Below are 121896 nucleotides of genomic sequence, written 5' to 3' on the forward strand. Positions count from 1 at the left end.
TTTGAATTAGGCAATGGATTTGGATTAGGAAATGACTAAATTAGGCAGTAGAATTAAGGAAGAAAGTAGAAAAATAAACCATCTTGACCTAATTAATATTCATAAAACACTCTAGCAACAACTGCAGAATGCACATGCTACTTAAGTGTAGTTAGAAAGCTCACTAAGGTAAAATATATACTGGGCTTTAAATTCTCAAAAATTTTCAGAAGTTTAAAATCTTACACAATGGAATTAAATTAGAAATTAAATAATATAATTCTACATAATACTGAAGTCAAAAATTCACAAGAAAAATTATAAAATATTTCTGGTATGTGCCCATTAGCACCCCTCTATGGACTTTTCAGGATCAGAGAAAAAATAGAGACAAAGACTAATAAAGATCTACCCTAAAATGAGTCTCTTTCATTCTTTCAACTTTTTATTTTGAAATAATTATAGATTCACACAAAGTACAGAGATGTCTCATATACCCTTCACCTCAGTTTCCCCCAACAGTTATATCTTAGTAACTATAGTGGCTCAAAACCAAGAAATCTCAAAACCAGGATATTGACATTGTCATTTTCTGTCCATTTGGTCACATTGGTACATTCATGGAACCATCACCAAAATTAAGATACAGAACTATCACCGCAAAGATCTCTCTTGTGAAACCCCTTTAGAGTTACACCCTCTCAATCATTCCTAAACTCTGGCAACCACTAATTTGTGTCCATATCTATAATTTTGTCATTTCTGGAATGTTATATAAGTGAAATTACAGTATGTAGCCTTTTAAGATTGATGTTTTTCACTCAGCATAATCCTTTGAAATTCAACCAAATTATTGCATTCATCAATAGTATTGCTGGTAGGGATATGCTAAGCAGTATTCCCTGGTAGGGATATGCCACCATTTCTTAGCTAATCACACTTCAGTTATTTACAGTTTGGAGCTATTATAAATAAAGCTACCATGAACATTCAGGTCAAGAGTTTTTTTTTTGTGACCATAAATTTTCATTTTTCTGAGATAAATGCCAGGAGTCACTCCTAGGTTATATTATACATTAAATACATGCTTAGTTTTGGGCGAGGGGGGTTGAGTTTTTTATTTTATTTTGATTTTGTTTTATTTATTTGCAAGAGAGAGAATTTGCACAAGTGGCGGTGGTGGGGGGCGGGGAGGGGAGAAGCAGATTCCCCTGCTGGGTGGGGAACCTGACAAGGGGCTTAATCCCAGGACCCTGGGATCATGACCTGAGCTGAAGGCAGGTGCTTAACCAACTGAGCCATCCAGGCACCCCAATATATGTTTAGTTTTTTAAGAAACTGCCAAAATATTTTCCAGAGTGGCCATATAATTTTATATGCCCACTCACAATATATGATAGATAAATACTATCCTCACCAGTATTTAGTATTGCTGCTATTTTTTAATTTTAGTTATTATATTGTTATATTATGTTATATATTATTTTACTTATTATATTATGTTAGAAATATCTCATTGGAAAAAAAAAGAAATATCTCATTGTAGTCCTCATTTGCATTTCCTTAATGGCTAGTGATGTTGAACATTTTTTCATGGACTTATTTCCCATCTATAATAACTCTTCAGTGAATGAAAGGGTATCAAGGTGGTAAAAGATCACGTGGGTTGGGAGATATTGTTGCCTCCATTTTTAGAAAATACAATCTGGTACAGGTTAATTTAAAAAGTGGATTTTGAGCTGAACAGAATTTGGACAGGCAAGGAGCAAGGAAAGACACGTTGAGTGTGAAGTGTTATATGTACTCTGTCATTGCAAAATTGGTAATTTCCTGTATCTTTTTAACCTCCCCTTTTTTCCTCTTCTTCTCTGCAGCCCTATACATAAAACTGTCTCCTTTCTCCTTCTTTAAAAAGCAAAGTGTTACTTCCTTAACTTCTCCCAATCTCTTCCCAACATCAGTTCAGAAAAAAATAAAAGGATCCTTTTAATGTGGGGAGGATATAAGTTCCATGTGATATGCATGGTCGTATGAGGGAAAAGGAGCTTTATAAATCAAAAGAGAAAAAAGGGAACCCTAATTTTTCATTGGATTTCAGTATATAGAAATTAATTTCTGTCTCTATGTGCTCAATTAGGTGTACTTAGGAATTACTAACCTAACCTTCACATGATGGCTTTAAAATGCAAAGAAAAGGCAAATTGAAGATAACACTGATAAAGCAAGTGCAACACCAAACATCAAAAAGCTGCCCAATCTCTTCTTCATCAGCCTATCTTCATTTTAAAAAAAGTAACAATCAAATCTGCCAAGAAGCCAGCCAAAATAATTCTAAATTACTTATATTATCTAAAGTAATTGCACAAAGCCTTCTTAATAAAAAATCTTTTTTACTACAGAAAAATTAAGTAATTGCAATTACTTTAACAATGAACTTTAACAATGAACTTTATTATGCACTAATATGCTACTAGGAATAGAGATACCCGTATATAATTTATAAATAAAGACCAACAGTCAGAAAGGTTTGGACACCACTGGGCAAAAGCATTGGTAGCGCTGTTCTTTCCACGTCTCTCACCTTACATAACCCTCAGGTTAGGCTGCTTGTGTAAGGGTCAGGATGCTGATTTGAGCTTCTACTCAAACTTCTTGAATTCCTAGTGTCTCTGTTTCCTTTTCTCCAGGTACAGGTGCCTGGAAGACATCTGGCTCCAGGTACCAACTGAGTGACTTGAGCCTGTTTTTCTTTGCCTCAACTCTCGATAGATTGCATGGGTTTGCTTCTCACATTCTAGTCCTTCCACTTCCAAATCTGGTACTAGAGCCAATCTTCTAGATAGGATATGCTTCATTTTTTTTTCATCTTAATCTCTCCGTGGTACCCAAGAAAAAGCCTGGCAGCCTATGTAACTGGGATAGAATTAAGAACAAGGCAAAGAATGCCAGCATCTACAGTTCTAGTGAGTTGTTTACAATAACTTCCTCTGAGTATAATATTCTTAAAATCCAAAGTTAAGAATAAGTTGTATTTATAGATTATTAAATAATAATAATATAGTGCTTAATGGAAATATCAAGAACCAACTATCATTTACCAAGTGCCTCCTCAACACTTTCTGAGTCCAGTACTCTGTTGGTCTATGAGTTCCTTCAAGACAAGGACCATGCATCAGCATCTTTGTTTCCCCAGGCCTAGCACTGAAAATAATTATCAGTATCATTTTTAATCATTGTTACTACTTTTTTAAACATTTAGTATGTGCCAGCCTCTTGCTAAGCACGTTGCAAATATTATCCCATTTAATCCCTGTAATAATCTTATTATATCTCTCTTTACAGATGAAGAAACTAAGCTCAGAAGCCTAGTAATTTACCCAAGAATTAACAACTAGTATGTGGTTTAAGGGGGTTTTGAGTTCAGCCTTTCTCATTCTGAAACCCAAACTCTTAACAACTATACTATAAAGCCAAGGAGAAAAGAATTGGAGGGATAAGAAGAGAAGCTTGCCACTGTTCTCCAAGCCAGAAGTAAAGATACATTGTTACTTAGAAAATATGACCTCTAGCCATGTTTCCAGCTAATTACAACTTCTCTGGCATTAAAGACACTGGTCATGACACTCTCAGACAAAGGAAATCTCCTTCTAACATGTGTCACAGAAAAAAAAAAAAATTGTAGTGACACAGGTATAAAGTGAAAAAAAAAATAGGAACTTTTATAAAGGTGGCTGAGGTTACTTTTCCTTGGTGAGTCTAGTTATTATTGCAGCACATAAAATGAAGCTATTTGCAAGTTCATATCTCTTAATTTGGCACAAGGTAACAATTTAAAGGAAAAAAGCCTCGGTGGAAAAAAAAAAAATACAGCTTACAGCAGTACTCAGAATGAAAGAATGATGCAATTTTCGTTGCATGTCTCCTCAAGTTGGAGAATTCATTAGCACCTATATAGTACTTAGGTAATTTCAGACAAAGTAAGTTGCAATATTTAACCATAAATTCATTTTGCTTTGTAGTTCTATGACTTCATATTGGAAGTTTAAGCACACCAATTACTTCAGCTTTAAATATAGATATAAAATACCCATTTCAAGTTCTTTTTCTTTCAAGTCTTTTCAATCATAAAATTTTCTAAGTAATAAATTCTCAAAGGTTTATTCTACTACTAAAGTTAGTTTGAGACATAAAAATTGGAAAATATACCATATTTCTCTTTTTTATTCAATTCTAAACAGTTTTTATACCAATTGTTTTTTAAAGATTTCATATATTTATTTGACAGGGAGGGAGAGAGAGACAGAGAGAGAACAAGTAGGAGGAGTGGGAGAGGAGAAGCAGGCTCAATCCCAAGACCCCAGGATCATGACCTGAGCCAAATGCACACACTTAACTGAATGAGCCATCTAGGTGCCCTATACCAATTTTTTTTTTAATTTTTTTTTATTATTATTATTTTATTTATGATAGTCACAGAGAGAGAGAGAGAGGCAGAGACACAGGCAGAGGGAGAAGCAGGCTCCATGCACCGGGAGCCCGATGTGGGATTCGATCCTGGGTCTCCAGGATCGCGCCCTGGGCCAAAGGCAGGCGCTAAACCGCTGCGCCACTCAGGGATCCCCTTATACCAATTTTTTAATGGTAAATATTGTTTTAGGTAACTGACCAGCTCCTGCTCTCACTTCACTGGAAATTACCTCTTGTCAACAAGGATGGGCCCCGTTAGCCTGATATGTACTGAAAAACCTGACCTTGGCCAAAACTGAGTGCTCAGGGATGGATATATAATCTAACCTCTGTCCATCTGATTCTCCCTCCTGGGGATTTAGAATTGAAACCTAATTCTAATCAGCTAATGTGCTGGTTTAAACTGAGCTGCTGCAAAAAAGACTTTTTCTCCCTCACATACACTAAGAAACAAAGGTAACAAAAGTAAAAATTACATTATCTTAATGACAAATATCAGTGCTACAGGTTGAATTATGGGCATAACTCACAGATACTGGAGGGTCTGCTCCAGACCACCACAATAAAGCCAGTATCATCATCAAGCAAGTCAAATGAATGTTCTGGTTTCCCTGCGCATATAAAAGTTATATTTACACTCTTTTGTAGTCTAAGTATGCAATAGTACCATTTTTTAAAAAACATAGTACATACCTTAATTTGAAAATATTACTAAAAAATGCTTATCATCATCCGAGCTTTCACTTAATATTAACTTTTTCCTGGTGGAGGGTCTTGTCTCCATGTTGATGACTGCTGACTGATCGAGGTGGTGGTTGTTGAAGGTTGAGGTGGCTGTGGCTATTTCTTAAAATAAGGAACAATGAAGTAATGAAGTTTCCCTCATTGATTGACTCTTTCTTTCATGGATGATTTCTCTGCAGTATGCAATGCTGTTTGTGCAGCATTTTGGCCACAATAGAACTTCTCAGACTTTATTCATTTTAACTGAAAGTTTGTACCCTTTTATCAGCCTCTTCTATTTCCCAAATCACCCAGCTCCCCAGCAACTACCATTCTACTCTCTTTTTGTGTCTTCAATTGTTTTGAGTCCACATATAATTGATACCATACAGTATGTGTCTTTGTCTGGCTTATTTCACTTAGCATTACTGTTCACCAGGTTCACCAATGGTGTCACAAATGACAGAATTTTCTTCTTTCTCATGACTGAATAATACATACATAAATAATATGTTACATATACAATGTAATATTATATGAAATATATTTATGTGATTATTAATAATATATATCACACTTTCTTTGTCCATCAATGGACATTTTGGTTATTGCTGTATCTTGACTTTTGTGACTATCCTGCAATGAACACAGGAGTACTGATATCTCTTCAGGATATGATTTATTTTCCTTTGCATACATTCCCAGAAGTGAGATTGCTGGATCATATAGAAGTTGTAATTCTATTTTCTTGAAGAACTTCCATACTATTTTTCATACTGGTTGTACCAGTTTGCATTCCCACAAACTGTGTATGAAGGTTTCCTTTTCTTCACACCCGCACTGGTTTTTGTTATCTCATCTTTTTTTTGAGGGGGCAGAGGCAATGGGAGAGTGAGAGAGAGAGAACCTTACGCAGGCTCCACACCCAGCACAGAGCCCAATGTGGGGCTCTATCGCACCACCCTAAGATCATGACTTGAGCCTAAATCAACAGTCAGATGCTTACACAACCCAGGTGCCCCCTCTTGTCTTTTCAATAATAGCCACACTTAGTAGGTTGTGAAGTGCTATTTCATTATGATTTTGATTTGTATTTCCCTGATAATTAGTGATGTTCAGCACCTTTTCATGTACCTACTGGCCATTGGTATCTCTTCTTTGGGAAAAATGTCTATTCAAGTTCTTTGTCCATATATATTTAGATTTTATGTTTTTGTTTTTGCTACAAGTTGTAAGAGTTCCTTGTACATTTTGGATATTACTTATCAGATATGTGGTTTGCAAATATTTTCTTCCATTCAGTAGGTTGCATTTACATTTTGTCCACAGTTTCCTTTGCTGTGCAGAAGCTTTTAGGTTTGATGTAGTCTCACTTATTTATTTTTGCTTTTGTTTCCTTTGCTTTTGGTGTTGAATCAAAAAAAAAAAAAAAATCATTGCCAAGACCAATGTCAATGAACTTCCCCCCTTTTTTCTTTCTAGGGTTTCAGTTTAAGCCCTTACATTCTTCAATCCATTTTGAGTTAATTTTTGTTTATAATGTAAGATAGCAATCTAATTTTACTCTTTTTGCATGGGGCTGTCTAGTTTTCCCAATACTATTTATTAAAGAGACTTTGCTTTCCCCATCATGTGTTCTTGACTCCTATGTCATAAATTAATTGATCATATACATGTGGATTTATTCCTGGGCTCTCTCTTCTGTTCCATTGACCTATGTGACTGTTTTAATGCCAATATTGTACTGTTTTGATTACTATACTTTGTAATATAGTTTGAAATCAGGAAGCATAATGCCTCCACCTTTGTTCTTTCTCACAATTGCTTTGGCTACTCATGGTCTTTTGTAGTTTCATACAAATTTTACAATTGTTTGTTCTATTTCTGGGGGAAATTACATTGGAATTTTGATAGGGATTACATTCAACCTGTAGATTGCTCTGGCTAGTATGAACATTTTAATAATATTCCAATGTATAAGCACAGAATATCTTTCCAATTTCTTTCATCAATGTTTCATAGCTTTCAGCATACAGATCTTTGATTTCCTTGGTAAATTATTCCTGAGTATTTTATTCTTTTTGATAAGATTGTTTTCTTAATTTCATTTTCTGTGAGTTGGCTATTAGTGTATAGAAATATCACTGATTTTGTATTTTGAAACTTTACTGAATTCATTATTAGTTCTAACAGCTTTTGGTGGAGTCTTTAGGGTTTTCTATATGTTATATGTCATCTGCAAACTGAGACAATTTTATTTCTTGCTTTTTGATTTTGTTTTTTGTTTTTTGTTGTTTTTTTTTTTTGCTTTTTGATTTTGATGCTTTTCTTTTTTCTTGTCTAATTGCTCTGGCTAGGATTTACAGTACTATGTTGAATAAAGTATTGACAATTGGTATCTTTGTCTTTTTTTTTTAATATTTATTTATTTATTTATTTATTTATTTATTTATGATAGTCACAGAGAGAGAGAGAGGAAGAGACATAGGCAGAGGGAGAAGCAGGCTCCATGCACCGGAGCCCGACGTGGGACTCGATCCTGGGTCCCCAGGATCGCGCCCTGGGCCAAAGGCAGGCGCCAAGCCGCTGCACCACCCAGGGATCCCCGGTATCTTTGTCTTGCTCCTGATCTTAGAAGACAAACTTTTAGCTCTTCACTATAGAGTGTGTTAGCTCTGTGTTTGAAATATATGGCCTTTACATTCCTTCCTTACCCAACTTGATGAAATTTTTTATCATAAAAGGATGTTGAATCTTGTCAAATGCTTTTTATGCATCTATTTAGATGATCATATGATTCATATTCTTCATCTTGTTAATATAGTGTATCACATTTATTGATTTGCATATGTTGAACCATCCTTGCATACTAGGAATAAATCCCACTTGATCAAGGTGTATGTCTCTTTTAATGTACTCTTGAATCTTGTTTGCTAATATTTTATTGAGAATTTTTGCAAATACATTCATCAGAGATATTGGCCTATATTTTTTAAAGATTTCATTTATTTATTCATGAGAGACACACAGAGAGAGGCAGAGACATAGGCAGAGGGAGACCAGGCTCCCTACAGGGAGCATGATGCAGGCCTCGATCCCAGGATCCTGGGATCATGACCTGAGCCAAAGGCAGACACTCAACCACTGAGCCACCCTGGTATCCTATAATCTTTTTTATAGTATCTTTTCTGGCTTTGGTATCAGGATAATTCTGGCTTCATAAAATGAGTTTGGAAGTATTCTTTCCAATCTTTTAGAAGAGTTGAAGCAGGATTGATATTAATTTTTTGTCAATGTTTAGTAGAATTCACCAGTGAAATCATTTGATCATAGGCTTTTCTTTGTTGAGCAGTTTTTGATTACTGATTCAATTTCCTTACTAGTATTAGTCTGTTCAGATTCTCTTTCTTTGTGCTTCAATATTGATAGGTTGTATGTTTCTCTTTTTTTTTTTAAGATTTTATTTATTTGAGAGAGAGTGAGAAAGAGCACAAGCAGGGGGAGGGACAGAGAAAAAAGGAGAGGGGAGTGGAGGAGACTCCCCACTGAGCAGGGAACCTGACACAGTATTCAATCATGACCCAAGCCAAAAGCAGATGGTTAACCAACTGAGCCACCCGGGTGCCCTAGGTTGTATGTTTCTAAGACCTTATCCATTTCTTCTAGGTTATCTATTGTGTTAGATTATAATTGTTCACATTTTTTATGATCCTTAGTAATTGTGTTATTGGTTTTAATGTCTCCTCTTTCATTCCTGATTTTATTTGAGTCTATTCTTTTTTTCTTAGTCTAACAGAAGTTTGTCAATTTTTTTAGCTTTCAAAAAAACCAATTCATAGTTTCAATGATATTTTCCACTGTCTTTTTAGTTTCTTTTTATTTCTGTTCCAATTATTATTTCCTTCCTTCTTAATCCTGGACTTTGTTCTTTTTCCAGTTGCTTGAGATATCAAATTAGGTTATTTATTTAAGATCTTTCTTTTTTCATGGGGCACTTGGCTGGCTTCAGTCAGTAGAGCATCTGACTATTGATTTCTAGATTATGAGTTCAAGCCCCACATTGAGTGTGAACTCTTTTTTCTTAATGTAGACATTTATCATTGTAAACTTCTCCCTTAGAACTACTTTTGCTGCATTCCATAAGTTTTGATATATTGTGTTTCCATTTTAATTTGTTTCATGATATTTTAGCTTCCTTTTTAATCTCTTCTTTGACGCATTGATTGTTCAGGAGTATATTACTAAATTTCCACATATTTGTGAAATTTTTAGTTTTCCTCTTGTTATTGATAACTAGCTTCATACTAGTGTAGTCAGAAAAGATATTTGGTATGATTTCAGTCTCCTTATATTTGCTAAGTCTTCTTGGAGAATGTTCTATGTGCACTGAGAATAACGTGTATTTTGCTGCTGGATGGAATGTCTTGTATATCTTTTAGGTACCTTAGGTCCAATGTGAATTGAATGTTCTGTGTATGTCTTTTAGATATATCTAATCAAATGTGTAAATTTAGCCCAATGTTCCTTATTGATTTTCTATCCAGATAATCTATCAATTGTTGAAAGCAAGGTTTTAAAGTCCCCTACTATTTTTTTCTTTTGTTTTTTTTTTTTTTTAAGATTTTATTTTATTCATGAGAGACACACAGAGAGAGGCAGAGACATAGGCAGAGGAAGAACTGGGCTCCATGCAGGAAGCCCGATGTGGGACTTGATCCTGGGACTCCGGGATCACGCCCTGAGTCAAAGGCGGATGTTCAACTGCTGAGCCACTCTGGCATCCCCCTCCCCCTTTTTTTTTTTCATCAATAAGAAATGTTACTGAGAGTGAGATTGAGGTTTAAGGAAAGTAAACCATAAAATGACAAATCCGAAAAGAACCTTACAGAGTGTCTAGAACATAGCCCTCATTTTACAGACAGGGAAACTAATGCTTAGAGAAAAGAAGAAATATTTCCAGATTGCTAAGTCAAATAGAATTTGGTTCAAATTCGTGCAACATGTATTTATTGAATGTTCGCTCTATGTCAAGCAGATCCTATGCTAGGAATTGGAGTATAATGTAAAACAAGGGAGATATAGCCTCTGACTTAATTTTGTTTTTTTAATTGAAATATAATTGGGGTGCCTGGGTGGCTCAGTTGGCTGAGCATCTGACTCTTGACTTCAGCTCAGGTCATGATCTCGGTGTCATGAGATTGAGCCTTGTGTTGGGCTCCATGCTCAGCAGGGAGTCTGCTTCTTTCTTTCTCTCTCTGCCTCTCCCCCCACTCTCTCTCTAAAATAAATACTTGGGGATCCCTGGGTGGCTCAGTGGTTTAGTGCCTGCCTTTGGCGCAGGGCGCGATCCTGGAGTCCCACGTCAGGCTCCTGGCATAGAGCCTGCTTCTCCCTCCTCCTGTGTCTCTGCCTCTCTCTCTCTCTATGTCTATCATAAATAATAAATATATTTTTTTAATGTTTTAAAATAAATAAATACTTAAGTAAATCTTAAATATATATATATAAACATATAGCCTTTTGAGAGTTTCAGGTGTACAACATAATGATTTGTTATATGTATATACTGCAAAATGATCATCACAATAAGTCTAGTTAACATGCATCACCACACAGAGTAACAATTTTCTTTTCTTGTGATGAGAACTTTTAACATCTAATATCTAACATTTTTAAACTTTCAAATATACAGAATAATATACAACTTTTTAGTTTGGTGCACTCCAGTTATTTGTATTTTGCTTCTATTGGCTTTGTGGTTGATGTCAAATCTAAAAAATTGCCAAGAACACTGTCAGGGTGCTTACTGCTTATATTTTCTTCTAAGAGTTTTATGGTTTCAGGTTTATATTCAAGTCTTTAATCCATTTTGAGTTGATTTGTGTGTGGTGTAAGACAGTAGTCTGTTTTCATTCTTTTGCATGTGGCTCTCCAGTTTCCCCAATAGCATTTATTGAAGAAACTGTCCTTTCCCCACTGTATTTTTTTGGCTCCTTTGTCATAAATTAATTGCCCATACATGCATAAGGTCCCCCACTATTATTGTATTGCTGTCTATTTCTCCTTTCAGATCTGTTATTATTTCCTTTATATATTTAGGTGCTCTGATGTTGGGTTATAAATATTTAAATTGTTATATCCTTTTGATAAATTGATCCCTTTATTTTTACATAATGGCCTTCTTTGTCTGTTGTTATAGTTTCTGACTGAAATCTATTTTGTCATATAAGTATAGCAATCCCTCTTGCTTTTGATTCCATTTACATGGAATATCTTTCTCCATCTCTTCACTTTAGTCTATGTATGCCCTTCAAGCATAAGTCTCTTGTAGGCATATAGTTGGGTCTTCTTTGTTTGTTTCTCCATTTAGCCACTCTGTGTCTTCTGTTGGTGAATTTAGTCCATTTACATTTAAAGTAATTATTGATAAAACTGGATTCACTATGCCATTGTGCTGTTTCCTGATTGTCTTATAATTCCTTTGTTCCTTTCTTCTCTTACTCCCTTCCTTTGTGATTTTGTGATTTTCTGTAATGCTATGCTTAGATAACTTTATCTTTTATGTATGTATCCAAAATAGGTCTTTGCTTTGTAGTTACCACAAGGCTTACATAAAGCATTTTATAGTTATAACAGTCTATGTTAATTTGATAGCAACTTAACTTCAAACACATACTAAAGTTCTAAATTTTTACTCTCTCCTACCAACATTGTATTTGATGTCACAATTTACATCTTTTTACCTTGTGTATCCATTAACAGATAATTATAATTATAGTTATTTTTAATACTTTTGTCTTTTAGCCTTCTTACTAGATTTAAAAGTGATTTACTACCACCATCACATTAGACCATTCTGAATTTAAATACATATTTACTTCCCAAACTTAAATATTTTGTATTTTTACTTTCATTTATTTAAAATACCCATGAGTTATTTAAGAGTGTATTTAGTTTACAAATATTTGGGGATTTTCCACACATTATTCTTTTTTTTTTTAAGATTTTATTTATTTATTCATGAAAAACACAGAGAGAGAGAGAGAGGCAGGCAGAGACACAGGCAGAGGGAGAAGCAGGCTCCCTTGCAAGGAGCCGGATGCGAGACTCCTTCCTGGATCCCGGGATCACACCCTGAGCCAAAGGCAGACGCTCAACTGCTGAGCCACCCAGGCATCCCCACACACCATTCTTTTACTGACTTCTAATTTAGTTCCATTGTGGTCAGAAAACATAGTTTGTAGGATTCTAATCTGTTTAAATTTAAGACTTATTTTAGGACCCAGATTATAGTCTAACTTGGTAAATATTCCATATACACTTGAAGAAATATGTATTTAAGTATTTTTAGGCCAAGTGATCTATAAATATCAATTATATCAAGTTGGTTGATAGTGTTAAGTCTGATTTCCTTTCTACTTATTCTAACAATTACTGAGAAATGGGTGTTAAAATCCTCAGCTACAATTATTAAATGTAATTATGGATATGTTCTCTTTTCCTTCAGCACTATCAGCTTTTGCTTCACATACTTTTTTTTTTAAGATTTTATTTATTTATTCATGAGAGACACAGAGAGAGGCTTCACATACTTTTTATTTATATGATTAGATGCACAAGTATGTAGATTACATTTCCTTTTATTTTGAAATGACCCTTTTTATCCTTGGTAATATTCTCTGATCTATTTTTAAGTAATCTCTGTACTCATTGTGGGGCTCAAACTTACAATCCTAAGATCAAGAGTCACACTCTCTTACTGAGTCAGCCAGGTGCCCTGTAGTATTCTCTGATCTAAAACCTATTTTGTCTGATAGTAATATAACCACTCCAGATGTCTTTTGATAAATATTAGCATGGTATATCTTTTTCAATCCTTTAACTTTTAACCTATCTGGATTTCTAGGTCCAAAGTATGTTTACTGAGGGCAGTATAAAGTTCGGTTTTGCAATTTTATCCAACTTGACAGAACTCAACTTGTTTGTTTGTTTACTCTCTTAGAGATAACTATTCTTGTTGATTGATATACAATGTCTTGAAAACCCTTGTTTTATACATTTTGTCCTTGTTTCTTTTTTTTTCAGGTGGTAGGGTAAATCTGATTCCTATAACTTCCATCTTGGGTGGAAGCAGAAGTCATAATGCTTCACTCTTAATGTTATAGTACCTGCAATCTTCTTCAAAGGGATGTTCTTGAGTTACTAGATCCACTTCTCACAGAGAGGTGAAAGTACCTGGAGATTTACAAATCCCAGGAGTAGTCAGTAGCTAGTAACTTGCTCAGGGTATGAAAGCCTAGCTCCTTTGCCTCCAGGTGGGATAAACTCTATCTTTGTAATTTATGCTCTGGAGGTCCCTGGGACTAAGTTGATGCTGAAATCATACACTTGCTTTTCTTTTTTTTAAAGATTTTATCTATTTATTCATGAGAGAGAGAGAGAGGAACAGACACAGGCAGAGGGAGAAGCAGGCTCCATGCAGGGAGCCTGACATGGGACTCCATCCCAGGACTCCAGGATCACGCACGGGGCTGAAGGTGGCGCTAAACCGCTGAGCCACCCAGGCTGCCCACCCTTGCTTTTCTTATTCTCCTTTCTTGTCCTGCCTTCCTGACTACCTTATTGATTTCATATTATAGCACATTTCTTTCTCTTTTTTTTAAAGATTTTATTTATTTATTCATGAGAGACAGAGAGAGAGGCAGAGACATTGGATGAGGGAGAAGCAGGCTCCTCACAGGGAGCCCAATGCAAGACTCAATCCCGGAACCCTGGGATCACACCCTGAGCCAAAGACAGATGTTCAACGGCTGAGCCACCCAGGCATCCCTTATAGCACCTTTCTAATTAATCACTTGCACCTGGGTCCATATCTCAGTGTCAGCTTTTGGAGAACACAACCTAAAATTAGCTTGCATTTTAAAATTGCTTTTCTATAAAATGTCTCAATTGGTCTATTTTGCTTTTGCTCCCACATTTTTTTAATTTTTTGTTTGTTCAATAAAGCTTTATTCTTTTTTTTTTAAAGTGTAATTTCCAAATAAAAAAAAATAAAGTGTAATTTCCTATGTTGGAATTTGAACAAGGCCCTGTGGTTAATAATTATTTTTATTTATTTTTAAAGATTTTATTTATTTATTCATGAGAGACACAGAGAGAGAGAGAGGCAGACATAGGCAGAGGGAGAAGCAGACTCCATGCAGGGAGCCCAATGTGGGACTTGATCCTGGGACTCCAGGATCATGCCCTGGGCCAAAGGCAGGTGCTAAACCACTGAGCTACCCAGGGATCCCCTCAAAAAAACTTTAGAATAAAAGTGTTGAGCTGAACAGATATAGCCAGGGCACCTGGGCAGCTCAATCTGTTAAGTGTCGGAGGCAGGCACTTGAATGGCTCAGTTCAGCTTCCAATTCTTGATTTTGGCTCAGGTCACCATCTTAGGGTTATGAGATCAAGCCCTGCATCAGGCTCCATGCTCAGCATGGAGTGTGCTTGGAGTCTCTCTCTCCCTCTCCCTCTGCCCCTACCCCTACTCTCGCACTCTTTCTCTCTCAAATAAATAAATCTTTTAAAATCTTTTTTTTTTTAAAGAATATATCCAATTAAATCCTCTCATTTAATAAATGAAGCAACCCAGCTTCAGGATGGCAAATAACGAACTAATTCATGTTTACATAAGAGTAACTAAAGGTAACCGAGAGTGACTGAGGCAAGCTTAAAATCAGGTTTCATCATTTGAACTTATTCAAGTGCAACATGCTTTTAATTTTACAATGATCAGATTTTACTAGCTATTGGACAGTATGTTGCAAACCTTTACTTATGAATACTGCCAGATATAAATATTTGTGCAGACTTTTTCTGCAGGTGCAAGTTTGTACTTGTACAGTTTGATTACCTTCCTCATTTTGTGATCTTTGAACATTAACCCTTGGTTAGTGGTGAAGCAAGTGAACACATGCATTTTTAAATCTTTTAAATTTATATCTTATACCCAAAACCAAACCATCTCCCTCCTCCCATGTAGCCTCTTTCTCACTCTCTTCTCTCCTCCCAACCTCCCCTTCTTTCCCTCAGTCATGACACTTCAAATTTGAAGTAAAAATCACAGAGTCTTCAATACCTTATTGGCATGCAGCAACTCTACATAGTGCTGTGGTCTTGGGACTGTTATCTCCATTTCTAAACTTCCATGTTTTCATCTCTCTTAATTTACTCTTATTTTGTAGCACATCCCTCAATAGTTTCTTAATTTTCATTTCTGGTAGATTTCCTCAACTTCATCCTCTAACTCCTGCATACTTTATTTTTTATACATATTTTCACTTTCCAATATCTCTTTTTTATTCTCCCTAAGTTCCACTTTTAGATAGTCTTGTTTTATGTCCTCAGTATCTTCTCTAATTTCTTTGAAGATATTAATATACTTAAAAAATTATTCTGCTCCCAACATTGACCATTTTCTGTAAATTCATTTTATCTATTATTTGTTTCTTTTTGCCTCTTTCATGCTACATGCTCTCTGTATCATAAAACAAGGAATAAAAATGCTCATTTGCAACTGTGTGTGCCTAGGTAGGATTTATTTATTTATATTAGAGTGATGTTGACCAGTTAGCCTAACATTAGAGTAGAGTTTCTCATCTTTGGCACTACTGACATCTTGGATCAGATAATTATTTTGGGTGTAAGGACAAGTAAGGATGTAATGCAGTGCCTTGTACAATATTAGTAGCATCCATGGCCCCTACACACTAGATGCCAACAGCATCTTCCCCACTTCCCCCAGTTGTTTACAATAGCAAATTTCTCCAGTCATTGCCAAATGTCCCCTGGGCTCAAAATCATCCTTAATTAGTAACCACTGTATTCTGGTAATGAGAGTTTTGAGAATTTCTTTTATTTATTTATTTATTTTTTTATTTATGATAGTCACAGAGAGAGAGAGAGAGGCAGAGACACAGGCAGAGGGAGAAGCAGGCTCCATGCACCGGGAGCCCGACATGGGATTCGATCCCAGGTCTCCAGGATCGCGCCCTGGGCCAAAGGCAGGCGCCAAACCGCTGCGCCACCCAGGGATCCTGAGTTTTGAGAATTTCTTGTGATAAACTATCCAGTTTTCTGCTTTCTGAGTAAGGAATATAAACTGGTTACCAGCATTCAGAAGCCTACCAGAAGACTAGACCTGGGTGTCTCACCACTTAATATAGAGACCTTGACTTAATCTCTGCCATAGGCAGAATAATGGTCTCTCAAAGCTGTCCACATCCTAGTCCCAGGAACTTGTGAATATTTTATGTCACATGGCAGAAGAGAATTAAATTTGCATATGAAATTATAGTTGATAATCAGTTGACCTTAAAATGTGGAGATTACCATGGATTTCACAGTTGGGTTTAAGGGTAAAAGAAAGCAGCAGAGTCAGTGTTAGAATGGTGCAACATGAGTGACTGGCTATTGCTGGTTTTAAAGATGGAAGAGGCTATCAGGCAAGAAATGCAAACAGCTTCTAGAGGCTGGAAAAGACAAGAAAACAGATTCTCTCCTAGCTTCCAAAAAGGAGAATAACACTCTAACTTTAGCCCATTGGGACCCATTTTGGATTGCTGATCTCTAGAACTAGAAGATAATAAATTTGTGTCCTTTTAAACCACTGAATTTGTGGTAATTTGTTATAGCAGCCATAGAAAACTAACATAATCACACTGCTTACACTTTGGTACTTTACCAATCACCCTCACCTCTGCTTGATACTCTCAAGACCAGAACCAACTTGGGACAATCTCTCTCATCAACAATCAACAACTCCCACTGATCTTCTCTCAAGGTTGAAGAAGGAGCAGTTTCCAGGCACCTGCATTGGGGAAGGGATCTAGGGAGCAAACTGCTCCTTCTTTTTTTTTCTTTTTTTTTTTTTTTTAGATTTTATTTATTTATTCATGAGAGACACACACACACAGAGAGAGAGAGAGAGAGAGAGAGAGAGAGAGAGAGAGATGCAGAGACTCAGGCAGAGGGAGAAGCAGGCTCCATGCAGGGAGCCCGATGTCAGATCATGCCCTGGGCTGAAGGCGGTGCTAACCTGCTGAGCCACCCAGGCTGCCCCAAACTGCTCCTTAAGCAGATTTTTAACCAATCTTTCCATTTCAAGCCCCCCACCCCCACTCACTCCCCCAGACTACTTAGAGGTATCTTGTGCCTCAAATCCCCAACATTACTTAGAATTCTGCAGCAGAGATAAACTTGCTTACATTTCCTCTTTCTCTACTCTGCTAAATCAATCACCACTCATCCTCATTCATTCTTCCAAAATTTATGGTCATCTCTTGTCCGCTATCTTCCTCATTCTTTTTGATTTTTAAGGGTTCATGCTATTGGTTCTTTACTGCCATTGGAGCAGGACTTTTAAAAATAATAGAAATAGTGTGCCTGGGTGGCTCAATTAAGCATCAGCCTTCAGCTCAGGTCATGATCCCAGGGTCCTGGGATTGAGCCCCACATTGGGCTCCCTGCTTCTCAGGGAGGCTGCTTCTCCCTCTCCTTCTGCCTGTAGCTCCTCTTGCTGTGCTCTCTTTCTCAAATAAGTAAATAAATTTTTTTAAAAAATGGAAATAAACACTAATATGTTTAACTATCATATTTAATGAGTTTTATTTTTAGCTGACATTTTATTGGGTCTTTACTGATTTTTGGATAAAACTTCACATGAATTACAGTATTTGAAGCTTTCAGTAACTCTAGAGGGTAGGTATTATGATTTTCATTCATATTTTATGAGTAAAACAGATGCGTAATTCACATGACAAAGCTAATTTATTATTTTTTTATAAGTCAGTTGACAACTGACTTTTTTTTTTTTATTTTATTGATTCATGAGAGAGAGAGAGAGAGAGAGAGCACACAGGCAGAGGGAGAAGCGTGCTCCATGCAGGGAGCCCGACGTGGAACTCAATCCTGGGTGTCCAGGACCACACCCCGGGCTGAAGGGGGTACTAAACCACTGAGCCACCGGGGCTGCCCGACAAAGCTAATTTAATGGAACAAAATTGGAATGGAACCCAAGTCTTTTGGACTTCCAAAACCCATTTTCCTAGCCAATTAAACAATCTTGTTAATTTCTATACATTTCACTATAGAACATGGGTCAGCAAATTATAACCTACTCATCAAATCCAGCTTGTCACCTGTTTTTATAAAGTTTTATTGGAATATAGCCACACTCAGTCTTTGATTATGGCTTATGCCTGCTTTTACACTATAATGTTAAAGACAAATAATTGAAACAGAACAATCTGGCCCACAAACCCTAGATTTATTTTTTGATCACTTGTAGAAAAATTTGCAGACCCCTGCTCTAGAAATAACCTTATTACTAAGTTTTGAGGTCATGATGTCCTCAGGTACTTTTAAAGCTTTTATTACTATATCAAATCAAAGACATTCTTTTTATTGTTTCCTCAACCTTTTGTTATCCTACAGATAGCAATCTTTGGTCATGGTTAAAAAAGAAAGTTTCTAAACCAACCTCCTTTGTGAAGTCTTTCCCATACTCAACCATACTTGCTCCTTTTCTCAATTATTATAATTAAAGTACTTAATGCAGTTTCATTCACATAATAGTTACTAGCTATGACTCCCCTGGGATCTAGCAAGTGCTGGGCCTGAGTAGATATTTACTTAATAAGCATTTACTAAATACTTTCTAAGTGGCAGTGTTCTAGACACTGGAGATAGAAAAGTGAATATGGCAATTTTTAATATAGAAAAGAAATTGAGCATGGAATCTGGGTCTATGGTCCCTTCAACAGCTGCAGCAGATTCACCAGAGTGCTAAAGAACATTCAGACCTATTGAATCAGAATTTCAAGAGGTAAGGCTCAGTAATCTGTTCATAATCAGCACTTCAGATGATAAATAGGAAAGTTTGAGAATCACTGTATCAGTAAGTAGGAAAGGCTGTTTATAAATGTGCAAATATTATGAGAAGAACAAATCTCACATGATCTCTCTTAATACAACCAATTTCTGTCAAAATATGATCTTCTGTTATTTCTTCCTTCCAAAAGATTACTACACATACTTAACTGGGAACTGGGACCTTGTTCCAATCTCTTACTAAACTTCTCTTTTACACCACTGTAACCCTGTACCTGGCACATGGTAGGTATCAATAATTTGTGTTCAACTGTTGAATATTCAAAGTAAAAATCCTTCAAGTTGTCCTAGTATATAGAAACAGGAGGTTTTCCCAGCTTTAGACTGGAATGATATGAGGATCATTTGAGTACAAGGAAGATAACATATTCAGGCAAACATCTGGTCAACTTATACCTTGTTTTCCTCCCTTTAGAAATGCCTCCATCTAGGTCTCAGGGCCACTACCCTTGTAGGGAATATGAACTTCCCTCTCAAGGCTAAACTAGACCAAGCAGAGCCAAGTGGACTAGTGGAAAAGGTCAGGCATTATGGATTCTTCTTCATTGTAGATAATCTCTTTCTAGAGGCTTTAATCTGCAGAAAGCCCTGAAGTATATTTTTAAAAGGATTACCTACCTCTGAAGATGATAGATACTCCAGTATCTACAATAAGAGGTTTATAACAATGGACTCTTGCTATGCCTGCATAGATCTATCCCTCCCACTAGAACTCTGAATTATTTTGCTGGAGGCTACAACATTCTGAGTAGTTTGTTGGGAGTTGATGGGAGGTGGGGATAACTCACCCATACAAGCTTAGCAGAGTTGAGCCGCTGCAGCTTGTTGGGCTAGCCTTTGATGCAGACTGGTTGGACAGGTTCTGGATCTACAGAAGAACCGGTTTGACTGGCCTGTTATGCCAACATATTCTGGTTTGATTCCATGTTCCACAGACGGTAGAAACCTGCCCAGCCAGTTAAATGAAAGGCATATTAGGTTATCCATTGCACACTGTATATAGCTTAGATGCAGCAGGACTCTTTCACATAGCAGTAGTGTCTAGCAAACTCTAGTGTGGTCCAGAGAAGCGGCTTCCTCTGATTTACTGTTTAAGTTTGTAGCTTCAGAAGTCAGAAGTGAAACACCTTGTGCTTTTGACCCAGAGCAGAGGTTTCCTAAATAAATTGAAGGGTAAGTTAACATATTTTTTTATATTCCTCAATTTTCTATGCACTTTTGAAAAGCTAAATTAAGAAATGATGTTTAAACAGGTATCTTATGTTTAACATGATAATGCCTGGATTATACCTTTTATGTCAAGTTGGCTAAATATTGTTTTATAATACTTAAATATAAGTTCATTGATTTGTTTAGATAAAGATTACTTGGTATATAATACACTATTTTTTGTAAGTTGGGCATGGCTTTAGTTATGAAGAAAGCTGGGTTGAATACTTTTACTAAATAGATTTCCTCTTAATGATTCATGTTAAGCCATCTACTTCTTTGATAATATACTATCATGTTTTATAGGACATTGCTATATGGTAACAATTTTATATGGTCAATCTAATTGTGAATATGATAATAATTGCCTTTTTAAGGCATAAAAAATAGTGTTGGCCTGCTTGGTGATCCTAAGTACATTACAGGAACAATTCACAGTAAGAATTGAGAAGTGTGAAAAACAAAGATTGTGGAATCTGGTAACTGATTAACTATTGGAGCTCAAAAGTACTTGCTGAGCTGAATAGAAAGGAATGAAGACAGGTTTTGTCATGCCTATTAGGTCTGAAAACCTTTTTAAGTTAAAGAATATTTGGATCTTCCTTTATATTTTTAAATAATTTTTACCTCTCTTTTTTACTGATGCAATTTTTATTTTAAGTAGTTTGTGTCTTTTAAAATCAAAGTTACCAATCAATCCCTTTACATTTATTTTGGCTACCAAACTACTCCCTTAGTTATTAATATCGGATTGAATTGAATGTACATATCTTCTGGACATTGAATTAATATAGCAGCTGACAAGTGAATTTATCTGGGAATTAAAACAGCTTTTTAAAACAGAATTATACTGAATACTTTTCTGTCAAGAGCTGTCTATAGATCATCTTAATATGACTTTGTCTTAAACTGAGCAAGAGTGATGCATCTTTTTTATTGTCCCCAGGTCCCCACTTTGTCATGATGTTCAAACTCAAAGGCTCTAAAAGTTTCTTTAGGAAGTTAATAAAGAATTTTTTTAAGTGAGAAATAATGTTCAGATATCATTTTGTTTGCAGGAAGGTTTGCACAGAATTGCAGGCAATTCTGCACAAAACTTCTGAAAATTCAGCTGAACTTCTAAAAAGCTATGTATATTGAATCTGCATAAGGAATATGCTGATTCAACAAACCGAAATCAATTTTATTCAGCATACATTTGTATTCTGACAATTTTAGGGGAGACTATGGATCAAAATTTTTCGTTGGCTGAAAGTTTCTCTTTTCAATTAGTTTTCAGGCAAGATATAGATATATGTCATTAGAGTATACTTTTAGTGTTTCTGGTAAATATATTATACATATTAATTAAAAAATTTTAAACTATACTGTTTAAAATACAAGGCTTTCTGTTTAAAGATAAACTTAAGTGGGAACTGCAGTTTATTTAGTGGACATTTTTTGTTTATGGTTTTGAAGAAAGCTATTTAGAAACTAGATACATATTTCATATATACATGAAAACTTTGGGTAAAATTTCAAGCCTAACTATACTTTGGAAAAGGATTCTACAGCTCTCATATAATACACTTTGCAGTTTCAAATATATGAAAGTCCATAAATATGACCTTTATGTATTTCCTGTAAATTGATCCCTTTAAAATACTAATGCATTGTGATGTTTTGCTAAAATTAAGGACATATGGATTTATAAATCAAAGTATGGAGCTGTAAGTGTACATGTGTGTATTTCACATAGCCCTACATTATCTCAGGACCCAGGTCAAAAAGGATTCTACCCATCTAAAAATCTCTTTATTCTTTAAATTAAGTCAGGGATGTATTCCTTTATCCTTATTTCTAGCCTCTCAGTTTCACACAATGATTCTTTTTGTCAACAATTCTAGCTTTCTTAACAACTGCAACCTGTTTCCTTCCTAAATTCTTCATATGTTTCCAACAAAAAGCACTTAGAATCCCGAAATTTTTTAACTTGAAGAACTCTTAAAGAATAACTAGTGCAGGGGCACCTGGGTGACTTACTCGGTTAAGTGTCTCTGACTCTTGATCTCAGCTCAGGACTTGATCCCGGGGTCATGAGTTCAAACCCTGCAATGGGCTCCAGGCTGGGCCAAGAGCCTACTTGAAAATAAATAAATAATGCATAAATAAATAAGTAAATAAATAAATAAATAAATAAAGCATCCAACTCTCCATTCTTCACTTAAATAAAAAGCCCCCAAATGTGGTTAAATCACTACTATTCAAGCTAAAAGTAGACCTGGGAGCAAAACATTTCAGTTTCCTGAATACTAGCCCAAACTAATATTTTTCACTATCCTACATTGAGTCTTCTGAATATTACATGAAATCTACTCTATATTTTCTAAAGAACTGTAAAAGATAAAATTATAAGTCTCTACTAACTCATAAACAAAAAAATGTTTATTTTCATATATATATATATATTCATATATATATATATATTACCCTTATATCAATATAGTTTAGGATTTGCCAAAGAAGTTAGTACTTCTAAAATTTGGTTGGAACTGGCAGGAAAATTTCAGTAAGGTTATAAAGACCAGAATTGCAAAGTTCAAAACCCATTTTAGAGGTAACAGAACCTGCTTTTTTAAGGGGTAAGGTTCTTAATATGGTGCTTTGCACATAAGTTCTCAAAAAATGTTTTAAATGTTTGTAACTTGAGGAATTGCAAGGAAATGGGACCACAGAAATCTTGAGAACAAAGGCTCAAAAATTGCAATTCTGATTTCTAGAACTAAATGTTAATTCTCCTAATCCCCTTATTTTTTCACAGGTAAACTTGTACTTGAGGGATGCTTCTTAACTTTCGCAAATTTAGTTTTGTCCAAGTGGACTTTGAAAAATAATCACTTCGTTTGTTTCTCATTTTTACAATTTAGAGTAAAGGTAGTATACTGGAAAACATAGGCTTTTGAGTCAAACTAAGATGTATTTGAATACTGGTTGTTACAACCTAGTTTACCTTTGCAAATTATTTAACTTTGAATTCTCTTTTCTCCATCTGTAAATTAAGGAAGCGAATACCATTCTCTCAGTTGTTGGGAGGATTAAATGAGATACTTTGCCTAAACCACCTAGCAAGTACACGGTAGGTGCCACAGATGTCAATTCAATATCCTTCCCATCTCTTTAATAGACTATATAATAAATTTCAACAAATGGCTTAAGTAAGAAAAGTCAAAGCTTAGCTTGGAATATACACTTTATTTTTGTCAGAGAGATAAAAACTAAATTAGCAACCTCGGAAAGTGTCAGGGAGGAATGCCTGCCCCTGCCCTATGGTCCTTCTGGCTGGACTCATAATCAAATTGACATGAGACAGATTAACAGGAGAAAATCCAATTTAATAGGCATTTGGGGAATCCACACAAACATGAAATTCCAAAGAAAATGAGACAACATGAAACTTATATGAGCAAAGGAGGGGGTATGGTTCGAGGATACAAAGGGGAGGAAAATCATTAGCAAGAATGTAAAAGGATGTGTTTGGAAAAACAAAGGTTGCCTTATTATGCAGATAGGCTCCTTAGTAAAGGACAATCTCTCTTTTTTTTTTCAAATACGCTCCACACCCAATGTGGGGCTTGAATTAACAACCTTGAGACCAAAAGTTGCATGCTCTGCTGATTGAGCTAGCCAGGTACCCTAAAATTTCAATTATCAATCGTCTATACCAAAGGAAGGAATTGTGGCAAGGACGGTACAAATCATACTTACTTGTGCCTCATATCTAAGTTTTTCAAAGCCATTTCATAGCAATTTGTATCTATTATTTTATAAGACATGAGATTAGTTGGCCAAAGATTTCTATATGCTCTAAGGCTTGTGTTCTTTCTAGTACTGATTGAATTATTTCTTCAGGGCTCTAGAATATTTTTGTTCTTCTTAAAGATTCTCTTCCAAATTAAATTTATTGTAGGTCAATATTAAATTGTACTTCATTCTCATGATAATAAATAATGATAGGTTGAGTCCAAAGAGGGGTGGGTGAAAGAAGTAAGATGGAATAGGATTTAACATTTTCTAAAAGTAATACTAAATTAGTGATACATTGGTTAAGAGATGAAACCAACAAGCAAAGTTCACACGTGAGATACTATGAAATTTTATATCATGGATCAGAAGGGAGTTCAGAATAGTGAGCTAAGAGCTTGCTTAACTAAAGTTGGGCCAAGGGGGTACCTGGCTAGCTTAGTAGAGCATGTAATTCTTGATCTTGACGTCATGAGTTTAAGCCCCACACTGGGTGTAGGGATTACTAAAAAAACAAAAACAAAAACAACTTAAAAATAAATAAAGTTGGGTTGATTGACACATCTTCCAGAGTGTAAATAAAAAGCAGGAAACAGATTATGACTTGATATTAGAACCAACAAATAGATTCACTTATAACACAAACTCATCTTAGTGAGCTCTTGCAATCAACTTTAACTTCCTGGTCTGACAGGAGATCCCTGAAGTTGGTAGGTCTTTCCCTCAACACAAGGACCCATAGATTGACCAGACACAACACATTTTGAGAGCCATACCTGCACTATGTTTTCCTCCTAAATGCTAAGAGGAATGTGCCAGCTTATCATTCTGGGCAGAATCCTACACCCACACTGACGGATGTCAATTTTGGCATTTATTAGAGTGCCAGTAAATCTTGAAAACAATAAATATCTCATTACTTTGCTGATGATGTGTCTTTAAGTGCTACTTCAAAATGCCTGTCGTTGCTGTGCTTGATTTATAACAAGGACTCATTTTAATCTTGCAATCTAAAAAAAAAAAAAGTTTTTTTTTTTAAGATTTATGTATTTGAAGGAAGCTCATGTCCTTGAGCATGAGCAGTGGGAAAGGGCAGAAGGAAAAAAATCACAAGCAGACTCCCTGCTGAGCATGGAGCCAGACACGCTTCATCTCATGACCATGAGATGAGACCTGAGACAAAATCAAGAGTCAGATGCTTAGCAACTGTGCCAGCCAAAAGCCCCAAATTGTTTTTCTTTTAAAGTGAAAAGCTTGTATGTAGATGGTATACCTAGAGACAAAAATATCACTTCACCAATGTAGCCCACTAATTATATAATATTCTTATTAAAACTATTTTATTAGATACATAAACAATTTAGCTTTATTTGAGTACTTATTGAATTAGTATTCAATTTGCGTATTTATTTTCATGTATTTAGGGTGGGTATTACTATAAACAATTGAAAAGGCAGGAAGTAACATAAATTTTAAAAATATTTTTAAAATATTTCTTTATTTGGGCACCTAGCTGACTCACTTGGTAGATAATGTGACTCTTAACCTTGGGGTCATGAGTTCAAGCCCCACATTGGGCATAGAGCTTAGTTTAAAAAAAGAATTTTTAAAAATTTCTGCATAAAATAGCTAATTTGGATAAATCAGCCCTAACAATCAAACTTGCTAAGCCTCAAAGACTAACTAGGAAACAGAAGATGTTATAGCTCATCCTTAAAGACATACAGACTTAAAAGTAATCAGAAAACTATTGCCTTAGAAGTTATGTATTACTGACAGAGTGAAAATATAACTTGCATGGCAAACTTTAGTTTCAAAGTTCTATCTTAAAACAATTCCCTTGAAGTTTCTTTGTCTGTTACTACAATGATTTAGATTAGCAGTGAGAAACACTTCCCCCCAATATGAAAACATTTTAAATCTAATGAATTTCTAAATGAATCTTGAAGCATTAAGAAATACAATATCAGTAACTTTATGTAGCTCGCAGTACATTTATGAACCTGGAACAATATTGCGGAGTTCTGTAATGTGGATCTTTATTAAAAAATTTACATTTAACATATACAGGGCTAAATCTGGAGGGCAAGTTCTCCTAACTGAAAGTAGATGGTAAAATCAGTCACGTCTCTAAAAGTATTAATACTGTAATCAATTTTCAATAATATAATAATTACTGAATGGTAAACACTATTCCATAGCATTTTAATGAGCTGTTAAATTCTATTCTAGTCATTTTCCAAGCAGTTGTTTAACAAAATTTAAAACAAATTTATGTTGCTCAGGAGTAAGTACACTATTTTTTAACTATGTCAATTTAACCACTTGAAACTGGCTACAGGCCATTCAGCAAGAAAAGCTGTTCAGTCCATTCCAGCATGACAATATCAATCTCTTTTCCCATAGCTTTATTTGTTAAGATGTGTTTACATCTTTGAGATGAATGGCATGTTGTTCTAATTTCTCCACTAAATATAAATTAAACACATCTAGCATAAATTAAATTCTCAGCAGTTCATTGGTATCATAACAAACCACATGTTTATACAAATGTTGAAGCCAAGTAAGTATTACCAAATCAAATTTCTACAGAGGAAGAGCACAATGACTCTGAAATTAAAATTGGGTTATCTTTTCAATCTGACAACCCAGTCTATGGTTTCTTAGTTCAGTTTATGAGAACATGTGATTAATAGTATCATGACACTCATTCAGTCCCTGTGGAGTAAATTGGCTTTCATTTATTTCATAGTCACAGGTTACCCTCAGCAGCATTATCACTGTAATAATGTATCAGTGTTTCTCAAAGTGTAGTCTGTAGACCATCCAATTCACCTGAAGGATGCTTATTAAAAATGCAGATTGCTAAACTCCATTCTAGACATATCACATTAGATTCTATGAATCTACATATTTATATTTTTTCCAGATTATTCTAATGTTCAATAAGGTTTGAAAAGTGGCAAGAAAAGATTCTCTTCCCTATAAGAGACTGAGCAAGAGTATATAAATTCCTTCAAATCAAACTGTTACCACTACCAGAAAAATAGCCTCAATTGTGCAAGTCCAATCAGTCTTGAGTCAGTATCAAAATCCTTACAAATTACTGCATATAATAAATCTGACTGTCCCATCCACACATTCAAACTTTCAAAAGTTAAGTTTTCTTTTCTTTTTTTAAATTAATTTCTATGTCTAACATGGAGCTCAAACTCAAACCCCAAGATCAAGAGTCACATGCTTTATCAACTGAACCAGGAAGATACCCCCAAAAGTTAAATTTTCTATTAATATCTTTAAAATAGTGAAATGGATGGGGCGCCTGGGTGGCTCATTGGTTAAGCATCTGACTCTTGACTTCAGCTGAGGCCATGATCTCAGGGTTGTGAGACTGAACCTCTCATGGGGCTCCTTGCTCAGCAGGGGATCTATTTCAGGATTCTTGAAGTACAATTTCTCCCTCTGCCTCTCTCCTCTGCCTCCCTCTTGCATGCTCTCCCTCTCTCTAAAATAAATAAATAAATTTTTAAAAATAAAAATAGTGAATTGGAAATCTTTTTTTTTTTTTTTTAAGTAGGCTCTATGTCCAACATGGGGCTTGAACTCACATGCTTGAGATCAAAAGTCACAAGCTTTACCAACTGAGGCAGCTAGGCACCCCTGAAATGGAAACCTTATGTCTTAGTTTGGATTTTCCGTGGAAAATGAGTCTTCCAAATTACATGCAAATTCTCTACTTGAGAAGTCATCCCCAGGGAACAAGAGCTGGGCATTAGAAGAAAATGGGAGGGAGGGGAAAGCCAAAACAAGAGTGCATCCTTGAATGCTTACTTCTATACTGGCAAATGGGGCTCAATCCCAGGACCCTTCTTACAAGCCATGAAGCTGCCTCAGGCTTGCCTGCCAGAAGATGAGAGAGAAGCATTTATCTATCAGTTCTGACTTCTGTCAGTTAAGGGTTGCCTCATAGGTTGCTAATTTCCTCACACTTTCGGGGGGTACTTCTGTTTCCAAAGGCTTCAAAGAAGCCCCCAGGCAGAAAGCCAGGTGAAGGGCTGTCAGGTTTTACCTTCAAGAATCCAGCTGCCATTGGAACGGCTAAAGCCAGCGGAGTCCAAGAGCTGTCCAGTACCTCACTGTGATAGGAGAAATATGATTAAACTGCTTTTTCCTTAATTGACCAATATAATTTAAACTAATACATATGCAACTAAAATGGATTTTCTGAAAAATGAGTATAGCAATTTCAAATGGCAAGAGAGGAACTTTAGCCTAATTTTGTCTGATGTATTTGATCCATTCCCACAAAACCTGAGATGCATTGAAACTTGATCTTTTGTGAGAAAGGCATTTTCTAATAAACTACATTTCATTTCCTGAATTTGGCTGCCAATTTTTAAAGGGCCAAACAGCACCAAATGAACAAATCAGTATGTACTCTGTAAATACTTTTATGCCCAGTATTGATTCAAAGGCTTTACTGTTTAGTTTACGTTGGTAAAATTGTAGTTAAAAACAGACTGACTACACTGGACCCTAAAGTAACACTTCTCATTATAGTGAAACACAGAATTTTGAATAGTACAAGTTTGTGTTGGACTATGTCCAAGAGGGTCTGGTTACAAGAGCTAATTCATTATAACCTTTATGTGATCTTGGAGCATAGTTCTGAAGAATACATTAGAGGAAGGCTCTACTCAAGTAGATTAAAAACAGAAAACTGAAATAGCCAGTTATTTGCTTTACGTAAATATCCTATTTGTTGCATAATTATAAAAACCGAATTTAGAGAAAATGAGGAAGGAGTAAATATAAATTTTTTAAAAAGAGCTGATTAAAAGCATATCATCTGGGCAGCCCCGGTGGTGCAGCAGTTTAGCGCCGCCTGCAGCCCAGGGCGTGATCCTGGAGACCCGGGATCGAGTCCCACGTCAGGCTCTCTGTATGGTGCCTGCTTCTCCCTCTGCCTGTGTCTCTGCCTCTCTCTCTCTCTCTGTCTCTATGAATAAATAAATAAAATCTTAAAAAAAAAAAGCATATCATCTTCATTTAACTTGAATTATGTTAAAATCAAATATCTGAGTTTTATAAAATAACTCTCTTGGACAGTGGTTAGATTAGCTAACGAATTCATAAGGGTAAAATAGAGAAATTGAACTAAAGAGGGCATAGAAATTTTTTAAAAGTGAGTACACACACTGTTGAACAAAGGCCATTACGAAGAGATACTATTTTTAGAAGGAGTTATCAAATATTCTCAGATCTTCACTAAATTAGTTCAGATCACAACCAACTTGATGCCAATACCTCCTTTCTTGCACCTGAAGCTGAGTAGGTAAATACAAATCTGTTAGGTAAACAATTTCTTACAATCACAAATTTCCAAAACACATGAAGAAATTAGTTTCCCCTTTCTATACAGTTTTGCAGTTTAGCTAGATGATTTTTAAAGTTCCTGGGAGGGCAGCCCCAGTGGCCCAGCGGTTTAGCACCGCCTTCAGCCTAGGGCGTGATCCTGGAGACCAGGGATAGAGTCCCACATCGGGCTCCTTGCATGGAGCCTGCTTCTGTCTCTGCCTGTGTCTCTGCCTGTCACTCTGAGTGTCTCTCATGAATAAATAAAATCTTAAAAAAAAAAAAAAGTCCCTTGGAATATAACAGAAATAACACCAATATAATAATTCTATCTGGCTTAAATTTAGTTACATGAATCAAATAAGATGTAAAAGCACTTACACTGTAATTTAAACTTTTCTACAATTATGTATCTCACAATTTTCATAGCATTTCAATAGTTTTACTACAATTACATAACTTTTGCAATTGAAGAGATCTCTAAGCTGTACTTCTTAAATCTATTAACCACAGCTTCTTACACTCTTTGGATACATTCATAATCATTCAATTCTGTCAACAATCTTGTATGTAAAATACCCAAGGCATATATTATCTTCATATTACTGATAAATAACTGAGGCACAGAGAAGTTAAGATTTCTTGCTCAGTATAATTATTATTAAAAATTAGAATTTATTCAACCTATACATTACTTTATACTTACAGTTTCCAGCACTTACAATAATTCCCCATAGCAGAATGTTTGCACATACCTTCTGCCTGGAAAGCTTTCTACCATTCTACTCCCAATAGGCAAATTGCCTCAAACTTCTCTGAAATTTTCCTTAAGAAGTTTCACAAAAAAACAAAAACAAAAACAAAACAAAACAAAAAAAAAAAAAAAAGAAGTTTCACATATATTATTTTATTTTTATAACAGCCCCTTGGACACAATATGAATATTCTCATTTTTCAGTTGGGGGAAATAAGACTCGCCTAGGAAACATGCAGATTATCAGAGAATCCTAGTGCTTAAATCTTAAATCCTGGGTCCTGTCTCCAGCTCAGGACTTGTACAGTATCCTAGGCCAGGAAAATGTCTATATGCCATCATCGATTTAGAACATAGTTTTTTGGAGCACTCCTTGCTCTGGTCCCTTCTGAGAGAACAACATAATTTAAGGCCCCTCCATCTACTTAGTTTTAAACTTACAACATGGAAGAAGCTTAAACTCAGGAGAAAGCTAGTATGAATGCTTCTGCTAACTCCTTTAGACGCTGATTTATAGGGGATCCGTGGGTGGCTCAGCAGTTTAGCCCCTGCCTTCGGCCCAGGACGTGATCCTGGAGACCTGGGATTGAGTCCCACATCAGGCTCCCTGCATGGAGCCTGCTTCTCCCTCTGCCTGTATCTCTGTGTGTCTCTCATGAATAAATAAATAAAATCTTAAAAAAAAAAAAAGAAGCTGATTTATATTCATCTCTCAAATGTCCACCATTATAAGGCATGTAAAAGAACATGGGTGCCATAATTTCTACCGAGTATAATTATTAATGCAAAAAAGTCTAAAAAAAAATGAACTCAGACTGGTCCATATAGGAGGTGCTTCACTCCAACCCTGAGGGAGAGAGCCCAATTTATTTTTCTTTTCTAAATTACGGACTTAAATTGCTATCAAATTTTAAAATTCCTTTTAGTGGGATCCCTGGGTGGCGCAGCGGTTTGGCGCCTGCCTTTGGCCCAGGGCGCGATCCTGGAGACCCGGGATCGAATCCCACATCGGGCTCCCGGTGCATGGAGCCTGCTTCTCCCTCTGCCTGTGTCTCTGCCTCTCTCTCTCTCTCTGTGACTATCATAAATAAATAAAAAATTTAAAAAAAAATAAAATAAAATAAAAATAAAATTCCTTTTAGTAACCTCTTATAAATTTTCTGAAATAAATACAAAAATGTACTGGGACTGCAAATTAGCCTTTACAGAATAATTTTTGTGATAGGTAATAACTACTGATCAAAATTTAGAAACTTTACTTGGTTGTTTTCTCAAAAATAGTTTCCAAGTTAAAAAATAGAAAAGCACAAAATAAACTTTATATAGATTTTATTGTTCAAAAATAGCATACTGTACTGGAAAGAGCATAGATAAAGGATTTATAGCCAGAAAACTGGGTTAGGAGTCTTGGATCAACTTACCTACTAGTTTGTACATATAGTGTTAGTCAAATCACCTAATTTCTCAACCTCTGTGAAAAAGATGAAAACCAGGGGCAGCCCCGGTGGCTCACCAGTTTAGCGCCACCTTCAGCCCAGGGCCTGATCCTGGAGACCCAATGGAGCCTGCTTCTCTCTCTTTCTCTCTGTGTCTCTCGTAAATAAATAAATAAATAAAATCTTAAAAAAAAAAAAAGATGAAAACTGAAACTGTTCTACCTTTATGACAGTTATTTCTAGGCTCAACGGGAAGATATGTAGGAAAAGTATTTTGTATTTTACTATAGCTAATTATTTTGAATCCGTTTCCTATAAGTATTAAACAAACCACTCCTCAACTCGGAATTTCAGAGTAGTATCAATAAGTCAAAAAATACAATCGTTTTATGGCTTATATTATCTATTCCACAATATTCTTTAAAAATAATTTAGATAGGTCTGTACATAGTTATGAAGGAAATATTCTTGACTACAAAGAGTCATTTAAATCTTCCCTTTTTTATTAGTTTATATTTCAAATGCCTTAAAGCTTCTGACCATATGATTTATCACCCAAACCAGGACATTTTTGAGAGTAAACAGGAGCCCTATTAATAATTAAACCAGAACAATAGATATTAACCAGACTTATTGCTAGTAAGCCAGGGGATATGGTCACTTTAGATAAGCATATTAGATTTGTCTTAGTATCATAAATAATCCACAAAAATAGTCACCAAAGGTGTGAGGTAAATTAAAACATAATTTAATTTCTAACACTTCTGACTATAACTTAAGTAAAATTGACAGGTATTGGCTAAAACTGAAGGTCTCCTCTAAGAACTAAATTTTTAAAAATTTATTCATTTACTCATGAGAGACACAGAGAGAGGCAGAGACATAGGCAGAGGGAGAAGCAGGCTCCCTGCGGGGAGGCCGATGTGGGACTTCATTCCGGAACTCCTGGATCACGACCTCAGTCGATGGCAGACGCTCAACCGCTGAGCCACCCAGGCATCCCTAAGAACTAAATTTAAAATGTAAACATTTTTGGAAAGGTAACTATCAAAACTTCCTTAACTGTAGACTGACATATGAATTAGGAAAAGCAAAAAGCTGATATTTTAAACAAAGTCTATTTTTCTCAAACAGAATAGAGAAAAATTGGGAAACAAAGTCTGCCAGTGATTTGAAGACAAACCTGTAATTTGTGAGGCATGAGTACATTAAAGATCACAACTATTTTTCAGGATTGAATAAATTCATCAATTCATAGATGGAAAAAATACCATGTAAGGCATGAATCATTATTTTTCTTAAAGTGGACAAAACAATATTAAATGTGTTTGCTCTTGTGAACCTACTAAGGACTGCTTCAACTGAATCCAACTGTCAGTGACTTATTCTCACAGCTAATCCTTCTTAAATTTTCCATTTACATTATTGTACCTAAATATTGTCCCCACAGCTTTCATCACGTTAGTATTATACATATGTATACAGAATGCAAGTATAGTACTATATTTACTGGATAAAAAGTTAAATATTACTTAGTTTTATAAGATTTTCAAAATAAAACCCACTTTTCTATTCTATGGTCTTACAGATCACTCTTAAATTCTTTTATCATCTCCATAGCAGTTAAGCTCTGGAGTTCTTATAAATGCCAATGTTAGAAGACCTAAGGGCTAACTAACAAAATTCCTGGGCTTAATAGACCTACATGCATAAGTATGAAATATTGTCAAGCAGCCACCAAATAATAAAATTATTCACCTGGAAGTAAAAGAAGACCTTTTCCATTCACAATAAATCATTTTGTAGTAACATATCATTATCATTCTATATTAGCCTGCCATCAATTTAAACGTAGGCAACTAACCAAATATACACTATATTGTATAGTGTATAGAAATCTTTATCAAGTATAAAGAGATAAATTGGGCAAATTATATATCTAATAAAACTTTGCCCATTACTGATGTGAAATGAAGTAGCTATATAAATAACACAAGCAGGGATGCCAGGGTGGCTCAGTGGTTAAACGTCTGCCTTCGCTCAGGGCATGATACTGGAGTCCAGGGATCGAGTCCCACATTGGGCTCCCTGCATAGAGCCTGCATCTCCCTCTGCCTATGTCTCTGCCTCTCTCTCTCTCTCTCTCTCTGTGTATCTAATGAATAAATAAAATCTTTTAAAAACAAAAAAACTACTTTAATAGTTTATAAAGAGAAATAAAGAATGTATATGTAGCCATAATAAAAATCAAGCTTCTTATATCTAAGTTGGAAGTTGGCCAGACTACATAAGGCTAATTTTTCTAATTGGAAAGCAATGTATAATCTTTAATGTCTGTTATAAGTACATTAATGACCATTTAAGACTGCCAAAATAAAAACTGTAATACTGACATTCTCTGTAGAATGTTAAATACATTCTTAAAACAATTATAAAACTGCTCAACCCAACTGGAATCTTGCCACCATCAATTCAAATCATAAACAAAACATTTTGGCACTTGGGGCAAGATCACTAACTGATATATACTCTTACCCACAAACAACACTTAGTAATTACTGTAAACAACTTAAAAAATTAAATCAAGTGTTCAAGTTGACACAAATGCTGACAGGTAACATAATTTTCTTTTGTCTCAAAACTTCTTTTCCCTCTTATCTCTCAAACAGCATTTTGTCTTGTTCTTAAAATAGTTCTGACTATAGACAGCTCAGCCCAGTTCACTAATATCATGTGTTCATTTTTTTATTACAATATGCAAAACAAATACTAATACTAATTTTCTAAGTATTGAAAAAGTTTGGGAAACATTGTTCAAAGCCACAAAGTTTTCTCACTTATCTTTAGGACCTCATAATTTATTCTACAATGTGGGGCTTAAAGCTCCTATAGGGAGAGAATATCTATGAGTATGCCCACCATTTCCACTATTAAATGACCATCATAAAATCTCACATGGAGAATCTAAGAATTTTAAATGGATTCAAAGATTTTCTCCACTTACATAAAAAATAGCAATCCCTTAAGGGATGCCCAATTTATTCGTTTACCCACACAGTACAGACTTTATGGCAGGCACTGGGTTTCTGGAGATAAAAAACAACAACAAAAAAAAGGTAGACAAGACATGGTTTGGACCTCAAGAAATTTAGTTTAGTGGGGAGAGACAATTAATTAATTAGAACTAGTAAGTGCGGGACGCCTGGGTGGCTTAGCGGTTAAGCATCTGCCTTTGGCTCAGGATGTGATCCTGGGTCGAGTCCCACATCGGGCTCCCTGCATGGAGCCTGCTTCTTCCTCTGCATGTGCCTGTGTCTCTGCCTCTTTCTGTGTCTCTCGTGAATAAATAAAATCTTAAAAAAAAAAAACAAAAAAAAAAAACTAGTAAGTGCAAGATGGGAAGGTACATAGTAACATAAGAGGATCTAATAGAAAAGACTATTAAAACTAGATAAAATGATTAGTAAATAGCTAGGCAAACAGCAAAGGTAGGTTTGGTTGATAATTCCAAACAGAAGTGAAGGCATGCAAAGACCTGCAAGACACTAAAAGGTCAGCAAGGCCTGGAGACACAATAGACAGTTCAGTTACTCTTCAGAGTATGCAGCCATTATCAGATTTTTCAGAAAGATCACAGTAGCTACAATGTAAAGAAGTGGACTCAGAGTGCGTAAAATTTACGGTGGGAGGAGGAAAAAATATTAGATTTCCATTTTTTCTCATCCTTTTAAAAAATGTCTTCAAAAATGTAATACTGGGGCGGCCCCGGTGGCGCAGTGGTTTGGCGCCGCCTGCAGCCAGGGTTGTGATCCTGGAGACCCGGGATCGAGTCCCAAGTCGGGTTCCCTGAATGGAGCCTGCTTCTCCCTCTGCCTGTGTCTCTGCCTCTCTCTCTGTGTCTCAATGAATAAATAAAATCTTTAATAAAAAAAATAATAATAGTCATGAGTTAGCTCAGAAGTACTAATAAGGGCTAGCTTTTTTTTCTGAACACCTCCTGTGTATCTAAACATTGTACTGAGCAGTTTACATGTATTCAATCATATACTCTTCATAACCCTGTATGGTTGATACTATATCCTCATTTTACTGGCAAGAAAAGGTGACAGAGAGATTAAAAAATCAGTCAAAGCTCACTTGTTAAGGGAGTATTAGAGCAGGATTCAAACCCAGAAGTCTGTCTCCAGATCCCAACTTACCCATTAGACTATATACCATTTTTCAACAATACATGTACACAATTTATATATATATATTTTTAAAGATTTACTTATTTATTCATTCAGAGAGAGAGAGAGAGAGAGAGAGACAGGCAGAGACACAGGCAGAGGGAGAAGCGGGCTCCATGCAGGGAGCCCGATGTGGGACTCGATCCCAGGTCTCCAGGATCACACCCTGGGCTGCAGACCGCGCTAAACCGCTGCGCCACCGAGGCTGCCCTCTTTTTTTTTTTTTTTTTAATTAAGCTCTACATCCAAAGTGGTGCTTGAACTCATGACTTCAAGACCAAGAGTTGGCAGTCTCAGTCTACCGATTGAGCCAGCCAAGTGCCCCTATTTTTTTTTTGAATGTATACAACTTAAAATTTAAATATATGGATGAATTGAGGATACTCACATTTTTTTCTGAACACCAGTGAAGAGAAAGGTTTAGGTGGGTTTGTTGGTTGGGTAGATACGGAAAATAGACTAGCAGACCAGGTAAGAGAAAGTGGTATATTGGAATATGCTGGTAGTGAAGGAAAGAAGGGGATTAATTTGGAATATATTTGGTAAGTAAAACTGAAGTAAAAATCCTAGGTTGGATACAGGGGCTAAAGGGTAAAAAGGTGCCAAGGACCAGATTCTTTGGATTCTGACTTGTATAAATGCATTGGACAGCGGAACCTCAGCAGAGGCCAGAGGAACAGGTTAGGTCATTTTGTTCTGACAGTTTTTCTTTGGACCACAAGTACACTGTTCTTCCAGTGTACTATTATTATACGACAAACTGATTACAAGTTCTTCCCATTTATAACAAAACTGTTTCCATTCTAAACACTTATACTACCAATTATGCCTCCTGTGTTGTATCAGAAGTGACGGTCAATTTTTCACCCATTTTCTTTAAAAGTGTTATGAATGAAGTCTTATAAAACTTAGAAGCAAATGGATGCCTGGGTGGCTTAGCAATTGAGCATCCGCCTTCAGGTCAGGGCGTGATCCTGGCTGTGGGGATCCAGTCCCACACTTCGAGGAGCCTGCTTCTCCCTCTGCCCATCTCTCTGCCTCTCTCTCATGAATAAATAAATATTTTTAAAAATTTACAAGCAAATGATAGATTACTGTCATAGGGTAATGAAGATTCAGTAACTCTCTTCCCTAAAGAAACCAACGTTCCTATAGCATTGCTAGAATGGTATAGAAACACCCCGTGGGGGCCATTCCAAAAGGAGTAAGCTCTGACAGTCATCCCTTAACATTGGGAGTGAGTGGAAAAATTACCTTTACAGTTCGTATCTATGGTCTCCTAAATACTGCTTAACCTCTAAAAGTTCCTAATACTATCCTGTCTTCCACCCAGATCTTAGAAGTACTACAGAAAAGGACTGAACCGCCTTAAAAGATCCTGTTGATTCTAGCCTGTTCTGTTTATTTTCAACTTCATTTGTAGAATTGTTAATGCTAACACACTTCTTTTATTAATCAAAATAAATAAGAAAACATACCAACGGTTTGAATGTTATAAACAGCCACAGGCACTGTTGATTTTTTTTTTTTTCTTAACATTAAAATAGGGGATCCCTGGGTGGCTCAGCGGTTTTGCACCTGCCTTCGGCCCAGGGCGTGATCCTGGAGTTCGGGGATCGAGTCCCACGTCGGGCTCCCTGCATGGAGGCTGCTTCTCCCTCTGCCTGTGTCTCTCTCTGCCTCTCTGTGTCTCATGAATAAATAAGACATTAAATTACCTAAGAGCTTGTTGGTCCAACAAATAATACTAGTCACTTCTGATTCCGTCTCATTTCAGGGTCTTCAGGAACTCTGCCTGCAATCTCAGCAAAATACACCTCGTCTTGCCACACGGCCTCAGCGCCCGGTCCTGTCCGCTCCCATCACTACCGAGCTGCAGGTAATAGCTCCAGGGCAGACACTACGGTCCGCTCCCTCCTCGGTTCTAACCTCCAGGAGGTTCTCGCACATGCTTGCCCGAAAGGCGCCGAAGTCAGACGCACCGCGGGCTTGAAGCTCCCCAGGCAGAAAAGCATGCGCTTTCTCCAGCGCATCTCAACCAAAGCGCCGCGGCCGCCAGCTCCCGGGGCGGCTCCCGAGTCACAGGCAGCGGCGCGGGGACACACGGGGCACCACCTCGCTCGGCCGCGGGAGGCGCGGCGTGACGTAGCGGGAACCCCGCGTGACGTCACGCGGACCCGGGCGCGGGGCGGGGCCGGGCGCCTCCCAGCCCGGCCAGCGGCCCTCGGGCGCTCCCCCGCCTCCGGAAGCGCGAGTCTCCCCGAGGGGCCGGCTTTCCCGGAGGGGGCTTGGCGGATTAGTGAGGGGAGGAAGAGCGAGCGGCTGCCTCCTCACAGCCCCGGAGCCGTGCTTGCTTCCGCGCGGGGGCTTTCGAGGATCCCTGAGGCGATCTCGGAAGCCGTGAGTGAAGAGGCACCTCCTTCCCCGAATCCGGAGCGGTGGGTCGTAGCGGCTACTTCCGGTCTGGGGCCCGGCGACCTTCGGCCGGGGAGGGTCGGAGGGAGGACGAGCCCGCGCTCCCCGCGGGCCTTTGGTTTCCCGCGCGCGCTGCGGACCGGCCTCCCGGCGCCGAGCCCGCCCCGCGCATGCGCCGGGGACGCGTCGCGCGCTGTGCGCCAATCGCGCCGCGCGGGGTTTCGCGAGTTCGGGTGACGGCGGTGGCGGAACTTTGCGCGGCGCAGGGCGGAAGAGCTGGCGGCCGCGGGCCCTCTGCACCTCTGCTTTGCCCGGAGGAGGACCGGCCCAAGTCCCCGCTGGTTCACCTCGGGCGCCTGTGTGACTCCGGGCGCCGCTCCCGCCCTCCGTGTGCGAGGACGTGTGGTGGGTGCGACAGGAAAGAAACTCTCTCCGAGCGCCCTCCCTGTGGTGGCTGACACTGCCGCAGGATGCGTGGGAATGAGTCACATTATTACGGACCTTTGAGCGCGGGAGGCACTTCGAGACGCGAGGTGAACATTTTTGCGAAATCAAGGCACGTCATCGTGCAAGGTAACGGTTCCAGCTGAAAGCGGGATTTTGACAGGACGGCTGGGCGTGCAGCATAGGTCGGAGAGGGCTTGCGAGCCAGAAATGCCAAGTTTCGTGTTGTGTTAGTCAGTGGTTTTTATGTGGGGGAAAAGACTTAAAAAAAAAAAAGATTTTATTTATTTATTCAGAGAGACACGGGCAGAGGGAGAAGCAGGCTCCACGCAGGCAGCCTGACGTGGGACTCGATCCTGGGTCTCCAGGGTCACGCCCTGGGCTGAAGGCGGCGCTAAACCGCTGGGCCACCCGGGCTGCCCCCCCCCCCCGTTTTTTTTTTAAACTACTTCTGAAGACACATTGAAGAATGCTTGTTTTACACTATTGTTTTTGTCATTTAATACCATGCGATTTAAATCCTTCATTAAGGTAAATAAGACTTAACTATCACTTAAGAGAAATAATTATTTTTCTTGGGCGGCAGTATTCTGTAGTTAATTAGCATCACTTGTGAGCCCCCTCCCCCCACCTCTTTACCGGTGTCCCAGGGATTTAGTAGCCTTTGTTGGACCTGACGGTATGACCTCGGGCGAGTTACTTAATCTCTTAAACCTGATTCTCCAACTCTAAAATGAAATTATTATTTTTTTAAATGAAATTATTAACAGTAGTTGTTTTACAGAGTTCTCAAGATTAGGTTTTAAGATATAATTATAAAACCTTACAGTATCTTTTTTTTTTTTTTTCTTTTTCCATTATCTTACGTAGTAGTAAATGGTAGCTTTTGTTGACAATAGATAGGCATGTTATCTTTTAGGGTTAAGATATAGTAGAATTCAGGCCTCTTTGGAATTAAAGCTGTATTAATCCATGCACCCAACCCCTCTTTTAAAAACTTAATTAAAAAAATAAAATAATAAAATAAAAAATAAAAACTTAATTACTGGGACACCTGGGTGGCTCAGCAGTTAAGGCGCCTGCCTTCAGCTGAGGGCCAGGATGCTGGAAAACCAGGATCGAGTTCCAGGTCGGATTCTGGAGCCTGCTTCTCCCTCTGCCTCTCTCTCTGTGTGTCTCTCATGAATAAAGTCTTAAAAAAAAATAAAAACTTAATTACGGAAATAATAAATATACCCAAGAAAGAGACTAGAATTACAAACTCTGTCACACATCCATCCATTCCCTATATTCAATAATTGTCAAAGCAGCCCTTCTTATTTCATCCAACATTCGTTTTTTGTTTTAGCTGAAGTATTTGAAAGCAAATGCACAACAGGTGAATTCACCTGTAAACATATCTGAATATATCTCAAGAGCTAAGGACTTTTTTAAAAAATATATATTTTATTTATTTATTCATGAGAGGCTCAGAGAGAGAGAGGCAGAGACACAGGCAGACGGAGAAGCAGGCTCCATGCAGGGAGCGTGACATGGGACTAGATGTTAGGACCCCAGGATCAGGCCCTGGGCCGAAGGCGCTAAACTGATGGGCCACCGGGGCTGCCCTTTTTTTTCTTTTTTTCTTTTAACATGAGCACACTATCATGCCCAAGACAATTAAAAATAATTCCCTAACATTATCTAAAATCCAGTACATGTTTTCTTTTCTTTTTTTTTTTTAATTTTTTATTTATTTATGATAGTCATACAGAGAGAGAGAGAGAGAGAGAGGCAGAGGCAGAGGCAGAGGGAGAAGCAGGCTCCATGCACAGGGAGCCCGACGTGGGATTCGATCCCGGGTCTCCAGGATCGCACCCTGGGCCAAAGGCAGGCGCCAAACCGCTGCGCCACCCAGCGATCCCCCAGTACATGTTTTCACTCAAAAAAGCCTAATCACAATTTTTAAAAAGCTTAATAAAGGTGTATTTTAACAGTATTTCTGTAGTGCTTTTAAAGTATCTTCACTCATCACTTTGCTCCTTTAGAAAGGTCATTGCTGGGGCGCCTGGGTAGCTCAGTCAGTTGAGCATAGGACTCTTGATCTCAGAGTCATGAGTTCAAGCCCCACCTTAGGCATGGAGCCTGCATTTACAAAAAGAAAGTCATTGTTCATTTTAGCTTCATCATCAGAGACCTTGAGAAGTGGTTTGTAAGAGACACTTAAATCAGTTTGGGCACGTTAGCAATAGTAAGGCCTTGGCTAAGGAGCCATATGTGAAATTTAGTAGACTTGTTTTACTCTTTTAGAAGTAGTTAGTTAATGGTTTCAGTTTAAGGACACATCTTAAAATGTTTATGAATCCACTTGAAGTTCTTAGCATACCATTGCTTCTTTTAGGGCCCACACAGATAATCATTCACCTCTACTCTGAGAGGGACACAGTATAGCCTTACTACCTTTTTGCCTTGTTGCTAGACATTTTTGTGTTCATAGATCTTTACTGTTCCTGTGTCTTGCTCACTGATTTCTCTTGTTATGGGAAAGGTATTCAGATCTTCAGGTGTATACATCACAATCATCTTTCTTGCTCTTTTACAAGGTTTGTGTTTCTTGGAATATGTAGGTATGTAGATGTGAATGTTGTTTAAGTCAAAAGTATGTCAAGTTTTCCAGTTTTTGTTGCACTCCAGGCAACTCAAAAGTTTAACGAGGGAAAAAAAAAGTTTAACGAGGAATAAATTATTTTAGAAGGTGAAGCAATTAATACTGAGCATGAATGACTACAAACCTGTCAAAAGTAGAATCATCTCAACTTAAGTAATTGCTTCTTTCTAGGAGGACTTAGAGAAAGTTTGCCTGAAGATTTAGCTTAACTAAAGACCAAATAACTGCCATGAGGGTTCTCACCATAATTATCTTCTTCACTTCCTTCCCCCGAATTCTCAAAGTGATTGATTGTAGGTAAAGGAAAACTTGAGACGAATTGGCTAGGCTCAAAGATATTCTGACTTCAAATTACATACAGATAAATGCGAAATTCATTTATGTTGCCATCTGTTGTTTCAGGTATTTCAACTGTTGAAGACAACTTCATACCTATATAATGTAACAGAAAAAGGTCAGAAAATATTAGGCAGATAGAAGTGTGGAGCATTTTAACAAGATGAACATCTCTGGAAGCAACTGTGGAAGCCCTAGTTCTGTAGATGTATCTAATGACTTTAAGGAACTTTGGACAAAACTAAAGGAGTATCATGATAAGGAAGTACAAGGTAAAATCTTTTTTTTTAAATACTAATAGTGTTCTATCGAGACTAATAGTGATAACTTTGTGTGACAGTTCTGAGATCTCATTTATAAAGTACCTTTATTGTAAGTTTTTGTGACCCATTTATGGTTAAGCTTTATAACTATAGACAACTACTATAGAATGTAGTTCTTGCACAATATGTAGTTATTTACTTACAGTAATATGTGTGGTATGGTGGAAAGGGCATAGAAATTGTTGATTGAAGACTGGTATTTAAATTCTGAATTCATTTATTTCCTTGCTCTATGATCTCAGTTTAATAAGCTTTAAACTTAATTTTTTTTCTGTAAAATTATTTGAAGCATTCTTTTTTTTTTTTTTTTTTTTTTTTAGATTTTATTTATTTATGTATTCATGAAAGACACAGAGAGAGAGAGAGGCAGAGACACAGGCAGAGGGAGAAGCAGGCTCCATGCAGGGAGCCTGATGTGGGACTTGATCCTGGGACCCCAGGATCACGCCCTGGGCCAAAGGCAGGCACCAAACTGCTGATGAGCCACCCAGGGATCCCAACTTGTAGGATTCTTTATAGACTTTGAAATGCTACTTGTTATTCTCTAGGCCTTTGGGAATCTATTTGCTACCAAGCACTAAGATATAAAAACAAATGGCAGTTTGCCCTCAAAGAGCCTGAAGTCTAGGGGATCCCTGGATGGCTCAGCGGTTTGGCGCCTGCCTTTGGCCCCTGGCATGATCCTGGAGTCCCGGGATCGAATCCCGCATCAGGCTTCCAGCATGGAGCCTGCTTCTCCCTCTGCCTGTGTCTCTGCCTATCTCTCTCTCTCTCTCTCTGTGTGTCTTCATTCATTCATAAATAAATAAATAAATCTTAAAAAAAAAAAGAGCCTGAAGTCTAATAGAGATAGAGTTATATAAGCAGATAATTACAGTGTAATGAAATAGGAGCTAAAAGGTTTATACAATGTACAGTTAGTGTGCAGAGGATTGAGCTATTTGATTGGGATGAATATATAAATATTAATTGTGATTGTGTTATAAGGTACTCCATCTAAAACAATTTTCAATTAAAGGTAAACTCAAGGGGCACCTGGTTGGCTCAGTCAGTTAGGCATCTGTCTGCCTTTGGCTTGGGTCATGATCCTAGAGTCCTGGGATTGAGCCCTGCATCAGGATCCCTGCTCAGCAGGGAGTCTGCTTCTCCCTTTGCCTCTCACCCTGCTTGTGCTCTCATAAATAAAATCTTTTTAAAAATACAAAGGTAAACTCAAGGTATAATATTATTATCTATCTAATTCTGTAACAGAATACATTTTTCCGATGCATGAGAAATGTGTGGTATTACATTTGTTTCTTGCTGTAACTATAGGTTTACTTATTTATTTATTTATTTATTTTTAATTTTTATTTATTTATGATAGTCACAGAGAGTGAGAGAGAGAGAGAGAGGCAGAGACTTAGGCAGAGGTAGAAGCAGGCTCCATGCACCGGGAGCCCGACATGGGATTCGATTCCAGTTCTCCAGGATCGCGCCCTGGGCCAAAGGCAGGCACTAAACCGCTGCGCCACCCAGGGATCCCAACTATAGGTTTAATGGTACAGTGCTTTGCAGCTTTTACGTTATGCTGGGGTGCCATTAAAACATGATCCACCTAAATCTAGATGTTGGAACTTTTCCTGTGGTAAATGTAGTTTCTGGCAGAACTTCATCATAATGGACTCATCATTAATTGATTCTGAAACATGAGCCCCAGAAGTATTCTTGCATGCCTCCGGTGTACTTGGGAGACACTTATTGAAGGGGTGCACTTGCCATCTGCCATAACTTGTGAATAAGAATGAATCATATATAGTTATAGTTCTAAGGGATTTTGTAGTGTACCCTGTTATCTGGGAACACAAAGGAAGAATAGGGGTGCATGTGAGATTTACTGTCAGACCAGACTTTACAATCGAATGAAGTCAAGAGAACAGCATATGCAAAGGTTTGGCAGTTAATGGCCTTATTTTATTTTATTTTATTTTATTTTATTTTATTTTATTTTATTTCATTTTTTTATTTTTTTAATTTTTTTTAAAGATTTTATTTATTTATTCATGATAGACGTAGAGAGAGAAAGAGAGGCAGAGACGCAGGCAGAGGGAGAAGCAGACTCCATGCCAGGAGCCCGACGTGGGACTTGATCCTGGGACTCCAGGATCGCGTCCTGGGCCAAAGGCAGGCGCTAAACCGCTGAGCCACTCAGGGATCCCAATGGCCTCATTTTAATCAAGGAACTGTAGACAGGTTGGTATAGCCCACAGAGGGAATGAGGCAGGAGATGGGAGTTTATTGGGCAGGTGGATAAGAGATAATGCTAGAAAGGGAGATAGGCTCAGATTATGTAAAACAGTATGTACTATACTTAAGGGATTGTTATCATGCTTTGCCTTTAGGATTTAGTATAAATCCTACAACACCTATTTCTATGGTTTGGGAGTAGTGCTGTGTTGAGAAAGAGATATACTTGTTAAGTCTGAGTTCTGGATGGAGGCTGCCATCTAAGATGCCATTTGAAAGCCATCTCACCATTCAAAGGTAGTGGCGTTGTACAAGTTATTTAACTTTATGATGCATCAGATTCCTTATTTATAAAATAAAGATACTAATAATAGCTACTTCATAGTGTATTAAATAGTTTTATATATGTAAAGCATTGAGGAGAGTTTCTGGCACATAGTAAAGAAAATATGTGTTAGTGATTATGTGTTAGATATTAGAATGCTATCCTTCTGAAGCAGCACCATTATATTATCAATGCCTGCTGTGGACCACCATCCCAGCCAAGTACAATAAGATACTATTAAAAATTCGTAACAGAAAAAAAAAATTCGTAACAGAGGTTTCACATACTGATTCCTTTTATTTTCCTCTTTATGATTTTTGTGAACTAATTTCTAGAAAAAAAAAAAAAACAAAAAACAGAAAGAATGGCCAAAGTAAACATGAGAAAATTTAAATGGTTAAGAAATCTTAGAAAATTCTTATCTTCTATCTCTTTTGGCACGGGATAGTTACTCTCTCAAGGGAGAGTTACCATCTCTTTTTGAAGAATGGGGATAGTTACTTTTAAAAAATTGTCATGAGGGGGACGCGTGAGTGGCTCAGTTATTGAGCGTCTGCTGCCTTCAGCTCAGGGTGTGATCCCAGTCCGGGGATCAAGTCCCGCATTGGGCTCCCTATGAGGAGCCTGCTTCTCCCTCTGTCTGATTCTACCTCTCTCTGTGTGTCTTTCAGGAATAAAAAAATAAATAAAAGTATATTGTCATGAAATATACATTAAGTTTTTAATCTTAACCACTTTCAGTTGCACAGTTGAGTGGTATTACATTCATAATGTTGTGCAACCATCACCACATCCATTTCTAGAGCTCTTCCATCTTGTAAAACTGAAATTTTATACCTATTAAACAATAACTTCCCATTTACCTGCTCCAGCCTCTGGCAGCCACTTTTCTATCTCTGTGATTTTTGACTACTGTAAACACCTTGTAAAAGTGGAATGTTACAGTCTTTTTCTGACTGGCTCATTTCATTTGCATGATGTCTTCGAGGTTCATCCATACTGTAGCATCAGAATTTTTTTCTTTTTTAAGATTGAATGATATTCCATTGTATATGCCACATTTTGCTTATCCATCTATTATTAGACATTTGAGTTGCTTCCATCCTTTTGCTATTGTGAATAATTGTTGCTCTGAACATGAGTGTACAAGTAATCTCTTCAAGATCCTGCTCTCAACTCTTGGGTATGTACCTAGAAATAGGATTGCTTAATTATATGGTAATTATATTTTTAATTTTTAATTACTATATTCTTTTCCATAGTAGCATTTTACATCCTCAGCAGCAATGCATGAGGATTATAATTTCTCCATTTTCTCACCATCCCTCCCTCCCTCCCTCCCTCTTTCTTTCTTTCTTTCTTTCTTTCTTTCTTTCTTTCTTTCTTTCTTTTTCTTTCTGATAGTGATAGCTATCCTAGTGGATGTAAGGTGATACTGTGGTTTTGCTTTGTATTACCTAATGATTAGTGATGTTGAACATGTTTTCATGTGTTTATTGTCCATTTCTGTATCATTGGAGAAATGTCTATTCAAGTCCTTTGCCTATTTTTTAATCAGGTTTGTTTTTTTTGTTGTTGTTGAGTTGTAGAAGTTCTTTATATATTCTAGATATTAATCTTTTTTAAAAGATTATTTATTTGGGAGAAAAAAAGAGAATGCATGGGCAGAGGAGGACCAGAGGGAGAAGAGAGAGAATCTCAGATTCCCCACTGAGCGCAGAGTAAGAAGCAGGGCTCAATCTCACAATCCTGAGATCATGACCTGAATCAAAATCAAGGGTCGGATACTCAACCAACTGACCCACCCAGGTGCCCCTGGATATTAATCTTTTATCAGATAATATAATTTGCAAATATTTTCTCCCATTCTGTGGGTTGCTTTTTCACTCTGTTCATTGTGTCTTTTGATGCACAGAACTTTTAAATTTTGATACAGCCCAATTTATCTATTTTTTTCTTTTGTTGCCTGTACTTTTGGTGTCTTATCCAAGAAATCGTTGCCAAATCTATCATTTAGCTTTTCCCCTGTTTTCTTCTAAGAATCTTATAGTTTTAGCTCTTATGTTTAGATCTTTCATCCATTTTTTTTTCTTTCATCCATTTTGAGTTACATTTTGTATCTGATGTAAGGGCCATGCTTCATTCTTTTACATGTGGATATCCAGTATTCCCAGCACTGTTTGTTGAAAAGACCATTTCCCCGTTGAATGGTCTTGGCACCATTGTCAAAAACCATTTGATCATATATATGAGAGTTTACTTTTGGGCTCTGTATTCTATTCCATTGGTCTCCACTTCTGTCTTTATGTCAGTACTACACTGTTTTGATTACTGTAACTTTTAGTTAAGTTTTGAAATCAGGAAGTATGTGATCTCTAGTTTTGTTCTTCTTCAAAATTATTTAGGCTATTGGGAGTCCCTTGAGATTACATGTGGATTTAAGACATTTTTCTATTACTTCAAAAATCCAAAAAAAAAATAAAAAAGAAAGAAAAAAGAAAATCCTCATTGGGATTTTGATAGAGATTGCATTGAATCTATAGATCTTTTTGAGTAGTCTTTTAGACATCTTAACAATATTCAGTTTTCCAGCCCATGAACATGCCATGTCTTTCTATTTAATTTGCCTTCTTCAATTTCTTTAAGGAATATTTTGTAATTTTCTTTGTCTAAATATTTCATTTCCTTGGTTAAGTCTATTTTAAGTATTCTTTTTGATGCTGCTATAAATGGAATTGTTTCCTTCATTCATTTTTTCTTTATAAGTTCATTAATTTTTTTTTTTGTTTAAGTAATCTCTACACCTGACATAGGGCTCAAACTCACAACCCTGATCTCAAGAGTCACATACTTTTCCGTCAAGAGTCGCATACCCTTCTGACTGAGCCAACCAGGCACCCCTCATTTCCTTTTCTAATTGTTAGCTTATAGAAACACAACTGACTTCTATGTATTGATTTTGTATCCTGCAACTTTGTTGGAGGTCTTTACTTATTAATTGTAGTTTTTTTCATTCCTAGCTGAAATAAACATTAAAAGCCCTGTAATTTTTTTTTATTATGAAAGGTTGGGGTTCAACTACCTCTACTATACAAGTATCCCTTACTCTTCTAGTCTCATTCTTTGATAGATCATTCTGTTTCATGTTTTCATTAAAGCCCTCTTTCAGCATATAGAATTGCTCATGCAACTAGGGTGTAATTTCATTTAGAAATCCAGGTATTGGGGTACCTGAGTGGCTTAGTTAAGCAGCTGCCTTCACCTCAGGTCATGATCCCAGGATTCTGGGATCAAGCCCCAAGTCAGGCTTCCTTTTCTTTTTTTTATTTTTATTCTTTTTTGTTTTGTTTTGTTTTTAAGATTTTATTCATTTATTCACGAGAGACACACAGAGAGACAGAAGCACAGACACAGGCAGAGGGAGAAGCAGGCTCTATGCAGGGAGCCTGACATGGGACTCGATCCCAGGTCTCCAGGATTGCACCGTGGGCTGAAAGCAGCGCTAAACCTCTGAGCCACCCAGGCTGTCCAGGCTTCCTTTACAATAGGCAGCCTGCTTCTCCTTCTCCACTGCTTGTGCTCTCTCGAGTACATACTTTCTCCCTCTCTCAAATAAATAAATAAAATCTTTAAAAATAAAATAGAAGTCCAGGTATCAATTTTCTTATTACTGTTTTATGTATTGATTTATTTTAGCTTAAACTTTTTCCTAAAAATATTGAAACACAAAGTAAAAAAAGTTATACCCCAACACAAACTGGCAACCACTTTTATAATTATTTTTTTTTTCTTAAGATTTTATTTACTTATTTCAGAGAGAGAGCATGAGTAGGGGCAGAGGAAGAAGGGCAATCAGACTTCTTGCTGAGCAGGGAGCCCGACATCGGGTTCAATCCCAGGACCCTACATTTATGACCTGAGCCGAAGACAGACTCTTAACCAACTGGGCCACCCAGGCTCCCTTTTATAATCCTTTGTATTTGAGTTCTTCTATGTTCTTTTCTAATTTAAAGTTTAAAATGGGGATACTTGGGTGGCTCAGCGGTTGAGCATCTGCCTTTGGCCCAGGGCATGATCCCAGGATGCTGGATCATCCCACATTGGGGCTCGTTATGGGGAGCCTGCTTCTCCATCTGCCTATGTCTCTGCCTCTGTGTCTCTCATGAATAATAAATCTTTAAAAATTTTTTTTAAATAAAGTTTAAAATATTTTGTTCTGTTTTGTTTAGGAAATACTATATATAAAAGTAAAGAAAACTGTATAATAATCTCTTATATACTTAATCACTCAGCTTGAACTATCATCAGTAAATGGCCAGTCTTATTTTACTTGTATTCCATGTACTTCTCAATCCCTCTTTCAGTCAGTCATTTTGGCGTCTCTGACATAATTAATTTATAAATACTTTAGTATGTATTTCCAGTAGGCTTCTTTTTTTAAAGATTTTATTTATTTATTCATGAGAGAGAGAGGCAGAAACAGTCAGAGGGAGAAGCAGGTCCCATGGAGGGAGCCCGATGTGGGACTCGATCCCGGAACCGCAGGATCACACCCTGAGCCAAAGGCAAATGCCCAACTGCTGAGGCACCTAGGCATCCCTCCCGTAGGCTTTTTTTTACCAAATAAATCTGTTATCACACTAACAAAACAATTTATTAACATCTAATATCTAATAGATGAAAGAGTTCAAATTTCTACAATTATCTAAGGTGTCTTTATAGTTGGTTGTTCAAGTCTGAATCTAAAAGACCTTTTCATGTTATATTTGATTACTGTATGTGTTATTTTTGTATTTCTCTTATGAGATTAAGCATCTGCTTATGTTTAAGGGTAATTTATATTTTTTATGAATTTTTATGAACTTATAACAATTTTACAAATTTATAACAATTTGTATGAATTGTTATATACCTTATTGCTCACTTTTTAGGATTGTTGGCCTTTCTCGTCTCAATTTCTTGGAGCTGTTTAGTTGACTGAGGCAGATAATTGACTTCAAATATTTTAAAAAATGGAAATTCAAAATTGTACTGATAAAGATCTAATTTTAAAGTGAACTATGCTCATGGTCATATGTCCAAGGATAAATATGAATATTTTAAATTAATTCGCTCTTCTTTTGACTATACGGTTTTCTCCCAGAAAATCTAGTGTAAAACATTGAGGAACAATTCTGAGTTTTAATACTGACTTCCTATTCATTCAGGGAGTAGTAATTGGATTATATGCTAGGAATGATAGGAGTTGCTGAGGATACAGCAGTGAAGAAGACATAGTGGGTTTTGGGGCTTTGTATTCTTTTTTTTTTTTTTAAAGATAGACATAGAGAGAGAGGGGGGCAGAGACGCTGGCAGAGGGAGAAGCAGGCTCCATGCAGAGAGCCCGATGCGGAACTCGATCCCAGGTCTCCAGGACCACGCCCTGGGCCAAAGGCAGGCGCCAAACTGCTGCGCCACCCAGGGATCCCTTCTTTTTCTTTTAAGGAAAATGTTTATACAATGTAATTGCATAATGAAATGATAGCAAAAATAAGTCACATACAAGAGAGTCTTTGTAATCCTAATAGCATCAATATAATCCACTATATGCACTACTTTTAAAACTGGGGAGGAATAAACAGTCTTCCAATTTCTGTTAAAGAGCTGCAATATCTTCTTTTTGGTTTCCCATACTGTATCACATAGGTTTACCAATAAGAACAGCTTTAAGTTTATTATGGGAGTGTTACTGCTGCATATTATAAAAGTTATTACTCTTTGAGACCTGGAAGTGAAGCAAATACAATACTTTGAAGTAATTTAAATAGGACCAGATGTACTTGAGTTAGTTACTAATAAGCATTTGATAGAGAATTAGCATTCTGCTGTCTTCAGGCATAAAGTTAAGTTCTTTATCCTTCAAATAATTACTTTCTGTTGTTTTATAACTGGTTTGAAGAAGATCATAAGTTTTTATTAGGCAGAGTAACTATCTTACTCATCTTTACATCTCTGTAGGTAAGAGTGCTTGGCACAGAGTAAAAAAAATAATAAATGATATATGAATGAATTACATAGTTTATAGCTTGGTCAATGGAATATTTTCGTGAACATCAGTATTTTAAATCCCATAACATGAAAATATCAGCATTTTATATTTATTTTAAATGCTGAAATACTTTACTACCCATCAAGCTCCATCAAGCTCCAGGCAGGGAGCCTGATGCAGGACTGGATCCTGGGACCCCAGGATCACGCCCCGGGCCAAAGGCAGGCACTCAACTTCTGAGCCATCCAGGCATCCCTCATTCCTAGTTTTTTGTTTGTTTGTTTGTTTTAAAGATTTTATTTATTTATTTATTTATTCATGAGAGACAGAGTCAGAGACACAGGCAGAAGGAGAAGCAGGCTCCATGCAGGGAGTCTGACATGGGACTCTATCCTGGGTCTGCAAGATCACGCCCTGGGCTGAAGGCGGCACTAAACTGCTGAGCCACCTGGGCTGCCCCTCATTCCTAGTTTGTTTGCTTTATTTATTTATTTATTTATTTATTTATTTATTTATTTATTTTTATTTTTTTTTCATTCCTAGTTTTAAAAGAAATTTGTGTCGCTTGTATTGTTGTGATCAATGTATATAGTGTTTTATATCTGGCTTATTTTTGTTATTATTTCATTTAAACTCTGCTTGCTTTTCCATGTTGTGCATAATCATTTTAGAATTTTTATATATGCCCATTTAAAATTGAGCCACTGGGATGCCTGGGTGGCTCAGCAGTTGAGCTTCTGTGTGATCCCAGAGTTCCAGGATTGATGTGGACATCGGGTTCCAAATGGGGAGCCTGCTTCTCCCTCTGCCTATGTCTCTGCCTCTCTGTGTCTCTCAGGAATAAATAAAATATTTTTTAAAAAATTAAAGAAATAAATAAAAATAAAATTGGGCCAGTTTTATTTTTAGGATCTTATTTTAACAGGGATAAAATATTTGGCAGATTTCTTCTTCAGGTTCCTCAGTGTTTCAGGGTCTTCAGAAGATAACTATTTTATGATGAGGAAGAGTCAGGAAAATAAATAATACACTTTTTATAAGAAACAACATGCCATATTCATCAGATTATAAAACATATAAAACTCACAAATATTATATGGCAATAATTATTTTCAATTGTGTGCTCATAGCTATGCCCCAATACTCATCACATTCCCAAGAGAGAGAGTTTGTATACACTGAAAATATTGAGAGGAATATAACAATTTTTAGTATGTTTAGCTAATATCTGTGTCTTATGAATGGTAGGTATTAGATATATGTGTGAATTGATGAGAAGGTAATTTCTGATATCTTAGAATACTAGATTAATCAGGGTACTTTTTCCAATTTCAGAATCATTTTGGATTCTTAAAGGTGTTGAATGAGTACTATTTTTAAAAAAGTAATGTTATTTTAGGGCAGCCCTGGTGGCTCAGCGGTTTAGTGCCGCCTTCAGCCCAGGGCCTGATCCTGGAGATCTGGGATCGAGTCCCTGCATGGAGCCTGCTGCTCCCTCTGCCTGTGTCTCTGCCTTTCTCTCTCTCTCTGTGTGTCTCTCATGAATAAATAAATCTTAAAAAAAAAAAAAAAAAGGTAATGTTATTTTAAAACATTTGGGTTTAGGGACGCCTGGGTTGCTCAGTGGTTTGACGCCTGCCTTTGGCTCAGGTGGTGATCCCTGGATCTGGGATCAAGTCCCGCATCAGGCTCCCTGTGAGGAGCCTGCTTCTCCCTCTGCCTCTCTCTCTGTCTGTGTCTCTCATGAATAAATAAATACGTCTTTAAAAAAAAAAATTGGGGGTTTAGATGAGGCAAGTTTGCTGAAAGCAGACTTTTTTTTTCTTTTTGAAAGCAGACTTTTTAAAGCATAGTTCTTTGTCAATGTATTCCACATAGTTCCATATAAAATTAGATCTTCCAACTGTGTGATAAGATCAAAGACATGCCTGAAGGGTACTTAATTTTTTTTTAAAGTGGGGGATCCACTTGGAGAAACCAGTATAAGAGGCTATTTGAAAGACATCAAACATGGACTTGTCCAGACTTTGCAGGTTTTGAAGTATATATAGGAATCAAAATTGACTCATTATTTTTAAACCTTTGTGTCAATTTTAAAAAGAGAGAGAAAAGAAATGTTTTGAACGAGAGTACTTGAATATATAAGTTTTACTTAGATATCCAAGGAAGTCTACCCACCCATAGGCACTTACATGCATCTGAATACCCACACTGTATCTTAAGATGTTTTTTTCCCTCATTTGACCAAAACATGATAAAATGGTAACTAAAACATGCCATATACAAAACAGTTTGTACATTAATCACAAGAATGTATTAAGCTACATGCATTTCTTTTTAAAATGGGAAAGAATAAAGTCAACCTCTGTTGAAAAACTATGTAAAGGAGACCATTTTTGTTGGAAAATTCTGGAAACATTTGTGACTGAGTTTTTATATCTTGTATCCTTAGGATAATTGTATCCTTTCATGATTGTTCCCTTTAGTGTTTCGTGTTCCTTTTGTGGCAAATGCTGCTACTATCAGGGTCAAAAACAAGTTGTTACAGATAAATGTTACTGATAATTTGTTAGAGCATGTTTTATGTTTAATATAATTTAATAGAAATTTCAGAATTTGTTAAATTTTAAAGGTTTGAATGAAGTATTTGTTTGGGTGCAATATTTTTTTTTTCTTTTTAAATCTTTCAGTATCAAGTTTATTACTTAAAAGCACAGGTAATAAAATAGAAGTTAGAATGTTTATTTTTCAGAGTGCTACCATTTTATTTTTCTTTATTTTTTTAAAGATTTTCATTTTTAATTAATCTCTACACCCATTGTGGTGTAGAGGCACCTTAGAATGGCACCATTTTAATAAATAGTCTCTTATCCGTGCCGGGTTCTACTGTCAGCATCTCATCTAATAATGTTTTAGTAAATCTGAACATCAGTTTCTTAGAAAACTAGGCAGGTTTTTCAGGACAAAATTGGAACCCCTTTTGAAGAAATAGGAAACACTAGGGGCGCCTAGCTGGCTCAGTCAGAACATGAAACTCTTGATCTCAGGGTTGTGAGTTTGAGCCCCATGTTGAGTGAGGATTACTTAAAAAGAAATAAATAGGAAACTGTAGAGGTTCTTATACAACAGGATAAATACTTTTTGATTCAGTTCTGGACTATTTCATTTATTTCCTCAGATGTTTCGTCAAAAATTCCTAAAAGATAACATTTATATTAAGACTATATAAATAAACAGTGAAAGGAATTGCATGCAATTTTGGTCCATGACATCAGTGTCATACTCATTGTTAAGAATTCTATCAGCTCTCACATCTATTATTTTTCCATTTGTGTTAACATCTATAAGTTCAATTGAGTCTACAGAAAGTAACTTATCCATTTTGAGATAATTAAATCTTAAGACCAAACAAAACATAAAGTCAAGATTTTTTACTTTGGTATTGAAATAACTTATTAGGGCCTTTGCAGAAATACTAATAGTAATATTTTGGTAGAAATTAAATTGCTTGAGCTATATACACAAAACCACTATTTGCCAAGAAAAGTATTATTAGGCTTATTCAAAACCATAAGTAACTTGTTTTAAAGTGACAATACGAGGATGCCTGGGTGGCTCAGCTGTTGAGCATCTACTTTTGACTCAGAGCATGATCCAAGAGGCCCGGGATCAAGTCCCACACCAAGCTTCCTGCCTGGAGCCTGCTTCTCTCTCTGCCTGTGTCTCTGCCTCTCTGTGTCTCTCATGAATGAATAAATAAAATCTTTAAAAATAAATCAATAAAGTGACTCAATCAATATACGTACACCATATATGGATTGGATTGTTCTGGGTAGACAACTAAAATAAGTAAAAAATTAACAGTGATTTTTATTTTGTTTATAATAAATTCTTGCCTCATTTCTAAATTCTTTTTTTTTTTTTTTTTTTATTTATTTATGATAGTCACACAGAGAGAGAGAGAGGCAGAGACATAGGCAGAGGGAGAAGCAGGCTCCATGCATCGGGAGCCTGACATGGGATTCAATCCCGGGTCTCCAGGATCGCACCCTGGGCCAAAGGCAGGCGCCAAACCACTGCGCCACCCAGGGATCCCCTCATTTCTAAATTCTTATAAATTTGTGTCATTGTTATAACTATACATATGGGCCCTTAATTCTTTCATTTCTTCTAATATTCGTATGTTAGCCAGTGTAGGGTTAATTTGTAGTACAGTGCTTAGTCTTGTGAATGCTGTTTCCTCAATAGGTATCTCAGGTTGCCAGTGTTACAATCCCAAATACTTTGCCGAACAGACTACCTGTTCATACAGGAGCTGCATTGTTGTATAGCCTCATTCCTTCCGATGGGTGTGGAGCAGGATTAAAGCACACTTTATAGGGGTTCTAATTGTAGATGCCTAATTGACTTGATGAATAGCAAATGCTAAAATTTAAACACACACACATATACATACATACATAAACCTGTTTCAGGGCTGATCTGCGTGACAGAACAAATGCCTCACAGGTGTTGAATGCTTGTAAGATAAAAGAGTACTCTTTCCATATTTCCCAAGAATTTTCTTTTGATGTTTATATGGATTTTGTATCTCATTGTTTCTTTTCTTAAAATGGCCATGGCAAGAATCCACTTCATGTTTGGCTGCACTGAATTTTAGAAGTCAGCTAAAATTAAAAATAAGAAAATCTATCAATAAGTAAATTTTCACACACTTTGGGAAGAAAAAGAGTGAAAAACTGCTGACTTCAGTTTTTGGCCTAATCAGGTCATAAGTTCTTAATTCTTCAAAATGATTTGATGATTTACTAAAGTAATTTCAGGTTCTCATGCATTTGTCGTTACCTGAATTTGTTTGACAAATGGAAAAGATTAAAAAATCGTACCAGTTTTAATCCTTGACATTAAAATATTTTCCTTTATTATTATTTTTTAAGATTTCATTTATTTGAGAGAGGGAGATTGAGAGAGCGATAGAACACCAGCTTAGGAAGAAACAGGCAGAGGGGAAGGGAGAGAGAGGCAGGCTCCCCCCACCCACACACACACTCCTGCAGCAGAGAGCACAATGTGGGGCTCGATCTCAGGACCCTGGGATCATGACCTGAGCTGAAGGGAGACACTTAAATGACTGAGCCACCCCGTCCCCCTATTATGTTTCATATTTTAATGGTCTTCCAACTCTTGGGGCTGATCTTTTTCCATAAATTTTTTTAGCTTTTTATTTTAGCTTGTCGTAGGTTCACATGAAGTTGTAAGAAATAATATCAAGAATTGTCCTGTGCTCTTTACCCAGGGAGGCATCTTTTATAACTGTAGTATAATAGCACAACCAAGAGATGGACACTGATACAATTTACCAACCTTATTCAGATTCTTCTAATTTTATATGCATTCACTCATATATGTGTGCACCGTGTTTTCTATGCAGTTCAATCACATAGATCCTGTGACTACCACCAAAGATCTCTCACACTGCTTTTTAAAATTCCTGACCCCCTTTCTCCTATCCCTACCCCTCCAGTTTATGGCTACACATAATCTGTTTTTTATAATTTTTTCCTTTCAAGAATGTTATATAAGTGCAATCACATAGGATATATTCTTTGAAATTGGCTTTTTTTTTTCAGTCTGCATAATTTCCTTGGAAACCATCCAAGTTGTTGCATGTATCAGTAGTTCATTGCTTTTTATTGCTGAATATTCCATTGTGCTGTAAGTATGCACCAGTTTTTTTTCTTTTTAACAGTTGCCTTGGTGAAGGACATTGGGTTGTTTCTAGTTTGGGGCTATTATGAATAAAGCTTCTGTGAACAGTTGATTATTTATAACTTTTTTTACTTTTCATAATATTCGTTTATTCAAGTTTTAAGCTTTAAAAATAAGTAAAATTGTAGTGTATCAATTGAACATTTCCTGGAGGTAAAACTTGTATCCACAATTGGGAAAATTGTAAAATACTATAAAAATTGATTTAGGAATCAGAAAAAGTAAACACAGAAACCTTTTCCTTCCTTTATGATAATCACATTGCAGAAAATAGAGGTCATAGAGAAAATAGAAAACCAAATTGTTTAGTGTTGCTAAACAGACTTTTTTTTTTACCTAATGCTTTTGATAACTGTATTATTCCATCAAGTGTTTATATCATATTTTACTTAAACATATCCCTATTTTAAGCATTTTATATTGCTTTAAATTTTTCAATATCCTTTGTGACTATAAGTTTTTCTGGTTTGGATTATATTCGTAGGTTAGAATCCAAGAAATGAGATCTTGATGAAAGAGTCCTATTACATATTGCTAAATTGCTTTCCAAAAGAATTGTATCAAATTTGTAGTATCTCCAGCAAAGTATAGGAGTATAGTTTCATAACACTTTTATCATATTAGGTATTATGATCATAATTTTGCTAAGTAATTGTTTTGGTTTGAATTTATAGTTAGTTGCTAGTAATGTTGGATAGCTTTTCATATTTGTTTAATGATTGTTTTTCTCCTTTTGTTAATTATTATTTCTGAAAATTAGAAATGTCACCCTATTTTGTTCATATCCTTCTTTGCAATTTCAGTGCTCTTCAGTCTACTTTCTTCACAATAACTACTTGAGTTCCATAGGCAGAGATCTTTTCTTGTGTTTCATGTCAGATTCCATTAAAATTAAAAATACATAGAACAGCTATCTTGAGTGTTCTTTGTTAAGTACTTTAGTGTAAGCAGTTTTGCTCCCTGTCCAGGACTTCCTGCCACAATCTATTTTAATCCCAGAAGACTTGAGCCTACATAAGCACGATTACTGTTAGCAAATACCTAGGCTATGTCAGAACATAGACCTTCGTTTATAGTGAACCTCTAATTATATGCTTGCCCCTGCTATTATAAAGGAAGTAACTCACTTTAGGTGGAGAAAATTTCATTCTACTTAGCTGTCACATAGTAGACTAAAAGCAGTAATGTTGCAGATATACTTTTGTGACCTCAGGGTACAAGTAAGGGAAATACACTCTCCAAACTAATGGGACCTGGCTCATTATTCAGAGCCCAGAGTTGAGTGACTTAATAGTGTAGCATTAAACTCATAAAGAAACTCAGATCAACTGCTTTGGAGATGATGAATGTATAAATAAAATACTGTGGGGTTTTTTTTTTTTTTCTTTTTCAGGTTTACAAGTAAAAGTAACCAAACTGAAAAAGGAACGAATTTTGTAAGTATCAGTATATAACACTGATTTCTTATTTTTAAAGCAATTGACACTGATGTTCTATTTGACCTCAGTGTCTTATTTATAAGAAATTAGCTTTACAGCATGGACCTTGGATAGTTGACAATGAATTTTTCAAAATTCTAAGGTAAAAAGAATAACTTAATTTTGAGTATATCTTAGTTAATATTTGCATGTATTTATATTTTAATATAATTTTTATATGTTCACACATATAAGTTTGTATGTATATATAATTTTTTTCCATGAAGTACTAAGATGAGAGCTGTTCTAGACATTCATTTTTGATCTATTAATGACATTCTTTTCTCAGCTGTGATTAACACCTGGACTGCAAGAAGGGAGCAGAATAATTCTGGGATTTCTGAACTGATAAAAGAAATGGGAACAAATGAGACCCCTTTATTAACCAGTGTGAAGTTACCAGAGAGTCCCTTAAATTGTTTTGTTGGTTATTAAGCCTAGAATCAGATCTGATTTTCTAAGTCAGAAGCAGATCTTATTCATGGTTCTTTACATCTTCCACATTCTGGGAATCTGAAACATATGGAGTCATAGAATATTATTGCTCATAACAAAATTAATATCATCGTGACTAATATTGCATTTGCTTTATGGTGTATAAATACCATTGGGCCTCCGTTATTTCATATTCCTAAAGCTTCTAAGGCTCTAACCAAAATCTGAAGTTAACAACCACCCATCAAAACACACCCAGTTGTTTTTCTCCATTATAATCTGAAAATGAAAATTGGAAAGTTTCTTTCATACCTAGAAAATCATGTTTGGGAGATGACTGAAATTCAGAAATATAAAATTATAAATTTCATCTCTATCAAACTCAAAGTTAACTAGAAATATGGTATGTCAATCTCACACACCTCCTGATTTGATGCACTAAGAAGAGCACATTACTCCAGCCCATGTTTTGTCATGCGGAGACACAGAAAACCCAAGTCGAAGGACAAATTAACTGGCCAGTACTTTTCAAAGATGTCAGGACTGTGAAAGACAAAGAAAGTTGGACAAACTGCCCCAGATTGAAGGAGACATGACATGAAATGCAGTGTAGGGTCCTTGATTAGATCCTGGACCAGAAAAATGACATTAGAGAGACAATTGGCAAAATTTGAATAAGGTCTATAGATGTATAGATTAGTTCATAGTATTGTATCAGTGTTCATTTCTTGATGTTCATAATTGTATCATGGTTACACAAAATGTTAACATTTTGAGAGGTTGAGTGATAGATATACAGGTACTCTGTTCTATGTTTGCAACTTACTTATAATCTGAAATGATTTTAAAATGGAACATTTAAAAAAATTTAAAAATTAATATTCATCCCCTGAATCTGGAGAGATCATCTTCTCTTTAAGCAGCTGTTGCATATTTAAGAAATTCAGCATTCTTTTAGCAAGGAATGAGAAAGAAATAGCTATTGGACAAGCGACCAAAAATGTCACTATAGTTAGACTAGCCCTATTCCTACAGTTTAGAGGGTAGTTGCCAGTGCAACTTTTGAGGCATGATTTCCTTTTATGGCACAAATTACCTTCTGTTTCTGTGGGCAATAGGGATATTAAAAACTCCAGCTCTTTAGTGTACTTTAGTTAGTATTGATGGTATCACCTTATGTTTATGTATGTCAGAATTATCTGAAGAGTTGCAGAAGAAAACTCTAAATGTAAATTCTTCCAATAATAAGAGTTATTCTAAAAATAAATATTTTGAAATTGTGTCAAAAGAGAAAAACAGGATCATTTTCTTGCTTAAGTAAAATTTCTCTTTTTAATCCACTTGAAATAAAAAAGGGGAAACATCTTTGTTTTACTTAGAAATAAATACACTTCTTTTCAATGGTGAAAATATTTTGAGTCATTTGAGATTTAAAATTATAAAATGTATTTATTGTGTTGTTGCCATCCTCATTTTTATTTATAGCCCAGCTAGTTTTGGTTGCTACAAACATTGTTAATCAGAAAATAAGTACCATACCAAACTTGTTCCCTCTGGCCTTTTTTCTTTTTCTTTTTCTTCTTTTTTTTTTTTTTTAGAGAGCATGTGCAGCACATGAACAGGGGTTGGGGGTGGTGTGCAGAGGGAGAGAGTGAGGGAGAGAATCTTAAACAGGCTCCACCTCAGGGTGGAGTCCAACTCGGAGCTCAGTCTCACCACCCTGAGATCTTGACCTGAGCCAGACTCCAGTCAGCCCCTTAACTGAATGGGCCACCCAGGCGCTCAACTTCTGGCCTTTTCTAAAATCAAAAGTGTAATGTTTCTGAGTTGATTAGTAGTTAGAAAATGAGTACTTTATATTGTACCTTGGTTTCATGTTAATCTTGTTAATGCTGGATTAACAACCATTGATTAGAATGACATCTTTTTTTTTTCCCTTAAGATTTTATTTATTTATTCATGAGAGATACAGAAAGAGAGGCAGAGACACAGGCAGAGGGAGGAGAAGCAGGCTCCATGCAAGGAGCCCGATGTGGGACTCGGTCCTGGAAATCTGGGATCAGGCCGTGAGCCAGAGGCAAACACTGAGCCGCTGAGCTACCCAGGTATCCCAGAATGACATCTTTTAATCAAAATGTTGGTCACTTTTAAGAAGCAGTACTGAAACACAGAAATTACTGTGTTTGTGATTTGATTACACATTTTAAGTTGCATTCACAACATGTTTTTAAAGGAATTTAGTTTTATTAAAATGGATTCTTCGTGTAGACCTAGTAATTTTCTAAAATACTACTTTTTTTTTAAAGATTTTATTTATTAATTCATGAGAGACACGTAGAGAGAGGCAGAGACATAGGCAGAGGGAAAAGCAGGCTCTGTGCAGGAAGCCTGATGCAGAACTCAATCCCAGGACCCTGGGATCATGACCTGAGCCAAAGGCAGAGGCTCAACCACTGAGCCACTCAGGTGCCCCAAAATATATTACTATTTTAAATCCTAGATTTATAACTACAAGGTAGACCTTGAATCAGAATCATTTCCCTGCAGTTGAATGGTAACACATAATTAGAAGCCATCTAGATTTGCTTATCACAAATGTACATTTTTATTACAGACTTTTTACACAAACGTATTTCTCCGTATCTATAATCAATCAGCCACATGAAAAACTTCTTAAATTTGTAAATGATTGCTGAATTTTACTTTCTCAAAAATAATCTATCACAACAACTTTGAATTTTAAAGAGTGGAAACAAAGCTGGTTTTTCAATAGCTGATAATAATGCCTTCATTTGTAAGTTTACAGAGTCATTTGATCATCTTAGCAACCTTCTAATATATATTGTAACTGCTTTGTACCTGTGTACCTCAGGTAGCTTGGGGTGTACATTTTGGAAGCACAGGTAAGTTACTGAATTCCCTGAGTAATCAGAGAATTCATGAGGTGCTCTATTTTGTAGTAAGTTAAATCTTTGCATTGTGAGATCAGGAACTTGAGCTTGACTATATTACCATAATCCCCCTATATCGGTATATTTTACAGTATACAGTGAGGGTGTAAGAATAATCAAGATGTCTTATCTCCATATTGTTAGAATAGCTATATTTATAAGATAGGGATTCCCCGGGATGCCTGGGTGGCTCAGCAGTTAAGCATCTGCCTTTGTCTCAGGGCGTGTGATACCACGAGATTGAGTCCCCTTTCGGGTTCCCTGCATGGAACCCACTTCTCCCTCTGCCTATGTCTCTCATGAATGAGTAAATAAATAAATCTTTAAAAAAGAAAAAAGGGATTCCCTATCCTTCGATATTCCCACCTGGAAAAAAGCAATTAGAAGAGGAATTAATTATACCATATTTTATTCATCACTTGGTTGTTTCAGATATGTGCTTTGATGATAGTTCTTGCACATAGTTCATGGTATTCTCTTACACAAATTCATTTATAAAACTAAACATGGGAAAATGTCAACAGCTGAATATTGTGAGATTGTTTTTGAAAAGTTATACTTAAGCCAGGTCCGCCTGATTGTTTTAACCTGCTTGTGAACATGGACTACATCTCTTTGCCAATGTATATCCATACTTACCAACTGATTAACTGTCTTAATAATCAATTCATGAATCTGATCATCCTATTTATTTGCCATTCTTTTTTTTTTAAGATTTTATTTAATTATTTGAAAGAGAACATGGGATAGAGAGGGGAACATGAGCAAAGGGAGGAAGCAGAGGGAGAAGCAGATTCCCCGCTGAGCAGGGAGCCCAATGTGGGGCTCGAACTATGACCTGAGCCAAAGGCAAATGCTTAACTGACTGGGCCACCTAGGTGCCCCTGCTTTTCTTTAAAGAAAAATAATAACTACTTTAATTTTCACTGAGGAAATATAAAAATTAACATTTACCATATTCAGTTATCTAGCTTTATAGTAAAGATAATTCCCCTTTTAGCTGCCAAGAAATTTAGAAATTCTAAACCAACAAATAAACTAACCACCAACAAATAAATCCCTTTAAATTATTTTTTTAATTTTTAAATTACAAAGAAAAAAAATCCTGCAGTTGTACAGGACTGTTTTCATACTTTTAATTTCTTAATTAATAAAATTTAATTAAAATATATAAAATTTATTTATATATTATTTATATATATTATATATTTTATTAATTAAAATTAATTAAAGTTTTTTCCACATTTACATGCCAGTTATTATTTACATGCTATTTATTTAAAATATTCATTTACCTCAGAAAAACAGAAGGTTGCCTACTAGGAAAATGATACTAAGTCTCTAGGAAGAGTGTTGCTTGTGGGATAGATACATTGAGCTTACCTTATATAGGTGAAGTTGGTTAGTTAGTCACTAACTTCCTTTGGATGAGTTCTAAGGTAAACCTATCTTACAATATATTTCACTTGTAATTACCTGGATGGCTCAGCAGTTGAGGGTCTGCCTTTGGCTGGGGTCTTGATCCCAGAATCCAGGATCAAGTCCCGCATCAGACTCCTTGTAAGGAGCCTGTTTCTTCCTCTGCCTTTCTCTGCTCTCTCTCTCTCTCTCTCTCTCTCTCTCTCTCTCTCGCTGTCTCTCATGAATAAATAAATAAATTCTTAAAAACAAAAAACAAAAAACGGGGATCCCTGGGTGGCTCAGTGGTTTGGCACCTGCCTTGGGCCCAGGGCGTTATCCTGGAATTCCAGTATCGGGTCCCACATTGGGCTCCCTGCGTGTAGCCTGCTTCTCCCTCTGCCTGTGTGTCTCTGCCTCTCTCTCTCTCTCTCTGTGTCTCTCATGAATAAATAAATAAAATCTTTAAAAGAAAACAATATTTTTCACTCAATTTTTTTGAAATTGCATGACTGTTTTTTGTACCATTTAGAATTCATCAATTTGCTTTCTTAAAGAATTTGTTAAAATATCCTTATAATTAGTAAAAACCTGTTGTTTACCACTGAGTTGACATGAATATTTAATTAAGTAATTGAGGTTAGATTTAATTTGAACTTTGGCCATCAGTCAGTCTGGTTTTAAAACAAATTCTATTATGTTCTGAATCATTCTAAATAGAAACAATGTATAGATGTAGGAAAATCAGATATTACATTACTATTACAAGTTTTCTCTTTTCATAATTTAAGAAAAAAGTTTTGCTATGAACTTTTCATTCCTTGAGAGAGAGTGTGTCTAAGTCTTTAATATATGAATCTGGAATGTAATATTTGATATATTTTTATGATTTAAATTAAATAAATTCAAATTATTTTTAGCAGCTAACAATCTGTTAACTTAGAAAATGTGTTCAGTTCCCCCTAATTCAGACAAGTTTTAAATTTGGTTATATTTGTTAAATACTTGCAAAGTAGGATCAGCGAGAGCTTGATGTACTGCATCTGAATTAAATACATTTTCTAGAAGTATTGGAAAATATGGCGGGGTTTTTTGATAATTTTTTTTGATAATTTTTTTTAATTAAGTGAGAAACTGCCAAATTAATGAGTTTCAGCTATCACCATATTATTCCCCAGGTTTTGGATATCTACATATGCTACCAAAACCATATGCAGTAGGCGGTTATTCTTAGATGTATTGATTTTTCATTTCTCATTCAATGTCAGCTGTTCAACCAGCATGATGAGGTATCCTCTGTATTGGGTATCTGGCATTTTACTTAGTTTGACTCTGTTTTGCTACCAGTGATATTACAGTCTAACCATTTTGACATAATCATTCTGACATCTACTTTTTGTAAGTGGACTGGTTTGTCATCATTTGATATTTTAGACCCTTGGGAGAACTGGGGAAGATATTTCAATCACAGTATTATCTTTTTCAGCTTCAAGACCATACAGAAAATCCCAGTCAAATACCTAATTGGTTTTCTTAGAATTAAATGATATGTATACTTTATATAATAATGTGATTTTTAAAAATATGGAGGAATAGAATAAGACACTAACTTGGAAAGAAATTAGGTAATCTAGGAGAAAATTTTAGATGTCTTTGTTTTTTCTTGACTATAAAATCACAATGTTAAACACTTAAATAGAACTTAATATGTGCTTGTACTATTCTGCATGCTATACACAAATTAGTGTTTAGTCCTTGCAAATGAACTCTCCCATAACTGGAATAGAGATGAGTGGAGATATCTGTTACTTACATTAACAACTGTAGACAAGGTAATAAAAAACCGTAAGTGTACATTTTAATAGCATTTTTGACAACATTGAGTCATCAAAATCCACTGATGGCATCAGAATCCACTTGTTCCTCTGTTCCAACATTGTATAATGAATGGCTGGTAATAGGACAATACTTTTATGGTACATAAAAATGCTATGTAGCAAATTCTAGTATAATTTGAACTATAATTAACAAGATATTTAAACTTTACCTTTCAAGTTACTTATTTTGATACAAGAAATACATGTTATGTAAATGTGAGACCATACTTTGGAGTTCTTATAGTAGAATTAATCCTGTTATGATAATTATCCTATTAGGATTTTTTAAAAACTTATTTCTTGACTTTTAGAGATGCGCAGAGACTAGAGGAATTCTTCACCAAAAATCAACAACTGAGGGAGCAACAGAAAGTCCTCCATGAAACTATTAAAGTTTTAGAAGATCGGTGAGTCTAGTTCTTGGGTATTCTTGTGTAAGAGGTTATTTCCCTCCTTAATAGAACATTGCTTTTAATTTATAAATAGTTCTGGGACTAAAAGTACCCTTTTCCCAACCTTTATATGAATGCCCTTTATCCAGTGTCAACATTGAGTAAATACTTTATGAAATCAAGGATCTACTCTTGCAAGTTCGTTTTTTTTTAATTAATTACAGCAATCTCAACAATTTACCCTTTAAATAATATTTCCTTATCTGCTATTTGATACAGGACAAGCGTAAGAGTAGCACTAATTAATTAGAATTAATGTTCTAATTCATTTGATCCTTTAATTCCATGTTTACCTCTAAGTAGGTGGCAACTGCTTCACAATTCTATTTGTCTTCGTATTCTGCCCTTTTTTCCCTGCATATTTCTCTACTTGCGGGGAGTCTAGGGATTCTTCTTTCTGAGTATTTCCAAAATGATGCCTATCACTTACTCTGCTTCCACATACATCCTTCTTTGTTTCTCACTCCTATGAGATTAACACCCTAGGTTTAGAAGAGACTTCCAGAATTTGCTGTATTTTCCTGTCTGAACTATAAGTGCTATTTAAAACTTTGAACTACCTATAACAAATAATGTTTCCTGTGTTTATAATTAATAATTTTCTTTTGTTACTATTTTGTATGTTACAGAAGGGCTGGTGGGTTTGAGTTTGCCACTGTTCCTTTAGTGGTGGGGTAACCTACTACTATGCACCTATGCAAATTGCAGTTGTATGCTTGTCTTCTACAACTCCTGTCCCAGATGATGCACATTTACTAAAATAAGCAGCCTATTGTGGAATAAAGCTCCATATGCTTTGGAATCATAGGTGTGAATTTGAAATCAGGTTTATACTGTGCACTTAATTCAGATTCATAAATATTTGAGTCCTTACTACAATCTAGGTGTTGTTATACATGCTAGGGATAATACTATCCCTAGTATGTCATGAAGCTGATATTTAATTTTCAAAGGTTTGGAGCAAGTCATACAAATAAGATGATTTCAGATTGTAAGGACTATGAAGAAATACAATTATATGATGTAATGAAGTGACCACAGACATTGGGAAGTGAAGGGATAGGTGTCAGGGATAGCCTTTTTGAGGAGGTGCCATTTGAACTAAGATCTGAATGATACAGATAAGAGCTAGTCACCTGGAGAACAGACAAATGCAAAACATCTAGGTAGAAATGAGTTTTGAAATATTTGAAGAATAGGAAGTCGTCTGTGGTTCTAACTTAATGAGTAGGAGAATGATAGGAGCTAGGATTGGAAAGGTGGGAGTAACCAGATTATGTAGAATCATAGTCAAAAAGCTTGGATTTTAATTGCAACAGGAAGCACTTGGAGGGTTTAAGCAGGGAAATTACGAAGGAATATGAGCAGGTATTGACAGCATCTGTTATATCCATGTGGAGATGTCAAGTAGATAGATATGTTGAGTCTGAAACTAACTAGAGAGATTAGGGCTAGAGAAAAGAATTTGAAAGTCATCTGTATATAAACGGCATTTGAAACCTAGAGACTGGGTAAGAGATCTAAGGACATGTTAGAGTATTGGAAGAAAATTAGAAGTGTTAGGGCTGAATCCTTCGACATACTAATTAAGGTTTAATGAAGAATAAGGATTCAGCCAGCCAAAAAAAATTGAGAAAGAAAAATTATCAGAGTAGAAGAAAAGTCAAGAACATATGACATGACATTAACCATAAATGTCATGGGCTATTTTGAAGATAAAATGAGATTAATACAAGTAAAAGTATATAATAACAATTTTTTAAAACTTATAGTGTCCTTCCTAATTGGTGACTATGATTCCAGCCATTTGTACTCCAGTCTGTAGAGTAGCCAGACCCAGTCTCTCTCCTGCTGAGGTATCAGGAAACTAGAAAGTCATTTGCCCCCTTCTTCTCCCCAGTTCAGGATCAAAAGGGAAACCATCAGCTAGGTACTCTTAGTGTGGTGAGGGATTTCCTTGTTTTCTCTGGATATGTATTGGAGCATTTAGGAGGAATGGTGGAGAGCATATCTTTCTTAGGCTTTAACTCTGGCAATCAGGGCAGTCCCGGTGGCACAGCAGTTTAGCTCCACCTTCAGCCCAGGGCGTAATTCTGGAGACTCAGGATCGAAGCCCACGTCAGTTCAGGCTCCCTGCATGAGCCTGCTTCTCCCTCTCCCTGTGTCTCTGCCCCTCTTTCTCTCTCTGTGTCTCTCATGAGTATAAATAAATAAAAATCTTAAAAAAAAAAAACCTCTGGCAATTGATATCTATTGAAGGCTCACTTTGTACCCAGACATCTAGCACTTAATCTTCACATTAAAGCTATAAGGCAGATGATAAAACCATTTTACATGTGAGGAAACTTAGCTAGCAAAGATTGAAGAAACTGTCCCTAAATCACAGTTAATGGATAATGAGGTAAAATTTGACCTTACAAACCCCCTATTTTCTGTGTTCCTGAAGCCTTGCTTGTATATTGTTTTAATTTTGTAAATGTGATATAAATGAATTATACTTTAACTGATCATTTCAAAGTATTTGTATTTGACCTAAAGTTACCAAAACAGATACTCTGAAATATTAACTCCCCAGCATTGTCCATTTTCTAGTCTGGTTTTTTGGGGGAAGTTTTGTTTTTTATTTCTCCTTTAAATTGCTAACTATATTCTACTTTTAAATGTCTAAGTAGATAACATTTGGTAAAATTCTGCCTTATTTAAAATTTCATTGTAGTTTTATGTTACATAAGAATGATAAATAGAGCAAGCTTTAAGAATCTATACAAATGAATGTTTTGCCAAGACCTTTATTTTTTATTTTATTTTATTTTATTTTATTTTATTTTATTAAGATTTTGTTTATTTATTCATGAGAGACACAGAGAGAGAGAGAGAGAGAGAGAGGCAGAGACACAGGGAGAAGCAAACTCCCCTTAGGGAGCCCGATGTGGGACCTGATCCCTGAACCCCGTGATACCACGCCCCAAGTGGAAAAGCAGAGTGCACCCCTGAGCCATCCAGGCATCCCTTGCCAAGACCTTTAAAAAGCAAAAGTGTTTTGTTAAAATTTCTAGACAGTAATTCTGAAACATGCTACTACTCTTTGTAGGATAAGACCATTTTTATTTTTATACTTACGTGAAAACATTGTGAGATGTTTAGATGAGAGGAATTACTTGGTAAAAGTAAATTAGATAATAAAAAGTTTAATTTTCTGTGGCTGATTTATATTCTACTCCTATTTATGTAACAGACTTTCCTTAAAGGAAACAAAGTATTTCACTAAATCTAAGAAATAGTCATTGTGTGGAGAAGTAGACAGAATGCATTAAAAAAAAAAAAATCTGAACAAAGTAGTTAAACCATGATTGTCTAATAGATTTTAGTATTTCTAAAAGCATTTTTGGCAATCATGGGAAAGTCATATTTCATCTGTCATTGAAAGGGAGAATTTGTACTTCTAATCAGAGGATTTATGGTTGTGAAACTATTTTTCAAATAATAGACTGTCCTCTTTTTGTCTTACTCATAGATTTTTTTTTAAGATTTTTTTTATTTATTCATGAGAGACATAGGCAGAGAGAGAGCAGGCTCCATGCTAGGATCCTGATGTGGGACTCGATCCTGGGATTCCAGGATCACGCCCTAGACCAAAGGCAGGTGCCCAACTGCTGAGTCACTCAGGCGTCCCATAGATTTGAATTTAAATATATTCTTCATGAAACCTCTGACTTTCTAGACTGGATTTAATTCTGGTAAGTACTTTCATAGTACCATGTATTTCCACTGTCGCGATGTGAATCATACTTTGCCATAATTACTTTTTTATTGCCTTTTTCTAATACACTGTAAGCTCTTTAAAACAAATGACATTATCTTGGCCACTGTTGTATAATTGGCATGTATAGTACTCATTGTAGGTATTCAGTAAACCCTTTTGAATGAAAATGAATAAATTTGAGGAAATCTTTTTGGGATATAAACAATTGAGCGTTCTGTTAGTCTGGTAAATTTTCCAGTTGCAAAATGAAAGGTTTTATTTGTTCATCTCTATGAGCAAACTGTAATATGACTTAGGAAGCATGTTGCTTTCTAATCTTACAAGTGGAATTATGTTTCTTTTTCTGATAGCATCAGTGGAAGAGAGGCAAGAGGAAAGCAGTGGAACTTTGCTGATAGAAATAGGAGCTAGCATATTTTCTCACATCCATTTAAATTTAAACTAGGATCTGTAAGCAGTCAAGAGTTGACTCTTTTTCACAGATGTTATCAAGAATGGCAGTTGAATTTGGAGGGACCTGGAGGGTATTATGCTGAGTGAAATAAGTCAATCAGAAAAGGACAAACATTATATGGTCTCATTCATTTGGGGAATATAAAAATTAGTGAAAGGGAACAAAGGGAAAGGAGATAAAATGAGTGAAAATATCAGTGAGGGTGACAAAACCTAGAGACCCCTAACTCTGGGAAATGAACCAAGGGGTAGTGGAAGGGGAAGTGGGCACGGGATTGAGGTGACTGGGTGATGGGCACTGAGGGGGACACTTGGCAGGATGAGCACTGGGTGTTATGCTATATGTTGGCAAATTGAACTCCAATTTAAAAAAAAAGAATGGCAGTTAACTGGAGAAAACTGGTAGTAATAAACAAGTTAGGAAATATTGTTTCATTTTAGAACTGTCTATACAAGTAGCATTTTTAAACTTGAAAGTAGGGGTTCTGAGGGATTGTTTTTGATGATACATTATGATATTTTAATATATTAGATTTGATTTCTTAGAAACAAAGTAGTGTTCAGTTTTTACTGACAAGTCAACTAGTAGAATGACATTTAAATAACCATTAGAATTGTTAAATGCCATTTATCTCCTTCATTCAGTGTTTTTCAAAAATGACTTTTTCAATTTTTTATTTTAATTTTTATTTATTTATTTTTAAGTGAGCTCTACACCCAACGTGGGACTTGAACTCAAAATGCTGAGATCAAGAGTCACATGCTCTACTGACTGAGCCTTCCAGGAGCCCCATCAGTGACTTTTCAATATTCTGTTCTCTTTGGCCTTTATTTTTTTGTTTTTTAAGATTTTATTTATTTATTCATGAGAGACAGAGAGAGAGAGAGAGAGAGGCAGAGACACAGGCAGAGGGAGAAGCAGACTCCATGCAGGGAACCTGACATGGGACTTGATCCCGGGACTCCAAGATCACGCCCTGGGCCAAAGGCAGGTGCCAAACCGCTGAGCCACCCAGGGATCCCCCATCTCTTTGGCCTTTATAGTTTAAAAATTCTGTGTGTAAATTATTTACCACAATTGGGTCAAATATTTGAATTTTTATTAATTGGACCCTAAGCTATTTGAACAAATCTTAAAAGAGAAATGTAAATATGAAATGTCAGGTACTTTAAGCAAATGGTTAAAATTGAGTTTCCTCTTAAAATAGTTTAATAGTGTCTTGGTTTTGGAATAGTTTACAGAGACTTGTTTCCTTTAGAATTTTAAGGGCATAAACAGACTTTACCATTAGCTTTAGAAATGCTTGAGAATCTGAAGACATGTATTAGAGCAGAAAGACAAGAAGATGTATGTCTTTTTTAGTACCTTAATTCTCAAAAAGATGGCACACAAAGTTTACTAGAATGTACTACTATTAAATTAAAATGCTATGATAAAAGGAATATACCATTTAGCTTATATTTCCCCCCTTTGAATTTTTATTCAAGTAAGGCATGTATGTTGTATAAAGTTGTATAATTACTATAAAAGCAGTAGGTTTTTTTGTTCTTCTCTTTGCCACCCCTGCCAGTCCCAGTTCTTCATTCACCAAAGTTCTAAATGATGTTTTTTTTTTTTTAAGATTTTATTTTTTTTATTTGAGAGAAAGAACAAGAGAGGGAGCACAAGCAGGGGGAGCAGCAGGCAGAGGGAGAGGGAGAAGCAGACTTCCCGCTGAGCAGGGAGCCCAACACAGGGCTCAGTCTCAGGACCCTGAGATCATGACCTGAGCCGAAGGCAGACACTCAACGGACTGAGCCACCCAGGTGCCCCATAAATAATGTATTTTCACTCTAACACTTGATTTATCAATTTGAGACATTATCTGCCTACTTCTTACTATGAAGATGAGTATACTATTTATCTCTTGCGTATTTTTGAATAGTTACTATTTTAGTTCTATTTTACCTTCCAGCCTATTTAATACATACATTTTTGTAAAAGTATGTCTTTACAGGGATCCCTGGGTGGCGCAGCGGTTTAGCGCCTGCCTTTGGCCCAGGGCGTGATCCTGGAGTCCCCGGGTCCAGTCCCACGTCGGGCTCCCTGCATGGAGCCTGCTTCTCCCTCTGCCTGTGTCTCTGCCTCTCTCTCTGTGTGTCTCTCATGAATAAATAAATAAAATCTTTAAAAAAAAAAAAAAAAAAGTATGTCTTTACAGGAATATATTTTAGGAAAATGTCTGAACTGTCTCCCTGAACTCACCACTATATTGCAGGAAGGTATTGATACTTTAACCCTTCCCGGCATCATTCTTCCTCTCTTCTACTTCCCACTCTGTTCAGCTGAACCTTTAAGTGTAAATAATGACAAGCTTGATAAATGTTACATTGTTTTCTGTTACCAGATCTCAATCTTTTATATTTGGTTTATAAGTTAATTATAGAAGCTGAAAAATTGTAAACAGTGTTTATTTATTGACTCTGTAAATACTCTCAGCTGAGCCAGGATAAGATTTCCTTCTCTACAGATCCAATATCATGACCTCTGTGCCACTTGAGACTGTTTCCAATGTCCAGGCCACATAGATTCTTTTCTATTCTGTTTCATATCTTGCTCAAATCAGCCCATAATTATATTATGACTTGGACATATTTAAGTGAGTTTGCTGTGTTTTTCCTAGAAGTTCTAACAACTTTTTTCATATTGAGATAAGAAACATGTTTTCCTTACCATGTCATTAGTATTATGTAATGTGTTATTCTATTTATTGATTATAATCTTTTTTTGTTCTTTTCCTTGAAGGCATACTTCTTTCGCTGAAATACTCTGTACTGATTTGGACCATTTACTTTCTAGGTTATTCTACAACTGCCATTCTGGAGTTTCTCTTCACTGGATCCCCACATTAATGCCATTATTTCTTTCTACTCATGTTCATGTTAGCAAATAATTATGGAGCACTTGTTTTGTGCCAAGGCACTATTTTAGACCTTGAAGATATTCAAGTGAACATGGTTGATGAAATGTGGGCCTATTTTTCCTTTTTATTGGTTTTTTCATGCTCATTTTGTTATAGGTCACCCTCAAGTATCTGCTGAAAAGAGCACAGAAAGTAAATTTTCAGAGTCTCTGCATATCTAAAAATGTTATTTTACTGTTGATTTAGATGATATTTTGAAAGGATATAAAATTCTAGTTTCCAAAATAATTTTCCTCCAAACTTTGAAGACATTTGTTTTCTCATTATCTTTGCATCCAATGTTGATAAGACTGATATCATTCTAATGTTATTCTTTGTAACATTTTTTCTTTCCTGGGACTTTTGATCTTTTTATCATTCTGAAATTTTGTGAGGGGGAGCTGTATGTGTTTTTCCTTCAGTGTGTTAGGCACTCAGCCTGTTACTAACCTGAAGGCTAGTATCTCTAAAGGTCTGGCAATCTTTTTCTGTTATTTCCTGTCTCCAGTTTAATATGTTATCTCTTTTTGTAACATTTCTTGGTCATAAAGTAATACTTTATAATCTTTTCTCTGATTTCTGTTACCCCACCCCCCACCCCATGTTCTGGAAGACTTCTATTTTCCAACAACCCTACTATTGAAGTTGTTTTGATAGTCACATGTTTAATATTCAAGAACTTTTTATTTATTGATCATTGCTTTATATGTACATGTGTGTTATGGCCTATTTTTGTCATTTTCCTTGTGATTCTATTTTAACTCCTTGTTTATTTAGAAGTACATTGTTTAAGATTCACAGATTTATGGATTTTCTAAATTTTCTTATTGATTTCTTTTTCTTTTTTCTTTTTATTTATTTATTTATTCATGAGAGACACAGAGAGAGAGAGAGGCAGAGACATAGCAGAGGGAGAAGCAGGCTCTATGCAGGGAGCCCGACGCAGGACCGGATCCCGGGTCTCCAGGATCACACCCCAAGCTGAAAGCGGCACTAAATCGCTGAGCCACCCAGGCTGCCCTTGTTATTGATTTCTAATTTAATTCTAGTCTTCTCGCCTTAGGGACTTCCGAGTGGTACAGTGCAGCATCTAACAGGGGTTATGGCAGGCAATGGTAGAAGACCTCCCCTATTAGGGCAGTAGGTGTCACCTAAACAAAATATGGCCCCAAAATAGCTATTCCCCTACTATCTTTACTAGAAAAGGCTCCAGCAATGCATTTAATATTCTAGTATATTTTTTAATTTGTTCTTTAAATATATTGTTTTTTTTAATCCATCAATAAACAGTGTCCAAAACAATTTGCATTTACATGGAAAGGAAAGATGCCAGCTTGCTTAATATATAATTCAGCCCCATGGTACTGGACTGGAGTTCATATTTTGACTATAATAAAATAAAACAAGGTCAGTTTCTTCAATAAATAAGTTCCTTGGATAGAGTTCAAAATTGGCAGAATTTGGGATGCCTGGGTGGCTCAGCAGTTGAGTGCCTGCCTTTGGCCCAGGGTGTGATCCTGGCCTCCCGGTATTGAGTCCCATGTAAGGCCCCCTGCATGGAGCCTGCTTCTCCCTCTGCCTATGTCCCTGCCTCTCTCTCTGTCTCAAGAATGAATGAATGAATACGTCTTTAAAAAATAAATAAATAAAATTGGCAGAATTTACAGAATTCCACTTGGAATTATAATCTATTGTAGAAAGTGATGTTGTCGCATGATTTCAGCCTATTCTAGAATATGTTAAAGGAATAATACATCATTAAACTAGTTAATTTTCTCTATATTTACCAAGTCAGTTCTTTAGAGCTTTATAAAGTATAAAAATCTTGGAGTCCAAATATAAGGAAATAACTTTTAGTAGTTGAAAAATTGAATTTCAGCTTTATAGAGGTATAATTGATAATTGATAAAAGTGTAAAATAAAACGTACATCATGGTGATTTGGTAAACATATACATCGTGAAAGAATTTCCACTAATTAACATAGCATCATCTCACATATTTGTTTTCTGGTGAGAATAAGTTCTACTCTAAAAATATTTCGGTTTTGGGATGCCTGGATGGCTCAGCATTTGAGTATCTACCTTTGACTCGGGGCGTGATCCCCAGGTCCAGGATCAAGTCCCGTATCAGGCTCCCTGCATGGAGCCTGCTTCTCCCTCTGCCTGTGTCTCTGCCTCTCTCAATCTCTGTGTGTTTCTCATGAATAAATAAAATCTTTTTTAAAAAATTAAAATATTTTGGTTTTGTGTCCTAGGCTAAGAGCAGGATTATGTGATCGCTGTGCAGTAACTGAAGAGCATATGCGGAAAAAACAGCAAGAGTTTGAAAATATCCGGCAGCAGAATCTTAAACTTATCACAGAGCTTAGTGAGTTGCCTTTCTTTATTCATTAAGTATTTAAAGCATAATGTACTGTTGTTTAAACCTATTATTAAATTGGTTGCAGTCAAATGGATTGTTTATATACCTTTTTCTTCATGTAGGCAAAAGTTCAAATGTCCTTTATTCCCTTTCTGTAGATTTAATTTAATGCTTATTTCAATAAGAAATAGGGTACAAAAAGATGGGATATACACTGTTCACATTTGCCCTCAAGTCTTAGCAGCTGTAAAGCAAGAAGGAAATTTCCTTTGATCATGTCCATGTTTGTTTCCTTAGTTTTATCTTATTTCATATAATTTAACTGGTACTTAGTAAAGTTAACCAGGGTTAGTTTAGTAACCTCACATATTATAGATAGCCAAAAAAAATTTTATTTACTCAACGAAGGAAAATATGTTTAGATTTGTAAACCACTAAGTTATTAACATATTTTTGGAATATGATTAACTTTCTTTTTTAGAGGTTTAGTCATATTTACTATGATCTTGATATTCCTCCTAGTGAAGAATGTGCTTTAACAGTGACTTCATACTAAGGATTTATAATAATTTTGTGCTGATTGAAGTGGAAATTATAGCCCAAAGTTGAGTTTCTGCTTTCTAAATTAAATAAACACAAATTTAGTCAAGGTAGATTCAAACAAATACTAATACCAAAATTATGAAACAGGGTATGACTAAGGAAGAAAATTGGACCTAAATCTGCTTACGTTATAAAAATTATATACTGCTATTCAGTGTTATTTTACTGTTATTATCAGATTTATTTCAAGATATCTTTTACTAAAATAGTATTTGAAATTAGTAGGGCTGAGCAACAGATGGAATGCTCCCTTGACCTTAGTATGGATAATTAAACTGTACTCCCCAGTACATGAAGTACTTTTTCTCTTTTGCCTAAAGCATAAAATAAAATTATCAGTTAATTAGTTACATGGAACTGGCACAATATATGGGATGTAGTAATCACTACCTAGTAACGGATTAGTCTTGCACAGTAGTATTAACTCTAACATATGACTTAGAACTAGAAATCCTAATTTCTCCATAATTAATGATATTATTAAAAAAGCCTAACAGACATGTTCATATAGCTATAATATGTGCTTCTTTTTCATATTATGTTTAAGTGAATGAAAAGAATACTCTCCAGGAAGAAAATAAAAAGCTTTCTGAACAGCTGCAGCAGAAAATTGAGTAAGTATCTTTCCTTAATTGCAGCATAAAATTGAATATTTTCCCCTCAACTTTTCTTCCTTTATTACACTTAGCTATACAAACTATAGAGATAATTTAAGAGTTACAGATTTTATTTTAAAAAACGGTACAGTTTTCTGTAACAATATAAGAAAAGCACCTTTTGTGTTTTGGGAGTATACATGAAGAGTGTATATGTATCTCTTTGGTTAATGCATACATAAAAAACATTTTAATTTAAAGCATTTTGATTTAGTAATAATTCAATAATCAGAACATTTTAATGGAAAGCATTTTAATTTAAAAAATTTTTTTAATATGTATTTTTTTTAAGATTTATTTATTTGAGAGAGAGCATGAGCAGGGACTGAGGAGGGAAACAGAAAATCTCAAACAGATTCCCCACCAAGCATGGAGCCCAAAGCAGGGCTCAGTCTCACAACCTTGAGACCATGACCTGAGCCAAAATCAAGAGTCAGACACTCAGCCCAGTGAGCCACCCAGGTGCCCCTGAAATACTTACATTTTTATTTATTTGTTTGTTTATTTAAAGATTTTACTTATTTTTTTGAGAGGGAGAGACAGCATGACAAGCAGGGGGAGGAGCAAAGAAAGAGGGAGAAGTAGGCTTTTTGCTGAGCAGGGAGCCCAATGCAGGGCTTGATATCTATCCTTTGACCTAAAGGCCTCTATTTTTTCCATTATTCAACAGTATCTCAAAGAAAAAGAAAATAATCTTTTTGTGTATATGATCTGTCAGAGCTAAGATATTCTTAGTCCCCATTTATAATAAACTTTATGAAACATTTTTTAAGAATTAGGTTCAGGATAGTCTTAATGGTTTTATAGTGCTTTTAAAGATTCTATTGCATTGCCTATGAGTGGACATCTACAAAATTTTGGTAAAAATTAAATAAATAAATAAACAAACAAAATTTTGATAAATTATGCAGGTGTAACACATTATTTTGGCTTAGAATAGTTATTGTCTTAAGTGCAAACACATCTTACAGGTGGAATTAACATCCTTATCAGTATATACTTTTAAGTACTGGATATCCAATAGGATTTTGATATTCCTCCCATGTTATCAGTCAACTAAATATTATTAGCAAAGGAAATTTTCAAAATGTCAACACTTTCCAGTTTTACTCATGCTGCATGTTGAGGTAAGGCTAGAACATACATCCACAATCTTTTATATGATTCTAAAATCCAAAAGTTTTTTAAATGTTATTTGCAACCTCACCTCAACTCACAGGATGCTATTTATATAGTCCTTATTTATCCCACTTCATGTGAGCATTCCTATGCTTTGCTGTGAAAGTCTCAGCATGCTTGACTACAGGATGATGCCTTGGGCTCCACTGGAGGTGTTATGTAATAAGCTATATATGCTCCATATTACCCTTCATGTTAAAAAAAAATCTGTATTCCAAATCACGTCTGGTCCCAAAGATTTCAGATTAAGTGATTGTTAACCTATATTAATTAATGTTTTGTGAAGTGATTCATATGTAGCTTATGGTATTTTGAACACCCCAGCCTTGATATTTATGAATACCAAAGATAAACAAGATAATGAGAGTGTAGAGGTTAATATAAGACCAGAGAGGTGAGTGCCTCTAACACTTAAGGCATATGAAGTGAATTGAAACTGGATAATGTCACTTGCTTGATGAAATATGATCTCGAATTCATTCAGAATTACTTTATTTTTAGTGTTCTAAAAGTCACTTGAAGCTCACTGGTATTTTAGAAAAGAAATGAGAGCTAAAGTTTGAAATTACAGTTAAGATTAACCAGGTTGATGAGCTTCAAGGTATGCTTCTTTAATTTCAGACATGCCTGAATCAGAACAGTGTAGGAGCTTATCTAGCATGTCTTTAAGTTCTCTTCTGAAATTTAAGAGAGTTGTTATTCTCATAAGCCAACCTCTTTTGTAGCTTGCTTTCCTTAAACAAATTTACTTTTATTTGGCAATTTAAAAAAATGGCAAGTATTATCTTTTCTTTGACTGCCTAAACCACTGTAACATTATGCTATTAGGGCCTGAAATTTCTCTGAACTTTAGAAAAAACATTTGACTTATGCTTCTGCTTGTTATAGGCAATAATTGAGACCTAAACTGGTTTTGATGTTACAGATATGTTATATATGGTAGGACAGTTACTTAGTGACACTGTACTAAGAAATTATTCAGAAAAAAAAATTTGCTGTTATAAAGTTTTTAAAAATGTGTATGTGTATCCTTATATGTATAACATATATTCAACTCTACCAGTCACAGAAAGCAATAAATAAGCTAAATATAAGTTTAAATAAGCTAAGTGTTGAGGTCATGGCTCTTTTTGTTTTGGAAAATGAATGTGCTACATCAGTGGTCAAAGCAGTCTATACAGTTAAGGACTATAGGATTCATTTCATTACCACTCTTTTTTTTTTTTTTTTTTAAAGATCTTATTTATTTATTCATGAGAGACACAGAGAGAGAGAGAGACAGAGACACAGGCAGAGGAAGAAGCAGGCTCCATCCAGGGAGCCCGACGTGGGACTCGATCCCGGGTCTCCAGGGTCATGCCCTGGGCTGAAGGCAGGCGCTAAACCTCTGAGCCACCCGGGCTGCCCATTATCACTCTTTTCTAAATTGAATTCTTTATATAACTTCTTTAACAAATAGCCATTGTTTGAATACACTACTGTAAATTTAATCTCTCGAACCTGTTTAATTTTTTTTTTATTATTTTTTAAGATTCCATTTATTTATTCATGAGAGAGACACACAGAGAGAGAGAGAGAGAGAGAGAGAGGCAGAGACACAGGCAGAAGGAGAAGCAGGCCCCATGCAGGGAGCCCGACACAGGACTCGATCCCTGGACTCCAGGATCATGCCCTGGGCCAAAGGCAGGCGCTAAACTGCTGAGCCACCCAGGGATCCCCTGAGTCTGTTTAATTTTAGTGAGATATTAAAAACCTCTTCCTAAGTTTGTGTAGAAATTATTCTACTTACAGGTTATTTGTTGATTCCAATTTTGCCTTCAGGAGCCTCTGGAACAAATTTTACTCTTCTTCTACTTTGCACATGAAGACAACTGTCAGGGCCCTCCTGAGTCTTACTCTTCCTTAGGGTAAATAGTCCTTTGTTCATTAACTGTTCCTCAGGCAGCATTACTTCAAGACTTCAAAGGACCATTTCTCTTAAACGTTTTAGTTTGTCAAAAATCCTAATTACAAATTCAGTAGTCTAGGGGCACATGGGTGGCTCAGTTGGTTAAGAATCCAACTCTTGATTCAGCTCAGGTCATGATCTCAGGGTCATAAGATCAAGCCCTATGTTGGGCTCTGTCCTCAGCAGGGAGTCCGCTTGAGATTCTCTTCCTCTGTACCTCCCTGGTACAGACCCGCTCTACGCTCGCATGTGTCTCTTTTACTTATATTAATATAGTCAAAGCATTTAGATATTATTGGTTGTTCCTTATTGGGCTTACTGTGACTAGAACCTTGAAATCCATCTTTCTTATCCTCTACTTGTAGATACGTTGTTTTAGATAAAAATAAAGGACTTCATAGTCATGGCTTCAGAGTAGGTTGCAGAGAAACCTTATACTATTTAGCCTACTCCATTGTAAAAGAAGAACACTATTGAATAAGTACTATATTCTAGAAATTGGATTATATCTTTATGTATACTGCTTCCATTTCACAGCTTTCCTATAAAAAGGAAGTAGTAACTTACAGTACCATACTTTATAGATAAGGTAACTAAGTTTCAAAAAGATTAACTGACTTACCCAAAGTGACTGATAAATGTCAGGGCCAGCGTTTGAACCCAGGTCTACCTCACTTCAGAGTTTGTATACCCTTTCTATAGTTTTGTGCTAAAGCATTTTCAAAAAATTACCTGCCTGTGTGGGTGGCAAGCTGGATTCTCTCTTCTGATTCAGTTCAGTGAGGTTTAGAATCACACATTTAACCTGTTCTATTTGGCTTTGTTAGATTTGGCCCATTATTCCCTCCTCTGGAAGTCTTTCATAGTTGGTTTTTTTCCTGCCTTGTATTAAGTTAGGGCTTATTTTCAGCTTTATGTCTTCCACAAATTTGATGAGTATTCCATTAGTGCCCAGCATCAAAATCATTAATAAAATGTTGAGCAAAATCTGCCTGAGGATGGAGCCCTGAGGCATATTACTACATATTTCTTTCATTATCACTCTTTGTGAGATGATACCAAGAGGATCATTTTCACATGCCTTCCAGAGAGAGCTATATATACAGTATTCCTCAGAATTAAAATTAGCCTTACTTGAATTACTCATATTATAAACTTGTAGTGGTTCTAAGAGAGCAGGATCTCAGACTCACTAGTTTGTATTTTAGGGAATTTTTCTTTTTTTTTTTTTTGAAAATCAGAATGTTGTGGGGTTTTTTTAAAGATTTTATTTATTTGAGGGCAGCCTGGGTGGCTCAGCAGTTTAGCACCACCTTCAGCCCAGGGCCTGATCCTGGAGAGCCAGGATCCAGTCCTGTGTCAGGCTCCCTTCATGGAGCCTGCTTCTCCCTCTGCCTGTGTCTCTGCCTCTCTCTCACTGTGTCTCTCATTAATAAATAAATAAAATCTTAGAAAGGGGAGAGGGGCAGCCTTGGTGGCCCAGCGGTTTAGCGCCGCCTTCAGCTTGGGGTGTGATCCTGGAGACGCGGGATCAAGTCCTATGTCGGGCTCCCTGCACAGAGCCTGCTTCTCCCTCTGTGCCTCTCTCTCTCTCTCTTTCTCATGAATAAATAAAATCTTTTTTTAAAAAGATTATTTATTTGAGAGAGCACTAGAGAGACAGAGCAAGCATGAGTGAGGGGTGGAGGGAAAGAGAAACAGACTCCCCACTGAGCAGGGAGCCTGATGTGGAGTTTGATCCCAGGACCGTGGGATCACAGCCCAAGCCAAAGGCAGATGCCCAACCAACTGAACCACCTAAGTGCCCTGAAAGTCAGAATATTGAAGTAAACTTGATGACTATAACTGCTTCATTAAGTATATGTTTTCACTAACTCTAAGTTCTTTAGAGGAGAAAAGCTCAATATTAAAAACTTTTTTTGTAGACTCTATATAGAGGGAGACCCTGGATCTTTATAGGTCTTTAGAATAAATAACTAAAGTTGTTTTGAAAGGAATTTAAGGGGAGGCCAACAAAACAATCAAAAAAATTTTACTCTGCTGTTAGAAAAGTAGAAGAAAGCTGATGAGTGTGCATAATAACTAAATATAGCGTGAACTTTTAAAGTTTCTCAGAAAATCCAAGACCTAATGCTTTAAAGAAGAGATTTAGGGCAGCCCCAGTGGCGCAGCGGTTTAGCGCCGCCTGCAGCCCGGGGTGTGATCCTGAAGACCCGGGATCGAGTCCCACGTCGGGCTCCCTGCATGGAGCCTGCTTCTCCTCTGCCTGTGTCTCTGCCTCTCTCTCTCTCTCTGTCTCTCTCATAAATAAATAAATAAAATCTTTAAAAAAAAATAAAAATAAAAAAAAATAAAGAAGAGATTTATTTGGTTAATACATGGACTTAGTTTGGTTTTTTTCCCTTTTATGACAAAAGAGAACAAAGTCAGCACTTGTTTACTTATTCCTCTAATTAGATCTAGGAGTTTTGGGGGTTTGTTTTGTTTTCCTTTTGTGATCCTCACTACTTATAGATGATGCCGGGAAATCAATTTCTTATGACTCATTCATGTTCCAGGTTGAATTTTCATGACTAATAAGCAGATAGCCTGTGACGTGATTAGTTAAAGCAAGGTCAGATAGATTTTACACTCCATTAATTTATAAGGCTTTCTCATATGACCTTAGCTTACTCTGTTTTTCCAGAATAAGACAATTTAAAAGTAAATATTAGCTCTAAAGATTTTCCTCAATATAGATTATAGGATTATAGGCTCTAAGTAATATTGATATTCCCCAGGAAATTAAGATACAAATTTGTGTTAGGAAAAATTAATCTTGTAATTTTTTAAAGATCTCTATTGGTCATATATTTTTTTAAGATTTTATTTATTTATTAGCATAAGAGAGAACACAAGCAGAGGGGAGGAGCAGAGGGGGAAAGAGAAACAGACTCCCCACTGAGCAGGGACCCAGATGTGAGACTTGATCCCAGGACCCTAGGATCATGACCTGAGCTGAAGGCAGATGCTTAACCAACTGAGCCACCCAGAACCCTCTGTTGATCATAATTTATAAAATTCTCATTAATTTTTGTTTGAAATCATATTACAAATTAATAATGAATATAATAGACTGGTTTTGTCACATAAAGTCTTATATATGCCTGCCAGACTGGTAAGAATTGGTCAATAAAGTCAGTAATCATTGCACACAGGAAAGTCAATTGAGTTCAAGTTAATCATTTACTTGATAACCACAATTCAGTCCAAACCCAGTCTTTACATGCCATTGGTCCTGAATCAAGTTAGACAGAAACATATGCCTGGATCAGCACAAATTTTTTTTCTAATGGAATCTGGGATTCTCTCATATTTATTCATTCAACAAATAATTTATTGAGCACATACCAAGTGCCTACTGTTGTAGACACATAATGCATCAGTGAACCAAAGATTCTTTATGCTCTTAGAGCTTACATTCTGGCAGGTGAGCAGTAGACAAATCAATTACATACTATGTTTGAAAGCCATAAATACTGAGCCGGGCAGAGGGAGAGAATCTCAAGCAGACTCGGTGCTGAGCGCAGAGCCTGATGCATGGTGCTCAATCTCATGACCTGAGGCCCAAAACCAAGAGTCTGACGCTCAACCATCTGAGCCAGCCAGGCACCCCAGAGGTTACAATTTTAAATAGCACGTTCAGGGTAGGCACTGATGAGAAAATAAAACTTCAGCAAAGACTTGAAAGAAATGAGATATCTAAGGGCACCTGGGTGGCTTAGTGGTTGAGCGTCTGCCTTTGGCTCAGGTCATGATCCCAGGTCCTGGGATGAAGTCCCCCATCCGGCTCCCCACAGGGAGCCTATTTCTCCCTCTGCCTGTGTCTCTGCCTCTCTCTCTCTCTGTCTCTCATACACAAATAAAATCTTTAAAAAGAGTTATCTAGCTAAGCGATATCTAGAGATGAACATTCCAAGCAGGTGGAAGAACTAGAGCAAGGAACCTAAGGTGGGTAGGTAGGTCAAGGAACCTTGAGGAAGCAAGGATGATTAAAATAGAGTCTAATATAAAAATAGATCAGAGAGGTAGTAGGAGGAATGGACAATTAGATCATGTAGGACCTTGTAAATAATTTAAAGGACTTTGTCTTGTGTTTCCAGTGAAATGGGGAGAGGTAGCAGCTTATTGGAGGAGTAATAGGATATGACTAAATTGTAGGACTTTTCTGACTGATATGTTGAGAGTAGATTGTAAAGGGGCCTGGGTAGAAGCAGTGGTGGAAACTCAAAATTTAAATCCTACTCATAGTCAGTTATTTATCTCATGGTCTGTACTAAGGATAACACATTGAATGCTTCTCGGTACTGTCTTAGGAATCTGCCTGTCTGGATTTAGATCCTGCTTCTGTTACTTATTATTTTAGTAAGTGGCTTTACTCTATATTTTCATTTTTTCTCATTTGTATAATGAAAATGATGTTAATAGCTCATACAGTTCTGATAATTAAACTGATGCATGTAGCACTTAAGTGCCTGGCAACATAAACCTCAACAAATGTTGGTAGTTATCAGTGTTAATATTAATCACTCTGTATTTGTCATTTGCCAAGTCATGTTGATTCTGCTACCACAGAATCGGGCCTTCCTTTCCATAGCTGTTTTCAACCTTCTAGTTCAAACCCACAGAAACTCTGGTTTGTCTTGTTTGTTTTAAAGATTGTATTTATTTTTTCATGAGAGACAGAGAGAGAGGCAGAGACACAGGCAGAAGGAGAAGCAGGCTTCCCACAGGGAGCCCGATGCAGGACTCAATCCCAGGATCACGCCCTGAGCCTAAGGCAAACGCTCAACCACTGAGCCACCCCAAGGCATCCCAAACCCACAGAAACTCTTGCCTGGACCATTATAGCCACTGCCTAGTTGATTCCTTGCTTCCTTTCTCTCTGTCCCAGTCCATGTTATGATCTTGCTGCTGGATTATCACATTACTTCCATGCTTTGAAACCTTAATTAACTCTTCTATCCTTCCTTGCTTTCTAAATTATGAACACACTTAAACAAGGCTCTTTTTCATGTAGTTCCAGTTTGCCATTCTCTAACACCAGGTGCACAGTATTATATGCCTTTACTCAAATGTGTGGAATCTGCTCATTTTCTCTGCCATTTGAAGTTCATTTCACCTCAGAGTACCACCAATCACACTTTGTACTTCACTTTTTTTGTTTTTGTACTTCACTTCTCACAATAGTATTCCCTACTTAGTGCTCTAATCATTCATTTGAATACTTCTCTAGTCCTTATAGTTAGATTTGGAGCATTAAATGCAAGGAATTACATCTCTTACAGCTTCAACCTGTGCTCTTTTATAAGTCCATACTAGATAGAGATGTTTTAATGTTTGTTGAATTTATTTTCTTTTGTTTGTCATTTTCGTCTAGGAATGATCAACAGCACCAACCAGCTGATCTTGAATCTGAGGAAAATGTTATTCCAGATTCACCGATAACAGCCTTTTCATTTTCTGGCATTAACCGGCTACGAAGAAAGGAGAACCTCCATGTCCGGTACATAGAACAAACACAAGCCAAACTGGAGCAATCTGTGTGTACAAATGGTAAGGATTGGAGTTTTCTTTTAGTTATGTTTTTGTATAAAAACATATTCTACAATGGTGAGTTTTTGCATTCTTCCATCAAGTGGAAGAAAGACAGCCATTGTTCAGGGAATTCACATCACAACTATAAGTTTAACTTCCATTAGTGAGGTGAACTGGGAAGGCATTTTCTGCCTATGTAATGTATAGGCATGTGTTGCTTATCTGAATATGTAAACGCTCAACATTATATAAATGTAGTATATAGGTTTTCTGCTTTTATTTAAAAAATATTTCTATGAGTAGGATTAGAAGGAAAAGAGGAAAGAACTTTTTTTTTTAGAAGAACTTAATGTTAATTTTCACCTACTGTGTGCCAGATAAGTGAGTGATTTGAGTACATTGTTACTATTTTTTAATTCTTCTGACAAGCTTGGAAGGTAGCTGTCAGTATCTTCATTTTATAATGAGGAAAGGTATGCTCTTTGGAGGGATTAATTAAATAACTCATGCAAGGTCACCTGTCAAGTAACTAGATGAGTCAGAATTCAAATACAGATTATCCTGGCTCTAAAGGTACTTTCCATGTCTTACCCATAACTTCTCCTACCAAGAGCTTTAGCCAGTTAAAGCTAAATGTTATCATTTGTATAAAGCTAAGTTGTTATAATTTGTAGTAATTGATGGTAACCAAGAAAATGGCTTTATAAAGTATCTACTGGGCAGCTCGGGTGGCTCAGCAGTTTAGCACCGCCTTCAGCCCAGGATGTGATCCTGGAGACATCTACCTTGTGACTTATCCATGACAGATTTCTAATTCCAGGCCCATTTACCATTACTGCTAAATACTTTGAGACTACCTTTGCATATAGCCTGAAATTTATCATGTGATGTGATGCAATTATTTATTTCTTTTAATATTTATCTGAAGTAGGGGATCCCTGGGTGGCTCAGTAGTTTATTTGGCCCAGGCCATGATCCTGGAATCCCGGGATTGAGTCCCACATCAGGCTCCCTGCATGGAGCCTGCTTCTCCCTCTGCCTGTCTCTCTCTCTCTGTGTCTCTCATGAATGAATACTTTTTTTTTAAATCTTAAAAAAAATTGATCTGATATAAATGATACTTTCATTTTTAACCTAAATTGTAACAAGGAAAGCATTTGGAGGGAAGGGGTATACATACTTCTAGAGATATTTTCATAATATAAATAAATTGTTGACAGTAGCTATTTTTATAAAATAATAAGTAGATCTTAGTCTTTGTTGGAAAATTGGCACCATTTTATTTTTCCATTTTAGATGAGCTTGCATCACCATCTAGTGGAAAACAAAAGAACTGTTACAAATCTTACATGTAATTAGGAACTAAAGTAAAATGTAAGATCTTGAATCTAAAATGAACATTCATTGGCCTTTTAGTCTGCTGACAGAATCACTACAAATATCTACATAATTTAGATCATGTTTAAATCCATCTGTAAGAATACCTAAAAAAAAAAATCACAGCAGTTTTCTTTATTAGGAAAGTCTTTTTTTATATCTTGTATAAATGCTTCTGGTTTATTTATCCATCAAATGAGAATAACCTGTAAGTATTTTAAAACTTGTCTGTTTTAATCTTTTTTTTTTTTTTGTCTGTTTTAATCTTGCTCTGATCATTTTTACTTGGAATCTAAAATTTTGAGTATAAAATATCATTTTTGAGCCATGCAAATTATTTTAAAACTTATTTAATGACTAGTTGGTCATCTCTTTCTAACTACCCTTGCTTATTTTAAAGTTTATAGTATGATATAATATTATTTTCTGGTTATAATTAATAAGTCTGTTTCCCTTTCTTCTTCTTCAGGTTTTCTTTAAATTAAATCCTTAAACATTGGAATGATTTCTAATAAAGCATGTTTCAGGATTTCTTCCCAGAAAATAAAAACTCTAAAAACAAAGATTGTAGAGATATATAATGCAGTTTTCATTTTAAATGAACCTACTGATTTGCAACAAATACAAAAGGAAAAGATATATTAAAACATAAGAACTCAAAAAAAAAAATTAGAACTCTAAGATACTTAAGTCAGAAGAAGCGTATCTATTCTAGTCCTTTCTCTCCCACTGTCCTAACTTCTGGCTTTGTTTCTTAGTGAAACTAAAAGAATGAACCTTTTATTAGAATATGAAAATTTTATCAATAAAATATCACTTCTAATGCACTTAAAGACAAGTTTGTATTGGATTATATTTTGGTATTTTATATCAAATATTTATTTATGTTATCTCTTTTTTCCCCTTAGAACTGGGAAAAGCTCCGAAGCCTTCAACTCATCCACAGCCTAAACCTAATGAAAGTGAAATTCTAGTGGCTGACACTTGTGATCAGAGTCAATCCCCCGTGGCTAGTAAGCAACATACTGAGATTTACTATATAAGTTTAAAGTTTGTGGTTACTGGTGGCCAAGAGTGGCCAACAATCTGAATTAGACAGTATTTTCCATATGATTTTGTTTGTATTATTGGTTGTATGACAATCTTTTTCATATTGGAAAGTCATATTATCCTATTATTATTAATTCATATTTATCCCAGTCCATATTAATATAAATTGCTAATAATTTTAAGTAAACAGGCTTTCCTGTGCTTTACTCATTCATCCAACAAATACCTGAGTGCCTACTGTATACCAGGCACTGAATAAAACAAAGCCTTTAACCTCATAGAGTATACAATCTAGTTGAGGGAGAAAGAAAATATTAGATAGAAGCAAGTGTTAGGAAAAATAAAGCAGGGTAACATGAGATATTAGAAAGCCTCACTTTAAAAAAGTAACACTTAGGCTTGGGGCATCTGGGTGGCTCAGTTGGTTAAGCATCTGCCTTCAGCTCAGGTCATGATCCCAGGGGTCTGGGATCGAGCCCTGCATTGGGCTCCCTGCTCATTGAGGAGTCTGCTTCTCCCTTTCTCTCTCCCTCTGCTTGTGCTTGCTCTGTCTCTCTCTCAAATAGATAAAATCTTTGGGACGCCTGGGTGGCTCAGCAGTTGAGCGTCTGCCTTCGGCTCAGGTTGTGGTCCGGGGTTTCTAGGAGTCCCACATCAAGCTCCCTGAGGGAGTCCCACATCAAGCTCCCTGAGGGAGCCTGCTTCTCCTTCTGCCTATGTCTCTGCCTCCCTCTCTCTGTTTCTCATGAATAAATATATATATAATAAATATATATGTGTGCGTGTGTGTGTGTGTGTGTGTATATACACACATATATACATATATACACACATATATACATATATATAATCTTCAACAAAATTAAAAAGTGACACTTGAAGAGATATGTCAGGAAACAAGGGAGTCATGTGGATTTGGGGGAAGGGACACCTCAGGTAGAGAAATCAGAGCACAAAGGCCTTGGGACAAGGATGTTTGGTTCTTTCTGAAGAACATCAAGGAATCCTCTGGCTGGGGCACAGTGAGTGCAGAGGAGATTGATTTGAGCAACTCTGTTCTTTGGAGCTGCTGTTTACTAAGGGGAAAGAAACCAAGAGTGTCACGTTTACAGATTGAAGTAGGAATAGGAGTGGTTAGAAATCAGAAATTTGGTTTTGAGAATATTCTGACATGTTAGATAGACTTCAGTTAAGATTTTGAATGAGTAATTGGATGTGAGTTTAGAAAGGTCTAAGATAGAGATATGATTGGAAATTGTTAGCATGTAAGGTGGTATCTAGAGCAGCCTGGGTGGCTCAGCGGTTTAGCTACTGCCTTCAGCCCAGGGTGTGATCCTGGAGACCGGGATCGAGTCCCATGTCAGGTTCCTGCATGGAGCCTGCTTCTCCCTCTGCCTGTGTCTTTGCCTCTCATGAATAAATAAAATCTTAAAAAAAAAAAAAAAATAAGGTGGTATCAAATCCAGGAAACTGGATGAGATCACCAAGCAAGTGAATGTAGATTGAGAAGAGAAGTTCAAGTACTTAGCTCTGGGGTGCTTCATTATATAAAATAGTGATTCATAGCTATTTTTCTCACCATCACACTAGCCTTTTTAGATGTTTTTTCCCTAACTACTTTTCCATGAATTTCAGTACTGCAGATATAGTGTATGAGTATATCCATATAAATGCTTTATGCATAAAAAGATTCTTTTGCCTTCAAAGAACCATTTTTCACCTCTTTAAAGACAGTATTTACAGTTGTCTAGATGATGATTTAGAGATTGTGAAAATGAGAAAGAATCAACAAAGTAATTAGCCAGAGAAGGAGCTGCCAGTGAGATGATATCTCACCCCTGAGATAGGGGTGCCTGGGTGGCTCAGTTGATTGAGCATCCAACTCATGATTTCGGCTCAAGTCATGATATTTGAGTCTTGGGATCCAGCCTGACATCAGGCTCTGTGCTCAGTGAGGAGTCTGCTTCTCTCCCTCTCCCTCTCCCCCGGTTCTCTCTCTCTCTCTCTCTCTCTCTCTCAAATAAATACATCCTTTAAAAAAAAAACTGATAAAGTAGTGTTCTTTAAGCCACATGGAAAGAGGAGAGAGTGGTCAACTGTGGCAGAGTGTCAATAAGTCAGAGAAGATGAAGACTGAAAATTGGCCATTGGATTTGGTCACATGCAGATCATTGAATGTTAAAACTCATAACATGAACTATTAGGGTGTAATGGTATTCAGCTAAACTGTTGAATGTCGAGAAGCTAGCAGGGAAATGGGAGAAAGCACTTGTAAACAGGTCCTTCAAGATGTTTTGTGGCCAAGGGGATGGGAAAATGGGACAGTAGCTAGAAAATGGGTCAAGTGAGGATGTTAAAAGATGGGATATTATAACATATGCGGCATATTATTAAAATTTATTTATTTTATAGAGAGAGAGCAAGCAGGGAGAAGGAGCAGAGGGAGAGGGACAAGCAGACTCCACCCAGCAAGGGGCCAGACAGACACTGGGCTCAATCCCAGGACCCTGAAATTATGACCTGAGCCAAAACCAAAAGTCGGACACTGAGTCAACTGAGTCACATAGGCACCCCTTTACAGCATATTTTTATGTTGATGGAATGGGCAAGTACAAAGAGAGAAATGAATAATTCTAAGGAAAGAGAGAACAGTAACTACATCCATGAAAAGGTGAGGGGGGGGGGCACCTGGGTGGCTCAGTAGTTGAGCATCTGCCTTTGGCTCAGGGCAGCATCCTTGGGGTCCTGGGATCGAGTCCCACATCAGGCTCCCCACAGGGAGCCTGCTTCTCTCTCTCTCTCTCTCTCTCTCTTTCTCTCTCTGTCTCTCTCATGAATAAATAAATAAAATCTTTAAAAAAAAAAAGAAAAGGTGAGAGGAGTTGGGATCCAGAGTCTGGTGGTTGGAAGGATTGGTCAAGCTGGGCTTATGTCCTAATACTATTACATCTTTTGCATTTTGATTTCCAGCAATTAAAACACCTGTACTGTAGTTCCCTAAACATGCAATTTTGTTTCATGTATCTGAACCCTGCTTAAGTATTAAGCACATACTTAAGAGCCTACCCTCTCTCCCCTAGCCCAGTTGACCTGTCAAATTCCTCTTTCTCTCAAGGGGTCAGCCTAGGTATCACTTGGTATAGCTTTCCTTGATAACCGAAGGCAGATTTAGGAGTCCTTCCTCTGTTTAAATCCCCTCTTTTATGTGCCTTTAATGTTTATCATATTTTATTGCAATTCTCTTTTTACCTGTTTCACTTGTATGAGCCCTTAAGCTTTTTGAGGACAAGAACCTTTTTTCATCTAGTGCCTAGCACAATGCCTAGTATATAGTATGTGCTCTGCAAATACCTGTTGATTTGAAACTCTATACATAAAAATTTGTAAAATACTTGAACATAGGTAATTTCTGTATAAATATATGTTAGCTTAAATTTTGAAAATCTCTCCCACAAACTATGTTTTCATGAAAGATACTATAAATATGCTATATCTTAGATCACAAGAAAGCCATCATAAATATACATAATGGGGGGGGGTTCAGTGTCAGTAAGAAAAATAATCTGCCTGTTGCATTCAGTGCATTTAGGAAAAAATAGAAAATCTTAGCTGAAAAAAATTTGGCAAATATAGTTCCTAGATACCTGCACTTTATTGCTATTTATGATAGCTATTTTGCACAGAATTTTAAAATTGTCCAGTGCCGTCTTATAAAATGGTTCTTTGAGCCTCTTTTTTTCCTTTTTTGTATTTTTCAATACATCTCATTTCTACAATTGTATTAATTGCAGGTTTTTGTTTTTGTTTTCTTAGAAACACATGGAACAAGCAGTTGTCCTACTGCTAAGTCATCCTTTAATTTAGCTACAGTTGTTGCTGAAACACTTGGATTTAGTGTTCAAGAAGAATCTGTGAGTAATTGTTGATAATATGAATTAATTGGTGTCTTTTTAGGTCAGTTTTTAGAGAATTGAGTGAGAGAAAAATTATTTTATCCAAAGATCATGGGATAAAGGCCTAGAACAAAATTTATGTGGTTAGAAAGGCCCGTTTATATTATCTACCCCAGCATCCCCAAAACCTGGGTCTTTAGAATTCTTTGTATTAAAGGTTGTGGGTTGAGTCAAAATTTAGGGAAGTGATGATGGCTTGGAAGTCTGTCTTCCCTGCTTCCTCTAACCTCCCTATCCCTACCTTGTTCCATCTAACTGAAGACTTAAACCTTAAGGTTGGTGCCAGAATTTATTGTAATTTTTCAATATTCTTCAAACTGGGGTTTGGTTTGGAAAACAGGCTGAATTCTTGGGACTGCTGTAGATGCTTTAGTTCTTTGTCCTTACATGTGCAATCTAATTCTTAGGGATTGGGACATGAATTTCATTTCATTGTTTTAGTACTTCCTTACATCAGGCACATTCACTTTTTTTCTTAATTGATCCCTAAAAATAGAAAACTTGAATTCTTCTATCTTAGGTTTTATTTTGATACAACTTTAGTATAGTATTCCTTTGCTTTAGTCAGTAAATGTGTATTTGCTCTTATAAAACGGTCTTGCTGGGCAGCCGAGGTGGCTCAGCGGTTTAGCGCCTCCTTCAGTCCAAGGCCTGATCCTGGAGACCCGGGATCGAGTCCCACGTCGGGCTCCCTGCATGGAGCCTGCTTCTCCCTCTGCCTGTGTCTCTGCTTCTTTCTCTCTCTTTCTCGAATAAATAAATAAAATCTTTTTTAAAAAATGGTCTTGCTGTTAAATTTTTAAAAATTGAATTGATTTTTCATTACATTTGGATTTGTCTGTTTTTTTGTTTTTTGTTTTTTGTTTTTTTTAGTTTTAAATCACTCTTCAAATGGTAGTGGGTAGTTTTTAACCTTTGAACTTTAAATGTGTTTTAATGATTTCTAACAGTTCATTGGCATTTAATACATTCACAGTATTATACAGCTACCACCTCTCTGGTTCCAAAGCATTCTTATCACCTCAAAATAAAACCTATAACTGTTAAAAATTCAGTCCTCATGCCTCAGTATCTCCAGCCCCTGGCAACCACCAATCTGTTTTTTGTCCCTTATGGATTTACCTATTCTGGATAATTCATGTAAATTAAAGCCTACATGATGTGGCTTTTGAGTCTGGCTACTTTCACTTAGTCTGTTTGTGGGATTCATCCACATCACAGCACATATCAACATTTCATTCCTCTTTAAAGTAATGAGTAATCTGGGGCACCTGGGTGGCTCAGTCAGTAAAGCATCTGCCTTTGGCTCCATCATGATCCCAGGATCCTGGGACCGGGCCCTGAGTTGGGCTCCCTACTCAATAGAACAGAAAGACTGCTTCTCCTTCTCCTGCTCCACCTTCTTGTGCTCTCTCTCTCTCTCTCTCAAATAAATAAAACTTTAAAAAAAAAAAAGAATGAATAATCTTCCATTGTATTTATGTACTTCTTGTTTTACTATTAAAGGAATCTCAGGGTCCCGTGAGCCCTCTTGGTGATGAACTCTATCACTGTCTAGAAGATCACAAGAAACAACCTTTTGAGGAATCTATAAGAAACAATGAAGATAATTTAAGGTAATTTGGGACACTGGTAAAAACTTACAGATTCCTAATGAGATCTCATTATAGTGAGTTCCATATAATCAAACTGCACCTGTCTGTCAGCATATAGTTTGGCATTCTGGTGATATGTATTTATTTACTTATTTTTAAGCAGGCTCCATTCCCAACCTGGGACTTGAACTCACGTCCCTGAGATCAAGTCTCATGCTCTACCAACTGAATCAGCCAGACATCCTGTATTAATTTTATTTATTTATTTATTTAAGATTTTATTTATTTATTCATGAGAGACACAGAGAAGCACAGAGGCAGAGGGAGAAACAGTCTTCCTGCGGGGAGCCCAATGTGGAACTCGATCCCAGGAGCCTGGGATCACGCCCTGAGCTAAAGGCAGATACTCAACCACTGAGCCATCCAGGCGTCCCTTAATTTTTATTTAAAAAAAAATTTCCCAGGGATGCCTGGGTGGCTCAGTGGTTGAGCACCTGCCTTCACCCCAGGGTATGATCCTGGAGTCCTGGGATTGAGTCCCACATCAGGTTCCCTGAATGGAGCCTACTTCTCTCTCTGCTTGTGTCTCTCCCTCTCTCTCCCTATGTCTGTTTTGAATAAATAAATAAAATCTTCAAAAAATAAATAAATAAAAATTAAAACTTTTTTTAAATTTCCCCATGAGGTGCCTGGGTAATGAAGTCAGTTAAGCATCCTGCTCTGGATTTCAGCTCAGGTCATAATCTCAGGGTCATGGGATTGAGCCCCAAGTCAGGTTCCATGCTTAGTGGGGAGTCTGCTGGAGATTTTCTCTCCTGTACCTCTCCCCTCCTCACAATTGTCCCCCCCTCAAACAAATAAATCTTTATATATTTTTTCCCTACTTTATGATGAATTGAGGGCCTTTTGCATTGCTGTAGAGAGAAAGATATTATTTTTTAGGTTTTTTTTTTTTTTTTTTAAGATTTATTTTTTTATTCATGAGAAACACACAGAGAGAGGCAGAGACATAGGCAGAGGGAAAAACAGGCTCCCTACAGAGAGCCTGATACAGGACTTGATCCCGGATCCCAAGATCACGCCCTAAGCTAAAGGCAGATGCTCAACCGCTGAGCTACCCAGGCGTTCCTCTTTCTGTTCTTCTATCAAGCATTATTTAAGTTTCAGCCTTGTTACTCTACCTCTGTAAAGACCCAATCATCCCTTCTGTGTTTGTATTTCCAAAAACTAGGTGTTGTATAAAATGCATCTATAAGCTTAATTTTTAAGATTGTGTTGCAACTCATTTACTAACTTCAGAATATCTGCTAACTAGTAATACCTATATTTATGTAATACTTTAGCTTTCTAAAAGTGCTTTTGGTTTTAGATACATATATTTAATTTGTCATCAAAGTAACTCTTTTTTTTTATTGGAGTTCAATTTGCCAACATATAGCATAACACCCAGTGCTCATCCCATCAAGTGCCCCCCTTGGTCCCCGTCACCCAGTCACCCCCGCCCACCTCCCTTTCCACCACCCCTTGTTCGTTTCCCAGAGTTAGGAGTCTCTCATGGTCTGTCTCCCTTTCTGTTATTTCCCGCTCATTTTTTCTCCTTTCCCCTTTATTCCCTTTCACTATTTTTTTATATTCCCCAAATGAATGAGACCATATAATGTTTGTCCTTCTCTGATTGACTTATTTCACTCAGCATAATACCCTCCAGTTCCATCCACGTCGAAGCAAATGGTGGGTATTCATCGTTTCTAATGGCTGAGTAATATTCCATTGTATACATAAACCACATCATCTTTCTCCATTCATCTTTCGATGGACACCGAGGCTCCTTCCACAGTTTGGCTATTGTGGACCTTGCTGCTATAAACATCCGGGTGCAGGTGTCCCAGCAATTCACTGCATCTGTATCTTTGGGGTAAATCCCCAGCAGTGCAATTGCTGAGTTGTAGGGCAGATCTATTTTTAACTCTTTGAGGAACCTCCACACAGTTTTCCAGAGTGGCTGCTCAAAGTAACTCATTAAAGTAGGTTTTATTACTCCTATTTTTTAGTCAACAGAAACACAAGTCCACAGAGGTTAAATGCCTTTTTTAATACCATATAGCTGTTAATGACTAGAGCCAGAGCTCTTGCCCATTCCACATCTTCAAACTTTAACCCAATACTCTTTCTTTTTTTTTTTTTTTTTTTTTTTAAGATTTTATTTATTTATTCATGATAGTCACACAGAGAGAGAGAGAGAGGCAGAGACACAGGCAGAGGGAGAAGCAGGCTCCATGCTGGGAGCCCGATGTGGGATTCGATCCTGGGTCTCCAGGATCGCGCCCCGGGCCAAAGGCAGGCGCCAAACCGCTGCGCCACCCAGGGATCCCCCCAATACTCTTTCTACTATCAGCTGTCTACTCTGCTAAAAGGAGGCTCAGTCTTAAGTTATGTTCAATTCTATAGTATAAGAATTTTGTGTTTTGAAGTTACCTATGATGAGATTTCATATCAACAAAAGAATTTGAGTCTCCAGTGGAATTTATTAAAATATGATTTTTTTATATAGTGAAGTTTAAATATCTTAGGAAAAATATTTATGGATAGGAATATCAAGGTATTAAGATATATTTACTGTATCATTTCTCTCTGCCTTTTGTCAGCCAAAGGAAGAAAAGCTGACAACTCTACCCTATCTCAAATGTTGGTTAATCATGAGTCTGATACGTGGCTAAGACCCTTACTCTTAATAATTCTGTTTTAGTGTAAGCTTTCTCATATGCTTGTCTTAGAATGTTTATCCTATTTCTTTAGTAGGAAGAACGTTTTACCACTCCTTATTTTTTTTTAGATTTTCAGATTCTAAGTCCAGGACTCCTCCTCAAGAAGAATTGACTGCTCGGGTATCATCTCCTGTATTTGGAGCTACTTCTAATGTGAAACGTAGTTTAGGCTTGAATACGAGTTTATCCCCTTCTCTCTTAGAGACTGGGAAAAAAAACCTGAAAACAGCACCCTTCAACAACACTTCTACTTCTAGATCAGAGAAAACCAGATCAAAATCTGAAGATAGTGCCCTTTTCACACATCATAATCTTGGGTCTGAAGTGAACAAGATTATTAGCCAGTCATCTTCAATTAAGCAGATGCTTATCAGTAAAAACATAAGTGAATCCAAAAATGAACAGGATAGTTTTGATCACATTAAAGATACTGTCAATGATAAAGAAAAACATGCAGTGCCCCTGAAATCATTGGGAAGCAGGACATCCAAAAGGAGGAAAGTTGAAGAAGAAAGTGAAGACGAACTAAGCTGCCCCCAAGGCTCTTTTGATAAAGAAAATGCTTTTCCTTTTTTACTGGATAGTCATTCTTCCATGAACGGAGGAGACTATGTAATGGATAAACCTCTAGACCTGTCTGATCGATTTTCAGCTATTCAGCGTCAAGAGAAAAGCCAAGGAAGTGAGACCTCTAAAATCAGATTCAGGCAAGTGACTCTCTATGAGGCCTTGAAGCCCATTCCAAAGGGCTCTTCCTCAAGCCGTAAGGGCTTGAGTGGGAGCATTGTGTTTACCAGAGATTCCCCAGAGGAGCCCTGTTTACAGGAGTGCGTCCTCCAGTCCTTGGAGAAATCATATCCAGATAATAAAACACCATTACAAATCAAGGAAGAAAATCCCATCTTTAAAATCCCTCTACGTCCACGTGAAAGTTTGGAGACAGAGAATCTTTCCGATGATGTGAAGGTTTGTGTTAAATGTTCAAGTACTTTTATTAAAATTATTGCTCATGGGATCCCTGGGTGGCGCAGCGGTTTGGCGCCTGCCTTTGGCCCAGGGCGCGATTCTGGAGACCCAGGATCGAATCCCACATCGGGCTCCCGGTGCATGGAGCCTGCTTCTCCCTCTGCTGCCTATGTCTCTGCCTCTCTCTCTCTCTCTCTGTGACTATCATAAATAAATAAAAATTAAAAAAAATAAAAATAAAAAAAAATAAAATAAAATTATTGCTCATGATTTCATCTAGATGCTAATAATTCTTTCTGTTTTAGGGAGCTGATTCTCACGAGCCAACAAAAATAGCCAGGTCGGTCCGTGGAGCATGTGAACTTACATCCGTTCTTCAGTTAAATCCATGTAGAGTTACTAAAACAAAGTCTGTACAAAACAGTCAAGGTATGTTTAATGGAAGTAGTATTTCCAAAAAAGAAAATAATATTTCCCCTCTTTTTTTAATGGCTTTGAGTGTTATACTATATATATCCTTTGGCTATATTGAATTGTTTTAGGAAAAACATTTCTTCCTGCATATTTCTGTGTTTATAGAATGTTCTCACTGGTTTCATTTACATGTAATTTTCCTGCTTTCATGCTTTTTGAAAAAAATGAATGAAAGTCTTTAATACCTACTTTTATAGGTGATTTTGTGGATTTACCTATTTTATGTAATTTCTTACTTTCTTTACTAAAGTTTTACAAATTTTTTTTTAAAGATTTTATTTATTGGGAAGCCCGGGTGACTTAGTGGTTTAGCGCTGCCTTAAGCCCAAGGCGTGATCCTGGAGACCTGGGATCAAGTCCCATGTCAGGCTCCCTGCAGGGACCCTGCTTCTCCCTCTGCCTGTGTCTCTGCATCTCTCTCTCTCTCTCTCTGTATCTCTCATGAATAAATAAAATCTTTAAAGAAAAAAAAAGATTTTATTTATTCATGAGATAGAGAAAGAGAGGGGCAGAGACACAGAGAGAGAAGCAGGCTCCCTGCAGGGAGCCCGATGTGGGACTTAGTCCCAGACCTAGGATCACACCCTGAGCCAAAGGCAGTGACTCAACCACTGAGCCACCCAGGCATCCCCAGTTTTACAAATTTTAAACTATGTGGAATTTTTAAATACATAAAGTAAAATCTCCATCATCCAAACCTTTTTCCTCAGTCCACAGGTAGCCTGTCCTTTTTCTTTGCATTTACATGTATCTATATAAACATACACGTATATACATTTATGTGGGTTCTTAAACTTATTTGAAATCTTTTTTTGCTCTTTTTTTTTAAGATTTTATTTATTCATGAAAGAAAGAGAGGGAGAGAGAGGTGCAGAGGCAGAGACACAGGAGAAGCAGGCTCCATCCAGGAAGCCTGATGTGGTACTCGATCCTGGGATTCTAGGATCACGCCCTGGGCTGAAGGCAGGTGCCAAACCACTGAGCCACCCAGGGATCCCCTTTTTTTTTGCTCTTAATATGTATGTTAATCTTTTCATAATTTTGCTGTGTTTAAAATGAGCCTTTGTTTTTTGGCCACCAAATGCTTCTGTACTGTATAGGTAGTATTTTTTCTTTTATTCTTCATTGTGGAGTTTTTCATTCATTCTGGGTTTATTTTCCTTTTAATTGTTTTTCCAGCAAGAGTTTCAGTCTGTCTATGAAAAAAAACACTTTTTTTCACTCTCATTTCTGATTTTTTTTTTTTTTTTTTTTTTTTACATTTTTGGTTTTGAAGTTCTTTTCTTATGGTTGCTCTAAGGATTATAGTTTACATACTTAACCTTTCATGACCTACTTAAAGTTAATATTGCACCACTTTGTGTTCTGTGACTGTGCTTTATATAGGTGTCATGTATGTCCACATACATTGAAAACTCCTCCAGTATTACAATCTTAACATTTTATTTTTTTAAAGATTTTATTTATTTATTCATTAGAGACAGAGAGAGAGGCAGAGACATAGGCAGAGAAGCAGGCTCCTCGCAGGGAGCCTGATGTGGGACTCAATCCCGGGACCCCTGGGATCACTCCCTGAGCCAAAGGCACACGCTCAACCTCCTGAGCCACCCAGGCGTCCCTACAATTTTAACTTTTTTAAAACAATCTGTTATATAAAAATCACTCACTAAAGTGTACAAGTCCATTATTTTGTATACTCAGAGTTGTGTAACCATCACTGTAATCTTAAGTTTAAAACATTTTATCACCTCAAAAAGAACAGTACACATCAAATTAATATCGAAAATATGTGAAGAACTTAGACAACACTAAAAACACAAATAATTCAATTTGAAAATGGGCAGAGGACCTGAACAGACACTTTTTTTCAAAGAAGACTTACAGATTGCCAGCAGACATAATGAAAAGATGTTCTACGGGGCACGTGGGTGGCTCAGTCAGTTAAGCATCTGAATCTTGATTTAGACTCAGGTCTTGATTTCAGGTTTGTGAGATCGAGCCCCGGGACAATAATGGAGCCTGCTTGTGACTTTCTCTCCCTCTGCCCCTATCTCCCCCCCCCCCCCCACTTGCTTGTTCTCTCTCTCTGTCTGAATAAATAAATAAAATGTAGACTTTAAAAGACAAAATGTTCCACATCACTAATCATCAGGAAAATGCAAATTAAAACCACAGTGAGATATCACTTTACACCTGTCAGAATGACTGAAAGCAAAAACACAAATAACAAATGTTGACAAAGATGTAGAGGAAAAGGAAGCCTCGCGCACTATTGTTAGGAATGCAGATGTTGGAGAGGATGCGGAGAAAAGGGAACCCTCTTACACTGTTGGTGGGAATGTGAACTGGTGCAGCCACAGTTGGAAAACTGTGTAGAGGTTCCTCAAAGAGTTAAAAATAGACCTGCCCTAACACCCAGCAATTGCACTGTTGGGGATTTACCCCAAAGGTACAGATGCAATGAAACACCGGGACACCTGCACCCCAATGTTTATAGCAGCAATGTCCACAATAGCCAAACTGTGGAAGGAGCCTTGGTGTCCATCAAAAGATGAATGGATAAAGATGATGTGGTTTATGTATACAATAGAATATTACTCAGCCATTAGAAATGACAAATACCCACCATTTGCTTCAACGTGGATGGAACTGGAGGGTATTATGCTGAGTGAAGTAAGTCAATCGGAGAAGGACAAACATTATATGTTCTCATTCATTTGGGGAATATAAATAATAGTGAAAGGGAATATAAGGGAAGGGAGAAGAAATGTGTGGGGAAATATCAGAAAGGGAGACAGAACATAAAGACTCCTAACTCTGGGAAACAAACTAGGGGTGGTGGAAGGGGAGGAGGGCAGTGGGGTGGGAGTGAATGGGTGATGGGCACTGGGGGGGTGCACTTGATAGCATGAGCACTGGGTGTTTTTCTGTATGTTGGTAAATTGAACACCAATAAAAAATAAATTTATTTTAAAAAAAAAGAAGCTGAGTGAAACAATATTGGTTTATAATGGATTAAAAACTAAGCCATGCTTGATAAATGTAGAGCTGGCATTGTTGTTGTTGTTGTTTTTCTAATGTTCTAATGCTGTTTCTCTAATGTTGTTTTTCCAACTTTTCCTAAAATCATTCAGGGCTAAAAATAATAGAAATCACTTATATCCTGGGAAAAAAAAAGGAATGCAGATGCGTGGGCAGCCCCAGTGGCTCAGCAGTTTAGCGCCACCTTCAGCCCAGGGCCTGATCCTGGAGACCCGGGATCAAGTCCCACGTCAGGCTCCCTGCATGGAGCCTGCTTCTCCCTCTGCCTGTGTCTCTGCTTTTCTCTCTCTCTCTCTCTCATTCTCTCTCTCTCTCTCTCTCTCTCTATCTCTCATGAATAAATAAATAAAAATCTTTAAAAAAAAAAAAAAAAGGAATGCAGATTGGTACAGCTACTATGGAAAACAGTGTAGAGGTTCCAAAAAATTAAAAATAGAATTACCATATGATCCGATAATTCTACTACTGTGTATGAGAATACTAATTCAGGGGGTGCCTGAGTGGCTCGGTGGTTGAGCATCTGCCTTTGGCTCAGGGCATATCTCGAGTCTGGGGATTGAATCCCACATCGGGCTCCCTGCACAGAGCCTGCTTCTCCCTCTGCCTGTGTCTCTGCCTCTCTCTCTCTCTCTCTCTCTCTCTCTCTCTGTGCCTCTCATGAATAAATAAATAAAATATTTAAAAAAAATTTTAAAAAGAGAATACTAATTCAGAAAGATATATATACCCCATATTTCATTGTAGCATTATTTACCGTAGCCAGGATATGAAAGCAACCCAAGTGTCCATAGATAAATCAATGAATAAACAAAAATGCGGTTATGTATATACAGTGTGATATTACTGAGTCATAGAAAAGAAAAATATCTTGCCATTTACAACAACATGGATGAAAAAAAAAAAAAAAAAAAACAACAACATGGATGGACCTAGAGGGTATAATGCTAAGTGAAATAGAGAAAGACAGATACTGTATGATTTCCCTTACATGTGGAATTTAAGAAACAAACAGAAGAGGCAAAACTAAAGCAGACTCTTAAATACATAGAACAAACTGATGGTTGCCAGAGGGGAGGTGGGGGAGTGGGAATCAGTGAACTAGATAAAGGGGATTAAGAGTACGCTTTCTTGATGAGCACTGAGAAGTGTATAGAACTATTGAATCACATTGTACATCTGAAACTAATATAACACTGGATGTTAATTATACTTGAGTAAGAAAGAATTTTCTACATGAAGAACAATACCCATTAGCAATCATTCTGCATTCCTCTTCCCTCTTCCCCAATCCCAGGCAACTAGCCTACCCTCTATCTCTATAGATTTGCCTATTGTGTTTTCATATGAACGGAATCATATATGATTTTTTGTGACTTTTCATTTTTTCACTACTATGAATGTTCATGGCAGAACATTGAGTGCAATCTTATGTAGATGTATATTTTCATCTTTTTTGAGTTATATATAGGAGTAAAATTGTTAGACCATATGCTAACTGTATTTAACCTTTTGAGGAACTGTTTTCCAGAGCATCTATGTCATTTTACATTCCCATCAGCAACACTTAAAGTTCCCATTTTTCTACATTTTCACCAATACTTGTTATTATCTTTTTTATTCTAGCCATACTTTGGGTATGAAGTGTTATCTCATTGTGGTTTTGATTTGCCTTTTCCTGACAGCTAATGCTGTTGAATGTCTTTCCATATGCTTATTGGCCATTTGTATATCATCTTTGAGGATTGTCTGTTTAGATTCTTTGCTTATTTTCAGTTGGGGTATTTGTCTTATTATTGAGTTGTGAGAGTTCTTTTTATGTCCTGGATGCAGCCCCTTTAGCAAATAGAGGATTTGCAAATCTTTTTTCCCATTCTTTGGATCTCATAAGGTTTTAAAGTGATAAGAATGTTTAAAATCCATTTTTTCCATTTTAATTGTATTTTTTTCTCCTTATTGAAGATGGATCCTTTGAAAATATCCAGTGGAGCATAGATCCAGGAGCAGACCTCTCTCAATATAAAATGGATACTACTGTAGTAGATACAAAGGTAAGTTAGAAAGTAAAACCAAGGCCCATGTGGTTATTCTAGTAAGTTGTTAGTCATCCTCCTCCCCTAACTAACTCTGTGACGTTAAGATAATCACATATCTGCATTTATTTATTCCAAATAAAACCTGCATTTCTTTATTCAGAAAACTAAGAAATGAAAATGCTTATTCTTCTAACTTTATGATGTTTTTGAAAGGGTAATAATACTTTCTGACTTTAAAGGCCTTTGTTGAGACACCCAAGGGGCTCAGTAGGTTAAGCATCCGACTCTTGATTTCAGCTCAGGTCATGATCTCAGGGTTGTGAGATTGAGCTCTACATTAGGCTCCATGCTGGGCTTTGAACCTACTTAAGATTCTCTCCCTCTCCCTTTGCCCCTCTTCTCTCTCTGTCTCTGTCTCTCTCCCTTTCTCTCTCTCTCTCTCTCCCCCCCCTAAAAAAATGAAAAAGAAAGGCCTTTGCTGAAAAATATTATAGTATTAAATAACGAAAAATGCTAATTACATATTTTAATAATTTTATACACACACATATATATTTTAAAGATTTTATTTATTTATTAGAGAGAGTGCGCGCACGCAAACTAGGAGGAGCAGAGGGACAAGCAGATTTCCCTGCTAAACAGGGAACCCGATACAGGGCTCAATCCCAGGACCCTGGAATCATGACCTGAGCAGTAGGCAGACACTTAATCAACTGAGCCAGCCACAGGCCCCTTAATAATTTTATATTTTATCAAAATAATTCATCATATGCCTTGATTAACTTTTAAAATAACATACCATAAAGAAAAAAATTATTTTCCCAGTTGGCTATTTTTTAAATACTGTATATTTCTCTAAAAATTAAAATTCCCAGGCTCCTGGGTGCTCAGTTAAATGTCCAACTCTAGATTTCAGCTCTGGTGATAATTTCAGGGTCATGAGTTAGGCCTCACATTGGCCTCATGCTGGGCATGGAGCCAGCTTAAGATTCTCTCTCTCCTCCGTCTGCCCCTCCCCTGCTCTTAAAAAAAAAAAAAAAAAGATAAAATTCCTAGTGGAAATAACTCTTTTGGCTTGTTTTTAGGTTTTATATAGTTTGAAAAGTACTCTTTCACTTGGGAGCATATTAATGAAGTATTTAACTTGGTACAGTATGAAATTGTTGTTCTTTGTGTACACTGACATTCATTACTGTGAAGCCAACTGGAGAAGAAAGGGAGGAGAAGCCCAGGGAGGTCAGTGGTATGCATCTCTCCCTTCCTTGGCAGCAGTCCTTCTTTTTGTGGGCTTGAGAGAGGATACTTGTGTATTGAAGCTAAAATGTTTTACAGGCAATAAAACCTAAATCTATATATATTCCTAAAGAATAAAAATAAATATAACTTAATGCTATTGAAGTGTACACTTAAAATATGGTTAAAAAAAAAAAAAAAAAAGGTCAATTTCATGCTGTGTATATTTTACCAGAATTTTTAAAAAGTAAATATAAGGCCATATGGGATAATTGTTAAAATTTTTGAATTTTTAAATATTTAGGATGGCAGTCAGTCAAGATTAGCAGGAGGAGAGACAGTGGACATGGACTGCACATTGGTTAGTGAAACTGTGCTTTTAAAAATGAAGAAGCAAGAGCAGAAGGGAGAGAAAAGTCCAAGTAAGATTTGATTTTTTTTTAATTTAATAAAAATGTAGAGGGAAGTTTATAGTCATACCATTGCACTGATGACCAGAAGTGACCTCTTCACCATAAACCAGGGGTTTTTTCTTGTTCTGATGAATAGATTTCTCTTAGTAAAGCTCAGTTTCAGTATTACAAGGGGAAAATATCTTTAGCCAAAATCTTTTTTTTCCAGAAAGAACTCGAATTGTCCAGGGCTCAGCAAACCACAACCAGCTGCCAGTTTTATAAACAAAGTTTTATTGGAACACAGGCTCACTTGTTTATGTATTGCCTGTGGCTGCATGCATGGTACCACAGCAGAGCTGAGTAGTAGTTGCAGACCTTCTTGGGCCCCCAGACCAAAAATATTTCCTGTCTGACCTTTTTAAGAAAATGTTTGCTGTGATCCCTAGTATTATCCCTAGATAATTTTTTGTAAAAGGGAATATTGAGAGTCCTATTTTAGAAAGCAGAATTTCCAAAGCAATTTGATAAGGTATGAAAAGGGGAGACTCTACTGATAAGTATTAGTTTAAGTTAACAGTAAACTAAGAGTAATCGTGTATATGCTGAGTTACTCTGCCATATTCTGCTTCTACAGAAAAAGATATTTAGCCTTTTGTGGTGACAAACTATTAATTATTCATCTAAAGCCTTGATTTTGTGGTGCCTTGGTGGCTCAGTTGGTTAACCATCTGCTTTCAGCTCAGATCATGATCCCAGGCTCCTGGGATCGAGCCCTGCATCAGGCTCCCTGCTCAGCAGGGAGATTACTTCTACTTCTGCCCTTCCCCCCTGCTCGTGCTTGCTCTCTGTCTCTCTCATGCTCACTCATTCTCTCTCTCAAATAAATAAAATAAAGCCTTGAATTTCTAAAAGACTCAGGAACAGTAGAAGGATTTTGGTTGGCACCATCTTAGCAATATCCCAGGAATAGTGTCACTTACACCCTTATGTATTGAGGGGTTAGGATCTGCCACAGAGGATGCAGTACCAAAAGCAAGGACATTTTCCAGGGATCATCTGCTAGTAGCTGAGGACAATCAGACTATATGTACATATCCTATCTTGTTCTGAATATTCTGTAATCTGCCTGCCCAGGGCTGAAGCCAGTCTTGTCCTCACTCCTTTTAAGATTTTATTTATTCATTCGTGAGAGAGACAGGGAGAGAGACATAGGCATAGGGAGAAGCAGGCTCCCTGGGGAGCACAATGCAGGACTCGATCCTGGGACCCCAGGATCACGCCCTGAACCAAAGGCAGATGCTCAACCATGAGCCACCTAGGTGTCCCTTATTCTCACTTCTTTTTGAAATACTTTATCTTGAGGCACCTGGATGGCTGTTAAGCGTTTGTCTCTTGGTTTCACCTCAGGTCATGGTCTCACAGTTGTTGTATTGAGCCCTATGTCAGGCTCCCCGCTCAGAAGGGATCTGCTGCCCCAATCTCTCTGTCTCCTTTGGCCCCTACCCCTGCTCATGCACATACTCTCTCTCTTTCTCAAATAAGTAAATCTTTTTTTTTTTTTTAATTTTTTTTATTTATTTATTTATGATAGTCACACACAGAGAGAGAGGCAGACACAGGCAGAGGGAGAAGCAGGCCCCATGCACCGGGAGCCTGACATGGGACTCGATCCCGGGTCTCCAGGATCGCGCCCTGGGCCAAAGGCAGGCGCTAAACCGCTGCGCCACCCAGGGATCCCAAATAAGTAAATCTTTAAAAAAAAAAAAAAGAAGAAGAAACACTCTCTCTTGTTGCCCTAACTGCAGTATGTAAGAAAAAATTGTAGTAGTCTTTGAACTATAAGATCAAGTAGCTGGCTGTCTACATGGAAAGGACAATACCTATTAAAAGAATCTTTAAAAAAAAAAAAAAAAAAGAATCTTTAACAGTTATTTATTGTCCTTTTATAGTGAATGACACCTAAGTAACTTTCTTCTTAAGAAGATACTTTGGTTTTGGGACGCCTGGGTGGCTCAGTGGTTGAGCATCTGCCTTCAGCTCAGGGCATGATCCCAGAGTCCCGGGATCGAGTCCTGCATCGGGCTCCTTGTGGGAAGCCTGCTTCTCCCTCTGCCTATGTCTCTGCCTCTCTCTCTGTGTCTCTCATGAATAAATAAATAAAATCTTTAAAAAAAAAAGAGAGAGATATTTTGGTTTTAAGAGTATTTTGTTCTGGTATCAGCTCCTGATAATGTTTTCCTTATTTCTGTTTAAAAAAGAAAGAGAGGGATTGGGGGTTGGGGAAGTGATTCTTTCATAGAGAGGAATTTCAGCAGGCTTCTGCTCCATCATCTTTGTTAGCCAGTTGGATCTATTTCTGTTTTTTAGTTAACTGCTGTTTTTCAAAATGTGATTATATAGTAGGAAATGTAGTTAGTACTCTGAAGATGAATTTAGCACTTAACATTTCAAATGAGGAATTGAATTCATTATTTCTATCAGTATTCAATTACCAATAATGATGGTAAGAAATAATGGTTAATAATGATGTAAGAAATTACATTTTTTGCAAGTACATTAGAAAAATAAGCAGATGAGCAAGATTCTATAGATTTTAATGTCAGCTGTTTATACACATTTTATTTAAACTTAGTATTTTTCACCATTCATTATGATGCATTTTCTATTCCTTACAGTTTTTGGTAAGACTCGTTTTAGCATAGTATGAATTACTATTTTTTTTATAAAGATTTTATTTATTTAATCATGAAAGACAGAGAGAGAGAGAATGAGGCACAGGCAGAGGGAGAAGCAGGCTCCATGCAGGGAGCCCGATGTGGGACTCGATCCTGGGTCTCCAGAATCATGCCCTGGGCCGAAGGTGGCACTAAACCACTGAGCCACCAGGGCTGCCCTGCATAGTATGAATTATACATGAGCTAATAGGGAGAAAAAGATTTTTATGTATGTAATGACAGCAACAAAAAAGTAGCATTCTCTGCACATGAGTAAGGGACATTTAAAGCGCTAAGTCTTTATAAATACAGTAACTATCTAGACTTGGTTTATTGTTGCCCCATGTACATCTGAGGCAAGTGTCTTTTGTGGCAGTTACTACAAGTTTCACATTGGTCTACATAGAAAGCAAAAAGCTTGTTTCTTGCCCTAAGCCAATGCTCTTTTACACAGATGGAGAAAGAAAAATGAATGATAGCTTGGAAGATATGTTTGATCGGACAACACATGAAGAATATGAATCCTGTTTGGCAGATAGCTTCCCCCAGGTGGCAGATGAAGAAGAGGGATTGTCAACTACCACAAAGAAACCAAACAGTAAGGCTATTTTCTTCCTAATTATGGCTCCTCAGTTACACTCAGTTTAGTAAATCAAGTCAAGGAGCTAGTTAGTTAACAAAGGCTTGATGAGGTATATATTAACAATTAAATTTCATATTTCTTACATAAATTTCTTTTAGATAGTGAGATAATTTCAGACCAGTAAAAGAGTTACAAAAGATAGCTCAGAAGGAAAAAAATAATTAGAGAATTCTCTGTACCTTTCATTCAGTTTCCCCTTATATTAAATACTACCATAAAAATATTCATCAAAACTAAGAAATTGAGGTGCCTGGGTGGCTTGGTTGGTTAAGTGGCTACCTTCGGTTCAGGTCATGATCCCAGGGTTCTGGGATTAAGCCCCAGGTCCAGCTCCCTACTCAGTGGGGAGTCTGCTGCTCCCTCTGCCCCTCCCTCCGCTCATGCTCTCTTGTACGCTCTCACCCTCTCAGTTTTGCGCTCTCACTCTCTCAAATAAATAAAATGTTTAAAAACTAAAAAATTTTTTTAAAGAACTAAAAAATTAATCTTGATTGAATACTACAAATTTCTTTGTACCTTACTCATAAAGTTCATAAAAGTTTTGAGATTTTTTTTGTCAAGTAATAAATTAATCATTGTAATACAGTGGAAGGAGAAAGTTTTATAGAAAATTCAGACTAATTTTGTTTGAATGCTTTACCTTCCTTCCCAAACAACATAATGTAACTATATGTATCAATCTTTTTAAAACTCTTTATGTTAGAAGCAGTAGTTTATAGTGCAAGGTAGCAATCAAAAGAATAAGTGAAACTCCAAGTAGATAATCTGAATTGAAAGTTAAAGTTAAATGTCTCATTTTCTTTTTGTGAATAAAAGGGAATTTGTAGTCCAGTGCAAAGGTTATAAATGAGCACACCTTCTGCTTTAGTACATTCTCTCTTGATTATGTTTTCCTTGTGCTTCCATCAGGTTTTTAAAAATACAGCCCTTATTAGCTCAAAGCGAGAAAGACCTTAACCAAAGGTACAAAACAGCAGGGTTTTGCTTGTTCAGTCCATGGCAAAAAGTTGATCAGGCCAACTTTTGTAATAAAAATTTACAACTGTTCAGCTCACTTTTTTCCCCCAAGAAGAGCCTTTTGCTAATTGTTTTCACTTTAGAGGGGGAGAGGGAGGGGCACTTGGGTGGCTCCAGTGGTTGATCATATGCCTTTGGCTCAGGGCGTGATCCTGGAGACCCGGGATCGAGTCCCACATCGGGCTCCCACATGGAGCCTGCTTCTCCCTCTGCCTGTGTCTCTGCCTCTCTTTCTGTGTCTTTCATGAGTAAATAAAATCTTTAAGGGGGGGGGGGGTTCTTTTACTAGACATAATTGTTAATTTCTTTTTTTTTTTTTTTTTTTTTTATCTTACACTGACCATCCCAAAGTTTCTTCTCACTTAATCATTTGTGTCAGTGCTGTACTGTTCTTTTGATCTCTGGGAACTTCTGCTTCTTAGAGTATCCCAGGACTCTGTTTTCTTTCTCATATATTTTTCTCATGCTTTTCTTAACTACCTCTGTATCTCTAGTTTGACTTCTCTGATGAATCCCAGTCCTGCAATTCTTAGAGAAAATGTAATATAAATGCAAATGCTACTTTTGTGTCTCTTCAACAACTTAAACTTAACATATCCAAGCCAGGTTCCATTTATTTCTTACCAAATGACCTTTCAGACTTTTTCATTTCTCAGTCACATGGTTTAGGATTTTACTGTCCATTTATTTCGTTTTCTTGACCCTCATATCACAAAATTCTACCTCATCTTTTTTAGAAAGAACAAGTTTCAGGGAGGGTACCAAAAGCTTAGTTCCAGACATGTTAATACTTTACTAGATATTCAAGTGGAAGTATCAGTAGGTAATTGATAGGGTGTTGAGTTTGGACAAGACCTCCAGGATAAAGAAATGATTTAGGGGGCAGGAGGTCAACAGCAAGTAGATGATGGTACTTAAGGCCACGAAACTGAGTGAGATCAGAGAAGCATTTCAAGTTCTGACCTCTAGGGTATGACAACTTTAAAAGGTTGGAGAAAGAAAGAAGAGCCAGCAAAGGAAGTTGGAAGGAGCTACAGCTAGTGAAATAGGAAGGAAACAGGAGTATGTGCTGTAGTGGAAGTCATGTGAAGACGTTTCTTTTTTTTTTTTTTTTTTTTTTTTTTTAAGACGTTTCTATATATTCATTATTCCTAGCCTTTTCCTCTCTCTTCTGAACCCCAGGCTTGAATCCAGCTACCTCTTGGACATCTTATGAGCACCTTGAACTTAATAAATTCAAATTAGAAATCTTTATTTTCCTACCGAAATTTGATCTATCCCTGCCTTTCCTGGTCTCCTTAAACCTCAGTTACTATCCTCCTGATTACTAAAGATAGAAATGTGGGAGTCATATTTGACTTCTCCTTTCAACTCCTCATCATGCCCAGTCTGATACCCTGGCACTACTATCTCCAAAATATGTCTCCTATCATTTCACTTCTCTCCATCTCTGTAGCCACTGCTCTAGTCTCAACCACTCTCCTTTCCACCTCTTCAACTACAGGCCTCCTGACTAGTCTTTTTATGACAGTTGTTTCTCCTTTTCAATCCATTCTCTGCACAAAATTAAAAATCATTTATTTCACATGTAAGTTGGATTGTATTATCTTCTTACTTAAAAACCTTCAATGAAAAGATATTTGAAGGGCCAGTAAACACATGTAAATATGCTCAACGTAAAAAAATCAATCAATCAATAAATAAAAATAAATAAAATATATTCCCAACGTTATTGGACATGAGGGACTGAGATACCACTTCACATCCACTGAAATGGTTAAAAAGACTGGTAATATCTGACATGAGAAAAAAAAAATATCTGACATGAGCAAGAGTGAAGAGCAACTGGAACTCTCATTCTTTGCTGGTGGGAATATAAAAGTGTGCTATGGAAAAGAGTTCAGCAAGGCTTTTTTTAACAGCTTTATTGAGGTTTGTCAGTTTCTTATAAAGTTATATACATACCCACCATAGTACCTAGCAATTCCATTCCTAGGTATATAAACAAGAAAAATGAAAACAGAGGCACATGGGTGGCTTAGTCGGTTAAGCATCTGCCTTCAGCTCAGGTCATGATCCCAGAGTCCTGGGATCAAGCTCCACATCAGGCTCCCTGCTCAGTGGGGTGCTTGCTTTTCTTTCCTTCTCTTTCCCCACCCCATACTGTTCATGCTCTCTCTCTTAAATAAATAAATAAAATATATTTTTTTAAAACCAAAACACATTCATAAAGCATTGTGCTCAAGAATGTTCATAGTGCTATTTGTAGTAGCTCAAAACTAGAAATAAACCAAATGTCCATCAACAGGTAACGAAATACAAATTGTGGTAAACTCCTCTACTTGCCAATAAAAAGGAGGGTATTAGACTCAGCAATAATCTAAAATCTATTGAGCTAGAAAAATCCAAAAGATGGAAAAGAATACATACTATGGAATTCCATTGATACAAAGTTTTAAAACCAGCATAACTAAGCTGTGGTGGCAGAAATCATCCCTCCAGAGGGGAAGGGAAGAGACAGCAGAGAACATGTGTTTGAGAAGCAGAACAGGAGGAAACTTCCAGGGATGAGGGAAGTTGAAGTTCCATGTCTTGATTTGGATAGTAGTTACACTGGAGTAAACATTTGCCAAAATTAATCCTAATATATTTAAAATCAGGGTGTTTCCTTTATAAATATTACCTCAGTAAAGTGGATTTTCAGAAGTCTTCAGTGGCTTTCTTTTGCATTCAAAACAAAATTCAAACTCTTTTTGGCCTTCAGAGCCCATCATGATAAGGTACTTGCCTACCCCTTCAGTCTCATCTTTCCTAACACCTTTCTTCACTCAATCTCAACCACACTGGCCTTTTCTTAGTTCTTATAATATACCAAACTTTATCCCATCTCAAGAACTTTACCTGGAACCTTCTCCATTCTCCACTCTTGCTTTTTGTGGCTGAATTAGTTACCACCTTTCATGTCCTTCCTCAGATAAGCTTTAGCTATCTACTTGCTTAATGCCTTTTTCCCTCACTGTGGCATAAACTCCAGGAGGACAGGAGACCTGGTTTCTTCTGTTGGACATTACATGGCCAGAACTTAGCAAGATGCTTGATAAATTTTGATTATTTGAATACACAATAGCAGTTGGCTATTTGGGTCTAGACAATTTGGGATTCATTTCCCTGAGCTTCTGTTCTAATTTTGTCACCAATTTTCTGATAAAACTTTTTAACCGCTATTTCCTAGTTAATCTACCTCAAAGACACATTATAAAAATCAGTAGGACTGGACCACCTACTTGGAGCTTGTGACTCTTGATCTCAGGGTTGTGAGTTTGAACCCTATGTTGGGCATAGAGCTTACTTTAAAAATCAACAAGACTAAAAATGAAACTTATTAAAAGCTGTCTTGTTTGATGCCAAATGATAACGGGCATCAGACTAACTCTTTTTAAAGTCTAAAATACTTGATATTTATATGTAATCTACACATATGTACATATACGTCATATATATAGTTTTTAAATCTAAAATAGTTTTCTAAGGACACCTGGGTGGCTCAGTGGTTGGGCATCTGCCTTTGGCTCAGGGCATGATCCCAGAACTCAAGTATTAAGTCCCGCATTGGGCTCCCTACTCAGCGGGGGGCCTGCTTCCTCCTCTGCCTATGTCTCTGCCTCTCTCTCTGTGTGTGTCTCTCATGAATAAATAAAATCTTTTTTTAATTTTTTTTAATTAAAATAGTTTTCTAGGTAAGATTTTTGTCTCGAGTAATTCTGAGGTAAACAAGATAATCAGCTCATTAAGCAGAAGAAAAAAAAATTACAGAAAATTTAAATGAATTGCCCAGTAGCCTACAGTATGAAATCCAATAAGAATGGAAGTTTTGATGTAAGTCATTCCTGTTGCAAAAAAACTTTTTCTTAGTTCTGCATTCAGTGTGTGGTATGTGTGTTTTGTTTACAGTTCATGATGATAATAAACAAGATAAAGTCAAGCAGAAAGCATCTGTGGAGCTATATTTTAAGGATGATGAAAGGTAAGTTGGCCTTGATTAATACTAGTGATGTGATTGGAAGTAAAACAGCTATCGTTCTCAGAGTACCACTGAACTGTTAAATTGCTACTTTGGTTAAAAACAGGTGCAGATCACTGATTTAATTTTATGGTCATAAAAAAAGATGGAGTCAGGCATAAAAATTAATATTACAAATAAGGCAATTGATATCACCACTACTCTAACAGTGGCAATAGTTATTTTCTCTTTTTTATAACAAATGTTATTCTAGTTCTGTTTTATTGTAGACTTTATTTAAATTTCAGGAATTTGTTAAATTATATACTGTAACTGTTACATAGTAATAAGACTTTAGGTGGCAAGCCTTAGGTTGTGCTTAAGAATTATTGCATGAGGGTTGTTTTTTTGTTTTTGTTTTTGTTTTATTAAAGATTTTATTTATGTAATCATGAGAGACCCAGAGAAAGAGGCAAAGACACAGGCAGAAAGAAGCAGGCTTCATGCAGGGAGCCTGAAGTGGGACTTGATCTTGAAGTCTCCAGGATCACACCCTGGGCCAAAGGCAGGCGCTAAACCATTGAGGCACTCAGGCGTCCCACATGAGGGTTTTTAAACCTTAAAGCTTTATTTTTTTTTTTTATATTTTTTTTTTTAATTTTTTATTTATTTATGATAGTCACAGAGAGAGAGAGAGAGGCAGAGACACAGGCAGAGGGAGAAGCAGGCTCCATGCGCCGGGAGCCCGACGTGGGATTCGATCCCGGGTCTCCAGGATCGCGCCCTGGGCCAAAGGCAGGCGCCAAACCGCTGCGCCACCCAGGGATCCCGGTTTTTAAACCTTAAAAGAAAAACTGAACATCTTGATTTTTTTTTTTTTTTTACATCTTGATTTTGAACCATGATGCTGCTTTGTGCCCTTTGTTCAAAGGTGGCAAATTCTGTTTGCTTTTTTTTATTTAAAGATTTTGTTTATTTGAGAGAGAGCATGAGCAGAGGGAGGGGCAGAGTGAGAGGGCAAAGCAGACCCCCACTGAGCAGGGAGCCCAATGCAGGCCTCCATCCCAGGGCCCCAAGATCATGACCTGAGCTAAAGTCAGATGTTTAACAGAATAAACTACCCAAGTGCCCCCAAAGATGGCAAATTTTGTAACTTTTAATCATGTACTATTCATTCTAGAAGTGAACTTAGGCATAGTAATTCAATTTAAAAATTTTTTATGTTTTTTTTTTCTTCATTATGATGTTGGCAAATTGAGTTATTCAATATACAAAATTTATACTTCTTTCTGTTGAGAATTTTAGAGATCTGACAGGCTGAGACAAACTTTTGTTGATACCCTTAAGACTCTGATAGACAAGAACTATTGTTTATTGCTAGTGCTTAATTCTTTTCCTTTATTTACCAGTTCTTCAAAGAAATAGTACTCTAGCAATCCCAGATGTGAGTAGGGAGTTTTTATTTATGGTGTTATTATGAACTCATGGATTTAAATGTTTCGTGTGTTTTATTCTGAGCACTAGGGTTATTCATTGCTACTATTAGTCATTGTTTCTAGATCTTTTGGTGGACAGAGTTAGGAATAAGGTTTTTGTTTCATTTTGATTTTTAAGATAACTATACTTTTTCATATTGATAGCTGCAACTTCAGGATCTTTATGTAATAACCTCTTCTGTCTCACATCTGTACCTACTTTCCCCTTCTGAGAATCCCACCTCTCAATGCTACCAACAACATTTCTCTTTAACTTTATTCTTTAGTATATTGAGCAATCTCAGAATAACATAAATTATCACCAATAATTATGATTTATGAAAATGGTTTAATGTGTTTTGTGGGGGATTTTGTTCTTAAGATCTATTAGAACAACCATGTTATCTGCAAATTTTCATACAATAAAAATTATAAAAATGAAAAAAGTTATGACTATTATAAATGTACAGTCACTGTGTTTTAAAGCCATTTGGAATAATTATTTTTTGTGTAGGTATGTCACTGATTCAGTCTTTGGTTTGCTTTATTTTGCTTTTGAATTTTGTAGAAATTTTTTCTTTTTATCTTTAATTCTTTTTTAAAAAATTATGTAAAATAGGGATGCCTGTGTGGCTTAGTGGTTGGGCATCTGTCTTTGGCTCAGGGCCTGATCCCAGAGTCCCGGGATCGAGTCCCGCGTTGGGCTCCCTGAATGGAGCCTGCTTCTCTCTCTGCCTGTGTCTCTGCCTCTCTCTGTGTCTCTCATGAATAAATAAATATTTTTTTAAATTATGTAAAATACGTACATGGATTCAGAGGCTTCAAAACAAGGTGTTTTCAGATACTCTAGTTTCTGTCATTGTCCCCATTACCCTATCAGCTCCCACCCCTAAAGGTAACCATTCGTTAAAAATGAGGATTTTCAGTCTTTTTTAAAAAATAAAAGCAGATATCTATACAGAAATATATTTTTGTTTTCTCTCCCCTTAAACAAGTGGTAGGGTGTTATATATACTTTTCTCCATTTTGCTTTCAATTTTTTCATTTAAGTATATATGCTAGAAATCACTCATAATTTTGTATGATGGTATTCCACATTTCTCTTTTTAGTTGCATAGTATTTTATTGTTTGTACCATAGTTTCTTCCTTAGTAATGGGTATTTGGGATGTTTATAGTTTTGCTAACACAAAACACTGCAGTGAATAACGTACATTCTCTTTTTGTATTGTTGTGTATCATTGGGGTAGATTCCTTGAAGTAGGATTGCAGAGTAAGAACTGTCATTTCAAATTTTTCATATTGAAGGTTCACTAACTTTTTAAAAACATGTGTAGTTTTATTTATTCTGAAACCATTAGATAGCTGGAGACCTAAGAGTTGAGTATAAGGCATAAGGATGGTAAAAGTCTTAAGATTAGCATTATTCCCCATAGACAATACTAGCAAAACCTGGGAAGATGGGTTGTTTTGTAGAACAAGAAGCTTAGTAATCTTTTAGGTGATGCTTAAGGTCTGCTACAGATGCCAGAGTGCTAATAGATTCCCGACAGCATTTTAACAACAAAAGCAGAATAAACAACAAAGGAGAGGATATGGCCAAAATGTATTCTGCAAAAGCTTTTAAAAGTCCATAAACTATTTGAAAGAAAGCAATTTTTATCTGTCCTTTTAAGTTACAGATTGTTCTAAAGTTGAGAGTTGCTGGGTTTTAGCCCCACCCCAGAACCTATAACCTTATATACTTTGATCTAGAGCAATTAAAGCTTCCTTTTGAGAGAAAGTACTTGTCAACTAGAGGGGCATGTGATCAGAATGCCTCAGAGGAGTAGATATGTTACCAATAAATCGTTTCAGAAATCAGATTTTGTGAGTCAGGCTGTTGAAGCTCCTGGGGGAGATTTCTATTATAAACAAATATATATATACCATCATTTAATTCTTCATTTACCTATTTTGTAAGTTTGGACTTTCTATATTTGGCTTTAAAATTTATAGCAGGATACAGTATATTAAAAAGTTCCATACTTTCTGCTTGCTCTTTCTACCCAAAACACTCTATACCTCATTAATACATACCTCATGGCTTTGACCCTCTTCAGTTCCCAGTAGTTCTCAGTAGGATCTGATCCATTTAAGGACAAGCGCAAATAATTATTCCTAACATTTTGAAGTATCTAGGGTTGGTGGAGGCAGCAAAAGGAATTTTTAGAGAAAATGACAAATAACATACAAACAGGTGAATCTTTTCTTTTTTTTTTAATTTATTCGTGAGAGAGCTAGAGACGTAAGCAGAGGGAGAAGAAGCAAGCTCCCTGCAGGAAGCCCGATGTGAAACTCAATCCCAGGACCCCGGGATCACGACCTGAGCCAAAGGCAGGCACTCAACCCCTGAGCCACCCAGGCATCCCATTGAATCTCTTTTTTTGAGGGAGGGGAGTAGATTAGCCCAGAAATACAGGTTCTTAAAGAAAACTGAATTAACAGGCAGTTATTCTCTTTCTTGGTTATGTTATGGAATACCAATTCCGGACTTTAATAGTACAGCATTTCTTTTTAAATTAGGTTATTTTCAGGGCTCCTGGGTGGCTCACTCAGTCAGTTAAGCATCTGACTCTTGGTTTCAGCTCAGGTCATGATCTCAGGGTTGTGAGATCAAGCCCCACGTCAGGTTCCATGCTCAGCACAGAGGCTGCCTGGGATTATCTCTGTCCTTCTCGACTCCTCCCAACTGCCCACATGTTCTCTCTCTAAATAAATAAATAAAATCTTTAAATAATAATAATAAATTAGGTTGTTTTATATATTATTTTCTGCCATCCAGAGCCAAAACTATGAAATAATAGGGTTTTTTTTTTTCAGTTAGAGAACAATATACATAAAAATACCTGACAAATAGTAGGTATCTAATAAGTATTTAGAGAAGAATGCATGAAAAAATTTTTTGTTTTTTTTTAAGATTTTATTTATTCATAGAGACACAGAGAGAGAAGCAGGCTCCATGCAGAGAGCAGGCTCCATGCAGAGAGAGAAGCAGACTCCATGCAGAGAGCCTTACGTGGGACTCGATCCAGGGTCTCCAGGATCACGCCCTGGGCTGCAGGCGGTGCTAAACCACTGCGCCACTGGGGCTGCCCAAAATGTTTTTCTAACATAATAAACATTTCAAGTAAAATGAATTAATGTTTTGGGATTATTTCTCCTCTAGGCTCTCACCTTCATTAATTAAAACTCTAAACCAGGGATCTTTGTAGTAACAGTGGATTAATTTTTAAATTTAATTCCTTTTTCTTCCAGAGAGACTAGGTTACAAAATTTTCCTCATATTGAGGTAGTTCGGAAAAAAGAAGAGAGAAGGAAATTGCTTGGACACACATGCAAGGAATGTGAAGTTGTAAGTACTAATGTAAATACTGTCCAGTGGATTTTTTAAAATATGGCTTTATAGATCATAAATGCATGACTTAAAAATCATAGAGGCTATATTTGTATCTAGAAACCTAGTTTGAGCCAGGAATAGCAGGATGCATAATTAAAGAGCACACTGGCTGTGACTTGAGAGATCTAAATACATGGAAATGAAAGCCCTCAGTCTCAGACTTTCACTAAGTGAATTTGGAGCCTAAGCCCTCATTCATTTTACCAGCTTAAGACATTTGTGCCGTTTTTCTTTTCCCTGTTTATTTGTATTTGTTTTAATTTCTTTCCCCTGGTGTTATATTATAGCAAAGACCCTTCCTTATTCATATGCTGTTGGGGAAAATTCTGATATTTTAGTAGGAATCTTTAACATTTATTATACCAGTACTCTCAGGAAATGAGATGTATCCATAATTTTTTTTCTAAATAACTGATATAACTATAAGCTCTTAACTTTTTCCCCAAATACTCCTTCCTAAACAAAATGTGATGAACAGGTTCTGTGTCATCCTTGAACACAATTATATTTTCCTTTTATATATTGGCTATCTTGGACTAATGACATAGAATTAGTACTAATTATCCTATCACTAAATATCTCATGCAGGTTCTGTGTTTTTCTGAAACATGCTTTTTTAATTACTTCCCTTGCTATCTGTTACCTATTAGATGCCTGCCTCTAATGATTTAGTCCCCCTTTAAAATTTTCTTTTGGGACGCCTGGGTGGTTCAGCAGTTGAGCATCTGCCTTCGGCTCAGGGTGTGATCCTGGAGCCCTGGGATCAAGTTCCACATCGGGCTCCCTGCTCAGCAGGGAGTCAGCTTCTCCCTCTGTCCACCCGTCACCTCCCACTCATGCTTGCTCTTGCTCGATCTCAAATAAATAAAATCTTGAAAGAAAGGAAGGAAGGAAAGGAAAGGAAAGGGGAAAGGAAAAGGGGAAAGGGAAAAGAAAAAGAAGAAAGAAAATTTGATAAGTTAGTTATATATGGATAGCTTATAGTGCAGGTATAGTGCAAACTGTTAATTTGCTTTCTTTTTCTCAGGAATCATTTCTTATGCTGTCTGCTATTCAGTCTCTAAAAACCATTGTCTCTTATATTTTATTCCAATATTTTTGTTGTTTAAGATAGATAAATCTGTTCCCTGTTACTCTCTCATGACCAGGAGTGAAAGTGCCAGTCCTGTGTATTTAAATATTATCTATATGCTGACAGTTGCTAAAATGTATCCCAGTGTCTGTTCCGACCTGTGGAATATGCAATATACATATGGAAGTGTAATAATCATCTCAAATTTCACTATATCCAAAAGCAGAGTTTCTACCACTGATCCCCTACTCAACTGAATCTCTTATAAGTCCATTCTTCTAGCTGTTTAAACCAAAGCTCTTATAACTATCCTCTATTCTTTTCGTATCTCAGTAACAGATCTATTAGCAAATCCCATCAGTTCTACCTTCAAAGTGTATCTCATTTCCACCCACTTAACTTTCACCACCACTAATCCCCTGGACCAAGGCACCATTTCATCACTCTGGACTACTAAAATAGCTGCTATGTGCTTTCCTTCTGTTTTATTTTAATCAACTGTTTTTTGAAAGCAGTGTAAGATCCACAACAAAATTGTGCAGAAAGTACAGAGAATTCCCATATACCTCTGTCCTCGTTTTTCTTTTCTTTTTTATACTTCCTGCAGGGAGCCTGCTTTTCCCTCTGCCTATGTCTCTGCCTCTCTCTCTGTATCTCTCATGAATAAATAAATAAAATCTTTTTTAAAAATAAAAATAAATTTTAGCCTTGTTTTTATGAAGTTCAAGTTCTTTATTTGCAGTTGTAAGAAACAATACATCGTTGATCCTAATTGAAAAAATAGCTTGAAGGGAGAAGTCATGAAACCTGCAACTGCAGAGCTAAACTTTTATTTGTAAAAACTTAGATAAGAAAATTACTTAAATAAGAAAATTACTTCAGAACACACATGTTATATCCAAATAACAACTGAGAAAAGTGCTGTTCAAAGTGCAATTTTGTTATTCATCTGACAGTTGAGATTGTGCCATTATATAAATCAACTACATCACTCAGCACACTATTAAGCTGGCAGTTTTTGTTTTTGTATTGTAAGACTTTATCAATGAGAAAAGCAGCATATTGCTTTTACCTTGCAATACAAGCTCCAGGCTCCTTTTCTCATTTGTGGAGCAAAGATTTCACAGACCAGCACTAGTTACTGTTAGTATTAATTACTAATATTATCTTCAGTGAATGTTGTTTCCTTAACATGCTGAATACTTTGTTGTTGTTGTTGTTTTAAGATTTTATTTATTTATTCATGAGAGACACAGAGAAAGGCAGAGACATAGGCAGAGGGAGAAGCAGGCTCCCTCTGGGGAGCCTGATGGTGGGACTCGATCCCAGGACCCCGGGATCACTCTTTGAGCCGAAGGCAGATGCTCAACCACTGAGCCACCCAGCCGTCCCTTTAACATGCTGAATACTTTGACAGCTTTTTTATTAGCTTCCAGTTTGTAATCAATAAGCCTAACAGTACATTTATTATTTCTAAGTGAAAAAACTTACCAGTTTCTATTATTAGTATTATGCAGATATTCCAGCAGAAGAAAGAGAAAAGAAATTGGCTTCCTGCTCAAGACATCGATTCCGCTACATTCCACCCAACACACCAGAGAATTTCTGGGAAGTTGGTTTTCCTTCCACGCAGACATGTATGGAAAGAGGTGAGAGTACAGATTATAACATTTTGGCTTTTTTATAATGTGTATATGCAAGTCTAAACATTAGACTTTTCCCTATAGTTCCTTTTACCTTCTGCTCAGAGGCTAGTTCTGGGACATAAAAATAAATTCCTAAAGATAAAAGGCTTACCTTTAACACTGTGAGTAATGTCATTGAAACCAGAGATTGTGTATAATCACTTAAATACGATTGTGTATTCATTATCCTCATTTATCACTCAAATTTCAGAAAGTTAATTTCTCATTTATCCTTTCTTTTCATCAAAATGACTTTTAATAAAATGACATTACAAAAGTTGCCAGCAAAGTTATATCGTTAAAAAGAGAGTATCTTTTTAAAGCAACTACTCTGAATTTTAGATTTTAAAACCTCACTTAATCCAGAATGCTGGGTATTTATAAACCATATCTGAGTTAAAAGGACCATTGTTTGGAAGACTGCTGCAACTAGCGCCTTCCAATTGGCGCTGACATTTAATATGACTTGAGAATGTATATAGCTCTGAAGCTCCAGATATTGAGTAGTAAGATAGTTTTTCCAAAAGATGCAAAGTCTCTTGTAGCCATTACCATATTTTCACTTTCCCCGCTAATAAGCCAAATTACCTTCCCTTTGTCTTGATGACCCTGCCTGGTCATCAAATAGAATTAAACAATCTAGATAGACCCTGTGTTTATACACCTACTATGACCTTAAGGGGTTATGACAAAGTGCAAACTACATGATTCAGGATACCTTAGGAGAATCGGATGATTGAAGAGTATAGGGGCACATCATCTAAAGAAGTAACTGCCACAGAAAGTCTTGTTGATAAGCACCTGGAATTATTGTAATAGTATTGTAATAGTGAAGAGTTCTCGTTTAGCAGTTTTTCCCCATTTGCAACTAATTGGCAAACTAGGAAAGTACTTAAGAGCTCTGGTTCTGAATTTTTGACAGCCATTTAGCAAAGTGTCAGCCTCTTCCACTTCGTGGCTTTGTGAACTTGAACAAGTTCTTTAACTTCCTTGGGTCTCCATTACCTCATCTGTGAAGGAGGTATAGTGGAGGCTACTTAAAGGAGTGTGAGCATTAGCCGAGATAATGTATACAACACATTTGATAAGTAGTGAAATGATTCGTTCATTAACATTGCATGGCTAATAATCAAGAGCATGTAAACTAGAAGGCATTAAATAAGTCATATGTTTACTGGGTACATGCTGAGAGAAATACATGTTGCAAATACAGTGTCCTAAATTTGTCATTTGTTTTTAAGGTTACATTAAGGAAGATCTTGATCCTTGTCCTCGTCCCAAAAGACGGCAGCCTTACAATGCAATGTTTTCTCCAAAAGGCAAGGAGCAGAAGACATAGATATTGAAGCAAAAACAGGATGGAAGACAGTTCATTTCTTTTTAGTTATTTATAGTTACAGTTGGTATTAAACATTGATTTTGTTTGATCTTCTATAAACTGACTTATAAATCATTTTTCTATTGAACGTGTTTTTAAATGGCATTTACCCACCACACAACTATTTAAAATGTGGATGTGCTTATGTTGTATTGTCTTGCTTTGCACCTTTAAAACAGTAAGGTGCTTTCATTTGCACTCTAACTTAAGAGTTGTTTATTTACTTTATTTGGTAATACCTTATTACAATTTTGAAAATATGATAGTTGTAGTCTGTGATTTGTTGCCTTTCATATCTTTTTACTCAGTCTTCCCTTGGTGTTTACATTCAGCAGTGGCTTTGTGAATCGCTACAAATTTTCATTCTCTTAATCAGTTGCCTTTTTTTTTTTTTTTTTTTTTTAAGATTTTTATTTATTTATTCATGAGAGACACAGGTAGAGGGAGTAGACGCAGGCTCCATGCAAGGAGCAGGATGTGGGACTCAATCCTGGGAATCCAGGATCACACTCTGAGCCAAAGGCAGACACTTAACCGCTGAGCCACCCAGGCGTCCCAATCAGTTGCTCTTCTTTAGTTCTTTCCACTATCTGACATTTAAGTCTTAAAAAAAAAAGTCTAAATTTTAGTAATCCTTTTAACTTTACAGCATTCTTCTTTGGTTTACTTGAAATGAGCTACTATTCACTAAATGAGTGAATTCCTTTGGAGGCTCAGCCACAAATACCAACCTTTCTTCTTTTTGCATATTCTATAAGTTCACATAATTCTTTGATCTGATCATAATATCCCAGATTTTCACAGTCTCTTTTCATCATACTTTTATTTTTCCGGTGCAGTTTTCAAGCTGAATTTTTTAGGTTCTTCTCTGCCAATGTGTTCAAGCTCAGTAGTATTTGTCTTTCTGAAATGACTGATATTATTAACTTCCAAGTGGGCAGTAAAATAGATTTCTCTATTCAGCAAACTTCTGTTCCTCCGGGACCTAGTATCTGAGTCATCAAGATGACAGACCACATTTATGTCAACCATTTTCGGTGACATTTTGTTTATCAGTGTCTTTTTTGAATATTTCTTTAATCCATATTTTGACAGTATTGCTTAAGCAGGAGAAAATGAGACACCGAATGGAATGC

At 36.6% G+C, this 121896-nt stretch overlaps 2 protein-coding genes across 6 annotated transcripts; one reads left to right on the forward strand and one right to left on the reverse strand.

The window, feature by feature from the left end:
* Nucleotides 1-17382: 17382 nt before the first annotated feature.
* Nucleotides 17383-41288, reverse strand: LOC144315350 (uncharacterized). Its single transcript, XM_077899748.1, has 5 exons — nucleotides 41211-41288; nucleotides 37586-38801; nucleotides 28163-28229; nucleotides 22336-22431; nucleotides 17383-20050 (listed from the first exon to the last, which is right to left on the reverse strand). The coding sequence occupies exons 1-2, from the start codon at nucleotides 41286-41288 to the stop codon at nucleotides 37947-37949; spliced, it is 933 nt and encodes a 310-aa protein (XP_077755874.1). The 3' UTR covers nucleotides 17383-20050; nucleotides 22336-22431; nucleotides 28163-28229; nucleotides 37586-37946.
* Nucleotides 20102-121023, forward strand: RBBP8 (RB binding protein 8, endonuclease). 5 transcript variants are annotated; one of them, XM_077900241.1, is made up of 20 exons: nucleotides 20102-20277; nucleotides 37645-37746; nucleotides 41776-41981; nucleotides 57774-57816; nucleotides 64831-64926; nucleotides 74386-74498; nucleotides 75643-75709; nucleotides 84298-84473; nucleotides 86741-86845; nucleotides 90696-90793; nucleotides 92342-92451; nucleotides 95264-96161; nucleotides 96467-96590; nucleotides 101637-101725; nucleotides 103248-103365; nucleotides 106507-106650; nucleotides 111664-111736; nucleotides 116484-116580; nucleotides 119205-119346; nucleotides 120624-121023. In XM_077900241.1, exons 3-20 carry the CDS (start codon nucleotides 41873-41875, stop codon nucleotides 120719-120721), a joined length of 2700 nt encoding a protein of 899 aa, XP_077756367.1. In that variant the 5' UTR covers nucleotides 20102-20277; nucleotides 37645-37746; nucleotides 41776-41872; the 3' UTR covers nucleotides 120722-121023. The 5 variants fall into 5 exon arrangements, with proteins under 5 accessions (XP_077756367.1, XP_077756368.1, XP_077756369.1 ...); XM_077900242.1 differs by lacking the exons at nucleotides 20102-20277; nucleotides 37645-37746 and adding an exon at nucleotides 38064-38305; XM_077900240.1 differs by lacking the exons at nucleotides 20102-20277; nucleotides 37645-37746 and adding an exon at nucleotides 38494-38855.
* The last annotated feature ends 873 nt before the right edge of the window (nucleotides 121024-121896 follow it).

The sequence above is a fragment of the Canis aureus genome, chromosome 6 (assembly GCF_053574225.1).
Source record: "Canis aureus isolate CA01 chromosome 6, VMU_Caureus_v.1.0, whole genome shotgun sequence".
In the NCBI taxonomy this organism is placed as follows: Eukaryota; Metazoa; Chordata; class Mammalia; order Carnivora; family Canidae; genus Canis; species Canis aureus.

Coding starts and splice junctions, on each gene's coding strand:
- RBBP8 (XM_077900241.1), top strand. CDS start 41,873: ATGAACATCTCTGGAAGCAACTGTGGAAGCCCTAGTTCTGTAGATGTA. Junction 74,499..75,642: donor TAAACTTATCACAGAGCTTA/GTGAGTTGCCTT, acceptor ATTATGTTTAAG/TGAATGAAAAGAATACTCTC. Junction 92,452..95,263: donor AACAATGAAGATAATTTAAG/GTAATTTGGGAC, acceptor ATTTTTTTTTAG/ATTTTCAGATTCTAAGTCCA.
- LOC144315350 (XM_077899748.1), bottom strand. CDS start 41,288: ATGATTGTGATGTATACACCTGAAGATCTGAATACCTTTCCCATAACA. Junction 38,802..41,210: donor GTGAGCAAGACACAGGAACA/GTAAAGATCTAT, acceptor CGCGTCTCGAAG/TGCCTCCCGCGCTCAAAGGT.